We start from the raw sequence: 144,179 nt of genomic DNA on the forward strand, positions 1-144,179 counted from the left end.
GGAGCTCCATAACAAGTCAAGTGGTGCTTACAAAGCCTCATGTGAAGCCCCCACATCATCAAGTGAGAAACAAACCTTTAATGAAGAATTGAGCTTAATGGTGAAGAACTTCAACAAATTATACAAGAATAGAAGCAAAGAGAGAAGTTCCAAGTCAAGGTCCTACAATGACAAAAGATCTTCTAGTCGAGAGCAAAACTGCTACAATTGTGGAAGACCCGGACACTACTCCAATGAGTGTACGGCTCCCCACAAGAGAAGAGAAGATTCTCCCAAAAGAAGAAGTAGAAGAGAAGAATCACCATCAAGGGAGAGAAGGAGTAGGGATGATCGATACGAAAGAAGACCCTCTCGGAGAAGCAAGGATTTGGAGAGGAAGGACAAGTCATCAAGGAGCTACACAAAACAAAGACATCAAGCTCATGTTGGTGAATGGGTATCCGGCTCCGACTCCGACAATGACTCCGAGAGAAGCTATCACTCCAACTCCGAATATACTCAAGATGAAGGTGTTGCCGGACTAGCACTTGTGTCAACCAACTCCTACGGCATATTCGATTCACCAAATCAAGGAATTGGAAGATGCTTCATGGCCAAAGGTCCAAAGGCATCACACCCCGAGTATGTTGATTCCAATAGTGATGAACATGACTTGTTAGGTGATGATGAGTTACTTGTTGACAACTATAGTGATGAATACTATGGTGAAACGAATGACAATGATAAGCAGAAGATTGAGTCTCTAACTAAAGAACTAAACACTCTTAAGTTAGCTCATGAAACTATCTTAGGAGATCATCAAGAACTTTTAAGGACTCATGAGAAATTACGTTTTGAAAAGCTCAACCTTGAGCAAGAGCATGAGTTCTTAAAGGCAATCAATGATGATCTTCGCAAGAAAAGTTCTTCTTACATTGCCAAGCGTTTACTCTTATCCACCTACATGCCTCAAGTCAAGTCTAGTAACAAGAACAAGAAAGATTCTTCTTCTAGTAGTAACAATGATCATGCTAAATCCAATGTTGTTACTTCTATTAGTTCTCTTGATTCCACTAATGATTCTCTTAGCCAAGTTACACTTGAGCAAGAAAATAGCTTATTGAAGGGAATTATAGAGAAAGGTGTTTACAAGAGCCTTGCCGGGAGTAAGCAATTCGAGGAAATTGTACGCAAGCAAGGAAGGCACCGGAAGAATCAAGGTATTGGTTTTGAACGAAAGTTCAATGCCAATGGAGTTGAGTGGGAAGAAGATCAATACCCCAAGACGAAGTTTGTTCCTCAACAAGAGAAGTATGATCCTACTTCTTCCAAAGGGACACAAGCTCAAGATGATCTTCCACCACAAGACCACAAGCAAAAAGGCAAGGACAAGCTTCAAGAGGAAATTGATGCATTTGAAGAAGCTCCTAAGGCCTTGGTCAAGTGGGTTCCCAAGACTACATCAAGTTCCACTTCATCAAGTACAACTACAACTCCGAGGATTCCCATCAAGATGGTGTGGATCCCGAAGAAGAAGAACTAGAGAGTTCTTGAGGGTGACTCCGCCAACATACTTCACTCTTATCATTTTGGCAAGAACAAGTGCAATCAACTTCCACATCTTGCACTAGTTCAAGGAGTCACAAACCCTCTTGTTGGTAAGACAAGGGACAAGGTAACCTAAAGCTTTCATAGACATCATCTTGTGTGTGCATCACTCTATGTCTATGGATATCCTTGTTTGTTCCTTGTGGGACTAACCCGTGTAGGTATTGAAAGTGCAACTCACTCCAAAGGATAGCTCCAAATGATCTACATCAACATAGAGCATCCACATCTTCAACACCTACATGAAGTCATCATCGACAAAACCCAAGGTTAGTTCATCCCTCTTAGGGGGGATCTCACATCTAGGGGGAGCTTTACTCTAACAATTGAGTTAAAGCAACTCTAATGGTGTGAACACAACAACGCTTTATGTAAAAGTGGTAACCCCACTTGTGCTTAAACGATGAGTATGACCTATGATCAAATGTTCTCATTTGACTCCTAAGTCAATATACTCATATATAGATGACCTAGTCATCGCCAATTGCTTGATAGATGCTAGAATTGTTTGTGCATGCTTTGCCACATATTTCATTTGCCATTTTATTGTGTGAGCATGTTGGTTGCATAATTTACTCATTCGAGGACATCCACTTGTTGTTTTGATTGATTGGTTTCCTTTTCTTTTGGCCAAGTGGATGGACAAGAATGCCTAAGAACCTTCTCTAGCTATCTATGCTTTTCTCGTCTCAAACTCTATTCATGCTGCATCACAAAATTTGATCAAGTCAGATTCGAACCACTCTGTGTGAGGAGCACTCGGAGTCCCCGATTCGTCATAGACTTAAACTTCCAAAACTTCTTTGTGCGTTTCAGTCTGACCGATTCACCCATTTCGGTCATACCGAGATCACTAAGTCGATCTAGGTTTTCAACCTCGGTGCAACCGATTCGAACTTTTCGGTCACATCGAGTTTCAGTAACTGCTTGCAGTTATGAATCTCGGTGCCACCGAGTTGTTCCACTCAGTCACACCGACAGGGTCAGGCTATATATATCCACGGGTCAAATTTTGGAAAACTTTCCAAACCTCCTCGACCCGCCCTTAGCCCGCTCTGCCTCCAGGGTCTCCGGATCATCCTCCTCGTCGCCAGCCGCCTCCTGTCGCTGGTCTCCACCGCCGTCAGCGGGAATCAACCCCGCCGTTGCCGCTGTAGCGAGTTCATTGCTGAACTAGGGTATGAACTCGATCACTGTGCTATCCCTATCTGATTCCTAGCACATTGTGTTCGCCATGTATCTTGCCACGATTGAGATCATTCTATCCAATCAAAACACTCCATAGATTAGAGATGATTTGAGAATTTAGGGTTAGGTTTCCGCCAAAACCATCTCGGACCCACCGAGTTGTGGAACTCGGTACCACCGATTCGGCTGAGGCCATTACACATGTGATTCTCGGTCTGACCAAGAATTGCAAATCGGTGTGACTGAGTTTAGGACTTTCTGAAACCCTAGCAGTCTCGGTGCCACCGAACTGTGACTCGGTCTGACCGAGTTCACTAGTTTAGTTTCCAACAGCTGCTTCGGTATCACCGAGTTTACAAATCGGTTGATCCGAAATGCTTTCTGTGGAAAACTAAAACTAAATCTTTGACTCATTCTTTTGCAAAAACCTCTGCATTTTGTGATGCTCATCCACTCTATCTCATCTATATCTATTCATAGGGTCAGCTGTCAGTGTTTGCAATATGTCTGATCAGAGTGACAGCCAGAACAAGTCAGAGGAGCAGGTTCACTTGGGTGAGGGCACTAGTCCCTCTAGCAGCTCAAATGATGGCAGCAGGAGCACACCAAGCACTCTGCCAAAGGCTGCCACCAGGGCAGCAAGAAAAGAACTTCAGAGGATGTGGATGAGGACTATGTGGCTGAGGAAGAAGAAACCACCTCAAAGAGAAAAGTCTTGAAGAAGGAATATGGCACAGTATCTGCCACCAAGCCAGGCATGAAGCAAAAGGTTCCTGCCAAGAGAATTCCAATGTCTAAGGCCAGAGCATCTACTCAAGAGACTTTGGGATCTGCACTCAAAGAGCAGGTTGTGGCAGAGAAGAAGAGGAAAGAGAGGGTCAAGAAGACCACTGCCAGAGTGCTTGGGAGATCCTCAATCATGAGAGATTCTGAAGAGGAAGAGGAAGAGGAAGAAGATGTTGCACCAGCACCCAAAGCTCAGAAGCTTATGGGTGATGCCATCAGGGCAGGGGCTGTTCCATCTAAGCCTAAGACTGCTCCAAAGGCTGCAGCTCCAGCTCCAAAGCCAAAACCAAAGAAGAGCACCAGGAACATCCCTGCTGAGGAGAAGAACAAGGCCCTAGTGCCTGAAGCTGAAATGGAAGAAGAAGATGATGAGTCACATGTCTTGAGGAAGTTGAAGCCAAAAAATTCCATATCACAATGATGCTCATCCAGTAGCTGAGAACATGAAGATCAGGAAGGACTCAGGTCTGAGGCTATGGAGAGAGTCCGATCCATATGCCACCAGGAGAAGGACTATTGTGGACTACATGTTCCATACAAAGGAACAACAGGACTTCTATGAGACAGTCTTGCTTGACAAGAAGCCCAAAGTGTGTGACATGAGATGGGTCGACTGGGAGTACATCAGGGAGAATGATGAACATTATCCAGGTGTGTATGACAGTTTCAAGGCATGTGGAGTCGATGAGTTTGTGGCTCAGAAGCTCACAAAATGGAATGATGAGCTTATCATGCAGTTCTACTCCACAGCTCACTTCTACCCAGATGGAAGGATTGTCTGGATGTCTGAAGGTACTAGGTACCAGTCCACGGTTGCTGAATGGGCAAAGTTGATCAATGCTCCAAAAGAGAGTGAAGATGACTTGGATGTCTATGCCAACAAGAAGAAGGATCACAACACCATGGCACACATGTACAAGGAGATCCCAGATGGGCATTGGTACATTACCTCCTGCCAGGCTTGCCAACTATAAATTGGATCCTCAGGCACACTCTTCTGCCCAAGTCAGGTGATCACAAGATGATCAGAGGCCATGCAATTAACTTGCTTCACATCTTTGATGTCCGACAGAAGTTCAAAGTCATGAGCCTTATAGTTGAAACTATCAAGAGGACAGCTGCAGATTAGAAGAGGAGTTGTGGGTATGCCCACAGATCCAGGAGATGATCAACTCCAAGATGGGCACTGGTACATTTCTGCTGGATAAGGAGCACATGCCTATCTACCCAGAATTTGAGGACAACACTGTGGTGATGGATGAAAATGAACCATCTTCTGTGCACGCACAAGCCAAGAAGGAGAAGGCAAAGGCTGAAAAGGCTGCAAGGATGCCAACTACTGAAGAAGCATCTCAGTATCTTCTGAAGAGCAAGCAAGATCATCTTGGCTACTTGATTGCCTCCACTCTGAGGATTTAGAAGGGGCTGGCCACCCTGACTCAAAACCAGGAGAGCCTGGAAAGGATCGTGGAGCAAAAGTTCTATGACTTGGATGTGAAGGTAACTGAGATCCAGTCTGTTGTGGAGCAACTTCAGGATGATATGCAGGAGAGGAAGGGCAAGGCAACCACTGATGCATTTGCCAGAGTGCCTAGAGCTCAGAGGTCTGCTGTAGTGCCTGTTCCAGACACCAGAGCCACTTCATCTGCACCAGCTACAGCTTCAGTGCCACCAGCTCCAGCACCTACTCCATCAGCTCCATCTACTTCGACTGAAGCCTTCGTTCTTGGAGTTATCCGGACACCACCACCTGAAGACCAAGCCTGAAAGACGATTTAGTGCTATGCATTTTCTAGGACCTTTTTGGTAACTTGTTGCCAAAGGGGGAGAAAAATGTATAGATCATAGGCTTCGAGAGAGAGCGTTGCTTTTTATTCTCTCTTGCTTTGGTGGTTGAACTTTATTCGCCTTGCTTGTTTGAGATACTTTTTGTCTATGTGATACTTGGATGATCGTGTGTTTGATCATATGCTACCTTAATGCTTGTTGGATGACATTATATATTTATCCCTATATGACATTCACTTTGCTTGGTGATGAGTGCGTGTATTCAATTATTATCATTTTGAGCGCTCCACCAAGATGTATGTGACATGGAAGAGTAACCCATGAGCCTAACTCTTTGTGCATTTGCAGTCCAAAGCAAATCATAAACTATGCACAAATTTAGGGGGAGCTCTTGCTTTTCACATACTTCTCAAAGCGACAATGCTTTTCACTCTTATTATCATTTGTCGAAGCTTTGATCTATATGTTGTCATCAATTACCAAAAAGGGGGAGATTGAAAGTGCAACTATCCCTAGGTGGTTTTGGTAATTCCTAACAACATATAGCTCATTGAGCTAATGCTATTCCAAGATTAATATTTCAGGAAAAGCTCAATGAATGGCATGGCATGGATGAGGAAAGTGGACCCCTCAAAATATTAAGGACAAAAAGATTGGCTCAAGCTCAAAGCTCAAGACTCTACATTTTATATTTTAGTGATCCAAGATCACATTGAGTCTATAGGAAAAGCCAATACTATCAAGGAGGGATGAGGTGTTGTTTAATGAGGTTCTTGCTTCATAGTGCTTAGTGATATGCTCCAAAACCCTCAACTACCTTCCCACATCCACATATGACCTAAACCCAAAGTCAAACTCAGCCCCACCGATTCTTTCTATCCGGTGCCACCGAGTTTCAAATGTCATAGCCACTGCCACAAACCCTAGGCAAATCGGTCTCACCGATAGGGATCTCGGTCACACCGAGATGGGGTTGTAATCTCTCTGTTTCCCTTCGTAACGTTTCGGTCCTACCGAGATGAGCGATCGGTCCCACCGAGATTGCAATGTAAACTCTCTGTTTTCCTTTTGTAACATTTTGGTCCCACCGAAATGAGCGATCGGTCCCACCGAGTTTACCTGACCAACTCTCTGGTTAGCTTATTACCAAAATCGGTCCCACCGAGTTTGTGTAATCGGTCACACCGAGATTACGTTATGCCCTAACCCTAACCATATCGGTCCTACCGAGTTGCATCTCAGTCCCACCGAAAATCCTAACGGTCACTAGGTTTGCTAAATCGGTCCGACCGAGTTTTTCAATTCGGTCTCACCGAGATTGGTAAATTGTGTGTAACGGTTAGTTTTTGTGTGGAGGCTATATATACCCCTCCACCCACTCTTCATTCGTGGAGAGAGCCATCAGAACATACCTACACTTCCAATACACATTTTCTGAGAGAGAACCACCTACTCATGTGTTGAGGCCAAGATATTCCATTCCTACCATATGAATCTTGATCTCTAGCCTTCCCAAGTTGCTTTCCACTCAAATCTTCTTTCCACCAAATCCATATCCTGTGAGAGAGAGTTGAGTGTTGGGGAGACTATCATTTGAAGCACAAGAGCAAGGAGTTCATCATCAACACACCATTTGTTACTTATTGGAGAGTGGTGTCTCCTAGATTGGTTAGGTGTCACTTGGGAGCCTCCGACAAAGATTGTGGAGTTGAACCAAGGAGTTTGTAAGGGCAAGGAGATCGCCTACTTCGTGAAGATCTACCGCTAGTGAGGCAAGTCCTTCGTGGGCGATGGCCATGATGGGATAGACAAGGTTGCTTCTTCGTGGACCCTTCGTGGGTGGAGCCCTCCGTGGACTCGCGCAACCATTACCCTCCATGGGTTGAAGTCTCCATCAACGTGGATGTATGATAGCACCACCTATCGGAACCACGACAAAAACATCAGTGTCTCCAATTGCGTTTGAATTCTCCAAACCCTTCCCTTTACATTCTTGCAAGTTGCATGCTTTATTTTCCGCTGCTCATAGACTCTTTGCATGCTTGCTTGAATTGTGTTAAGATTGCTTGACTTGTGCTAAGATAGCTAAAATCTGCCAAAGACTAAAATTGGGAAAAGGATAGATTTTATTTGGTCAAGTAGTCTAATCACCCCCATCTAGACATACTTTCGATGCTACAGCAGTGCAATCGCTTAGGTTCAGTTAGAGCCCAATGCCTCGCTCGGGTTCAGTTAGAGCCCAATGCCTCGCACCCACGCGCGTGTGTGTACGAGAGAAACGCGCATCGCTCGGCCCCGACTACCCACCGTAACCGGGAACACCCTGATATTTTCCTCGCCCTCGCTTCTGCCACGGTTTTCTCCGTCATGGACGGCCCAAAGAATGTCATGCAGCTGCGTCTCCAGCCCGCCCAGTATGAAAATCCCATTTTGTCATGATTTTTTGTCATAGAAGTAAGACCCCACCACATCTATGATGATATTGGGTTTTGTCACAATTATTGTCATAGAAGTGTCATAAGTATGATAGAAAAAATTTCGTTCAGCCCAAAATGTCACAAATGTGTCTTTTTTTGTAGTGCCCGTCCCCTTTCAATTTAAATTATTTGCCATTTGCCTCTTGTTTTCCTCTCCCTCACTTCACAAAAAATTGCCGTTTTATTTGCCTCTCTTTTTCCGTTCGTCGTTTTCTTACCGGATCTGTTTTTTAGTGCAATCTTGTTGTGTGGTCATCATGACTCAAGAGAACACCAAGTTATGTGATTTCTCAAATACGAACAACAATGATTTTATTGGCACTCCACTTTCTCCTCCCGCCACTAGTGCGGAGACTTGTGATATTAATAATGTTTTGCTGAATCTTGTTATGAAAGACCAATTTTCTGGTACTCCTATTGAGGATGCCACATCCCATCTTCATACCTTCATGGAATTATGCGGTATGCAAAAGAAAAAGGATGTGGACAATGATGTGGTCAAGATGAAATTATTTCCGTTCTCTTTGCGTGATTCTGCAAAAATTTGGTTCTCTTCTATGCCTCGAAATAGTATCAATTCTTGGAATAAGTGCAAAGATGCTTTTTTCACTAAGTATTTTCCTCCAACAAAATTTATTTCCCTTAGAACCCAGATCATGAATTTCAAGCACCTTGAACATGAGCATATTGCACAATCTTGGGAATGGATGAAAATGATGCTAAGGAATTGCCCAACTCATGGGTTAAATCTTTGGATGATCATACAAAAAATTTATGCGGAGTTGAATTTTGTTTGTCGTAATCTTTTAGATTCCGCCACGGGTGGTACTTTTATGGAAATTACATTGGGTGAAGCCACCAAATTGCTTGACAATATCATGGAAAATTATTCCCAATGGCATACAGAAAGAGCTCCTACTAGTAAAAAGGTTAATTCGGTTGAAGAAATTTCTTCTTTGAGTGATAAAGTTGATGCTCTTATGAAATTGGTTGCTAGTAAAAGTGCTCCTATTGATTTTAATTATATGCCTTTATCTACTTTGATTGAGCAAAATAGTGATGCCATTGATGTGATTTTTATCTCTCGCAATAATTGATAAAAGTGGGTTTGAAGAGGTCAAGTCTTTAACTAGTGATGCACCCACTCTTTTGGATTACAAAGCCTTTAATTATGATAGTTTCTCTTTGATTGATTGTATTTCTTTGTTGCAATCCATGATAAATTCACCCCATGCTTATGAACAAAATAAAGCTTTTACTAAACATATTGTTGATGCTATGATGAAAGCTTTTGAAGAAAAATTGGAATTAGAAGTTTCAATTCCTAGAAAATTACATTGATGAGTGGGAACCTACTATCAAAGTCGATTAAAAATTATGTGTGTTTTTCTTTGTGTGACTTGGGTGCTAGTGTTTCTACAATTCCGAAATCTTTATGTGATGTTCTTGGTCTTACCGATATTGAACCGATATTGAATCGTGTTCTTTGAATTTGCACTTTGCGGATTCTACTATTAAAAAGCCTATGGGAAGAATTAATGATGTTCTTATTCTTGCAAATAGGAATTATGTGCCCATAGATTTTATTGTTCTTAATATTGATTGCAATCCGTCTTGCCTAATTATTCTTGGTAGAATGTTTTTACGCACTATCGATGTCGTGATTGATATGAAAGAAGGCAATATTAAGTTCCAATTTCCTTTGAGGAAGGGTATGGAACACTTCCCTAGAACAAGATTTAGGCCACCATATGAATCAATCATGAGAGCATCCTATGGATCTCAAAACAAACATGACAATACTTAGATCCTTGCTTTATGCCTAGCTAAGGGCGTAAAACTATAATGCTTGTTGGGAGGCAACCTGTCGGTGCACAAAAGGAGGGGTCCTATTTTTTTGACAGAAAGACTGTAAGGGAACCCCCTACAGTATAATTGGTGCAACAAACCCAAATTGCAAGTACCATGCCTTGAACCTGGGTGGGTGGGAAGGCATCAACCCCTTCCCACCACTAGGCTATGCTTGTCTGGGAGGGGTCCTATTTTGTACCCCTTTACTTGTGCACGGGCAGTTGGAGCCGCACATGCGGCCACACCTAGCGGAGCAGAGGAAGGAAGCGAAGCCACAAGACAACCAGATCAATGCCAAGCTAGAAACACGAAGAGCAGAAGGGCTAGGTGAGCTTCCCGGGCAAGGCCCTTGCTGGGGCGGCCTCCACAGCCCCGGCAAGAACCTTGCCGGGGCAACTTGCCCAACACTGGCAGAGCCGCCACCCTTGAGCCCAAGAGTTCCAACACCATCAACCACTTTTGAACCAAGGCTCGGGAGGCACCTCCATGGTGGCATGCAGATCTTTGTGGAGACCAGAAGCACACAAGACTAGATGAAAACCAGAAGACGACGATCCTTGCCAAGATCCTTTTGCCAAGGATACCCACGAGACCCCCGGCAAGACACTTGCCGGGGACGACCACGACACCATGGCAAGACCCTTGTCGGGGCCCCGACAAGACTCTTGCCGAAGATATCCGCGGGGACGCAGCCAGGCCCACATCTGCCAAGACTCCACCATCGTTCCCATGCAGCTGCCAGGCCACCAGCTAGGCAGGCACGTACGTGGCGATGTGCAACCTCTAGGCTGACTCGGCAAGCACCTGCGTGGTGGCATGCAGATCTTCGTGAAGACTTTGCCACCGCACCAACTCAGCAGCCAGCCAGCATGGCGCTACACGCCTCGTTAGTTCGGACGTGCGTCGAAGCCAGGCGAGGCGGCGACAGCTGGGACGAGCTTCCTTGTCGTCCCCGATAAAGCAAGAAAGGCACGTCGGCAGTGCATTAAATGCGTTTGTCCTATGGTACCGGGAGATAGACTCGACTATTGTATAGCTTTGCACCTCCTGTGGGCCACTATGGCAGCCCCTTTGGCTATAAAAGGAGGTCATGCACACCTTGTAGCTAGTCCAAGAACACTAGATAAACACAAACCAGCAGGAGTAGGGTATTACGCATCACTTGCGGCCGGAACCTGGATAACCCCCCTGTGTTGATCTCTCAATCCCGCTCTTTCCACAGCTCCGCGCCCGCCACCATAGCAAAAGGGATTCCTCGTGATCCCATAGCGGTGTCGTTTCCCCCGACATCTTTAGCGCTCTAGGTAGGGGCACAAGCCGTGGAAATCTGGTTTTGGAGCCAACGCGACGACTCTTTCATGGGGATGGCTCGAAGGGAGAAGGCGACGTCGATCGGCCGCCCTCTGGTGTCGTCCGCAGCTTCAACAGCCATCCGAGTGACCCCAAAAAGCTAAGTCATGTAAAATTTGGCTAATTTCATTTATATGAGTCTATCCTCCTAGAAAGATCTCTTTCCTTGTATGGGAAACCTGCACAAAATGGGACCCTTCCGCTATTGGCAATGCCCTTGTCTCTGTCTCGAGTCCGCTCAACAGTTTATGTGGTCGCTGTCGGTGTCAAAACCGGCGGATCTCGGGTAGGGGGTCCCGAACTGTGCGTCTAAGGCGGATGGTAACAGGAGGCAGGGGACACGATGTTTTACCCAGGTTCGGGCCCTCTTGATGGAGGTAAAACCCTACATCCTGCTTGATTTATTCTTGATGATATGAGTATTACAAGAGTTGATCTACCATGAGATCGGAGAGGCTAAACCCTAGAAGCTAGCCTATGGTATGATTGTATGTTGTCCTATGGACTAAAACCCTCCGGTTTATATAGACACCGAAGAGGGTTAGGGTTACACAAGGTCGGTTACAAAGGAGGAGATATCCATATCCGTACTGCCTAGCTTGCCTTCCACGCCAAGTAGAGTCCCATCCGGACACGGGACGAAGTCTTCAATCTTGTATCTTCATAGTCCAATAGTCCGACCAAAGGATATAGTCCGGCTGTTCGGAGACCCCCTAATCTAGGACTCCCTCAGTAGCCCCTGAACCAGGCTTCAATAATGATGAGTCCGGCACGCAGTGTTGTCTTCGGCATTGCAAGGCGGGTTCCTCCTCCGAATACATCACAGAAGAATTTGAATACAAGGATAGTGCCCGACCCTGCAAAATAATTTCCACATACCACCGTAGAGAGAATAATATTTCCACAAATCTAATTTGCTGACTTGTTTTGGCAATACGACATTATGCCATGGCCCGGTGATTATTCGAACAGTTTGCTTTAACTAGCCCCGCACATAACGCGAGGCAGTTTTTTGACACGTCTTGTCAAAATAGAGATCGTGTCCCCCTTATTATGAGATTCTCATCAATACGGGCGTGGGTAACCCAACCGCACCATCGATTACAGCGCTTGGGGGATAAGCGAGTTTTGCCAGGCTAGTGGGGGCGCATAGTTTCGGCTGCCCTTATAAAGGGACAATGTTTAACCTTTTTCTACCCACGCCTTCTTCCTCCTTGCTCATCCACTCTCGCACACTCAAGCTCCAGCGCCCAAGTCCGCATTTCCCACCTCAAACTTCTCCAACCATGTCCAGAGCGGGAGGCAGGTGGATGGTCTCCTCCGTCACAGAGGGACACATCAAGAAGCTGAGGAGAGCCGGATACCTGCCCGACGACATCGCGCACCGGCTCCCAGATGAGGGGCAGCTCATCCCCACCCCCAGGCCCCACGAGAGGGTAGTGTTCCTTACCCATTTCCTCCGTGGATTGGGATTCCCTCTCCACCCATTCGTCCGGGGGCTCATGTTCTACTACGGCCTGGATTTCCATGATCTGGCCCCGAACTTCATCCTCAAAATCTCGGCGTTTATCATCGTGTGCGAGGCCTTCCTCCGCATCAAGCCCCACTTCGGCTTATGGCTGAAGACCTTCAATGTCAAGCTGAAGGTAGTGAGCGGCCACCAGGCGGAGTTTGGAGGCACCATGGTGGGCAAGATGCCCAACGTCACATGGCACGAGGGCTCCTTCGTGGAGACCATAAAGGGGTGGCAATCGGGGTGGTTCTACATCACCAAGCCACGTGACCCTGCATGGGCAGCGGCCCCCGAGTTCCGATCTGACATCCCCATGCGGCTCACCTCCTGGCAAGAGAAGGGCCTGTCCTGGGGTAGTTCGGGAGAGCTGACCGGACTCCAAACATGTATCCAAAACATGGTGAGCAAGAAGCTCAAACTCGTCAACGTAGTCCAGGTCATGCTCATCCGCCGGATCCTCCCGTGTCAACAACGGGCCTTCAACTTGTGGGAGTTCGACCCGGCCCAGCATCGAACTCTAAACATGCTCTTTCACACAACACACGAGGATGCCTGGAAGGTGCTATTCAAGGGCGCCGAGGTTCCCCCTCCCACTACCGAGGATCGCGGATTCTGCGTGAAGCGCCAAGCTAGCGCGGTAAGCTGTTTTACCTCTTATAGGATACTTGTTTTTCATAGTTTGACACTATGCGGGATCTAAGCTCCCGTACCTTTGACAGGACTGGCAGGAGACGGCCGGACAGATCGACTGTCCGACTCCTTTGCTCGAAGGCCCAGCAGATGCTCTCCTGACGAAGATGCTGACTCCGGCTCCTTACAAGGTGTCGGAGAAGACCAAAAAGGCCAAGGGAACCCGAAAGAGTTCTCGGTGCCAGGTGATATCGGACTCATCGTCCGAGGACTCCTCGGCGCACTCCTCCCACGAAGACGAGGAGGAAGATGAAGATGCTCCCCCTCCCAAGTCAGGGGAGACAAGGAAAGGAAGGTCACCCCAACTGGGGGGGCCGAAGGGTCCAAGAAGGGAAGGACTCTCCCTCCGGACAGTTCTACCACCACCGCCGAAGGCGAAGACGAGTGGCTGCCCATGGCCAAGCCCCTGGCAAAGTCGTAAGTATTCGGATACCAGAGTAACTCATAGCATTCCTTTGTCACACTGCTTCTCCTAACGTTGAATCGTGATTATGCAGACCGTCCCGAGCCCGTATTGACGTATCCTCGTCGGACGGTTCCCTGGACTCGTCGGATATGGATAGCGATCCACTTCCGACCGCCACCTCCCCTTGCCCTACGGACAACGCCAAGATGTTGTCTCAAGAGGCACCGAGTCGAGGGGAGACAGTCCCGGAGGTGCCTCAAGGCAACCTTCTGGACTCCGGGAGCAGAGGGAACAAGGCCCCCGAGGGCTCCGAGTTCGGCCCTCAGCCGAACACCGCGTCGGAACCTCCAGCGGTTCAGGACTCGGGCAGGCGGCCTCCTTCCAAGAGGGGCAAGACGCCTATGCCGGTGACCTCTGTCCATCTAGAGGCACCAGACAATCTGCTGGGAGCGCTTCGCAATGCTTCCATCGATGAGGAGCACCGTACTATTATGAGTGCGGTGGTCCAGAAGGTTCAGTCCGCCAAGAGCAGATTGACTGAAGCCTGTGCCAGCCTTCTAACAGGCTTTGAGGTAAGTTTTTCAAATATAGGAAAAATATTACCGCATAGACAGTAGCCCCTAATGCTATGTTCAGTGTTCAAAAAGAAAAGCCAAATAGAGGATCAAACAATATCGCAGGAATCTAACATAAGTATGTCTATATGCGTATGCAGGCTTCGCTGCTGGCCTCTGCCGCACAGACTGCGGAGGTTGCCACATTGAAGCAGGACCTCAAGGGGTCCAAGAAAGAGCTCGGCCTTGCCAAGAGGCAGCTCGAGGAGAACAAGGGTAAGTAACACCCTGTCTATAGATATGTATATATAAAAGAAGACGCGATTGCAAAATGACAGGATCATCGTAAATTTGCCAGGGGCCACGACCGAGGTGGCGACCCTGAAGCAAGTGCTATCCGAGGCCGAAGACAGAGCGGCCAAGGAGCACACCGAGCGGGAAAGGCAGGAGGCACGGGTGGGCGAGGTGCAGCAAGAGATCCAAGCTCTTGTGTCGAAGCATGAGGCGTTGGAGCGTGACTCGAAGACGCGAGAGTCCGAGCTTGCCGCGGCCCTCGAAAGCGCAAAGGGTGCCAAGGCCGAAGCCCAAAAGGCCCTCCAGGAGATTGATGTGATGCAGAAGATAGCGGTGGGTAAGGCATTCTATATGCAAAGCAAGCATGTGAAAGTAAATTACCTGTTACTTACCCGAATCCGGAGCTCTCCAGGAGCATTCACAGATTTGCCCCGCAGTGTGTCGGATGCCACACAGTTTTACCAGGCCGAGGAGGGAAGCTCAACAGAGAAGCTGTTCTGGTCTCAGTATACTGGGACCGAACACCCGATGCCTTTGAGCGACCAGCTGAAGCAATTGGTCGAGCTGCACAAGGCGGCCGAACAGGCCATGAAGGGCTTTATAGTCCGGCTGTGGCCTGGCGACGCCCTTCCTAACAGCTACTTAGGCCTAGTGAGGCGGCTTGTGGATGCCTGCCCACGGCTGGAAGTCGTCAAGCGGTCCGTCTGCATCGAAGGTGCATGCCGGGCTTTCGCCCGTGTGAAGGTGCAGTGGGCCAAGCTAGACGTCGTGAAGCTGATCAAGGAAGGGTCGCCAGAGTGCAAGGAGCATCGCCACCCTGAGATGTACTATGAGGGTGTCCTGAAGGGTGCTCGTCTCATACCGGACGAGTGTACGAAAGATATAATATTCGAGTGAATTCGCTCGTGTAATCCTGTAGTTATGAAAACTTGTTCATATGCGCTATGCAACGCTTGTTTGAATTTAAAATATTCCCTTCTGTTCGGTTGTTTATCAAATCTGGGAGATGGCTAGTCGTCGGCTTTAGCCCCCATGCCACGAGTGCTGGGGTGTTCGGGATAAACCTAAGCACTCTTGTTCCCATTTTTGGGTCCTTCGAGGGAGGTGCTCAGCACGACGAACAAGGAAATCGGACTAATAATGCTTTATCACTCTCACTTAGCCATAGAATTCTATAATTTTAAATTTCGGCGAAGCCCCTGGTATCCGGAAGGCCGAATCTGGGGCGCGATACACGCCTTAAGCCAGACGGGGCCAACTCCTCGCTCTAAGCAGCATAAGTCTTTAAGGACTCGAAAACCTCTCGAACAGCGACCAGTCTCTCGCCTTATCATGACAGTCAGTTTTAGCTTTCTCTACTGAGGTGCTTAGCCCAGCAGAACCGGGGCACAATCGCAGTAGTTCTCCCAGTGCTCCCTTAGCCGATATAGCGGAACGTAAGGTACCAAAACATGGGAGCCGGGCAAACCCAACTATTGACCCAAGACATGATTCGGAGCTAATGCATATAATGCTATAAGTTCGGGGTGCCGCACTTGTGAAAGTGTTCGGACTTGTCACACCATATTGTAGGGTACTTAAGCCCCTGGTGTATTGGCCGTACCAAAGTGTACGGTTGCAAGGTGTCATTAATGAACACATATATATAAAAAGGAAGAATGCAATAATAGTCTTAATGCTATGCATTGTTTATTAAAAAAATGTGCGTTAGAGCAGAATGATATAGGTAGTGCAATAACAAAAAAGTAGGACTATGTCCCCTCCAAGGGCAAGCTAAGGAATAATATTAAAGCAAGTATTTCTCGTTATCGTAATCCACCTGGGAGATCTGTGGTGTGATGTAGCTTTCTGCCTCCTTGGTTGCTGCATCATGTGTTCGGCAATCATGCTGCCGGACAGGGTTTCCAGGGATTAATGTCCTGAAAGAGAAAAAATAACAAAGCGGGAAGCCCCTAGTGCGGTTTAAGCCGCGTCTTGGGGCGTGCCGTAGTCGTGCCCCCTCCCTACCTATGCCCATGGTATTTTTAATGCGTAATTATGTACGCGTGGCATGTGTTTCGCCGTTTGGCTTGGGCCGGGGTGGGGGCCGCATTGCTATGCGAGCTCGGAACGTGCCAGGCGGTCCTGTTGCCGATTACTCCGTGCATGCTTGAAGGTGTTCGAGTCCTTAAACGCCGAACTAGTGGATTGCCTTAAGAGGCTGCTTTGCGCTTCCGCTACGAGGGCCGCAGTGTGCTCCTCCGTTCGGAGAGAGCGCTCTGTGTTTCCATTAACTGTAATGACCCCCTGAGGTCCTGGCATCTTGAGCTTGAGGTATGCATAATGCGGTACCGCATTGAATTTCGCAAATGCGGTTCGCCCGAGCAGTGCATGATAACCACTGCGGAACGGGACTATATCGAAGATTAATTCTTTGCTCTGGAAGTTATCCGGGGATCCGAAGACCACTTCCGGTGTGACTGAGCCTGTGCAATGGGCCTCTACACCTGGTATGATGCCTTTAAAGGTCGTTTTTGTGGGTTTGATCCTTGAGGGGTCTATACCCATTTTGCGCACCGTGTCCTGGTAAAGCTGGTTCAGGCTGCTGCCGCCATCCATAAGGACTCGAGTGAGGTGAAATCCGTCAATAATTGGGTCCAAGACTAGTGCGGCGAATCCGCCATGACGGATACTAGTGGGGTGGTCCCTGCGATCAAAGGTGATCGGACAGGAGGACCATGGGTTGAACTTTTGGGCGACTGGCTCCAACGCATATACGTCCCTGAGCGCACGCTTCCGCTCCCTCTTGGGGATGTGGGTTGCGTATATCATGTTCACCGTCCGCACTTGTGGGGGGGAACCTCTTCTGTCCTCCGGTGTTCGGCTACCGGGGCTCCTCCTCGTCATCGCTATGTGGCCCCTTATCTTTGTTTTTGGCAATTAACTTGCCGGCCTGCTTGAACACCCAATAATCCCTATTGGTGTGGTTGGCTGGCTTGTCGGGGGTGCCGTGTATTTGACACGAGCGATCGAGTATGCGGTCCAAACTGGACGGGCCCGGAGTGCTTCTTTTAAATGGCCTTTTCCGCTGACCGGGTTTAGAGCCTTTGAATCCGGCATTGACAGCCGTATCCTCGGTATTGTCGCTGTTAATGCAGCGCTTATGTTTGTTGCAACGTGACCTGCTACTGCCGTCCTTGGTATCCGAAGTACCATGGTTCTTTGATATGTTATTACTGCGAGCCAGCCAGCTGTCTTCTCCCGCACAAAAGCGGGTCATGAGTGTCGTGAGGGCTGCCATAGATTTCGGCTTTTCCTGACCAAGGTGTAGGGCTAGCCACTCGTCGTGGATGTTGTGCTTGAAAGCTGCTAGAGCCTCTGCATCTGGACAGTCAACGATTTGATTTTTCTTTGTTAGGAACCATGTCCAAAATTGCCTGGCCGATTCCTCTGGTTACTGAATTATGTGGCTCAAGTCATCGGCATCTGGTGGTCGCACATAAGTGCCCTAAAAGTTGTCGAGGAATGCGGCTTCCAGATCCTCCCAAGAACCAATGGACTCTGCTGGCAAGCTATTGAGCCAATGCCGAGCTGGTCCTTTGAGTTTGAGTGGGAGGTATTTAATGGCGTGTAGATCATCACCGCGTGCCATGTGGATATGCAGGAGGAAATCCTCGATCCATACCGCAGGATCTGTAGTGCCGCCGTATGATTCTATATTTACGGGTTTGAAACCCTCTGGGATTTGATGATCCATTACTTCGTCTGTGAAGCATAAGGGGTGTGCGGTGCCTCTGTACTGGGCTATATCGCGACGCAGGTCCAATGAGTCTTGCCCGTTGTGTTCGGCCCAGCCGGATTTACTTTTACTGTATGCGGCGTGACGTTTAGCATCTCGCATAGTGGCGCGCCCTCATGATCCGTAGATCGGTCTTGCATGTTTTGCTTTGTCCTCCAATACGTCTCGCAGGTCTGGCATATTTCCCCATTCCTTTTTATTTGAATTGCATCGGGGTGCAGGCTGAGCTTTTGGCTGGAATGCCTCTCTGTCGCGGCCACGGGGTGGCCGATCAGCCGCATCATACGCTTCTTCCTCCAGTCGGGGTAGCAACCTGCATTTTGGGTAACTCTTGGAGGGGCGTTCGAGTTTATATTCCTCGGCCGCCAAGACTTCAGTCCATCTGTCAGCTAGCAGATCCTGATCAGCTTGAAGCTGCTGTTTTTCTTAAGGCTATTTGCCGTGGCTATAAGCCGGTGCTTGAAGCGCTCTTGTTCGATGGAATCCTCTGGCACGACGAATTCGTCATCGTCGAGGCTTGCCTCGTCTTCGGAGGGGGCATGTAATTATCATCCTCCGCCTCTCCATCTGCCGCTCTCTCTGGAGGGCTGGCCTCTCCATCCTCCTGTCCTAGATCGTGCTGGAGGGGATTGTTGCCATCTTCGGCACTATCTGGAGTGTTATTGTCTCCTGTGTCGGTATCACCACTTTTGCTTTGGCGGGACTTAGAGCGGCGCCACTGACATCGGCGCTTGGATTGCTTCTTGGAGGGGTCATCCTCCGCTGTCTCGTCGCCATTGCCTTCTTTCGGTGTGTCCATCATGTATATATCGTATGATGAGGTGGCTGTCCAGTGCCCTATAGGCGCTGGTTCCTGTTTGTCTCCTGCATCGTCGTCCATACCGTCGATGTCTTCGGAGTCGAAGTCGAGCATGTCGGTTAAGTCATCGACAGTGGCTATGAAGTGGGTGGTGGGTGGGCATCGAATTTCTTCGTCGTTCGCATCCCAATCCTGCCGGTCATAATCCGGCTAGGACTCTCCTGACAAAGAGAGAGAGACTTTAGTGAATTCAGTATGTCGCCGAAGGGCGAGTGCTGAAAGGTATCCGCGATAGTGAACTCCATGATCGGCGCCCAATCGGATTGGCAGGGGCACGGATGGTTCAGAGTTCAGAGGAGAGTCCGGCAATGTGGATTCACGGGCCTCGCGAAGGATAAGGTTGGTGTTCAGCTCGATCATCGTTGAGGCTGCAGCCTCCGCGGCGGGGTCTAGCCACCCGCCCTTGGTCGACGCAGTTGGCTCTGAATTAAAGGTCGGAGCGGATGCGGGTGCAGCCTCCAGGGCACTGTTCGGCAGCAAAGCTAAATCATGCCCATAGTGATAGTGCGGCACACTCGGCAGGGGCTCGAATCCGTCGAAGATCAAGTCTCCGTGGATATCGGCCGTGTAGTTTAAGCTTCCAAACCTGACCTGATGGCCAGGGGCGTAGCTTTCAATCTGCTCCAGATGGCCAAGCGAATTGGCCCGCAGTGCAAAGCCGCCGAATACAAAAATCTGTCCGGGGAGAAAAGTCTCACCCTGGACTGCATCGCTAACGATGATCGAAGGAGCCATCAAGCCTGATGATGACGACACAGAGGAACTCTCAATCAAAGCACCAATGTCGGTGTCAAAACCGGCGGATCCCGAACTATGCATCTAAGGCGGATGGTAACAAGAGGCAGGGGACACGATGTTTTACCCAGGTTTGGGCCCTCTTGATAGAGGTAAAACCCTACGTCCTGCTTGATTTATTCTTGATGATATGAGTATTACAAGAGTTGATCTACCACGAGATCGGAGAGGCTAAACCCTAGAAGCTAGCCTATGGTATGATTGTATGTTGTCCTACGGACTAAAATCCTCCGGTTTATATAGACACCGAAGAGGGTTAGGGTTACACAAGGTCGGTTACAAAGGAGGAGATATCCATATCCGTACTGCCTAGCTTGCCTTCCACGCCAAGTAGAGTCCCATCCGGACACGGGACAAAGTCTTCAATCTTGTATCTTCATAGTCCAACAGTCCGGCCAAAGGATATAGTCCGGCTGTCCGGAGACCCCCTAATCCAGGACTCCCTCAGTTGCGCTGAGAACGGCAAGGTGGCCTACCCGCTACTAGCCGCGCTCTTGTCCTGTTTCGAGTCCGCTCGGCAGTTCAAGCGACCACGCTAGGAGCGGCAAGGTGGTTTGCCCGGTAGCAAGCGCCTTCTCGGTAGGATGCTAAGGATCCATCTTCAAGGCACCATGGCATGGGTTTACGCGCTGGCAGCCTTATCTCACCAAGTGTAGGGTGCAAAAATACAAAGAAAGATCTAACGGGAAGATAGCATGCATGATATTGAAGTACTGTAGAGTTATATTACATCAAATAATCGCTGCGGTTCTAACTTAAGATAAAATTTTCTTGGTCTTGAACTCGTAGCGGCAACGAGAAATGGGGTGCCTAGTCCCAGCGCTGGCCCTCCACCCTCTCAACTCCATCAACGCAGTTGATGATGGGCTCGATACGCTCCTTGAGCACCGCGAGGTTCACCTCCTCTAGCAAGCTCTCCAACGCACGGCAAAGTTGACGGTGGGGTTCCAGAACGCCACCTTGGTGAGTACCTTGGTCAGGGCGCCCCGGCAGAGCCTTCAGGACTCGTTTGCGAGATAAGTTGCCCGGTTGGAGCGGAGCTGCTCCAGGGCTCCAAGAACGCCCTCGAAGAACATGGTTAGTCTGGTGTTGGGACTCACGTTTGGCTCCGGGAGGTAACTCACATTCGGCATCCCCATGGTAGCCAACTTCATGGTGATCCTACCGGCGAGGCGGCTGACCCAACGGTTTATGCTTCCCGCGTACTCCTTGTGTTCGGCGGCATCGTTCCTCCGTAGCTGCCTCTCCTCCTCCAGGCCCTTGGTCAGGGTCTCTTCCCAGGCCCTGACTTCTGAAAGCCCTCAAGGCCCTCCAGTTTCAGCTTCAGGTCATTGATGGCGTCTTTGGCCTTGGAGAGCAGCTCGGCCTTGCCGAGGACTGTGGCCTGCGCCTCCGCCAGAGTGCCGTTGGCTGCATCCTTCTCCTCCGTCAGCTTCAGGACCTGTTCCTTCAGCCCATCCCGCTCCACCTCCAGCTCTGCCACCTTGCCGGCGTGGACCGGGGCTTGAGCATTGAGTGCCTCCTTGTGCCTCTGCTCCAGCTCCTGGGTCTGCTGTGCGACGAGCTTCTCGACCTTCTCATCCTTGCCGTGGAGTGTGGCGGCGAGCACCTTCTCACAAGCGGCAAGGTCCTCCTCCTGGGAGTTTAGCTCGGCTTGATGCTGGTGCCGGGCGGCCTGGTCCTTGGCGGCATGTTCCCTTGCCGCCTCCTGGGCTTTCTCGATGTCAGCCTGCTTCAGGATGAGCTCCTGTTTGTGCTCAGCCAACAGGTCCTAGGCAACTTTCAGTTCATCATGGGCCTGGGGGAACCAGGCCTGTGTCTCAGCAGCGCGCTCCTTGAGGTCCACCTCCGCTTTGTCCACCGTTGCCATCCTGGATTTTGCCTTGTCCAGGCGGGCACGGTGAAGCGCCTGGAGCTTCTGGAAGTTGACGCTCATGGCCCGAAGGAGCTGCTCCTCTTGGGAACCGCCGTCACCGGCGCTCGATTCGTCGACAACCTTAAGCCCAGCGGCGGCGAGCGCCTCGTCATCGAGCGCCTCCCCCTCGGTTGGCGCCCTGGTGCTCGACGTTCCTGGGAGGTGGACGAATAGGTCACCGCTCACCTTCAAATATTTGCTCGAGCCAGAGGCAGCCGAGGAGGAAGGTTGATCGTCGACCAACCCCTCCCCGGCAAGCCCCTTGCTGGCCTCCCCGGCGGGCCCCTTGGCGGCCTCTTCAGCGGCTGTCTTGGCGGCCTCCTCGGCGGCGATCTTGTTGGCCTCGTCCTCGGCATGCTTAGCGACCTCCTCAATGACGGTGTTGATATCCTCCTGGGCCGTCGAGGAAGGGCCTAGATACCAAGAAGGGGAATGAGATGGAGCCAAGACCAAAATTCAAAAAGAAGAAGAAGGAATAGGGATGGGAAACGAACCACTGACCCACACCAGGCTGGGAAGAAATGGCGCCTTCCCCACCAACGTTCGTTGCCGGGGCAGAACCACCGGCACCCAAGCTCGCTCCCTCCTCCTCCATATGTGTGGGCTCGGTGGTCGATGCCCTTGCCAGGGACGCCCCTCTGGGCGGCATAGTCGAGGCAGCCGGTGTGTTGGGGGTGGCCCTCGGCGGCTCCTCCGGCTGACGTTCTCCTCCTGCGAACCCGGCAAGGTCAGCATCAAAGATTCACACCCCAAGGCTCATCAGTGAAGGAGTGAGTGGCGGACTCACGTCGGGGGCTAAAGTGAGGGTTGCGTCGGGGGCTGCTGTCCGAGCTGCTCTCCACCAACAGCGGCTTAAGAGGAGTACCCGTCAGGGGCTTGTCGGCCGCTGGGGCCTTGGACCTCTTTGCCACCCTCTGCGCCAGCGTCTCCGTGTCCCTGTGAAGATGACACCAAATCAAAGGAAGATAACATAGGCGTAAGGTCAGGAAATAATGGGGGGCAGAATACTTACTCGTCCTCCACCTCCTCCTCCGCTAGCTTCCTCTTCCTTGCCGGGCTGAAGGACCCGAGGTCGAACTCGGCCTCCAGGGTGCTGTCCGAAGAAGGAGGAGAAGGGGACGGGGTCCGATGCCGCTTGGACGAGGAAGAAGCAGTTGTTGTCCTCTTAGCCACCGCGGCCTTCAATGCCTTCTTCACTCCCGCGGCCTTCATCGCCCTTGTCTCACGCACGGGCTTCCCTTGCATGATCCTGTCGGGTCGTACTAGCTCTCTAGAGGTAGCCCTCCGCAGGACGCGCCACCTCCCCGCGACCGGGGGGTCGTTCACCTCGACCTCCTCTTCAGATGACTCGTCACCTGCGTCTTCCACGAGGGGAGCCTCATCACCGGCGCCGCTGGCCTTCCTGGTAGACTCCGCCCACTAGGCGAGCTCCTTCTCCTCCGCGGCCGCGTCGACCTCATCCTCCATGCCGCCAGCGCTGTCGGCCTTCCTGGAGAGCGCCGCCTTCGCCGCCCTGGTGGTGATGTAGTCTAGCTCCGCCTTGGTGGTGTCCTGGATGAGCAGCGGCTTGTCGCGGACATAAGCCTCCAACAAGGTGTCGAAGAACTCCTGCACCCTCTCCATGTGTGTTGAAGTCCGGCATCATGGCGATGATGGCGGACTGGCGAGAGTTGTTGCTCAGCGGGACCACTCCCGCTAGCAACCCAAACAGGGGCCCCTTGACAGCCTTGCCGGCCTTCGCGGCCCTGCCTGTCTTTTCAGCCCTGCCGTCGCTGCCCATGTCGAGCCAAAAGAGCCTTTGAAAGAAATGGGCATGCCCCATCACTGTGAAGTTATGCTTCAGGCCAGGGCGGAGCCTCATGACGTCGGCCGCATTCCTGAAGTCCCAGGCCGGCCTCCCCTTCTTGTGCAATGGGGCAATTCGGGACGGATGAAGTCCGCCCCAATCATCTCGAGGGTGAGCCCGGCCGTGGTGAGGCGATGGATACTGGTGGTGGGGATTGAGAACTTCTTGTCATTGGCGTCGAGGTCGCTCCAGTCCGTGCGTCGGGTCGGTGGGCTCTGACGAACCTGGCAAAACTCCTGCGGGTCCTCCTCCTTGATCCAGCACCACCGGCCCTGCCACTCCTCCCACCTCTCCTTTTGGGCACCCTCTGGGTACATGCCTTTCTCCTGGGTCCTCGGGATCTAGGCGATGCTCCCAGAGATGGTGCCCCCTGGTTGGAGGCGAGGGAAGAAGTAGTGGTGGAACAGCGTCGTGCTAGGGAGCACCCCGGCAAAGCCCTCGCAAAGGTGGGTGAAGAGAGCCATGCACGCCACTGTGTTCGGCGTGAGATCCAAAAGATGGAAGCCGTAGGTGTGCATGACGTTGTTGAAGAAGTCAGACAAAGGGGGGTAGAGCCCTCAAGAGAAGAAATCGACAAAGAAGGGGTACCGATTTGGGCCATCCTCGGCAAAATCGGCGGGGACGACACGTGTGGTAGGGTGCCCCGTCGTTTTCCTCCCCTACAAGGGCAAGAATAAGTTCTTGAGGTGAACTGGATCGACCGTCAGTGGGAAGTAGGCGAGCTGCGTCCGTCGTGCTGCCGACTCGCTCTCCGGCGCCTCCTTCTCCCCGGCATCCTTGGCCGCTCCCTTGCCTCTGCTGGTTTTGGGCGCCATGGTAGCTGGGAGGGGGTGAAGGATCAAGAGCAATGGGGGTGCAGCGGTAGCAAGCAGAGGCAAGAACTTCGAAACTTTCACATGAGGAAGAAGAGAGGAACGACGGTTCCGAGATTGGAAGAGGCGCAAAGGGTAAATGAGCAGCACGCCTGCGGTTTTTCCTTTTTTATGGGGAAGGCACGAGCCGCCTCTTTACCATTTACCATGATGTGATGCATGAGGGCAGCAACCGCCCCACACATGATCCCCATGTCATGCACGACCCCCCACATCGCGCATTCAACGCGGGTCATGGGGAAGTTCAACTAGCGAGGGAGAAACTGCGGTACAACTCGGCCCCGCATGCCCGTGCACTATTTTGGGCCTAGCCCAACAACGCGTCACGCTTATGTATGGCCCAGGCCCGGGGGCTCCTGTCGGTGCACAAAAGGAGGGGTCCTATTTTATACCCCTTTACTTGTGCACGGGCAATTGGAGCCGCGCCTGCGGCCACACCTAGCTGACCAGAGGAAGGAAGCGAAGCCACAAGACAACCAGAGCAACGCCAAGCCAGAAACACGAAGAGCAGAAGGGCAAGGTGAGCTTCCCCGACAAGGCCCTTGCTGGGGTGGCCTCCACAGCCCCAACAAGAACCTTGCCGGGGCAACTTGCCCAACACCAGCAGAGCCGCCACCCTTTAACCCAAGAGTTCCAACACCATCAACCACTTTGGAAGCGAGGCTCGGGAGGCACCTCCATGGTGTCATGCAGATCTTTGTGGAGACCAGAAGCACACAAGACTAGATGAAAACTAGAAGACGACGATCTTCGGCAAGATCCTTGCCAAGGATACCCACGAGACCCCCAGCAAAACCCTTGCCGGGGACGACCATGACACCACGGCAAGACCCGTGCCAGGGCCCCGGCAAGAATCTTGTCGAATACATCCGCGGGGCCACAGCCAGGCCCACATCTGCCAAGACTCCACCATCGTTCCCATGGAGCTGCCAGCCCACCAGCTAGGCAGGCACCTGCGTGGCAACGTGCGGCCTCTAGGCCGACTCGGCAAGCACCTGCGTGGTGGCATGCAGATCTTCGTGAAGACTTTGCCACCGCACCAACTCAGTAGTAGCTAGCATGGCACTACACGCCTCATCAGTTTGGACGCGCGTCGAAGCCAGGCGAGGCGGCGACAGCTGGGACGACCTTCCTTACCGTCCCCGATAAAGCAAGAAGGGCACGTCGGTAGTGCATTAAATGTGTTTTTCCTACGGTACCGGGAGATAGACTCGACTACTATATAGCTTTCCACCTCATGTGTGCTACTGCGGCAGACCCTTTGGCTATAAAAGGAGGCCCGCGGCGTACTAAGGGAGGATTCAGATTTTTTGGACCCTGCACGCCTTGTAGCTAGTCCAAGAACACCAGCTAAACACAAACCAGCAGGAGTAGGGTATTACGCATCAGTTGCGGCCCGAACATGGATAATCCCCCTGCGTTGATCTCTCAATCCCGCTCTTTCCACAGTCATGCGCCCGCCAACCGTAGCAAAAGGGATTCCTCGTGATCCCGTAGGTGTCGTTTCCCCCGACACAACCCAATGAATAAAATTTATTTTTGCTTTTTGCTTTCTGTTCTTGAGTGTTTGCACAATTATGCTACTGTTATGATTGTGTATTTTGTGTTTTAGTTAGTGTTTGTGCCAAGTAAAGCCTTTAGGATCTTCTTGGGTCATGGTTGTTTGATCTTTCTAAAAAACAGAAACTTTTGCGCTCACGAAAACAATTGTTAAAAATCACTAGAGCATGCTAAAATACCAATTCTTCCTGCAAAGGATTAATATACAAATTGCCCATGTTGTCCTAATTTTTCAGAATTTTTGGAGTTTGGAAAGTATTTGAAATAGTCAGATTGCCACAGACTGTTCTGTTTTGACATATTCTGTTTTCTTTGCGTTGTGTGCTTGTTTTGATGGCTATATGGTTTTATTTAATGAGTTTTTGCCATAGAAAATTTGAAATACATTATATGTAATTCAAAAACAAAATATGAATTGGTTTGATACAATACTTATAGTAGTGATTTGCTTTCTTGTACTAACGGATCTCACGAAGGTTTTGTTGAGTTTTGTATGATTGAAGTTTTCAAGTTTTGGGTTATCTTACGATGGATGAAGGAATAAGGAGTAAGAAGGGCCTAAGCTCGGGGGTACCCCGACATCCCAAGCTATTATCCAAAAGAGTGCATGGCTCTCTTTCTTCTAACGACCATCGGTATTTTACTCGAAGCTATATTTTTATTCGTCACATACTATGAGTTTTGCTTGGAGCGTCTTGTATGATATGAGTCTTTGCTTGTTTTATATTGTGTTTTAAGTCTTGAATCCTTGCTAGACACACCTATTTGAGAGAGCCAAAATTATGTCATGACTTGTTAGAATTGCTCTCTATGCTTCACTTAAATTTTTTATGAGCTATGGACTTCCTCTAGTGCTTCACTTATTTTTTTAGCATGGTGTGCTTTAGTATTTTTGAAGAAATTCTCTCTTGCTTCACTTAGATTTATTTGATAGTTAGTAAAATTTTCAAGAAATTCTCTCTTGCTCCACTTAAATAATTTTGAGAGAAATGAAAATTATGCTCATGATCTTCACTTATATTTGTTTGAGCTTACGAAAAGCAACACAAGAAAATTAGTCCCAAAGTGATAGATATCCAAGAAGTATATAATAAAAAAAATTCATGAAGATCATTGGATAGTATAAACTTGATTCCTTGTATTAGTTCTGAGATATGATGATGTGATATGTGAGTCATGTTGATGAGTAATTATGTTTTAGTAAGAATATTGGTGTTAAGGTTGTGATTCCCTATGCAAGCACGAAAGTCAATACTCATGCAATGAAATTATATCCTACTTGTGGTGCATTATTTGGTGTTAATTATGCTTAATGCTTGCTTATGAGATTATTCGCTTCTTGGTTGGTTGCTTCTCAATCTTTTGCTAGCCTTCATTTTGCACTAAGTATGATCTCTACTTGTGCATCCAAAAACCTTTAAACCAATTTTACCACATGAGTCCACTATATCTACCTATATGCGGTATTATTTTGCCATTCTAAGAAAATTTGTATGTGCTATCTCTAATTTTCAAAATAAACTTCTCTTTTGTGTGTTCGTACTGCTCGCGGAGCAGTGAGGGGTGACTAATATTTTCCATGCTAGATGTGTTATTCTCACGATGAGTGTTTATTCACTTGTCATTGCACGAGAGTAAGGCAAAGGTATTAGGGATTCCCAGTCCCGAAATGAAAAATGAATTTACTTTATGTTGTCAAATAATAAATTCCTTGGAAAGTGTTGGTATGGAAGGCACCCGTGGATACGGTTGGCCATGTAAAGTGAAAGTATGGTGGAAGAAGGAATAAACTTTATTTTCTGTTTGGGAACCCCCTATGATATATTTGACATGGAAAGTGATGGGAACTCTAAGTCATTTTCGTTGGTGGGAAGGACACACCTCCCAAAATGTTTTTATCTCTAAGGTTTTTGTTTTGAGCTCTGGCACCTCTACAAATTCCTACTTCCCTCTGCGAAGGGCCTTTCTTTTACTTTATGCATTTTTTTTAATTTGAGTCTCCATCTTCTCTTATAAAAGCACCAACTAGGAGGCAATATGATCATACTTGATTATTGGGTGTAGCTAATATGCGAGTGTGTTTCATGAATGGATCAATGATTGAGCATGATGGGATAGGGATAACTTATTTTAGCATTGATATTTTGAAAGACATGGTTGCTTGTTGATATGCTTGAGTATTTAAGTTATCATCTCAAAACTAGACTATTTCTTTGAATCACATAAAAGTCCAAATGTCCATACTATAAAGAAAAGAATATGATATGACATGTTAGGCATCATTCACATCAAAAATTCTATTTTTATCACTTACTTGCTCGGGACGAGCAGGAGTTAAGCTTGGGAATGCTGATACGTCTCCAACATATCTATAATTCTGTTGTTGTTCCATGCTATTATTTTATCAATCTTGGATTTTTTATAATCATTTTATATCATTTTTTGGTACTAACCTATTAACATAGTGTGAAGTGCCATTTGTTGTTTTCTGCATGTTTTTACATCGCAGGAAATCAATACCAAACGGAGTCCAAATGCAACGAAACTTCATGGAGAATTTTTATGGACCAGAAGACACCTAATGGGCCAAGGCAGCGCCTGGGGGTGCTTCGAGGGGAGCACATCCCACCAGGGCGTGCCAGGAGGCCTAGGCGCCCTGGTGGGTTGTGCCCACCTTAGGTGCCCCCGGACCACCTCTTTGCTCTATAAATACCCCAATATTCCAAAAATCCTAGGGGAGTCGACGAAAATCAATTCCAGCCACCGCAGAGTCCAGAACCACCATATCCAATCTAGACACCATCACGGAGGGATTCACCACTTCCACTGGTGCCTCTCTGATGATGCATGAGTAGTTCTTTGTAGACCTTCGGGTCGGTAGTTAGTAGCTAGATGGCTTCCTCTCTCTCACTGATTTCTCAATACAATGGTCTCTTGGAGATCCATATGATGTAACTCTTTTTGCGGTGTGTTCGTTCGGATTGAATGAACTTTGAGTTTATCTTCAGATCTATCTTTTTATATCCATGAAAGTTATTTGAGTTTCTTTGATCTCTTATAGCCTCGTATTTCTTCTCCGATATTTGGGTTTTGTTTGGCCAACTTGATCTATTTATCTTGCAATGGGAAGAGGTGCTTTGTAGTGAGTTCGATCTTATGGTGCTTGATCCCACTGACAGAAGGGGAACCGACACGTATGTATCGTTGCTACTAAGGATAAAACTATGGGGTCTATCTCTACATAGATAGATCTTGTCTACATCATGTCATCGTTCTTATTGCATTGCTCCATTTCTTAATACACTAGATGCATGCTGGATAGCGGTCGATGTGTGGAGTAATAGTAGTAGATGCAGGCAGGAGTCGGTCTACTAATCTTGGACGTGATGCCTATATAATGATCATTTCCTAGATATCATCATGATTATTTGAAGTTATATCAATTGCCCAACAGTAATTTGTTTACCCACTGTTTGCTATTTTTCTTGAGAGAAGCCACTAGTGAAAGCTTCGGCCCCCGGGTATCTTTATTTTCAGATCTACTAAACCAAAAATACAAAAATACCTCGCTGTGTTTTATTCTTATATATTTTATTTGGTGTTCGATCTATCAATCTACTACAATTTCCTCACGTCCATTTTCCTATCTTGAGGCGCCGCTACCCGAAAAGGATTGACAACCACTTTTACACGTCGGGGTGCGAGTAGTTGTTATTTGTGTGCAGGTGCTGTTTATGTTGTGTTGTTTGGTTCTCCTACTGGTTCGATAACCTTGGTCTCATCACTGAGGGCAATACCTACCACCATTGTGCTGCATCACCCCTTCCTCTTTGGGGATACCGACGTAGCTTCAAGCCGCATCAGCTGCTTATATATTAGGCTTCAAGATCTACAGAGATAGATCGAGACGCTTAATTGATCTTTCACAAAGAACATGCCTTGATAAAGTTTTGAGGAAGTCCAAAATGGATTAGTGAAAGAAAGGGTTCTTGTCTGTGTCACAAGGTGTGAAGTTGAGTCAGACTCAATGCCCGACCACTGCAGAAGATACAGAGAAACTGAAAGTCGTTCCCTATGCCTCAGCCATAGGTTTTATCATGTATGCAATGTTGTGTACTGGACCTGATGCGTGCCTTGATATAAGTTTAGCAGGAAGGTACCAAAGTAAACCAGGAGTGGATCACTGGACAGTGATCAAGAACATCCTGAAATACCTGAAAAGGACTAAGGATATTTTCTCATTTATGGGGGTGACAAAGAGCTCGTCGTAAATGGTTACGTCGATGCTAGCTTTGACACTGATCCGGATGACTCTAAGTCACAAACCGGATACATATTTATATTGAATGGTGGAGCTGTCAGTTGGTGTAGTTCCAAGCAGAGCATCATGGCGGGATCTACGTGTGAAGCGGGGTATATAGCTGCTTCGGAAGCAGCAAATGAAGGAGTCTGGATGAAGGAATTCATATCCGATCTAGGTGTCATACCTAGTGCATTGGGTCCAATGAAAATCTTTTGTGACAATACTGGAGCAATTGCCTTAGCAAAGGAATCCAGATTTCACAAGAGAAACTAACACATCAAGAGACGCTTCAACTCCATCCATCATCAAGTCAAGAAGGGAGACATAGAGATTTACAAAATACATACAGATCTGAATGTTGCAGGCCCGTTTACTAAGCCTCTTCCACGAGCAAAACATGACCAACACCAAGACTCCATGGGTGTTAGAATCATTACAATGTAATCTAGATTATTGACTCTAGTGCAAGTGGGAGACCGAAGGAAATATGCCATAGAGGCAATAATAAAGTAGTTATTTATATTTCCTTGTATCATGGTAAATTGTAGCACCCACGATGCGGCTATATCTCCCACGTGTCGGGGCACGACTTAGAGGCATAGCCGCATAGTAGGTTTGTCGCAAGAGGGGTAATCTTCACACAATCTCATGTACTGAATAAGAATGGGATAAAGAGTTGACTTACAATCGGCACTTCACACAAATACAAGTTATACATACATCATCCAGAATACAATCAAGGTCTGACTACGGAACCAAAATAAAAGAAGACAACCCCAAATGCTAGATCCCCGATCGTCCCAACTGGGCTCCACTACTGATCAACAGGAACCGAAACCACACAACGAACAAGATCTTCTTTGAGCTACCACTTGAGCTTGGTTGCGTCACCTGCACTGGTATCATCGGCACCTACAACTGTTTTGGAAGTATTTGTGAGTCACGGGGACTCAGAATTCTCACACCCTCGCGATCAAGACTATTTAAGCTTAAAGGTAGGAATGGGTAGTGAGGTGGAGCTGTAGCAAGCACTAAGCATATATGGTGGCTAACTTACGCAAATAAGAGCGAGAAGAGAGACAATGCAACAGTCGTGAACTAGAAATGATCAAGAAGTGATCCTGAAACTACTTATGTTCAAGCATAACACGAGAACCGTGTTCACTTCCCGGACTCCGCCGAGAAGAGACCATCACGGCTACACACGCGGTTGATTCATTTTAATTAAGTTAAGTGTCAGGTTTTCTACAACCGGATATTAACAAATTCCCATCTGCCCATAACCGCGGGCACGGCTTTCGAAAGTTCAAACCCTGCAGGGGTGTCCCAACTTAGCCCATCACAAGCTCTCACGGTCAACGAAGGATATTCATTCTCCCAGGAAGACCCGATCAGACTCGGAATCCCGGTTACAAGACATTTCGACAATGGTAAAACAAGACCAGCAAAGCCGCCGATGTGCCGACAAATCCCGATAGGAGTCGCACGTATCTCGTTCTCAGGGCACACCGGATGAGCAAGACATCGGGTTGGCATAGACCCTGGTTGCCTAGGGGGCGCCAGACATCACTCAGGTTGGACCAACACTTAGAGAAGCACTGGCCCGGGGGGTTAAAATAAAGATGACCCCCGGGCTCCGGAAACCCAAGGGAAAAAGGCTAGGTGAGGCAAATGGTAAAACCAAGGTTGGGCCTTACTGGAGGAGTTTTATTCAAAGCGAATTGTCAAGGGGTTCCCATAACACCCAACCGTGTAAGGAACACAAAATCAAGGAACATAACACCGGTATGACGGAAACTAGGGCGGCAAGAGTGGAACAAAATACCAGGTATAAGGCCAAGCCTTCCACCATTTACCAAGTATATAGGTGTATTAAGGTAAATAAGAGATAATAATGATATCCCAACAATATCCATGTTCCAACATGGAACAAACTTAAGCTTCACCTGCAACTAGCAATGCTATAAGAGGGGCTGAGCAAAAGCGGTAACATAGCCAAACAATGGTTTGCTAGGAAATGAGGGTTAGAGGCTTGACATGGCAATATGGGAGGCATGATATAGCAAGTGGTAGGTAGCGCGACATAGCGATAGAACGAACAACTAGCAAGCAAAGATAGAAGTGATTTCGAGGGTATGGTCATCTTGCGTGAGATCCCGCAAGGAAGAAGAACGAATCCATGAAGAAGACAAATGGACGTAGTCGAACGAATCCTCACAACTCCGGAATGAAACCGAAGCTAACGAGAGAAGCAACCCGGAAAGAAGCAAGCAACATAGTAAACAACCATCACATAAACATGGCATGATGCACAACCAAGTATGACGCATGTCCGGTTTAAATATGCATGGCATGGCAATATGCACAAACAATACTACAAATTAAGTGGAGCTCAATATGCAACGAGTTGCATATTGACGAAACACCACGTCAATTATTTAGTTCTCTCCCGTTTATATACCCACCAAAATTAAATGTTGTTAAGCATGGCAAGAGGTGAATCATAATTAAATTAACGGTTTAGGAAAGTTTAAATGAGGCCGGAACAACAAACAACAATTCCGGTAAATCCCCATATGCATTTAGCAATTTTGGTGCAACAACAATGTTAAACATTTAAATGTTATTATCATGATGCGAATGACATGTGCAAGTTTTATGCAGTTTTGTGAAAATGTTGATAAGAGCATATTATGAAGCATCTGTCATCGTGGCGAAAATGAAAGGGGTGCCACGGCGACGATAATGGCGATGTTCTGTTTCCGACAACTCATTGCGACATTGATGCAAAAGAAAGTGTGACGGGAGTGTGTCAGGCGATGAACGGTGGGGTGCTCCCGGTTACCGGGTTGCCACGTGTCGATGGCTCAGAAACGGGTAACACGCAAGAGATACATCGTTCGCGGCGAGCAACAGTTACATGAAACCATCTCATACAACACATGCATTCGTCCACGGGTCATCTTCTCGGGGTTATACCTTTGAAGCATGCATCTCCGGACGGTTCGAGTTTGATGGGATGTCGACGGAAGTAGACGTTCATGGGTCGTAGTGGGAAGTAGTCGTACTCATGAACTTGTCAGATCCACGGCGAGGGTAGTCGTTCACGGTGCGTGTGCCCCGCGGTTCTTCGGACATGGTAGTTGTTCACGGTTCGTAGGCGGACTTGATGGGTCCGAGGGATCAGGCCATCATGATACTTGGCGCAACACCGTGTAGTCGTACATTTGAAGAGGAACTTGGCCGTTTGAAGGTGTACTTGGCGAACAACGGTCGTCGTAGTACTCGTCGGTCCACGAAGTCGTTGGTCCACGAAGTCATTCTCATAGGTCTTTGCGTTTCGTTCGGTACTCGTTCGGGTATCCGTGTGGTCTTGTCGGTGGTGTACTTGGCGAAATTCCATGGAGGCGGTCTTGGCAGGCAACGAGCAGCGATGCGGTGTACCGACCCAGCAACGCAGGCGGGTGCTCGAGCAGGACTTGGTGCCGGTCGTCGTCCTCGCGTTCTTGCACGACAAAATCAGGGGACGGAAGGAAAAGCACGGGCGGGAGGAAGGCCATGGCAGAGACAGGCGTTGGGCGCTTGGGGTGCCGGCGGCGGCCTCATCAAGGAGAAGGACGGACGACGAGGTGGAGGCAAGGTCGCTGGACGAGGTTGGGGTACGGAGCAGGGCGCCGGGTGGCTCGTCACGGTGCAACTCGCGCACGAGGAAAAGCAGAGGAGGCCCGACGAGGAAGGGGGTTCGCCGGCTTGGAGGCCCTAGTGGCTGGCGCCATGATGGTTGGGGCCAGCAGCCTACGCCGAGAGCAGCAAGGAGAAGGCCGGGAGGGGCTATGCTTGACGGCGGCGGGCAGCGGCCTCTCTGGAGTGGGGAAGGCGGCGACACTGGCATGGTATGCGGTGGGAGGCGATGGCAGCGCGCCTGGCAGTTGAGGAAGAGGGGAATGGCACGGAAAGGAGCGGTGGGGCGGCAGCCTGCAACAGCTCCGGTTGCCGGCCGGTGTGACGTAGCTGGAGGCGCCATGGCGTGCGCTGGGGCGCTAGGAGAACGAGAGGGAGATGGGGAGCGAGGCTCCTAGCGGCGCTGGATGGAAAGGTACGAGGGAAGAGGGTGAGGGGATCGGGCCAGGGGTGCTATGTGTGGTCTAGGGTTAGAGGGTTAGGTGGGCTTTAGGGGGGTTGGGCCTAGGTGGGATAGTGGGGAAGCAGGCCGGCCTGGCGCTGAGGCCCAAGTGTCCAGCCGGGATTCACTCTCTCCCTCATATCTCTTTAGCAGAAAAAAATAAAGAGAGGAAAAGAAAGAGAGGGTTAGGAAAAGATTTTGGGCATAGGGATAATTTTCCCGAACTCACAAAAATATGCTTGTTTCGAGAAAATGGAAAAGGCGAAGATTGAAAGATGTAAAATTCAAACTCATTTCATTTAAATTCAAATGATTCGAATAGGAAGTGAGGTTTGGGAAGGTCCAAAAATGTTCGGATTTCTGGTGGAGCTCCGGAATATGATGAAAGAATACATGGCAAGGTTAGAGGCCAAGGGTTAAGATAACAAAGGCATTGGAATATTTGCAAGTGTGTTATAGTGAATTCCAAATTAATGAAATATTTAAAATAGCCCCCTACTATTTGGAGGATATGTTTTAAAGAGAATCAGCATGTGAATTCCCTCGGTTTAAGTGGACCGAAGATCCATGCAGTTTATTTAGTTGAGTTTTAAAACGGGTTGCATGATGACACGATGCAATCCACATGATGCAATGATGAATGCAAGAAGCAAAAAAACAAATCACACAACGAATCTCGGAAACCATGGAAGGCATCTGAAGCTCCGGTCTTGGGGCATTACATAAATGTTATTATTCATGCTAGAATTGTATTAACCGAAAACTTGATGCATGTGTGAATACATAGACAAAACAAAGTGTCCCTAATATGCCTCTACTTGACTAGCTCGTTAATCAAAGATGGTCAAACTTCCTGACCATAGACATGTGTTGTCATTTGATGAACGGGGTCACATCATTAGGAGAATGATGTGATGGACAAGACCCATCCGTTAGCTTAGCATAATGATCGTTAAGTTTTATTGCTATTGCTTTCTTCATGACTTATACATATTCCTTTGACCATGATATTATGCAACTCCCGAATACCGAAGGAACACCTTGTGTGCTATCAAACGTCACAACGTAACTAGGTGATTATAAAGATGCTCTAGATGTGTCTCTGAAGGTGTTTGTTGGGTTGGCACAGATCGAGATTAGGATTTGTCACTCCGGGTATCGGAGAGGTATCCTTGGGCCCTCTCGGTAATGCACATCATGATAAGCCTTGCAAGCAATGTGACTAATGAGTTAGTTGCGGGACAATGCATTACAGAACGAGTAAAGAGACTTGACGGTAATGAGATTGAACTAGGTATGAGGACACCGACGATCGAATCTCAGGCAAGTAAATACCGATGACAAAGGGAATAACGCATGTTGTCATTGCGGTTTGACCAATAAAGATCTTCATAGAATATGTAGGAACCAATATGAGCATCCAAGTTCCGTTGTTAGCTATTGACCGGAGATGTGTCTCGGTCATGTCTACACAATTCTCGAACCCGTAGGGTCCGCACGCTTAACGTTTGATGACGATTTGTATTATGAGTTATGTGTTTTGGTGACCGAAGATTGTTTGGAGTCCCGGATGAGATCACGGACATGACGAGGAGTCTCGAAATGGTTGAGGGGTAAAGATTGATATATTGGACGATAGTATTCGGACACCAGAATGTTTTCGGAGTGTTTCAGATATTTATCGGAGTACTAAGGGGTTACCGGAACCCCCCGGGGAAAGTAATGGGCCAACATGGGCCATAGGGGAGAGAGAGGGAAGCCCACAAGGGGTGGCGCCCCCATGGGGAGTCCGAATTGGACAAGGGGAGGGGGCACGGCCCCCCTTTCCTTCTCCCTCTCCCTCTCCTTCCCCCTTTCCCCCTCCGAAAGAAGGAAGGGGGCGACTTGGACTAGGAGTCCAAGTGGGTTTCCCCCCACTTGGCACGCCCCCTAGGGCCAGCCTCCTCCCCTATCCTCCTTTATATACGAGGGCAAGGGAGCACCCCAAGGCACATCAATTGATTCTTACCCGTGTGTGGTGCCCCCCTCCACCGTTTACTCCTTCGGTCATATTGTCGTAGTGGTTAGGCGAAGCCCTTCGCGGATCACATCACCATCACCATCACCATGCCGTTGTGATGACGAAACTCTCCCTCGACACTTTGCTGGATCAAGAATTCGAGGGACGTCATCCAGCTGAACGTGTGCTGAACTCATAGGTGCCGTACGTTTGGTACTTGATCAGTTGGATCACGAAGACATTTGACTACATCAATCGCGTTATACTAACACTTCCGCTTTCGGTCTACAAGGGTACGTGGACACACTTTCCCCTTCTCATTGCTATGCATCTCCTAGATAGATCTTGCGTGATCGTATGAATTTTTTTGAAATTGGATGCTACGTTCCCCAACAATACCCATAGGATTTTTGTATGTTGTTCTATAAGCCCAAAGTGCATCATCTAACTTCTTAGACCAATTCTTCCAGGACCTATTGACAGTCTTTTGCAAAATTAATTTTATTTCTCTATTGCTAAGTTCAACTTGGCCACTAGACTGAGGATGATAGGGTGATGCAATTCTATGGTTAACATCATACTTGGCAAGCATTTTACGGAAAGCACCATGAATAAAGTGTGAACCACCATCAGTCATTAAATATCTAGGGACTCCAAACCTTGGGAAAATAACTTCCTTAAGCATTTTAATAGAGGTGTTGTGATCAGAACTACTAGTTGGAATAGCGTCTACCCACTTAGTAACATAATCAACAACAAACAAAATATGTGTATACCCATTAGAGGAAGGAAAAGGTCCCTTGTAATCAAATCCCCAAACATCAAATGGCTCAACAGCAAGTGAATAGTTCATAGTAATTTCTTGACGATTACCGATATTACCAATTCTTTGACATTCATCACAAGATAAGATGAACTTACGGGCATCCTTGAAGAGAGTAGGCCAATAAAATCCAGACTGCAATATCTTGTGAGGAGTTCTATCTCCAGCATGATGCCCTCCATAAGCTTCGGAGTGACATTTCCGTAGGATTTTTCCCTGTTCATGATCAGCTAAACAACGTCTAATAATACCATCTACTCCTTCTTTATAAAGACGTGGGTCATCCCAAAAGTAATGTCTTAAATCATAGAAGATTTTTTTTCTTTTGTTGGTATGTGAAGCTAGGTGGTAAATATTTAGCAACAATATAATTAGCATAGTCAACATACCAAGGAGTGTTATCTGAAACATTTATTGCAGCTAACTGCTCATAAGGTAAACTATCATCAATAGGTAGTGGGTCATCAAGCACATTTTCAAGCCTAGACAAGTTATTGGCTACTGGGTTCTTAGTTCCTTTTCTATCACTGATATGTAAATCAAATTATTGTAGCAAGAGAACCCATCGAATAAGTCTAGGTTTAGCATCTTTATTTTCCATAAGATATTTAATAGCAGGATGGTCGGTGTGAACAATTACTTTTGAATCAACAATGTAAGATCTAAATTTATCACAAGCAAACACCACTGCTAGGAATTATTTTTCAGTAGCTGCATAATTTCGTTGAGCACTATCTAGAGTTTTACTAGCATAATGAATAACATTTAGTTTATTATCAACTCTTTGTCCTAGAACAGCACCAACAGCATAATCACTAGCATCACACATAATTTCAAAAGGCAAGTTCCAATCAGGTGGTTGAACAACAAGTGCAGAAATTAAAGATTTCTTGAGTGTTTCGAAGGCTTCTAAACAATCATCATCAAAAACAAAAGGAACATCCTTTTGCAAAAGATTTGTAAGAGTCTTAGAAATTTTAGAGAACTCTTTGATAAATCTCCTATAGAAACCAACATGACCTAAGAAACTACAAATACCTTTGATATCTTTAGGACATGGCATTTTCTCAATTGCATCAACCTTAGCTTTGTCCACTTCAATACCTCTTCCAGAAATTTTATGGCCCAAAACAATACCTTCATTAACCATAAAGTGGCACTTTTCCCAATTCAAGACAAGATTTGTTTGCTCGCATCTCTGCAAAACTCGATCAAGATTGCTTAAAAAATCATCAAAAGACTTCCCATAAACGGAAAATTCATCCATGAAAACCTCGACAATGTTCTCACAAAAGTCAGAGAGTATAGTAGTCATACATCTTTGAAAGGTAGCAGGTGCATTGCATAAATCGAAAGGCATACGTCTAGAAGCATAAGTTCCGAAGGGACAAGTTAAAGTGGTCTTTTCTTGATCAGGTTGAGAAACAGGTATTTGTGAAAAACCAGAGTATCCATCAAGGAAGCGAAAATGTGTGTGCTTAGATAATCTTTCAAGCATTTGATCAATAAAAGGCAGAGGGTAATGGTCTTTTCTATTTTCTTTGTTTAATTTTCTAAAATCAATAACCATTCTATAGCCTGTAACAATTATTTGTGGAATAAGTTCATTCTTATCATTAGGAACAACAGTAATACCTCCTTTCTTAGGGACACAATGAACATGACTTACCCATCTACTATCAGTTATAGGATAGATTATACCTGCTTCTAGAAGTTTTAATATTTCCGTTCTTACCACTTCCTTCATTTTTGGATTTAACCGATGTTGGCGATCAACAACGGGTTTAGCATCAGGTTCCATATTAATCTTGTGCTGACTTAAAGTGGGATAAATTCCCTTTAAATCATCAAGAGTATATCCAATAGCAGCTCGGTGCTTCCTTAGAACTTCCAATAATCTTTCTTCTTCATGTTCTGAAAAGTTAGCACTAACAATAATAGGATATATCTTCTTTTCATATAGATAAGCATATTTCAAAGTGTCTGGCAATTGTTTTAATTCAAACACAGGATCACCTTTAGGTGGAGGAGGACCTCCTAGAGTTTCAATAGGCAAATTGTGTTTAAGCAGAGGACGTTGTTCAAAGAAAATCTTATCTATTTTTCTTTCATGCATATGTAAATCATTTTCATGGTCTAGCAGATATTGTTCTGAAGGATCAGTAGGAGGCACAGCAAGTGAAGCAAGACCATTTATTTCATCCTTACTAGGCAATTCATTTTATGAGGTTTTCTACTAAACTTGGAAAAAATAAACTCATGAGAGACATCACCAAAGCTAATACCAACAATTTGTTTCTCACACTATATTTTAGCATTAACGGTGTTCAAGAAAGGTCTACCAAAAATAATGGGACAAAAGTCATCTTGTGGGGAACCAAGAACCAGAAAATCAGTAGGGTATTTTATTTTCCCACACAAGACTTCAACATCTCGAACAATCCCAAGTGGTGTGATGGTGTCTCTGTTACCAAGTTTAATAGTAGCATCTATTTCTTCTATTTCAGCGGGTACTATGTCATCCAAAATTTCTTGATATAAAGTAAAGGGAATAGCACTCACGCAATGACCTATGTCACATAAACCATGATAACATTGTTCTCCTATTTTAACTAAGACAACGGGCATGCCGATAACGGGTTTATGATTATCCATTTTATCGGGTTTGGCAATTCTAGTAGCTTCATTACACAAGTAAATAACATGCCCACATATATTTTCTTCCAAGAGATCCTTAACCATAGCAACACTAGGCTCTACTTTAATTTGTTCGTCAGGTTTAGGTGCTCTAATATAACTTTTGTTGACCACAGTTGAAACTTTAGCATGTTCCTTTATCCTAACAATGAAAGGTGGTTTATCAATATAAGCAGTAGGAACAACTGGATCAACATTATAAAGTATGGTTTCCTCTTTAGCTAGTTCCGGTTCTTTAATTTCTTCTTTACTAGGTGGGTGATATTTAAACCACTTCTCTTTAGGGAGATCAACATGAGTAGCAAATGATTCACAAAAGGAGGCTACTATGTCAGAGTCAAGTCCTTATTTAGTGGTAAACTTTTGAAAAGCATCAGTATTCTTAAAAGACTTAACACAATCATACTTAAGCTTAATACCAGACTCTTTACCTTTGTCGAGTTCCCAATCTTTAGAGTTGCGTTTAATTCTTTGCAAAAGATCACACCGGAATTCAATAGTCTTCTTTATAAAAGAACCAACACAAGAAGTATCAAGCATGGATCGATCGTTATGAGAAAGCCAAGCATAAAATTTCGGGATAATAATTTTTCTTGAGAGCTGATAATTGGGGCATGAATATAACATTGACTTAAGCCTCCCCCAAGCTAGAGCGATACTTTCTCATTCATGAGGCCAAAAAATATATATAATTCCAATCATGATGAACTAGATGCATAGGATAAATTTTTTGATGGAACTCCAATTTCAATCGATTCCAATTCCAAGATCCAATTTCATTGCATAGCCTATACCATGCCGATGCTTTTCCCTTCAAAGATAAAGGGAAAACCTTCTTCTTAACTTCATCTCCGGGTAAACCTGCAAGCTTAAAAAATCCACAAATTTGTTCCACATATATTCAATATTTTCAGTAGGTGCAGTAGGTTGAGGGGTAGCTAATTGTGGTTCCGGTCGAGATTAATATACCGCAAACAAACCCCTCAAAGGATTATTTTCCATAGTAACAAGTGACAGTAAATTTCAGCACACTATATAAATGTTTGCTTACCAAATTCCACTTACCAAAGGCGCTTCCCTCCTTGGCAACGGCGCCAAAAAATAGCCTTGATGACCCACAAGTATATGGGATCAATTGTAACTCTTTTCAATAAGTAAGAGTGTCGAACCCAACGAGGAGCAGAAGGAAATGACAGGTGGTTTTCAGCAAGGTAATGTCTACAAGTCCTGAAATTGTAAGTATAGAGTAGTTCGATAGCAAGATAATTTGTAACGAGAAAGTAATGATAATAGTAACAAAAGTGCAGCAAGATAGTCCAATCCTTTTGAGGCAAAGGACATGCCAAAACAGTCTCTAATAGTAAGCAAAGCGTTCTTGAGGGTACACGGGAATTTCATCTAGTCACTTTCATCATGTTGGTTCAATTTGTGTTCGCTACTTTGATAATTTGACATGTGGGTGGACCGGTGCTTAGGTGATGTTCTTACTTGAACAAACCTCCTACTTATGATTAACCCCCTCGCAAGCATCTGCAACTACGAGAAAATTATTAAGAATAAATTCTAACCGTAGCATTAAACTTTTGGATCCAATCAGTCCCTTACGGAATAGCACATAAACTAGCGTTTAAGCTTCTGTCACTCTCGCAACCCATCATCTAATAACTACTCCACAATGCATTCCATTAGGCCCTAATAAGGTGAAGTTTCATGTAGTCGATGTTCACATCACACCACTAAGGGAATCACAACATACATACTATCAAAATATCAAACACATATCAAGTTCACATGATTACTTGCAACATGATTTATCCCGTGACCTCAAGAACAAAAGTAACTACTCACAAATGATAATAATGCTCAAGATCATAGGGGTATTAAATAGCATATTGGATCTAAACATATAATCTTCCACCAAATAAACCATATAGTAATCAACTACAGGATGTAATCAACACTACTAGTCACCCACAAGCACCAATCTATAGTTCCGGTACAAAGATTGAACACAAGAGATGAACTAGAGTTTGAGAGGAGATGGTGTTGTTGAGGATGTTGATGGAGATTGCTGTCCCCAAGATGGGAGAGTTGTTGGTGATGATGATGACGATGATTTCCCCTTCCGGGAGGGAAGTTCCCCTGGCAGAATCGCTCCGCTAGAGGGCAAAAGTGCTCCTGTCCAAGTTCCGCCTCGAGACGACGGCGCTCTGTCCCGAAAGTCCTCTCCTTATTTTTTCCTAGGTCAAAATGACTTATATACCAGAAGATGGGCACCGGAGGTGGCCCTGCGTGAGCACCACCCACCAGGGCGCGTCGGGGCTCCCTGGCGCGCCCAAGTGGTTTGTGCCCACCTAGTAGGCCCCCTCTGGTACTTATTTGCTCCAATATTCTTCAAGTATTCCATAACAAACTCCATGAAGTTTCAGCTTGTTTGGAGCTGTGCAGAATAGGTGGCATGTCATAGCTTTTCCAGGTCCGGATTTCCAGCTGCCGGATTTCTCCCTCTTTGTGTGTACTTGCATATTATGAGAGAAAAGGCATTAGAATCACTTCAAAAAGCATTATTATGCATAAAAAAATCATAAATAATAGTAGGAAAACATGATGCAAAATGGACATATCAACTCCCCCAAGCTTAGTCCTCGCTTGTCCTTGAGCGAAAACCAAAATCGAAAAACATGTCCACATGCTTAGAGAGAGAGGTGTCGATAAAAACAAAATAAGGACATAGAAGCATCATGTAGATTATTACAACAACAACAAATTTGAACATAAGACTTTTATCATAGAGCTTTTATCATAAACTTCTCATGAATAAGTAACAGTTCATCACACAATTGAAGTATAAAGCATAAACTCTATTAGAAACCAATAAACTATGTTTTCGGTCAACTTTGCAACTACAATTCATCATCTTTTCAGGAAGGGTCACGTGTCGGAGCCTTTAGGAAAGTCCACATAATCAACCATCATATAGTCTTCTATGATTGCTAACACTCACCGCATACACATGAGCAAAACGTTTCAACCGGACACATAGAAAGATAGGGGCTTATAGTTTCGCCTCCCAATGTATTCACCTCAAGGGTGATGTCAACAATAATAACTCATGCCACCCATATTCAACTGGACATATGTGCCTAGATCTTTCATCACCACATGATGCTTGCCAAAGGATAGAAATAAAAGGAATGGAGAGAAAAACTTTGACTCTTGCATAAAAGTAAATACATAAAAGTAAAATATAGGCCCTTCGCAGAGGGAAGCAGAGGTTACCAAGCGCTTATTTGTTTGTATGCTCAACCCCTTAGTGCAAAATAATGTCACATTGTATTGCCCCTTGTGATAGCAACATTTATTATGCAGTCTGTCGCTTTTATTCTTCACCATCACAAGTTCGTACAACGCTCAATTTTCTCTTACATTAAATGATCTCACACTTTTAGAAGCAATTTTTATTGCCTTATTGCACCGATGACAACTTACTTGAGGGATCTTGCTCAATCCCTAGGTAGGTATGGTGGACTCTTGAAAATAAGATTTGGGTCTATGGGTTTTTGGATGCACAAGTAGTATCTCTACTTAGTGCGGAATTTTTGGCTAGCAAAGATAGGGGCAAGCACCACATGTTGAAGGATCTATGACAATATAACTTCTATGTGAATATGAACAAACATAAATCATTCGGGTGTCTTCCTTGTCCAACGTCAACAATTTTGGCATATAATATTTTGATGGGGGCTCACAATCACAAAATATTTCTAGGATAGTGTACTTATATGTGAATCTTTTCTTTCCTTATTAATACTTTTATGAGTTGCATCATTGACCAATGCTATGTTTGTCAATCTCTAATTGAATTTCCTACTTGCACTTTTCCTTATGTGGTGTCATCACCTATCATAAGATTAGCATATGATCTTTTTAATTTATTTACTTAATTTTTATTGCAACATGAAAGTAAAGAAAGCAAAAACTCAAACTAAACTTTATTATATATCTCGCACACGATTACAAGGATAGATCACTAAGCAAGCTCTCAAAAAGAAAGGATTGAACTAAACTTTTATTCATCTAAAGCAAAAGATCAAACTAAAATAAGTAAAGACAAAAGATAGTGGGGATGATATGATACCGGGGCACCTCCCCCAAGCTTGGTGGAAACCAAGGGGAGTGCCCATACCCGATACTCAATTTTCTTTTGGTGATGAAGAAGGAGGTGGTGGTGATGAGGAAGTGGAGGGTTTGCCCTTCTTTTCCTCTAGCTTACTCCGAAGGATAAAGTTATATACTCTCAACTCGTTGTTCTCCATCTCGAGCTTTATTATCCTCTTGCATAATGCCTCCATGCTTTCGTTTTTGAAATGGGGAGGAACTGATTCATCTTCATCCTCTTCGGAGGTCCAGCTATAGTGCCCCACATCCCCATAAGACTTGGGGTGTGCGATGAAATCAGCAACATAGCTCTCTCCCTCAGAGTCTTGTGATGACATATTTTCATATATATCAAAGAAATAGCAAGAAAAGAAGACAGAAGATTTCTCCATGATACGATGGTCAATAGGTTCGGGGGGTATATAAAGATTTTTTTATCTTGGGAAACAAGCAAACAGGAGAAAAACGGAGTCCATAAGGTGCCCCAGGTGGGCACAACCCACCTGGGCGCGCCTGGCAGCTAGGCGCGCCCTGGTGTCTTGTGGCCACCAAGGTCACTTTCCCGGTAGTTTCTTATTTTCCAAATTTTCTAAATATTCCAAAATTGACAAAAATTATTTTTGCGAATTTTTCGCAGTCCGTTTATGTACCGTATCACGTACCTCCTTATTTTCACGATTCTAGAGTGTTCCGGAAGGACTCTTTTATGTGTTCCTCCGGTAACATTGTTTGGATAATATAACATTCAACATTAATGGGCGTATCTGAGATATAATGTTTTATTCGTTGCCCATAGACAACCTTCGGGTTAGTACCTTCGACATTATTTATTTTGATAGTTCCAGACCGATAAACCTCCTTGATAACATAGGGTCCTTCGCATTTAGAGAGGAGTTTTCCTGCAAAGAATCTGAAACGAGAGTTGTACAAAAGAACATATTCTCCAACTTTAAACTCATGCTTTTGGATTCTTTTATCATGTCGTCTTTTAACTTTCTCTTTAAATAACTTGGCATTTTCATAAGCTTGGGTTCTCCATTCATCTAATGAGCTAATATCAAATAACCTCTTTTCACCGGCAAGTTTGAAATCATAGTTGAGTTCTTTGATTGCCCAATATGCTTTATGTTCTAACTCAAGAGGCAAATGACAAGCTTTTACATAAACCATTTTATAAGGTGACATACCCATAGGATTTTTATATGATGTTCTATAAGCCCAAAGTGCATCATATAATTTCTTAGACCAATTCTTCCTGGACCTATTGACAGCCTTTTGTAAAATTAATTTTATTTCTCTATTGCTAAGTTCAACTTGACCACTAGACTAAGGATGATAAGGTGATGCAATTCCATGGTTAACATCATACTTGGCAAGCATTTTGCGGAAAGCGCCATGAATAAAGTGTAAACCACCATCAGTCATTAAATATCTAGGGACTCCAAACCTTGGGAAAATAACTTCCGTAAGCATTTTAATAGAGGTTTTGTGATCAACACTACTGGTTGGGATAGCTTCTACCCACTTAGTAACATAATCAACAACAACCAAAATATGTGTATACCCATTAGAAGAAGGAAAAGGTCCCATTGTAATCAAATCCCCAAACATCAAATGGTTCAACAGCAAGTGAATAATTCATAGGAATTTCTTGATGCTTACCGATATTACCTATTCTTTGACATTCATCACAAGATAAGACAAACTTACGGGCATCCTTAATGAGAGTAGGCCAATAAAATCCAGATTGCAATGCCTTATGAGCAGTTCTGTCTCTAGCATGATGCCCTCCACAAGCTTCGGAGTGACATTTCCGTCGGATTTGTCCCTGTTCATGCTCAGGTACACATCATCTAATAATACCATCTACTCCTTCTTTATAAAGTTGTGGGTCATCCCAAAAGTAATGTCTTAAATCATAAAAGATTTTTTTTCTTTTGTTGGTATGTAAAGCTAGGTGGTAAATATTTAGCAACAATATAATTAGCATAATCAGCATACCAAGAAGTGCTATGAAAAATATTTATTGCAGCTAACTGCTCATGAGGAAAACTATCATCAATAGGTAGTGGGTCATCAAGCACATTTTCAAGCCTAGACAAGTTATTAGCTACTGGGTTCTTAGTTCCTTTTCTATCAGTAATATCTAAATCAAATTCTTGTAGCAAGAGAACCCATCGAATTAGTCTAGGTTTAGCATCTTTCTTTTCTATAAGATATTTAATATTAGCATGATCGGTGTGAACAATAACTTTAGAGTCAACAATGTAAGATCTAAATTTATCACAAGCAAACACCACTGCTAGAAACTCTTTTTCAGTAGTAGCATACTTTCTTTGAGCACTATCTAGAGTTTTACTAGCATAATGAATAACATTCAGTTTCTTATCAACTATGTGTCCTAGAACAGCACCAACATCATAATCACTAGCATCACACATAATTTCAAAAGGCAAGTTCCAATCATGTGGTTGAACAAGAGGTGCAGAAATTAAGACTTTCTTGAGTGTTTCAAAGGCTTCTAAACAATCATCATCAAAAACAAAAGGAACATCCTTTTGCAAAAGATTTGTAAGAGGCCTAGAAATTTTAGAAAATTCTTTAATAAATCTCCTATAGAAACCAGCATGACCTAGGAAACTACGAATGCCTTTGATATCTTTAGGACATGGCATTTTCTCAATTGAATCAACCTTAGCTTTGTCCACTTCAATACCTCTTTTAGAAATTTTATGGCCCAAAACAATACCTTCATTAACCATAAAGTGGCACTTCTCCCAATTCAAGACAAGATTTGTTTGCTTACAGATCAAGATTGCTTAAACAATCATCAAAAGACTTCCCATAAACGGAGAAGTCATCCATGAAAACCTCTACAATCTTTTCACAAAAGTCAGTGAATATAGCAGTCATACATATTTGAAATGTAGCAAGTGCATTGCATAAACCGAAAGGTATACGTCTATAAGCATAAGTTCCAAAGCGACAAGTGAAAGTGGTCTTTTCTTGATCAGGTTGAGAAATAGGTATTTGTGAAAAAAACAAAATATCCATCAAGAAAGCAAAACTGTGTGTGCCTTGACAATCTTTCTAGCATTTGATCAATAAAAGGCAGAGGGTAATGAACTTTTCTAGTTGATTTATTTAATTTTCTAAAATCAATTACCATTCTATAGCTTGTAACAATTCTTTGTGGAATAAGTTCATTTTATCATTAGGAACAATAGTAATACATCCTTTCTTAGGAAAACAATGAACATGACTTACCCATCTACTATCAGCTATAGGATAGATTATACCTCCTTCCAGAAGTTTTAATATTTCCGTTCTTACCACTTCTGTCATCTTCGGATTTAACCAACATTGATGATCAACAATGGGTTTAGCATCAGGTTCCATATTAATCTTGTGCTGACATAGAGTAGGACTAATGCCCTTTAAATCATCAAGAGTATATCTGATAGCAGCTCGGTGCTTCCTTAGAACTTTCAATAATCTTTCTTCATGTTATGAAAGGTTAGCACTAATAATAACAGGATATATCTTCTTTTCATCAAGATAAGCATATTTCAAAGTGCCGGTCAATTGTTTTAATTCAAACACAGGATCACCTTTAGGTGGAGGAGGACCTCCTAGATTTTCAATAGACAAATTGTGTTTAAGCAGAGGACATTGTTCAAAGAAAATCTTATCTATTTCATTTCTTTCATGCATAAGTAAATTATTTTCATGGTCCAGCAAATATTGTTCTTGTGGATCAGTTGGAGGCACAACAATAGAAGCAAGACCAATTATTTCATCCTTACTAGGCAATTCTTTTTCATGAAGCTTTCTACTAAACTTGGAAAAATTAAACTCATGAGACTCATCACCAAAACTAACACCGACAGTTTGTTTCTCACAATCTATTTTAGCATTAACGGTGTTCAAGAAAGGTCTACCGAAGATAATGGGACAAAAGTAATCTTGTGGGGAACCAGGAACAAGAAAATTAGTAGGGTATTTTATTTTCCCACACAAGACTTCAACAGCTCTAACAATCCCAATTGGTGAAATAGTGTCTCTATTAGCAAGTTTAATAGTAACATCTATGTCTTCTAAATATGCAGGTGCTATGTCATTCATAATTTCTTGATATAAGGTGTAAGATATAGCACTTACGCTAGCACCTATGTCGCATAAACAATGATGACAGTGATCTCCTATTTTAATTGAGACTACGGGCACGCCAACAATGGGTCTATGATTATCTTTTTTATCGGGTTTGACAATTCTAGTAGCTTCATTACCGAAATAAATAACATGCCCATCTATATCTTCTTCCAAGAGATCTTTAACCATAGCAACATTAGGCTCTACTTTGATTTCTTCATCAGGTTTGGGTGTTCTAATATAACTTTTATTAACCAAAGTTGAAACTTTAGCATGTTCCTTTATCCTAATAGGGAAAGGTGGTTTCTCAATATAAGCAGTAGGAACAACTGGATCAACATTATAAAGAATAGTTTCTTCTTTAACTGGTACCGGTTCTTTAATTTCTTCTTTAATAGGTGGGTGATATTTAAACCACTTCTCTTTAGGGAGATCAACATGGGTAGCAAATGATTCACAAAAGGAGGCTAATATCTTAGAGTCAAGTCCATATTTAGTGCTAAACTTTTGAAAAGCATCGGTATTCATAAAAGACTTAACACAAACATACTCAAGCTTAATACCTGACTCTTTACCTCCATCAAGTTCCCAAAGAGTTGCATTTAATTCTTTCCAAAAGATCCCACTGGAATTCAATAGTATTCTACATAAAAGAATCAGTACAAGAAGTACAAAGCATGGAATGATCATCACGAGAAAGCCGAGCATAAAAATTCCAAATAATAATTTCTCTCGAGAGATCATGATTGGGGTATGAATATAACATTGACTTAAGCCTCCCCCAAGATAGATAGATACTTTCTCCTTCACAAGGCCAAAAAATTATATATATAATTCTGATCACGATGAACTAGATGCATAGGATAATTTTTTTGGTGGAACTCCAATTTCAATCGATTCCAATTCCAAGATCCAATATAATCGCATAGCCTATACCATGCCAATGCTTTTATCTTCAAATATAAAGGGAAACATTTTTTGTAACTTCATCTCCGGGAAACCTGCAAGCTTAAATAATCCACAAATTTGTTCCACATATATTAAGTGCATATCAGGATGTTTGGTTCTGTCTCCTGCATAAGGATTAGCTAGCAGTTGTTCTATCATACCCAAAGGAATTTCATATTCAATATTTTCAGTAGGTGCAGTAGGTTGAGGGGTAGCTAATTGTGGTTCCGATTGAGGTGAAGATACCCTGAACAAACCCCTCAAAGGATTGTTTTCCATAGTAACAAGTGACAATAAATTTCAGCACAGTATATAATGTTTCCTTAGCAAATTCCACTTACCAAAGGCACTTCACTCCCCGGTAATGGCGCTGGAAAATAGCCTTGATGAACAACAAGTATAGGGGATCAATTGCAGCTATTTTCGATAAGTAAGAGTGTCGAACCCAGCGAGGATCAGAAGGAAATGACAAGTGGTTTTTAGCAAGGTAATGTCTGCAAGTGCTGAAATTGTAAGTAACAGAGTAGTTTGATAGCAAAATAATTTGTAACGAGCAAGTAATGAAAGTAGTAACACAAGTGCAGCAAGGTAGCCCAATCCTTTTGAGGCAAAGGACAGTCCAAAATAGTCTCTTATAGTAAGCAAAGCGTTCTTGAGGGTACACAGAAATTTCATCTAGTCACTTTCACCATGTTGATTTGATTCGTGTTCGCTACTTTGATAATTTGACATGTGGGTGGACCGGTGCTTAGGTGTTTTTCTTACTTGAACAAACATCCTACTTATGATTAACCCCCTCGCAAGCATCCGCAACTACGAGAAAAGTATTCAGAATAAATTCTAACCATAGCATTAAACTTTTCGATCCAATCGTTCCCTTACGGAATAGCGCATAAACTAGGGTTTAAGCTCCTGTCACTCTCACAACCCATCATCTAATAACTACTCCACAATGCATTCCCTTAGGCCCTAATAAGCTGAAGTGTCATGTAGTCAATGTTCACATCACACCACTAAGGGAACCACAACATACATACTATTAAAATATCAAACACATATCAGGTTCACATGATTACTTGCAACATGATTTCTCCCGTGACCTCAAGAACAAAACTAACTACTCACAAATGATAATCATGCTCAAGATCTGAGGGGTATTAAATAGAATATTGGATCTGAACATATAATCTTCCACCAAATAAACCATATAGTAATGAACTACAAGATGTAATCAACACTACTAGTCACGCACAAGCACCAATATATAGTTCCGGTACAAAGATTGAAAACAATATATGAACTAGGGTTTGAGAGGAGATGGTGCTGTTGAAGATGTTGATGGATATTGCCCTCCCCAAGATGGGAGAGTTGTTGGTGATGATGATGACGATGACGGTGATTCCCCCTCCGAGAGGGAAGTTCCCGCGGCGGAATCGCTCCGCCGGAGGGCAAAAGTGCTCCTGCCCAAGTTCCGCCTCGAGCGATGGCGCTCCGTCCTGAAAGTCCTCTCCTAATTTTTTTCTAGGTCAAAATGACTTATATACCAGAAGATGGGCACCGGAGGTGGGCCTGTGTGAGCACAACCCACCAGGGTGCCACCAGGTGGGTTATGCCCACCTGGTGGGTCCCCTCTGGTACTTATTTGCTCCAATATTCTTCAAATATTCCATAAAAAATCTCCATGAAGTTTCATCTTGTTTGGAGTAGTTCAGAATAGGTGGCCTATCGTAGCTTTTCCAGGTCTAGATTTCCAGCTATCGGAATTCTCCCTCTTTGTGTGTACCTTGCATATTATGAGAGAAAAGGCAATAAAATTACTCCAAAAAGCATTATTATGCATAAAAACATCATAAATAATAGTAGGAAAACATCATGCAAAATGGACGTATCAAAGAGTTCCTTGGAGATAGTGAGGTAGAACCAGCGGATGATGGTGCCGTCGAGGATCATCTACTCCTCATAGTGGATCATGTGGTTGGAGTCCATGGTGCCATCGATGTGGTCGTGGAGCAAGTACTCGTGAAACACCAAGGAGAAACGCCACTTCTAAGGGGAGTAGGACACAGTGGATTGACTAAGAACCACCAGAACATGCTCGTGGATGTTTAGATCGCGAATGAGGGTGACATCTGGATCGACAAAGGGGCTGGAGACGGTGAAGGAGGAGGAAATCATGGTGCGGCTAGGAGGAGGTGGGGGTGGCGCGGCTAGGGTGGGGCAGCGTGGGTTGGTGGCAGCGCAGCGAGGGGTGGGGCGGCGCGGGTGGGGAGTGGTGGCTGCGGTGGGTGGTGGGGAGTGGGTGCGAAAGTGGGAGAGGAAGGAGCGGCGGTGACCAGTGGCGGCGGCGGCTTCAGGTGGGGAGGGCAGCGGCGGCCGGAGGGAACCGAAAGTGGCGGCGGCGGTGGGTGGCGGCGGCGAGTGGAGGAAGAGGCGGCACGGTGGAGGCGCGGCGGTGGAGACAGCTAGGGTTAGGACTGTGTCGGTGTCAAAACCGGCGGATCTCGGGTAGGGGGTCCCGAACTGTGCGTCTAAGGCGGATGGTAACAGGAGGCAGGGGACACGATGTTTTACCCAGGTTCGGGCCCTCTTGATGGAGGTAAAACCCTACGTCCTACTTGATTAATATTGATGATATGGGTAGTACAAGAGTAGATCTACCACGAGATCAGAGAGGCTAAACCCTAGAAGCTAGGCTATGGTATGATTGTATGTTGTCCTACGGACTAAAGCCCTCCGGTTTATATAGACACCGGAGGGGGCTAGGGTTACACAAGGTCGGTTACAAAGGAGGAGATGTACATATCCGTATTGCCTAGCTTGCCTTCCACGCCAAGTAGAGTCCCATCCGGACACGAGACGAAGTCTTCAATCTTGTATCTTCATAGTCCAACAGTCCGGCCAAAGGATATAGTCCAGCTGTCCGGAGACCTCCTAATCCAGGACTCCCTCAGTAGCCCCCGAACCAGGCTTCAATGACGATGCGTCTGGCGCGCAGTATTGTCTTCGGCATTGCAAGGCGGGTTCTTCTCCAATTTCCAAGTGTTTGTAAGGAGTGTCCGGTCCCATAAATGTTCGGACCTCTTGGCTTCTGTGCCCAATAAGGGCTATCTCCCACGCGTTGAATGAATACGAGGCGCCAGGGCGTTTTTACATTCGCCCCCCTAGCTAGATAAATAAATTGTCTATTAAAGGGACGGGGATTCTTAGATCTGATCCATACCATCCTCCCCCAGCGAGAATCCATCAGAGCGCGTTTCAGAAAGATCCATTCTAGCATGGCCGATCTCCGCAGCTCCTCCTCCCGCCCCCGTAGCCCTAAGCCCGGTGATTGGGAGAGGTGTTCAGTCCCGCACAGTCGATTAGTCGAGCTGCATACTAAGGGATTTCTCCCTCCGGCGTATATGGTGCCCGTTCGAGCCAGGCTTGCCACCTACAATGGCGAGGAGCAAGTGGAGAGCTTTCCCTATCCCTCCATGGGGGAACGGGTTCGCCTTGTTCCTTATTTACTAAGGGGACTCGGATTTCCAATTCATCCGTTTCTCCGCGGGCTCCTGGAGTTCTACGGCCTCCAATTACACAATCTCACCCCTGCCTCCATTCTACATATCGTCGGCTATGTTGCTCTCTGCGAGTTGTTCCTGGGCTACGAGGCTCACTTCGAGCTGTGGAAAAAGGCTATTTTGCCTCATCCCTCGCACACAGAGGGAATCACTTTATCAAGTGGGCGGAGCCAAAATATGGCGCATCGCCAATACCTGATACCTGTCCGGTACCCCGAAGAAGCCGTCCGAAGACTGGCCTTCAGAATGGTTTTATATGGAGGATGTTCCCCTTCCGGACCCTGTTCGGCGGGGTCTTCCTGAGTTCAGCAATGCTCCTCTGAAGAAGCACCGAAGTTGGCGCCCACGGAGCCCCCAGCGGAAGACAACGGAGAAGTCCTCTATCTGATGAACCGGATCAAGGCACTGGCTCAATCAGGATTGAGAATAATTGAAGTTATGTCGATTTGCATAATGCGGGGAGTGCAGCCACTCCAATATTGTGGGCACCCCTTATGGTGTTATAACGGGGCGGATGACGCCACCCGCTGCGGGCGTAAGGGTCCGAACAATGCTGCCGCTCTAGCGAAAATTCTGTCCGAACTGTTCAAGGGTGAGGAAGAGGAGTTCACCCGCATCAAGCCACGGGATGGATTCTCCATGTACAATCCTCCAAGATGGGTAAGTTATATCTCCCTGCTCCCATTTTTCCCGCATTCTTTGTCGTAAGTATTCACCTTGCCACTTTGCGGCAGGAACTACGGAAAGCCATAAAGGAGATCTTCAGCCCTTCTCCACAACCAGAGGACCATGACTGGGCCCTCAACTCCGGACTTGAAGAGGATTCGGTTATCTCGTGGAGCTGATAGACCGGCAGTTCTATCAGTTAAGCTGCGACGATGCCATGGTGGCCATTACGGCCGACTATCCCTGACTGCTCCCTGCATCGCAAGTAAGAAAAACCAAAAAAAATCATAACTCCAAAAACTAGGATCCCCTTTTAAACACTTCACCCACCATATACACATGGCATTTTTTACAGGGAAGGCATTCAGGACGCCCTGCCGAACCCGCAGCAACTCGCCAACTAGAGGCACCGAGGTCGGGTAGGCCAAAAAGGAAGGCGGTCAGGACGGAGACGCCGTCGCAAAGGTATAAAAACCCCGCTCCTTGGTTGTCGTCTTTCTCAAAACGTAATGACACCCGTGTTTCTTTAATAGAAAAAACGCTCGCTGGAATATGTCCGGCGATGTTGCCGATCACGCCTCCACCAGTCGGGCGCCAGGACCGGACATAGAGGCGGAAGCCGATATGGGGCAGGTGCCGGATAACCCCCTACAGAGGATGCGGATAGATTATCCGCTACTAACTCAGAAGTGGGAAGCGCCATGAATCATAGGCGCCGCCGGGCCGTACTCTGTGACGCTTGTTTCTCACCAGAGGCATTTGATGCCTTCAATTCTGGAGAGGTGTACCTCTGTGCCGCTCAAGATGGTCTAGCCATAGCCACGGATCAGTATGTAAAGGATGTACGGGTGAGTGAATCTGGTGATTTATATGTATCAGTAGCCCCTGGGACTTGAAACAGTTAGCAGAACTGATTTAAGGATCATCTTTATTGTGCAGGTTCTTACAGAGAACAATACTAGGCTGTCCCAGGAGCTGGAGGAATGCAAGACCCAACTGCGGGCTGCTGTTGCCGCATTGTAGGAAAAGAAAAAGCCTCTCGCTGGTAACATTTACTTTAAAGAATGATGGTTACCATATATTGTGCGGCGTGGCTGCAGATCTAACAACAGATGTTGCAGATGAATCTGGAGAGAATCCGGAGGTCTAGCATGTTATGCGACAGCTAGAGGCTGGCAAACGCGTGCTGACTGAAGTTAGGCGGGAGAAAAACAATCTCCAAGATGCCAATATTAAGCTGAGCGTGGAACTAAAAGACGTTCATGGCCAGCTTGCAGACTCCAAGAAGGAGAATAAGCGGCTTCGGCACGGCATTTTCAGTAAGTGCTTGAACGAATCCTTGTAAAGGAGTTCGGTGAAGAAGTCGACTAACATCGTTATGTCTGTAGGTATGCTGACGGGTCGTCCCGCGGAGGAAATGCCCGGGTCTGCGGGTGATCTTCTATCCGAGCTGTCACATCTGCATGAACAAGTTCGGCAGGTGATGCAGGGTGTTGCCCAGGCCTTGTGGCCGTCCGTCTCCCTGCCAGAGGGCGTTGCCGAGCTTGCGGAGAAGCTCAAGGGAGCACGGCGGCGCTTCCGATTATGGAAGATATTAGCCTGCCGACAGGGTGCCAGAGAAGCCTGGGCCATGGTGAAGACGCGGTATACCAAGGCAGACCCAAATCACATGGCCGAAGTCGGACCTGTGGGGCCCGACGGAAAAGAGATCCCCGTTAGCTTAGTTTATGGGCAAGTAGAAATAGCCGCAAAGTATTCTCAACAGGATTGTAAGCTAGACCGCCTGTTGGATGGTATAGAAGAGGAATTTAGTCAGTCTGCATGACTATGTAATTAAAGTGACATGTATAATGCCTTCTAGCCGGATTGTAGATCATTTGTCGTTGCGGACCTTTTCGCTTCAACCTCCGGGCCCAATAGTCCGGAGTGTATCCGAATACCCGCTCAGTTATATAAGAACCGGGGTATGCGTGGAGACCAGGCGTAGGGGTCATTAGTGCTTTATCAGACAAGTGCCCAACTAGTTATGTTATATTACATGGGTAGTAAGAAACATCTTCCAGGGAGAATAGTTCCGTTAAGGGTTCCTTTCCCTGGGTAAGCATGCCCTAAAGTGCATGTCCGGACTGCGATAGGAAACGCAGGAAAAACATCTGGGGGCAGATATGGACAATAAATAAAAATCATCTTTTGTTCACCGACCGAATATTCCCTTAAGAACGCTAGCTTTCGGCTTCACCCAGTCTGAGGTACACATCCGGCTGACCCGGCAGTAACAATCGCAGAGGTGCTCCCCTTATGCCCTAGCCGAATTAACGGGAACGTAGGGCATAAATACAAGAGCCAGGCAACCCAGCTTGGCCAAAACATAAGTCATATCGATGCATATAATGGTGAAAAAAGGTACATGCGGAAGTATAACACATGTGTGGGACATGAGGCCCAGATAAATAATTTAAGCTTCTGTGAAAGAAGCCCCCAGGTATGAAGAGTGCGGCTAGCGCATCTGTAATGTGCAAGCGAGGCACAAGGTGACCCTTGAAGGCCTAGAGAAATAATAAAAGAAAGAAAGAAAGAAAACAAGACAGATAATGCATATGCGAAAAATGGACAAAGGGAGGGGACTAACTTAGAGTCCGGTGCTAGGCGTAGAATCTTCGGAGCCTGGCCGCGTTCCATGGGTTCGGCTCGAGTCGACTAGTCGATGCATCCCGCAGTCGGTACACTCCACCGGTCAGAACTTGGTCAATAATGAAGGGACCTTCCCATTTGGGCTCGAGCTTGTTCTTTTTCTTATCCGGCAGGCGTAGAACTAGTTCACCAACGTTATAAGTTTTGGCCCGTACTTCTCTGCTTTGGTATCTGCGAGCCTGTTGCTGATAAAATGCGGAACGGGCTTTGGCTACGTCGCGCTCCTCCTCCAAGGGTGTCCAGACTGTCCTGCCGATCGAGCTCGGCTTCTCTTTCTTCGTACATGCGCACTCGAGGTGAGTCATGAATTATGTCACATGGCAAGACTACCTCTGCGTTGTACACCATAAAGAAGGGTGTATATCCGGTACTACGATTCGGCGTGGTCCGCAGCCCCAGAGTACGGAGTCGAGCTCCTCTACCCAGTGCGTGTTAGACTCTGTTAAGGAGCGCACTAATCTGGGTTTAATGCCGCTCATTATAAGACCGTTTGCTCGCTCGACTTGACCGTTGGTTTGTGGGTGATAGACTGAGGCATAATCGAGCTTGATGCCCATTTTGCTGCACCAGAGTTTTACCTCGTCGGCCGTGAAGTTCGTGCCATTATCAGTGATGATGCTGTGGGGGACGCCATAACGGTGTACAACCCCGGATATGAAGTCTATCACTGGTCCGGATTCGGCTGTTTTAACAGGTTTGGCCTCTATCCATTTGGTGAATTTATCCACCATGACCAATAAGTATTTTTTCTTGTGGGTTCCCCCTTTAAGGGGTCCAACCATGTCAAGCCCCCAGACCGCAAAGGGCCATGTAATGGGGATTGTTCGGAGGGCGGTGGGTGGCATGTGGCTTTGATTTGCAAAGAGCTGGCAACCGACGCAGCGTTGGACCAAGTCCTGTGCATCTGCCCGGGCCATTGGCCAATAGAATCCTGTACGGAAGGCCTTGCTTACAAGAGCCCGGGCTGCGGCGTGATGACCGCCGAGTCCGGCGTGAATTTCTGCCAAAAGATTCCGCCCTTCCTCTTCGGAGATGCACCTTTGAAGGACTCCGGTAGTGCTTTTTTGTACAATTCTCCCTCATGGACCCTGTAGGCCTTGGATCGCCGCACTATGTAGCGTGCCTCATTTTGGTCCTCCGGAAGTTCCTGTCTAGTTAGGTAGGCCAGGAATGGTTCTGTCCACGGGGCAATAATGGCCATTATTTCGTGGGCTGAAGGTGTTATTTCGGTGGCGGAGCCTCCGATTGTGTCAGAGAGTTCGGTATCGGGTATTTTGGCCGGGTCCGGACTGTTGTTACCGGTGTCCCCTTCCCATACTACGGATGGCTTGAACAGCCTTTCCAAAAATATGTTGGGGGGACCGCATCACGTTTTGCGCCGATGCGGGCGAGGATATCCGCCGCCTGATTGTTTTCCCGAGCCACATGGTGAAATTCGAGCCCCTCGAACCGAGCTGACATTTTTAGGACGGCGTTTCGATAGGCCGCCATTTTCGGATCCTTGGCGTCAAAGTCTCCATTTATTTGGGATATTGCGAGGTTTGAATCCCCACGCACCTCCAGGCGTTGAATGCCCATGGAGACTGCCATCCGAAGACCATGCAACAGAGCTTCGTATTCGGCTGCATTGTTGGAGTCTGTATACAATATTTGCAATACGTACTGAACGGTATCTCCGGTTGGGGACGTCAGGACGACGCCAGCCCCTAGACCAGCCAGCATTTTAGAACCGTCGAAGTGCATGATCCAATTGGAGTATGCGCCGTACTCTTTAGGGAGTTCGGCCTCCGTCCATTCGGCGACGAAGTCGGCCAATACTTGCGACTTAATGGCTCGTCGAGGTTTGTATGTTATGTCGAACGGGAGGAGCTCAATGGCCCATTTGGCAATCCGGCCCGTAGCGTCGCGGTTGTTTATAATATCATTAAGTGGCACTTCCGAGGCTACTGTAATCGAACACTCTTGAAAGTAGTGTCGCAGCTTCCGCGATGCCATGAATACCGCATATGCTATCTTTTGGTAATGCGGGTACCGTGATTTGCATGGAGTGAGGACAGTGGATACATAGTATACCGGCTTCTGAAGAGGGAATTTATGTCCGTCCGCTTCCCGTTCGACAACGAGCACCGCGCTTACAACTTGATGAGTTGCCGCAATGTACAACAGCATTGGTTCGCCGATGTTTGGCGCGGCCAGGATTGGGTTGGTTGCCAAGATGGCCTTTATTTCTTCCAATCCGGCTGTGGCCGCGTCCGTCCACTCGAAGTGTTCGGTGCGCCGAAGGAGGCGATAAAGGGGTAAAGCCTTTTCTCCTAAGCGGGAGATAAAGCGGCTTAGAGCCGCCACGCATCCAGTTAACTTCTGGATTTGTTTGAGGTCTGTTGGGGTAGCCAACTGTGACAAAGCTCGGATTTTGGCCGGATTAGCTTCAATACCTCTACTGGAGACAATGAAACCCAGGAGCTTTCCGGCTGGTACGCCGAAAACGCATTTTTCCGGATTGAGCTTGATGTCGTATGTTCGGAGGTTGTCGAATGTGAGCCTCAAGTCGTCTATCAAAGAGTCGACGTGTTTGGTTTTGACGACCACATCGTCTACGTATGCCTCTACTGTTTTGCCGATTTGTTTCTCCAGACATGTCTGAATCATGCGCTGATATGTTGCGCCGGCGTTTTTGAGCCCAAAAGGCATTGTGTTAAAACAGAAGGGACCGTATGGTGTGATGAATGCCGTTGCGGCTTGGTCGGACTCCGCCATCTTGATTTGGTGGTAACCGGAGTATGCGTCGAGGAAACACAATGACTCGTGTCCTGCGGTAGCATCAATGATTTGATCGATGCGTGGGAGGGGGAAGGGATCCTTTGGGCAAGCTTTATTGAGGTCTTTGAAATCGACACAAAGGCGCCAGGATTTGTCCTTCTTTGGTACCATCACCAGGTTTGCTAGCCAGTCCGGGTGTTTTATTTCTCTGATGAATCCGGCCTCCAATAACTTGGCTAGTTCCTCTCCCATGGCCTGTCTCTTAGGTTCGGAGAAACGCCGAAGAGCTTGCTTGACCGGCTTGAATCCCTTTAGGATATTGAGGCTATGCTCGGCCAGCCTGCGTGGGATTCCTGGCATGTCTGAGGGATGCCAGGCGAATATGTCCCAGTTCTCGCGCAGGAACTCTCGTAGTGCGGCGTCCACAGCGGGGTTTAACTGTGCCCCGATGGAGGCTGTTTTTGTAGGGTCCGTTGGGTGGACTTGGAATTTGACTATTTCATCCGCTGGTTTAAAAGAGGTGGACTTGGATCTCTTGTCGAGTATCACGTCGTCCCTGTCCACTGTGGAGCGTAGCGTGGTTAATTCCTCGGCCGAGAGGGCTTCGGATAATGCCTCGAGGGCCAGTGCGGCTGTTTTGTTTTCGGCGCGGAGTGCTATGTCCGGATCGCTGGCGAGAGTGATGATTCCGTTGGGCCCGGGCATTTTGAGCTTCATGTACCCGTAATGGGGTACGGCTTGGAAGATTGTGAACGCCTCCCGTCCTAAAAGAGCGTGATAACCACTGCTGAACGGGGCCACTTGGAATGTAATTTCTTCGGACCTGTAATTATCCGGCGTGCCGAATACCACATCTAGTGTGATTTTCCCAGCACAGCGTGCTTCCCGACTGGGGATGATTCCTCTAAAGGTTGTGCTACTTTGCTCAATGCGGTTCCAGTCTATTTCCATCTTTTGAAGAGTTTCCTCATAGATGAGGTTTAATCCGCTGCCGCCGTCCATGAGTACTTTGGTGAGTCGAAAGCCGTCCATGATTGGACTGAGGACCAGTGCGGCTGGTGCTCGGGCTGTTCGGAATTTAGGTTCGTCACTGGCATTGAAGGTAATAGCCGTGTCACTCCATGGATTTATTGCTGCTACGTGGCAGATTTCGGCCATGCTGCGGAGTGTTCGCTTGCGCCTATTATTTGACGCGAAGGTCTCAAAGACTGTTAACACCGTATTGTTATCCACGGGATGGTGCTCTGTGGTATTTGGGAGAAGAAGATCCTCACCACTTTTGGCCATCTGCCGGAGTATCCAACATGCTCTAAGGCTGTGCGTTGGTATTGTATCCGCTGTACTATGAATTTTGCAGGGTCCGTTGAGCCATCCCTCTAGTACGGTTCCATGCCCTGTAGAGGGTTTTTGCTTTTTGGTAGTTGACCCGGGTGTATTGTGATAATGCACCCTTTTATTTCGGACTGGGTTTGTATTCAGGGTCGGATTATCCCAAAAGTTTGTTTCGGTTTTCCAGGCACTTTCCATCGCACAGTACTTTCGTTCTATGGACGCCAAGTTAGCGAAGCGTGTTATCTCACAACGATTTATGGCGTTAAGGATTCCCTTGTCCGTGCAATTATTGCAGAAAAATAGGATTGCGTCTTCCTCGCGACAGTCCTTAACCTTGTTTGTCGCAAGGAGGACTCTGGCCCAATAGTGATGTACTATTTCCTGGGGCTCTTGCCTGATGTGGGAAAGATCACCTATGTTTGGGTGGGTGGGTGGAATTGAATCCAAACCCTTACCCAATCTGGGATCCAGGGGTCGAGGAGTTTCCAATTTTGGAAGTTTCGGTTCCGGGGTGTTATCCGATAATCCTGGCCCGCTGCCTGACTCTAAGTTCAGGGATTGGATGTTGTCCTCCCGTGAACAGTCGTCCGGCTCGGAGAGCTCGGGAATCCGGACATAGTTGGTCCTCAAGATAGAGGAAAGGTCGCTGCATTGTTCCTCCACCACTACAATATGATGGGTGACCGGTGGAGAGTTAATCTCCCTTTGATCGGGTTTAAGCCCAATCCGATCATAGTCCATAGCGACTTCCAAGGAGGCGATGCGATCCAAGAGCTCGTTTAAGGAGGCAAGCTCCATTGGATTCATCTGTTCAGCGAGTGCCGATTTGACGTGAAGGCTGTTTTCAATGACTCGAGAAGTCATCGTCGGCGCGGCGGCCGAACAAGCGGTCATGATGAAACCGCCTAGCCGGAGAGTTTGGCCGACAGCCAAAGCTCCCCCAACAGTAGTACCATCTTTAAAGACGAGACGAGACATCCTTCCTTTTGGTGACGGCACCGAGGAACTCTCAATGAAAGCACCAATGTCGGTGTCAAAACTGGCGGATCTCGGGTAGGGGGTCCCGAACTGTGCGTCTAAGGCGGATGGTAACAGGAGGCAGGGGACACGATGTTTTACCCAGGTTCGGGCCCTCTTGATGGAGGTAAAATCCTATGTCCTGCTTGATTAAAATTGATGATATGGGCAGTACAAGAGTAGATCTACCATGAGATTAGAGAGGCTAAACCCTAGAAGCTAGCCTATGGTATGATTGTATGTTGTCCTACGGACTAAAGCCCTCCGGTTTATATAGACACCGGAGGGGGCTAGGGTTACACAAGGTCGGTTACAAAGGAGGAGATGTACATATCCATATTGCCTAGCTTGCCTTCCACTCCAAGTAGAGTCCCATCCGGACACGAGACGAAGTCTTCAATCTTGTATGTTCATAGTCCAACAGTCCGGCCAAAGGATATAGTCCAGCTGCCCGGAGACCCCTAATCCAGGACTCCCTCAGACTGACTTGCGATAGATACCATGTAGAAGACTTAGAATAGGTCGTGAAACACAATTACATTGATCGGTGCACTGGGCACGTATATATGATGTACAGGATGGGGCCACAACCAAAACTATACAGGAGAACTAGGAGGTGGGCCCAAGACACAATATACATGCACACAATATATTGAACATGGATCTCCATCCTCATCCTCTCCTTTAGGTTTTTGAGCTTTGTGTCATTGGCCTGGAGCTCCATCCTTTGGGCCTGGACCTCCTTTGCGAGGAGCTTCGCCTCAAACTCTGCAACTTCTTGAGTTGCCTTGAGGAGATGAAGGAGGAGGGAGGGGAAGAACTAAAGGAAGTGGAGGAGCAGTCTGTCCCTTCTCGGCGTTTATAAGCCGAAGGACCTGGTAGATCAACTCCTCGATCGTGAGGATCATCGGTCATACCAGTGCACCTATGGTTCCCAAGATGAACTCAAGTGACGCCCTGTCTCATCTGTCTTGGGAATAAATGGAAAGCGGCATCATGACTTCTCTCGTCGGCGCAAGAACTGAAGGGGGCCAAGAGTGAACTGGCCACATGCACGGACCAACGCGTCGTCAAAAACTGAAGCGGTAGATTTGATTCCTGTCGCTAATGTGAAAAGAGCGCCATGCATTGCAAAGTACCCCAATATGCCATCAAATCCTGTTGCAGTTATGCATAGGAGGATTCAAGCCTAACCGTCTACTGGCATTTGAACATGTGGCTCGAGGGATTTTTTCCACTCACTGCAGTTCACATTATCTTATGCAACTGACTTGACCAGATGAGGGGGCTCACGACCCTGACCTTGTGTGAGGTACACATCCGGCCCAGGCCTGGAACCTTCTGTCAGTACCATGACCGTTGGGTTCACGAAACAAATTATGCACAGGCCACAGTCACCTGCCCTCCGAGGTAGTCCAGATGAAGAAACACTTCGACAATAAGCCTTCAACCACAATTCTGTGGTAGCATGCAGATCTTTGTCAAGATCATCAACAAGCAAAACTAAGAAGGAGCCCAGGCTCCATGGTGCCATGCAGATCTTTGTCTAGATCTGCTACACTCTTTTCCAAGCCAGCAACTAAGTACTGGAAGGAACAACTGCAGGACACCCGACTTCTAGGAACAAGCACACCCGACAATGACCATTCCACCTAGCCCACGTCTATTAAGTGAAGACAGACATCCACCGCAACCCCCCGGTGGCGTGTTAGTCCTACGTAAGCAGACCTTTTATGATGTGTGGTGGGTGTGCAAGCGTGCCAATGGAATGACAGCGATACAAGGGATGGATCACCCTGATAATATTTCCACATGGTCTGCACCTATGAGGACGAGTGTCACACCTGCGCCAGGTAAACACCCTGGGCGGTGGAGACAAGATGTGCGTTCATTCTTAGAGACCAGAATACAGCAACACTTCATCAAGCATTTAATGAACTTACCTACCTCTCTGTGGTAGGTTCCCTCCTCCGTAACAACTGTGGTGTCCCTTGCAATATAAAAGGAGAACCGAGCTATGGGAGGCAGGGGATAAACACCAGACCAGATCTACTTCAGGATAAGGTTGGAAACTTGGCGGAACTTACATAGGAGAAACACTACACTTTCCGTTCCCAAAAGGACTTGAAGATCTCTATCCACCAAATCAACTACATAAAAGCAGTAGTAGTGTGTTATGCAGCCATGTGGCCCGAACCTGGGTGTCCTCTCTACACTTCTCCCCTTGAGATTGATCCACGCTTTGCACCCCGTCTACAAATCGGCAAGGGATGTCTCCAGCCCTTAGTTTCTCATGTGTGTTCTCCCTACGCGTGATGGCATCCTTGTTTATGTTCAACTGGCGTTCACCGTGGTACTAGAGTTTTCACCAAGGGCTCTATGTACACCATCACGGGTGACTCCAAGATGATGACTTTCTCCTGGTTGTCTATGTCTCGCCATCTGGTGGTGTTCGCTACTCACCGACCTATTGTGGGAACCTACTGTTTTTTTTGTATTTTACCTTCTGACTTCTATAAAGTTAAGGCGCACAATTTGCATGCTCTCAAAAAAGAAGTTTGTTAGGCATTTATACTTTCACTTTAATCCTCTTTAAGTCTCTTTTTATCTAAGTTCTATAAAGAAGGGTTATTTTTTGCCTATAAGAGGGTAGGTTGTACAAGCTCTGCATATTGCACAATATATAACTGGGAAAGAGAATCTCGAAACTTCTACAGTAGGTTGCCTAATTCATCCACCACGGCCATCAAATATCCAACCACTTGTTAGATTCTCACCTCGTATCCACCATTGTGCTCTTTCTCGAGATATAGTCTTGTCTATTACTCAACCCTAGGGGCTCAAGCTTGGACAATCTCGTGTCTAGTAATACCTAGTTACCTGTGGTGATGTCCTATTAGTAAAATAAAATCATGTGCGGCAACATAAAAGGTACCCACAAAATTGTCCTTATCAATTGAAGGCATTAATTTGAACAATCATTTCTTATTTTATTAGAAATTCAAGTACATATATGGGGCATCCAGATTTAATCAACACATCCAGATCCCCCGTAAAAGAACCTGCCTGAATCAATGTAAGATATAGGATAGCATCTTTTGGGGTCCACACGAAATGGAAGATTTGTGTTCACAAGATGATCATTGCCATTGGCATCAATTAGTTTGATATTGTTGAAGGACGCAGCATTGCCACTGGCTGGAGCGTAGCCACTTCCCATCGGAGGACTCGGTTGTGGCTTTTGGAGAGACACATAGCCGCCAAAACTAATCTCAACTTTCCTATTAATAAGTCCTCGAATCAAGGATTTTGGAAAATAGCCAACTGGTTTGATACCACCGTTTAATCCATAATGGATGTGCTAGTCACCAGAAGATTTATCCTGGAAACATAAATAACAACTATTTAAAACATTCTTGAGAGCATTCAGTTTGATAAACTTATCAAAATCTCACTTATAAGAGAATTTATGAAGCCATTACATATTTGGATAGTCATATCACAAAACTACATATGCTTTAATCAATCAATATTCATTTCAGTTGATGGAGTCTGACAGACTGGGCCTAGTTGTAAGCAACATAATTATTATTAGAAGTTATGGTGACTAATAGACATAAAGTTGCTGTCACAAGTGCTAATTAAGTAGTGCATTGCCAGTCGTAGTGGATTTGTAACTTTATGGAGCGACAACCTAAAATTTGTGTGAGTCGCAGTCAGGAATAGATTTTTACAACATAACATGCATGCCATTCTCCAAAAATATGTTGCATCCCACCCTACCAACCATGAGCCAATATACAATGATAAGAATTTCTTGTATGTCATTATAGGTCGGTCGAACAAGTACAATTAGCAAAAGCTTTATGCGAGACTTTGAACATTGCTGAGTTCACAGGGTTGGTGCAGGACTCAACAATGTTCATAATAGTTTGATTCCGGCTAGTTCTAGTTTCCAACTCATTTGAACACCTTAATATAAATATAAAAACACCAAGGTAAATGCACTGCTCCCCTTCCCCATCCCAAAAATAAATGCAAGAGGACAAATAATCTAGCTAGAATTTGGGCAACATGTTTACCTTGAAAACTCTTATTGTAATGTATGATTTTTGGCCGCGGATATCTGAAACTGGATTAATGATACTTCCCGGAGCTATACTCGATGATGTCTTTCGAAAGCCAGGACAAATCATGTCACTGCAACCCTTCGCGAGTGATCCACCACTCTGTCATAGCAATATAGAAAACATGTTACAATCTTTTGAGTCTTGCATACTTTTTTGGTATACATTACGCCCTCCATTTCATAATTCTTATTGGTTTAGTTCACCAAGATAAGTATTGTGGAACGGAGGGTGTAACATTTATGATTTTTCATAAAACTATGCATTAATCATTTTAAAAATCCACAATCATGTTTCTAGGGGGGAAGTAGTACCTAGTCTTGGCTACTATGTTTCCAATGAGACATATCCCTAATTGTCCTTAAGGTTAAGTGTGCCTTTAAGCCGTTCACTTTGTCCTTTCTATACTCCCTTGGTTAGACACTTTGTTTGGTTTCAACCTTTTAGTGGTACTGACCAAAGGTGAAGACCTCGCTTTTTAAATATGTAGTAGGAGCTTTTCCTAATATTTCAGGGCCAAAAGAAGGCATTGTACCTAAAGTTTTTGGATGTGATAAAGATCACTTCAGTATGTGAATTCATTCTACAGTGAAAGAGGCATACATATTGTTGACAGAATAGCTAATCCTACTTATGGATCCCACATAGTCCTACATGGTATGCATGGTGAAATTTTGAACTCAAGTAGTCAACAAAAGTCTAAGAAACTAGTCATGGCCAACAAATCAAAAGTAGGAAATAATAGCTAGAAGAAAAATTCTCAATGTGAAGAGCCAGTAGAGTGGAACCTTTAAGTGGATGGATATGTGGACTAGTCCAGCATGGAACATACTCCACGCCTCTTCCCTATTTTACCACAGACTAGTAGACAAAAATTTACAATTGTATCCCTTCTACCTATCGACCACCACAATAGGTAGCCTTGGCCATTTGTCAACCACCCATAAACTTTGTAAGCCCTCCGTGAAGCATGTAACCATCCACATGCACTTCACTAGAGCTTAGGGTTAGATGTAGTCCATAGAGCCCTTTACAGCTCGAAGTGTCGAGACAGACCCGAGGGACCTTGAAAGACTCGGACATTTCGAGTGTATGGAGCTTGGAGGTAGACTTGTCTTTGAACCGAGTCACCAATCAAGCATTTCTCTCATCTAAGGGAGGATCAAGGAGGCCTTATATTTTATCCCATTAGCTATTCTAGACACTTCCATTTATCGCATTCGCAGCACGAGATTAAGTTGGGATCCAAGGATGCACCAAACCTATTCAAAAGGCATCAATGTGTGAACCTTTTATTGGTGTAGGATGGCCTCCTACTACACACCTTGCTAACTTTACATCACAAAAACTAATGACAAGATAGCCCATTCTTCTGCTATTTCCATGCCAATGACACATATAGTTCGTGAATGTATAGTAGTGCAATGAACACTTTGAGGCAATCACTCCTAAATGTATATCTTCAGTACAAATTATTACTAATATACACTAAAGAGTTCACTGAATGAAACTTACAGTCCAATATGTGTAGAAATGGGTATGTGAATCTTTGTAGAACCTCGGAAAAATCTACATAAAATTCACTAGTGTTCACATTGATGCGCAAAATATGGTAGTCTTATGTAGTGATGTATTTACAATGCACAAACTTCTTTAAATTATGCCATGTATATTTGAATTCGCATAGTATAATTATTTTTTCAATGCGCTTCTTATAAGTGCTCTTATTCCTGATGATTTTTCACAATATTTTATATTATTTAGAAAAATTTTCACATTAGATTTGTTTGTGTCCTTTATTTTGGCGAGAAAGTTTACATACACATATAACATCATTGCTTGAGAAACAAAATAGTCCTAACTAAAATGTTCTACAATAAATTATTGATTGGGTTCTGTGGAGTACAAAGAGCATATTACAATAGTTCCTTTTATTTCCTTAGTTGTTTAATGATTAATAAACTAAATCAGTCCAATCAACTTGTGTCTCTCCAGCCTAGATGTAACTTACACTCCATCCAACTTGAAATCCACTAGCTGAAGATGGTTTTCCATCTCCTTTGTTCACAATCCAAATTCCAGATGCACTTAATTGGCAGGGTTGTAAATTAAATCCATATACATCAATTGTAGCCTCAATGCCATAATAGTTCTCAGCACCACCTCGAGGAGTCCACACATGACTCGTGATCTATCAAACATAGTCTAAGGGTCAGGGATGCATATTAAGTTATGCTTGGAAATTAATAATTGAAGTAAATAAATACAATAGACACATGGAACTCACATAAGAGATTACTGAATTTTGATCCGAGGCAAGATTTTCACTAGTATGGAAAATCACTGGATGAAGAACAGAGGGCCATGGCATTGATGAGTTTCCTTGCTTCAAATTATAAAAAGGAAGAAAAGTCAACTTATGAAGAATGTAAATCATGATTATTTCAATATTGAATATGTCTCGACCTAAATAATGGGAGTAAAGTGTAACACATACCTCTATAGGGGAAGATTTTCCTGTAATTACATCAGCGAGAAGTAGCACATACAACACAATATGTTGAAGACAATTCTCAATTTAGATGTCAAGAGGAAAACAATTTTTTGTGCTTGTTTGCTTTCCTCTAAGGCCCTTCTGCCCTTCTTTAAATAGTGTAAAGCATCCCAATGTGTATGTAGGAGTAGGTGAGGAGGGTGCAAATATCATGAGAAAAATAAATGTGCCACATTTAAAAGCTAATCTTATACGATGAATGTAGCGAATAAATGAGTTCATTCAATGGAAAATATTGAAGGCAAATATTCGCTTTAGTAGACAAATAAATGAGGATCATTTGAAAGCAAATATAGTACAAAGTATACACAACATATACATGGAATCAGTTTAGTAAAAGGGGTAATCTATATATAAATGACAAAATAATGAGAAGCATTTAAAAGTCAACAATAAATATAGTGATTTAGAAAGTAAATGTGTATCTAGCTAGGAACTACTTAAGAAAGGGCAAATCTAAATATTAAGAAACTGAAGGAAATATGCCCTAGAGGCAATAATAAAGTTTTTATTTATATTTCCTTATATCATGATAAATGTTTAGTATTCATGCTAGAATTGTATTAACCGGAAACTTGATGCATGTGTGAATACATAGACAAAACAAAGTATGCCTCTACTTGACTAGCTCGTTAATCAAAGATGATTAGGTTTCCTGACCATAGACATGTGTTGTCATTTGATGAACGAGATCACATCATTAGGAGAATGATGTGATGGACAAGACCCATCTGTTAGCATAGCATAATGATTGTTAAGTTTTATTGCTATTGCTTTATTCATGACTTATACATATTCCTTTGACTATGAGATTATGCAACTCCCAAATACCAGAGGAACACCTTGTCTACTATCAAACATCACAACATAACTGGGTGATTATAAAGATGCACTACAGGTGTCTCTGAAGGTGTTTGTTGGGTTGGCATAGATCGAGACTAGGATTTGTCACTCCGAGTAACGGAGAGGAATCTCTAGGCCCTCTCGGTAGTGCACATCATGATAAGCCTTGCAAGTAATGTGACTAATGAGTTAGTTGCGGGATGATGCATTACAGAATGAGTAAAGAGACTTGCCGGTAACGAGATTGAACTAGGTATGAGGATACCGACGATCGAATCTCGGTCAAGTAACATACTGATGACAAAGGGAATGACGTATGTTGTCATCGCGGTTTGACTGATAAAGATCTTTGTAGAATATGTAGGAACCAATATGATCATCCAGGTTTCGATGTTGGTTATTGGTCGGAGATGTGTCTCGGTCATGTCTACATAGTTCTCAAACCCGTAGGGTCCGCACGCTTAACGTTCGATGACGATTTGTATTATGAGTTATGTGTTTTGGTGACCGAAGATTGTTCGGAGTCCCAGATGAGATCACGGACATGACGAGGAGTCTCGAAATGGTCAAGAAGTAAATATTGATATATTGGACGATAGTATTCGGACACTGGAATGGTTTCGGAGTTTTTCGGATATTTATCGGAGTACCGAGGGGTTACCGGAACCCCCCGGGGAAAGTAATGGGCCACATGGGCCATAAGGGGAGAGAGAGGGAAGCCCACAAGAGGTGGCGCGTGCCCCCCCATGGGTAGTCTGAATTGGACAAGGGAAGGCGGTGTGTCCCCCCTTTCCTTCTCCCTCTCCCTCTCCTTCCACCTTTCCCCCTTCGAAAGAATGAAAGGGGGCCGACTAGGACTAGGATTCCTAGTGGGTTCCCCCCACTTGGCATGCCCCTAGGGACGGCCTCCTCCCGTCTCCTCCTTTATATACGAGGGCAGAGGGCACACCAAAGAACATCAATTGTTTCTTAGCCGTGTGCGGTGCCCCCCTCCACCGTTTACTCCTCTGGTCATATTGTTGTAGTGCTTAGGTGAAGCCCTGCGCGGATCACATCACCACCATTCACTACAAAAAAAAGACACATCCGTGACATTTTGGGCCGAACGAAATTTTTTCTATCATAATTATGACACTTCTATGACGATAATTGTGACAAAACCCGGTATCATCATAGATGTGGTGGGGTCCTACCTCTATGAAAAAAATTCATGACAGAAAATGGGCTTTTCGTCCTGGGCGGGCCGGAGACGCAGCGGCATGACATTCTTTGGGCCGTCCATGACGGAAAAAACCATGGTAGAAGCGAGGGCGAGGAAAATATCGGGGTGTTCCCGGTTACGGTGGGTGGTCGGGGCGAGCGATGCATGTTTCTCTCGTACACGCACGCGCGTGGGTGCGAGGCGTTGGGCTCTAACTGAACCCGAGCGAGGCGTTGGGCTCTAACTGAACCCGAGTGATTGCACTGCAGGCTACGCATTACTGAACCCGAGCGATCGATCGATAGCTGTTAACTGAACCCGATCGAGCGATTCCTTCGCTACTGCTGCTAACTGAAGCCGATCGATGCTGCCTCTAGATGAACAGTGAGCGTTGCTGGGGGGTTTGGATGAACAGTTCCCGGTGGGGTGGATGAACAGGACCCCGTGGTGTTGCCTCTGGATGAACATGACCCCGATCGATCGAGCAGGTTGGGGCTGGATGAACAGGACCTCATGGAGGGCAGGGTGAACAGGACCACCCCGTGGAGGGCAGGATGAACAGTAGATGGTGGAGGGCTGGATGAGCAGTAGCCCGTGGAGGGGTGGTTGAACAGGAGCCCGTGGAGAGGGCTGGTTGAACAGTAGCCGGTGGAGTAGCGCGCGGTGGAGGCTGGATGAACAGGAACCCGTGGCTGAACAGTCATAGGTGGAGGCTGGAGGGGGTCGACGGTGGATGAACAGTAGCCCATGGAGGCTGGAGGGGGTCGACAGTGGAGATGAACAGTATCCCGTGGAGTCCCGTTTTGCGGTACGCCACAGCCCTCCCAATAAACAGGACCCCCGTTTCGACCGTAGCGCTCCAACACAAGTCTGTTTCCTCCGTTTTGCGGTATGGCACACCCCTCCCGATCAACAGGACCCCGTTTCAACCGTAGGAGGTCCATTTCCTCCGTTTTGCGGTACGCCAGACCCCTCCCAATGAACAGGATCCCGTTTTGAACATGGTCGGTCGAACACAAGGCCGTTTCCTCTGTCCTGCGGTACGCCAGGCCTCGTTTCCATCGGCTCTTCCGTCCGAGCCCTCCCGATGAACACGATGACGCATTTCGTTCCGACCCAGCCGGTTGGCTCCCCATGAACACGACGTAGACGATGTTTCTCTGTTCCGACCCAGCCATGTACACGAGCCCTGGCCGTACGTACGCGCGAGTAGGCATTTGAGACCCCGCCTGCATGTACGTATGTGGCCGTATTTACTTTCTTGCACCCTGGCCGTTGTACGTACGTGTACATGCTACGTGCGCACCTCTACTACGACACGTGCGCGCATCTACATCGACCAGTATGTACGTATATGTTCGCGACCAGAATGACAACACTACGTACGCTTCGACCAGCTGGGTCCCAACTGTCAGGCACTTCCTTGCGTGCGAAGATGTAGCTGGTGGGTCCTAGCAGTCAGGGGGGTGAATCGTTTTTTTTCCCAAACGCACTTCCTTGCATGCGAAGATGTAGCTGGTGGGTCCTAGCAGTTAGGGGGGAATGTTTTTTTCACGAAATACGATGGCCCATCCAGTGGGTCCCCGCTGTCAGGTAGAGGAATATTTATTTTGCGCGTAATAAGGAGGCACTTCCTTGCTTCGGCCGTGGACCCAGCTGTCAGCCTCTACACATATAGTCCACGTCTGATGAAATCCGTTCCTTGACCACGTTGACCACGCCGCGCCGAGAGCACCAGGGCGGTGGACGACGGCGAGGCCTAGGAAGGGGACGGCGTGGAGCCAGGGAAGACGCGGCAGTGGATGCCCACGCGTAGAGGAGTATGAGGGTTCACTGGTTCACTATGGTGTGAGGCTGCCGTCCTCGCAGAATAACAGGGGGTGTGGGTGAGTAGAGGGATGGCCTGGCCAGCGGTGGGAGTGGTAGGGGCGGTGAGGCCTCCGCCGCATCGTAGCCGGTCATGGGAGGCAGGAGCACGAGGCATGACCGGCGCTGGTTTAGGCGGCTGGAGCAAGAAGACCAAAGGTTGAAGAAACACTACGACCGTTGGATGGACATCGTACGGTCAATGGAGCTAGAACTTGCATATTGACTAAGTTGACAAAGCCCTCCATCCTCGTCAACTTAGTAGGCCCACAAGTCAGCCTGCCACTATACTGGGTCCTAGCTAGCAGGGGGAGTATTCATTTTTTTGTGCGTAATAAGGAGGCACTTCCTTGCGTGCGAAGATATAGCTGGTGGGTCCAAGCTGTCAGCGGGGTTAAAGTTTTTTCGCAAAATACAGAGGCCCTTTCGGTGGGTCCCAGATGTCAGGTGGAGGAATCATTATTTTGCACGTAATAAGGAGGCATTTCCTTGCGTGCAGCCATGGACCCAGCTGTCAGCCTCTCCACGTACATTCCACTTCAGATGCATTTTGGTCGTTGACCACGTTGACCAGGCCACGCTGAGAGCACCAGGGCGGTGGACGATGGCGAGGCCTAGGAAGGGAACGACACGGAGGCAGGGAAGACTCGGCAGTTGTTTCCCACGCGGAGGGGAGTACGATTATACGAGGGTTTATTGGTTCGTCTATCGTCGCCGGAGAATAACATCATGTGTGGGTGAGTAGAGGGATGGCTAGGCCAGCGATGGGAGTACGGTGGGGCGGTGAGGCCTGCGCGGTAGCACAGTCAGCCGCGGGGAGGAGGGAGCAGGCAGTTCCACCGGCGCTTGTTTGAGCGGCTGGAGTAGGAAGAGCGGAGATTGAAGAAGCACGACGGTCGTTGGATGGACATCCAATAGTCACTGCTTGTGCGTCAACCTTTTTTTTAGGAAAGCCTCAAATCTGTGGAAAACATCATACAACCCATCTGTCATTATTTCTAATAATTTACAGGCCATTTGCTAATTCTTAAGGTTTATTTTGGAGCCCATATTCTTTTTGTTAGCATTACAGCCCATATTGTGGCCACGGTTAAAAAATAATACGAAATTTTGCATATTTCGGTGCGGTCCGAGCTGTTTTTAATCCCGAAATTTCGAGTCACATTCAAACTGATTTTAAAAATAAATGTATATCAATATAAAATCCAACAAATTGTCCACGCATAAAAATCAATGCAATTTAAAATCTCGAAATGAAAAAAAACAAATTTGAAACTAATTGCCAGTTTGATGTGTTTTAAAAAGTACAGCCCATTTCTCATTACTGATAGGCCATTTTCTCGGCCAGCCGAATGAAGCTCTCCTCGTCTTGAAAGATTTGCAGACCAATAGGCTCGACAAAGCGACTTACTTGGCAAATCACAAAAAAAAACTAGGTTGTGGCAATGGACCCAGCTATCGGCCTCTCCACGTACAGTACTCTTCCGATGGAAGTCGGTCGTTGACCACATTGACCATGTCGCGCTGAGAGCACCAAGGCGGTGGACGACGGCGAGGCCTAGGAAGGCGACGATGCGGTGCCGGGGAAGACACGGCAGTGGATGCCCACGCGGAGAGGAGTATGAGGGTTCACTGGTTCGGCTGCGGTGTGAGGCTACCGTCGCCGCAGAATAACAGGGGGTGTGGGTGAGTGGAGGGATGGCCTGGCCAGCGGTGGGAGTACTATGGGGGTGGTGAGGCCTCCGCGGCAGCACAGCCGACCACGAGAGGTGGGAGCAGGCGGCACGATTGGTGCTGCTTTGGGCGGCTGGAGCAAGAAGACCAGAGGTTGAAGAAGCACTAAGGCCGTTGGATGGACATCGTACGGTCACTGGAGCTAGAATCGTTCATATTGATTAACTTGACAAAGCCCTCTGTCCCCGTCAACTTAGTAGGCCCACAAGTCAGCCTCCCACTATGGTGGGTCCCAGCTGGCAGGGGGTATTCATTTTTTTGTGCGTGATAAGGAGGCACATCTTTGCGTGCGAAGATATAGTTGGTGGGTCCTACGTGTCAGCGGAGGGAACGTTTTTTTTTCATGAAATACAGAGGCCCTTCCGACGGGTCCCAGATGTCAGGTGGAGGAATCATTATTTTGCGCATAATAAGGAGGCATTTCCTTGTGTGCGGCCGTCGACCCAGCTGTCAGCCTCTCCACGTACAGTCCACTTCCGATGGATGTCGTTCGTTGACCACGTTGACCACGCCGCGCCGAGAGCACCAGGACGATGGACGACGGCGAGGCCTACGAAGGGAATGATGCGGAGCCGGGGAAGACACAGTCGTGGCTGCCCACGCGGTGGAGAGTATGAGGGTTGATTGGTTCGGCTGCCGTCGCCGGAAAATAACAGGAGGTGCGGGTGAGTAGAGGGATAGACAGGCCAGGGATGCGAGTATATGATGTGGCCGTGAGGCCTACCCGGTAGCACAGCCATCCACGGGAGGCGGGAGCAGGCAGTTCTGACGGCGCTGATTTGGGCGGCTGGGGCAGGAAGATCAGAGACTGAACAAGCACGATTGCCGTTAGATTGACATCTAACGGTCTGGCGCTCGTAGAGTCGATTGTTGACTAAGTTTCTTTTTTGATAAACCTTGTGTACACATGAACTTAGTAGGTCCACAAGTCAGCCTCCAAATCTGTGGCAGACAACATAGAGCCCATTTGCTATTTTTTTAATAATTTGCAGCCCATTTGCTAATTCTTAAGTAATTTATTATAGCCCATTTTCTGCCCAGGACCACGGTCAAAAAGTTCAACCTTATTTTTCATATTTCGGTGGAGTCCGAAATTTTGTGATCCCGAAATGATAAACATTTTTTAAGAACTTATTGATTTGCGAAAAAAATCATTTTGTTTTTGTAAGCAAATAAGACGTGGGACAATTGAGTTGGTTTAAGGGAAAACCAGTGGTAAAAAAATTAGCGCTAGGAGGGAAAACAACAACAAAAATAAGGATGTAAATATGAAAAGTGAATTTTATGTATTTTCAATATAATGATACGTGTATATGAACTAGTAAAACTATAGGTAGAGATTAGAAAACGGATGTAGGACATGCGTTTCAAGAGGAAAATAGAACTGGGCTGTGTGTTTGATTCAGTAAAAAAAAGTGCATGCGGATGTTGTAAGACAAAATATAACTAACACTGGCGGGCCAGAGGCCAGTAGATACCTGCTGGATCTTTGTGCCCCATTGTCGTCATGGGCTGGGCCTGTTAAAAACAAAACCAAGCTTGGGCAGTCTACAGTCCAGTTGAAACTTGCTCGACCAGAAAAAACAATATACGTGCTCAATAAACGAGAGAATTCTGCAAGTACAGACTGATAACTGGGATGCAGCAGGGATATTGTTTTTTCATCGTGATAATAAGAGCATGCACTTGTTTCGAAAAAATTGGAGAACTGGGAATTTGAACGATAGGTGCTTATGCTACCCATCAAATAAAAATCAGGTGCCTGAAAATTTGTTTTGAAACAAATGATTCAGCTTTATATCCACGTCGACCTTTGGCATGATGGTTGGAAGCAAATGCCAAGTTCATACCAAAAGATCGTTCACAACAATACCAACTTGCGGACGACAAGGTAGTACAAGTACCAATACCAAACTAACTTATAATCTTTTTAGTCCTGGCCCTAGTGTTCGTCTGGTAGAAAATCTTGCAGAGGACCAGCTCCCGCTCCTTCTCTTGCTCCAGGTCCCCGAGGTAGTACTGGTGCATCACCCAGTTGGTCCTCTGCTAGCCGAAGTTCTTGTTGGTGTGCAGCACCAGAACCTTTTTGCTGCCCGTCTCCCGGCCGTTGACCATCACCGGCAAGGTATTGCCGGTGTTGTGCCACATCGCGTGCATGCCACACTCCGACTGTATCTTGCGACGCGTCCACGTGCCCCTTTTGAACGCCGTGGAATTGCGCTGGAAGAAATGCTTGCTTAGGCCTCAAGGTGCTCGATCAGCTCCTGATCCGTGGGATCAAACTTGACGCCAGCCAATAGCACCGGCCAATCCTTCTTCGACTTGCATGGGTTAATTCCAGTTATATGGTACTCAATGTATGATCAATCGACTGTTTTAAGTGAATGATGAAAAATTTCGACAAATAAGTGGTACTCCAAATCTGAAGTCCAGAATACCCGAACACGCCGTCCGGATTCTTGTGTCACCTAACACGCAGCGTGTTGTCACGTCAATTCAATGTGTGGACGTGATGAATAATTTGACTGACGTATACTAGTACTGCTACTGTACTACTTACTAGTACGCACTTGAAGTCGTATTTAGTATATATATATATAGGAAAATGGTTGTGTACTCCTGTGAGTACATACTCCCGCTCCTCATATACCATACAGATGAATCTTTTATACCTTTTTATTATTTTTAATATACTTCATTAGTAATTATTAGATACCCCAAAATGAGTTTCATGAAAAAATTCATGTGAGTCTATGTATTTTTAAATATTTACGTATATACTGATGTGTTTGTACGTGAAAAGGTATATTACAAAAAATACGTCGCAGATGATATTTTTTGAACTAAACTCATATTGGGGTATCTTAGAATATTTAATGAAGTAAATTGAGAATAATAAAGAGGTATAATTAATGCGTATATGAGGTATATTGAGGATGGGAGTACATACTCCCAAGAGTACAAATGAGGAGTCCTATATATATATATATAATATATATATATATACTGCACAGCATCTCCATCATCATTATCAGTACATCTTGTGCAGGTGAGTTAGGATGCACTTGATCCCGAAAAGGTATCTATCATTCAAACCAGAGGAGTGCTTCAAACTAACAACAGTACATAATATCCAACAAAAGAGGGTCGTGCTACAGCAGCAGAATACATGGCTCGGTCTAAATATTAGTACGAATCAAGTTGTGCATATATTGCTGTCGGCATGAACCACATCGCCGCATGTCGGGTTTGCAAAAGCCATCCATCACATGGAAGCTTGATGCCTTTCACACACTGAAGATTATCTGGCAACAAGCTATGTCGACGAAACTCTGGATATGGTGATTCATCAAACCCATGGTATGATGTGTAAACACAGTCCCCCCTGGCGAATGGAAGTTGCATAGCACGGTAATCATCGCCGGTGATATGATCGATGATTGGTTGGATGATCGGATATTTGAGCCCGAGGAACATGGAGTGGTTGCCAAGGCTGTAAACCCGCCTCCAATTGAATACGCCTGGCCCAACGAAGCTGGGATCATTCTCGAACACGGAGCATCCATAGCCATCAATGTCAAGAACCCCCAGGCATTGTACTGCATGTGGTTTAATGAAATGGTTTGGTCAATTTGGTACATGCAAATGAGCATCAAATGACCACCGTCAGCTGAACAAGCGATAAACCACCACCCATTGGCTGGTATGATTCCAGGTCCTGGAATCATGAAGGCCAGCGCATTTGCGTCTGCTGCAACAATTCAAATTGGAGAGCAAAAGGACAAAAATAAACAATCATGTTCAGAGTATGTGTGGAATTAAGATTATTATAACAGCGACACATATCATAGACAGAGAATTGCAATGCGATGGTCATAATCATACCCCAAGTTAAAAAAAATAAGCCAATGGCTTTCATATTCTAGCAATATATCATGGTTCAAACATCATGTAACAATGAGAGGAAAACAGATATGACAGGGCCTACTCATATTCTACCATAGCACTTACTATAGTTATCATATCAACTCTAAGCAATAACATGCGTTGTTATAAAAATCCTGGAAATGAGAGTAAGATATAGCAATCATGAGGTTATACTCATAATATCTATTCTAACAATCATTAGATACCAATTGTTCTCATATCAACTCTAACAATAACATGTGTGGTCATAAAAATCTAGGAAATGAGAGGAACATATAGCAATGATGTGGTTATAGACATACTATATATTCTAAATTTGTAACAATGAACAGGTAGTCGTATTCTTAAGGTAAAGATGAGATGTGACAGAACAATTACACGACGATAGATTCCACCAGTATAGTCAGCCAATCTGTGCGTCGACCGCATAAACGATGCCATCGTGCACTATAGCATCAGACAAAAGTGTTGGATAAAGAGGATCACCGATGAGCCATAACCATGTATGGCGACCGGATTCCAGATAGACTAATCCCATGTTGCACACAGCAATGAGCTTGTAATCCATGTAGTCTTTTGATGGTGTGGGCACTTCGCAGATTACAACCTTCAGCAAACAAAGGTCGAGCCAAAAGCTCGACGAGTCTCGTGCGTAGTAGGCAGGAGTGTCTGATGGGCCGCGAGGCTCGATGGCGGCGGTATCCAAAGATGGAAGGGTGATCTCTCGCTGGGTGTAGATATCCACGAGACGCCATGGACTACTGGATTGGTGGATGAGGATGATCTAGTTGGCCTTCATGCCCGCCCAGTAGTGGCCGCATGTGGATGGGTAGTGGTAGCATGTCGAGGGGCACCACGGCAACCTCCGTAGGATCGTCAAGTCGGTGTCTCGGCCACCTGCGAGGATCGGGCATTAGCAAGCAGGGTGTCTTGAAAAGAGTTCGCCGGTTGCAGACGAGTAGACGGTACAAAGACACTGAGCATGTGGCCAGACGGAAGGTGCTGAGTAGGTCCATACGATTACAGATCTACTCCAAGAGAACATCGGGGAGGGAATTCCAATTGCGGCTCTGCGTGTCAGTCGGTTCTGCCATTGGGGCTTTCGGTGCCTGCGAGCCAACGGGGAAGTGGATTCGGGCAGGCGAGCGACGAAGCTTCTCCTCGCGTGGCCGAGCAGTGAGCGGGGGGATATGGTACGCGCGAGCTACCAAGGAAGATAGCATGGGCGGGCGAGCAGTGAGCGGGGGGGAAATGGTGTGCGGCCGACGATGGGGAAGAGAGGAGGAAGAAGGAGAGAGGAGGAAGAAGAGTGGAAGACGGGGAAGAAATTGCATTAAATCTCAATTCTACTACTACTACCAGGATATACCGTCCTTCGGAGTGTAAATAGTTAGACCGATGACATGTGGGTATACCACAAGAGGGCCCATATGTCAGTTAATGGAGGACAGAAGCGTGCTCTACTGGCAAGCATGATGGCAGTACTGGGTAAGGCTGATTTAGTAACACCAACACGCTGGTTCAGCTTCTTAATTACGTGTCCCATCTGCCGCGGCATGTATTGTCACTTCACTACGAAGACTAGTTGAATTGTTCTCTCTGACCGAGATGAGGAATAATGGATCGCGAAGACTTCCTTTCTACATTATCCCTATGTCTCTACACTCACTTCACTCATTCTTCTCTGTACGTAGTCGCTTGTTGAAATCTCTAGAAAGACAAATACTCCGTATTTGGGAACAGAGGGAAGATTTTACTTCGTATTTGGGAACAGAGGGAGTATCACCATATGGAGGGAACAGAGGAAGCTTTAAATATGAACATGTCAATGGGAGGGAGTAAACCCCATGCATGCATGCATGCATGCATGCAACATGCAACACTCACACGTACACATGGACGCACGCAACACTCACGCACCCATGCGGCACACAACACGACGCAACAAACACACTCACGCTCAAGTGCTCAACCTACTCCCTACGTCCGTGAAAGAATGTACATATAGAGATTTACACATTAACCAGGGCATAATTAACGCCCAAAAGTAGCAGACTTATGTGTGCATGCGACCATTGAGAGAAGAAGATTAAATGAAGGTCGTTGCATGCTGTAATTAAGGATAGACATGTAGCCTATACCTAGAGCACAAGTTGGTGCATTAGTGAATCAATATCGATTTAGATTAAAGGCTAAATGCATTGGAAGTGTAGATGTACTACACTCTTTGTTTTTTAGCTGATTTCTTTGCTCTGCCAACTGACAGGTGGGACCCAGAAACTAGGTGACAATTTAACCAGTCAACAAAGTGCCACGTCGACTATGTGGCCGGTCAGTAGGGTGCAATACGGTGCTCTATGATGAGCTAGTGATCGTATAATCACCGCAAAACTATATATAGTGACCGTAAAGAGAGTATTGTTACATATGTTCACCGCCAGTGTATTGTTCTCGTTTCAAATTAAGCCATATTAATCGAAAAGGACGCAGTATGGACTAGTACAAGTACTGCTTTGATGTGTCCCATCAACTCGCTGAAAAAGGAGAAGCTTGCTTACTACGCCTCTCCCTCGCCCATGCACGCGGTGGTTCGCAGGACGAGGAGAGGGTTTTGACTACAGCGCCCTCTCCCTCGCCCTCGCGGTGGACGTGCGGCAGTTCAATCGGTGTCAGATTGCCAGAAGCATAATGTGTACTGTAGTATCATCATTGTTGGACCTTCCGAAGAGGTGAAGAGCCAAGTGCAAGGTTCACACGAGTATGAACTGTTGAACCTCCCGAAGAGGCAAAGAGCCAAGCGCAAGGTTTTATAGGAGTTGTCGTCCTAGTAGGAGCGTACTACAACTATAGCGAACAATGCTACTGTATGATGCCGCGACGTCACGTATATCCAAAGCGGTGCCACCTTTTTTCTCAAAGAGTATGTTGGATCCCGTGCAACAACCACACAAGTTGCACGTACACATAACACATTACTAGTAATAAATTCTAAAGGACAAATGCCAGTATGCCACACAAGTTCATCTCCAATTCATGTGATAAATTTGTGCACGACTAGTCTACATATATTCACAGCGCTACCGTTCACAATTTACCGTACTCCACTTACACGTTATAGATGGGCTACATGTCCTCCTCCAGGTTCCAGTCCCAGGTGTTCTTCATGGATGGCACGATCCATAGCGGTGGGCAACGGGAATCATTGTCGCAGCTTTCTAGTCCGGTTCCACACGATGGAGACTCATCCAAGCTGAAGCGGCATAAATCAGGGATAGCGTGTCCCAGCATGTCGTTCATCCGGCGGTGCGCACTGAAGACACAACCATGCTTCATGAACGGCAGGCCTTCCGTGTCGTGCACGGAAGGTGGCATCCGCTTCACAATGGGGTAGCTGTCCCCAATGAAAAGCGAGTACTCTCCAAGAGTGTTCCTCGGCACCCACGTAGCATCACGGGGGTCGAACTCGGCGCCGTTCATCTGGTACACGCGACATCTCAGATCTGGACACATGGTGACGTACATAGTCAAGGTCCATGCATAATAATGTTGTGCTCAAATATGGCGGTCAGTAATACTGTGCAGCAAATAGTACTACTCCGGTATAGAGGAAGTAAAATAACCGGCTTATTATATATAGCCACTGTTGGCTACATGGATGAGATAGTAAGACATGGAAAAACAAAAATGGTGGCAGCTAGTGGGTTCAAGTCTTCAAGGGCCTAGCTAGCTATACGCGTCCTCCAAGGTAAAAAGTACTCCTACTAGTACGTAAGTAGAGTACTAGTACAACAATGAAAGAGAAGGCGAGAGGGTTAAAAAATGGAATACCTGGGTAGATGGTGACGGTCCGATCGTGGTAGATTGTGTGACCATGTTGCACATCAGTGGTACCATGGGTAACGACTGCTAAGATAGTTGATCCCAATATGCCAAAGTCAGCTACAAGGTTCCAGGTTAGACCGAATCGCGGATGCAAATGCACATCCAGGATCGGCGATCTTATTTTGATCGCGGGATGACTGGTCCCTGCAAAATAATGGAGTACCGTTAGGGATGCAAATGATGGTTTGTGCATTCCGTTTGTAATCTCCCGTACCGTAGGATGGCAACCAGATGAAACAAGTCCCCTGGCTTGTCACCGCGAAGATGCGGCCTAGATGGCGCACGGCGTCTTCGAACGTGTAGGGGTACAAATCTGCCGCCGCCAACATGCGCCAGCCTCTGCCGTTACTGCCTCTTGCATTGATGGCAATCCTTATGTCGAACACCGCGATGAGATAGTAATCGTCGTAGCCGCGTCGCTTTGTCGGCGGGTCCGCAATTGCTATCTTCTTCAATCTCATGTAGGCATCATCATACGTATTCAAGCCCAGCCAGTCCGGAAGGCCGATCCCAATGGTGGAGAAGGGGTCTACCGGAACGGCCGCACTGCTGTGGATGTTGTGCAAAATGATGGTGGTATCCGGCCGGAGGTATGCAAGCCAATCTTCGTTGGCACCGACCCAGACCTATATATAAGACGGTGGGCAGCGGAGAAATTACGGGATGGAAATGGAATAACTAAGTACTACATGATCAAACTCCATTACTGACCTGCTCATCGGACAAAATCCGACTACCTCTCAACGTCGGCAACTCTAGCGGAGTCAACGTGCAACCATGGCCAGGGAGCGGTGGACTGTTCGAAGGATTGTCCCATAGAAGAACCTTCTCCTCGAGGACGCATGGAAGACCAACAAGCATGGCCTTTTCCCAAGCCATTTTAAGCACCGTCTTGAAATAGTTGGTGCAGGAAGCACCGAGTCTTGCGGCGGTGAGGACGTTGGAGCGGCATGCGATTTCTCCCAGAGGATCGTCGTCCAAGGTCTCCCAGCCCCGACGAGGAGGAGAACCGCCTGGCGAATCCATGGGAGCAGCGACGAACTGCCTTCTCTTCGGGAGGAGGGGAACTGGCGAGGAGGAGATAAGAGCGTAGTAACCGCAGGGCCTCGTCCCTTCCAACTGTAGAGCGTAGTAAGCGAAGGGGTGAGGCTATTATTTACTACTAGTACTAGCATTATGGGACGTTATGGGATTGCATTATACTCTAAATAATAGCAGTAGTAAGAAATTTTTGGCACTAGCTAGTAGTTTTTGGCGTGGATTAAGAAATTTTGGGTATGTTTTTGCTATTTTTTGTACACGCCAACTAGTGTCAAAAAACGTCTTACATTACGTGACGGAGGAGTACGTACTCGTACTGTAGCAGTACTAGTACTACTTTCTCAACTAGTAGTGCGAGGGTACTACTAGTGCTATGTACTGTACTTCTAGTATAGTGCACCAGTTTTGAACTCTTGAATCTCAGGGCCAAGGAGCTACAGTTGGAAGTGGAGGGTACTACTGTTCTCTAGAACCATCGTGTACTATCAATGCAGGGAAAGTACACCTGCGTAGTGGCCTAGTGGGTACTCTCGGTGCTCTATTCAGCCGCTCCTCTCACGTAGCTGGCCTACTCAGCCGCTCCTCTCACGCACACACTAGCAGCCTGTTTATCAGCGACGGTTACTGCGGGGGCAGAACATTTGAGTTATTTGATACAGCGAGACTAGGCTTTTCGCTTCCATTTGTGGAGGTGTAATGGATCTCGTCGAACTTTGTTAGTAGTTCCTTCTTTATGAATGAGATGAAGCAAAGCTTTTGCCTCCGTTTCAAAAAAACACGTCAAGAGGAATTTCTTTTATAGTAGAGCCGATAATGGAGTGAAGTCCATGCGTGCAACGCCACAAGCTACAGAGTAGTAGTAGAGCACTTTACGTACAGAGCCATATTGCACAGTTCCCAATGCCCCGCCAGGCTTTTCCGGCTCCTCGGGCTTAATTGGGAGGCGCTAGTTTAAATATGCTACTAGCTGATGAGGAAGCTGCAAGCGAGGTGCGGCTAGGGCGAGCACGCGAGCCACGAGATGCTGGGAAGGAAAACCCGTTCACGTGGCTAGGCTATCCAGTGCACCCAGATTGTGGTGCCGCACGTCCGTTTGACTTCAAAACTCAAACTACCCATGTAAAATATTGGCTCGCAGCGAAGTTACTATTTAAAAAAAAGACCGCCGTGCGTTCGGCCGGGATCGAACCCACAAAACGAGGTATACACTCCCGCGACCAGTAGTAGTACTCGTTGGAGTACAACGCAACCTAGAATCGCCTTTTGTCGCTAGTAGTACATTGTTCCTTAGGCTGGCCATAGTGGGGGTAACATAAGTGGTAACATGCACTTGGGACTAGCAAACATGCTTATGTGGCACATAATTAAAGAAGAGAGAGTGTTAGAGTAACATAGGTAGATACCGTATCATGTTAAATGCTATGCTACTTTGTGTCATGCATGGCAATAAATATGATCATCTATGATACTAGTTTATGATACTATGCACTATGGAGGTAGTATCATACACTAGTATCATACGCATGTTACTAGCATATGATACTCCCCACTATGAGTAGCCTTACAAGAAACCCCTAATAATGCAAAAAACCACTAATAATGCCAAGAAACTACTACCACTTGCATACGTGGTAGACTTAAGATAAGACAACCTTATAAACCATTGTACATGCTCTTACCAACCAGCCCTACCAAGAAACGACTACTCTACAAAGTGTCGTTATAGGCACGTTTCAACCCATGGCCCTCTTTGGATACATTTGTTGTCAATCTAACCCTGCCATCCAAACACCACTTTGGTTAGAGTTAGTTCAGGGTTAGAATCTAACCTCTGACTTAGAGTATCCAAACAGGGCCCATGTCGCCCATTAAGTCAACGCCTTATATTCGACCGGGCATTATGACTTGTGGGACCTACATGTCAGTCTGCACAAAAATCCATGAGTGACCTCCTACCTCCGGCCCGTCCACCTAGTCATCCTCGGCTACGGGACGCAGCTACCGCCGCCGGCAGAAGGCTAGGTCAAAACCACCGGAGGGTGCGGAGCCCATCTTGCGGCAGCCCGGATGCCAGCTCTGTTCGGCGCTCGCGGCCGCTAGCTAGCCAAGATAGCTCCGTCCAGCTGCTTGTCTGCAAGGTTTGCTAGCTAGATTGGCACGGCGGCGCGGTGGCTTGCTCGCGCGCGCCACGCTAAGGCCAGCCATCTGGCTCGAGCGAAGTCCAGCACAGTGGCTTTCTCGCTCGTGAGTCATGCTCGGGCCAGCTTGCCTACCCGTGCGGAGGCCAGCGCGGCGTCCGGCCCGTCCGGTGGAGCGGCGGCCAACTCGCTCATCACCGGTGCCACCGACGAAACGCATCAGTACTGTTTGAAGTAATGTTCAGGAAGAATAATGATTTGAGGGGGAATAACAGGATAGAAGGTCATATGTGGGTCCCTCGTGTCAACGGTGAAACAAAATGTGTTGGTTTAAGCTGCCTCGTCAGCAGGGACGTTTGGGCCAACCCTGTCATAAATGGGTTTAAACGAACCTAATCGGTAGGTAGTAGTTTTTGGCGTGGATTAAGAAACTTTTGGTATGTTTTTGCTATTTTTTGACAATAGATTCTTCCTAGGGCTGGTTGAAAGTGGTAGTTTTTTGTTAAATACTCTACATATTGTAAGTAGGAGTGAAAGTTAAGCTTTGGAACCCAATAAGCAAGGCTAGTTACATAGTGCATATGTGTACATGATTGAAAGTAAATATCAACCATGAGTGACTAATATCTTGATGGAAAACTCGAAACTATGGAATACTAGGGAAAAATTTGCATGGTTGGAAATACTAGCAATGTTCATGTGCGTTGCAACGAATCATAATTAGAATAATACTTATTCACAAACTTGATACAAAACACTCTAATTTTGATATACATATATCACTAGAGATATATTATGTTTCAATTAGAATATATTCCTTGGGCTGTTTTGGTGAGGTCAGGGAGGGATGTGGTTGGTTTTAAGATACTAATTATGGGTTTTTCTGCAAATTGGTAGACAAGTGGGATGTTTGTGAGAAAAGGCAACAACTTACCTCACAGTCGTTAGATGTAGATCTAATGGTCACAAACGACGGATGGCAGACACACCATCATCACCAACTTAGTCTTCTGTAGGAGTACTAGCAAGATCCGTGCATTGCACGGAACATCAAGATGCATTTTTTTATAAAAACACTCGTTGTGATTGACCCATGCGGGAGTAATCCCATGTGTAAAAACTAATGATATCTCGAGAAATAGGAGATAAGGTGAAGAGGAGTGGGGCATGGTGGTGATTGGTGGTCGGACTGAGCGGAGGCATGTGGATTGATGACGCTGGCAGCGGCCACCAGGCCAGTTTGTTCCAGAGGCTTCCTTTCTTAATTGCTCAACAATGAGGTTGTTGGAGATAAGGATGAACGAGTGAAGGCCTTGTTTGCAAATGTGGATAGGGGTGCGGGTATCTTTTAGTTTAATTTCCATTAGTCAGATATAGATCAGACGGTCTATATTGCAAGATGGCACGCGTATCATCATCACCAACTCAGGTTTTTATAACAGAAGAAATATAAGTATGGAGATACAAACAAATTATCGATACTTGTTTCCGTAAACTAGCATCTACATTCTATTCAACGCCTCAGCATGTGAGGCCTTAGCACAATGACTTCTCGACTATGTAAAACAAAGGTTTTCCCGTCGCCGATAAGGAGGGGGTGACGGCGTCACGCTTTTTGGCTTGCTCTAGTCCTAGTAGTCATACTAGGTGGTCTAAGCACGTGTAGATCTACTCTTTTTCACGTCTCGTGTTCGCCATACTGCCGCGACTGTTGATGAATAGACGATAAGTTATTCATGGGGAAACCCTTGTTGAGCGTGTTTGCGAGAGAGAGAGAGACAGTGTGCGTGTGTGATATGTCTAGAGACTGAGGCAATGATAACAGATTCTTTGTGTCTATGTGTGTGGAGGATAGAGAGAGACATGTACATGGGGCTTTGTGTTGTGTAACATGGAGACACATATACATAATTAGAGAGTGTGCGAGATACACATGCGTACATGGGGAGACATGAGGATCCAGATTAATGGGTGTTTGTGCGTGTCTGTGTGTGTTTGTGCGCGTGTTTGTGTGTGAGAGGGAGTGTGTGTATGTGGAGTAGAGAGACCACTAATGATGTAAACCTAGTATAAGGGAAGGGGGAATGGTGCGACATGCGTAGTAGCGGGATAGCATGGGTGCGGGGGGGGGGGGCAGACTATTTGGAAGAGACATCGATTGTGTGTGGGAGAGGGGTGTGTGAGAGAGAGAGAGCTAGCGACGGAGAGAGAGAAGGGGCGTTTGTGTCCATAAATGGCGTATAGATAGGGATACAATGTTGATGTTGTTTGAAATTGGCCTATGTACAGAGATGCAAGGGAAGCGAGTCATCGTGTGTGTGATAGGGACTTCATGAGATATCTAGAATAGATGGTGTAGAGAACAATGTGCGAGATCGAGAACGATGATACATTAGGGAGCTATGGAAAGAGTCACGACATATATGTATACAGGGAGGAGCTGGGGCGGGTCCGCATGTGGGAGAGATAGAAAGAGGAGAGTGGTGCACAAGGAGACAAAGTGTGCTTGTTTTGCAGTGGGGTGGTGTGTGAGGTGAGTGTGCGAGAACCACATAACTAGGGAGATAGAAGTTTGGGGGCGACGTTTTGTGTGTATGGGAAAGATACACTCTACATAGTACGTGTGCTTGGGAAAGAGAGATGCCGGGAGACCTAGCTAGAGAGTGGGGGAAGAGATGTGTGCATGCCCAAGAGATAATGTGATAGAGACCTATATTGGGGTCAGGACTTTAGAAGAGAGAGGGTGTTAATGTGCTCGTGTGTTGGTGTTTGGGGGAGAGAACGACTTCTCTGTGTGTGGGGGGCGACGAGGGGGGTTGCTTCATATAAAGAGTGAGGTGTCTATATTTGAGGGACTCTAGCGTAATTGAGATATACATGTTCAGTAGTGTGTGCACTCAAGGTTGATCAATTTGTTTCACAGTTTGGACTATGAGATAACGACACTTTTGAACATGTGTGATATACTTTGATGTACCAGAATTACAAACCTAAGATTGGAATTTTGGAATTCGACTCCATCATTAGCTTTTGTAATTCATTTAAACAGAGGTACATTTTTAAGCCGGGATTTCGTGATTTCAAATTCATATAAACCTAGAGAGATATATATATATATATACGGGCATGTTTAAACTTTATAATCATCCACTTTATTCATGCACATACACATTTTTGCTTTTCTCATCATATTTAGGATAAACACATTTGGAATTTCATTTGAATTGGACCATATGATGGTATTTGCTTGTAGTAGCTCAATGATCCATATTTGAATTGAATGGACAATCTAAGTTTCGAGTTGGAGACATTGATTTTCAAAACTTTCACTTTTTTGCGTGCAAAACAAACAAATTCTCGGCCATGATATCATAGTCGGCCGTACAAGAGTGGAATATAATTTCAGGCGCCAAAAGCTTTCAAACTTCCTGCTCGCATCAAAATATCTCGCGCTCAAAAGTTTAGCCCTGCGATATTCCTATTTTACCCCTGCCACATGAATGGAAAAGGGCTGCTTTGGTAACTCCATTTTCCCCCTCTTTGCCCCCAAAATTCTTCCCCAGAGCCCCTCCCCTTCCCCTCCCGACCCCCCAACCACGGCAAGCCGCCGAATCTAGTCCCCCACCACAGCGGTGGACCTCACACCCCGATGGATCTACCTTCCGCACCTTGGAACCCCCAACTGCCAATTTACCACTTCACTGGAGCCGCTTCAGCGACTGGCTTGTACACCGCTCCAGATCTCCTTCACCGCCATCATGGTCCACCGCACGGGATCTGCTTAACCGGTGCCCTTGTCCACCACAGTGTAGGCCCTTCACTGACTCCCTCATCCGTCCCTTCGCTGGCCCTTCATACAAGCCCTCGTCCGCCGCAACAGATCCGCCTCACCGAAAGCACTGTACAACGCGCCCGCCGAAGCCTTCGTCCACTCCACTAGACCCGCTCCACAGACGCCATATTCCACTCCATCGGCCCTGCTTTACTGACGCCGTAGCCTCATCAGGTTTTTTCGATCTGTACTCCTTCGGTTTTTCTCTTTATCGTGCAACTGTTCACTTACCACAGATGAGCTTTCTTGTATGTCGACAGGCGCCGCAACCGTAGCACCGGAGCCACTTCAGCGACGGCGACAGCCGGCCCAAACTCAACCGCAACATGAGCACCATCGACGATCCTTAGCTATCAAGTATGCCAACGGTACCCATACGCCACTGAGAATCAGGTACTATTATCCAACGGCCGGCGCCTACGTTCACTTTCTTAGCATAAGCACCGCACCTTTGAATTTCTTCAAGGCATCATTCAGTTTTTCATGAGACGCATTATTCTGCTTGCACCTGTAGGGCCATACTTCTGGCAGTGAACATGTTACATGTGCTCAATTACATACCAGTGCACATATAGTTAATAATGTACTTCCTAGATATCACTGCCTACTATTTTACTTCTTGCATGCTATATTTATGATAATGGTGTTGTTCTGATGCCACCTATTGGTTCCATCAGACTTCTTCATGTTCTCTATGCTTAACTACACATTAGCAAACTAGCATGTGGTTCCGCTAGTTTTTGTTCGTTTTACCCTACATTTTCTGATGCTAGCTATTACATCACTGCTACGAGCCTCTGTTCATTACTTTTTGTGTGTTCTTGATCTTCCCAAGTTGCATGACTAATTTGATGCTTCTATTAATTATGGAGCTGCCAACCCCATCAAGCAAAACATTTGTTCTTTTGGGGCTGGCACCTCGAGCAAGCATAAAAATAGAGGGAAGCAGATATATTGCCGTGTATGCACACACCCTTCTTTCATTAGTTTAGATGAACCATTGATGATCAATTCGAACCAGTGCATGCGATTAAAATTAATTTTACCTAAATAGAGGGTGCAGAATAAACTACAACAAGTAGATTTGCAACCACGGGATGCTGACGATATCTTCAAAGAACATTGCAACAGCAGCGAGGCTTCACAGCAACATATGGTAAGCCAGTGTGTTTTAGTACATGTGAAATGTAATGCGTGTGGGCTGCTTTCTTGGCTTGTGCCCTCAACCTGTAATCCTACAGAATAACAAATAGTTCAGTTGTCTGCTTTGCTGTATTGCTTGATTCGAATGCTTGTTTGTTACTTGTTACGCTATACCTGAGTTGGCCAATATGTCAGCAGTGCCTGCTGTACTATCGTAAAGAAATGCATGCCTAGTTCATTTGAGTCCTTAACTTTTCCTCTGAACTTCATCACAAGACTGTCTTCGTAGTTTATATGAGGCCACACTGTTAAGTGCTTTCTCAGATTATTTCAACTGCTTAGATGCCTTGGCAACTTAAATATAGCGGTGGTACACTCCCTTTCAACTAGGGATGTCAACTGGGTCCCGTTTAATCCCGATTAAAGTCCACTAGTGGTATGATAGTTCAAAAGAGTTTTTGTTTTTTGAGGAAAATGAACCAGGAAGCTAGCAAAAACTAACTAGATGGGACTGACGGATGTTGTTTATTTGCAACTTACATACCTAGTTTCATCTTACCATTTTAATTTCTTTTCGGCTGATGCTGCTTCGAACCATTTAAATATAGCTTGCCATGCTCGGCAATAATTCGTATGTCGTTTACCATGTAAGCTTACTGCCTGGATCATGCGATAACTATCTCTTACTTATGTCCAGCGGAAACCTTTCAGGATGCCGTTCACACTAGGACACAATGTACAACCCCAGAATCTATTTGTGGAAACAATGCGCCATACATGTTACCAGATGGTAGAAGTTCAGAGGCAACACCGCCGGAGAGCAGTCTGAGCATAGATATTATAGTTCTTGAGGCTCTACTAGAGGCAGAAAGAGATGGTGTGGCTGCCATGAATGAGGTAATCTTGATCTTGAAGCTGGAAATTATGCAATTAGCTGCACGCATTATGCAAGCAACCCAAGAATTGGAGGAAGTAAGAATGTTGCATTTGAAGACGGAGGAGGTCCTGCTGCTTCTGCTATTTGAAGCCCAGGGTAATCCCAGTTCTTCTTTAGATAGCAGTTGAAATTGTCATTAGATTATTGTACTTGCATGTTGTGTCATGTCTCTGAATGGATTATGTTGTAAGACCCCCTATGTTGTCCATGTGTTGTAATGATCCGAATTTTTTAGGCGAGGTAATCCTCAGTACTTGTATGATTGACATAAGGTGAACTGTTTTTCGTGTGAGCATATTGTATTGGATGAAATAACTGTTTGACTCAAAGTGTATCCAACCTACTGAATTCGAAGATCACGGCATTTCTAAATCATAATCATATATAAAGGTGGAATAAATCTTTGTTGTGGTTTTGAAGAAATAAATAACAAAACATAGAATTATCTGTGGATATTCGTAATCGAATAAAAATTGGATTTGGATTTAGTTGCCAGGGCCTAGGGCAAACGTGAATGCTAATTCTCCCAAGTTTTGAACGAAGCGGCTAAACACCCACTATCATTTGTGGGCTGCCCGAAGCAAGTGTTTGCAAGATGGAAATTACTGTCTACCCCTGACACTTGACATCCTTATTGACCGGATTTACACTGTTGTCGATAGGGGTAGACTAGTAACTTCAATCAGACGTGACACGACGGCCTCTGAGCCCATTCAGACACGGTGGGCGCCAAACGTGGGCGGCAAAACACATTTGATTCAAGCTCGTCCGAAAGACATGTGTCTCTCCCTCCATTTCCCCATTCATCCACGGTGGGCGGCAAAACAAACTCTCCTCGTCCGAAATTGATGTAGGCTAATATTTTAAATAGGGGCAGATGTGTAACTTCCCTCAGACGTGACACAACCGCCCTACCTGTCAGCCCTGTTCATACACCATGGGCGCCAACCGTGGGCGGCAAAACACCCTCTCCTCGCCCGAAATCGTTACCGGCAAATATTTGGGAGATGCGAGATTACCGTCCTATCCCCAACCGACGTGATGTCCGAAATTTTAAACGGGGCATAAGTTCGTAACTTTCCCACATTTCAGACAAGCGTGTCCCAAAGTTTGAGATCCCCCCTTCCCCTCCAATTCCCCATTCATACACCGTTGGCGCCACGACAACCTCCCCACTGCGGCCATCCTCCTCCGTCCGCCACCCCATCCTCCACCTTGCAGGAGCTGCTACCCCTACCCCGTCGTCCACTTCAAGAGATGGATGTCTCTCATCCACGGTGCCGGACCAGGATCCTTTCATCACGTCGTCTCGCTTCATCGGCGCCGTCGTCCACTTTGCCGTTGCCGCCCCTACGACCGCCTCGTCCACCACAACAGGATGTATCCCCCAACCCGGCCGTTTGCCATCTAAAGTCTTCTTCCCCGCCGCCGACAGCCATCACACTCGCAGCACCCTCAACATATCAGCAGGGGCCTACACGGTGTCGCAAGAGAGGTGGTACTCTTCAATATGTGCTTAAGTTATTGATCTCACCCGGAAAATAGATCTTAAATTGTTTACTGTACTTTTCTTGTCCATACCAAATCGCAGTGGCTAGTTGAATGCAAACATTGGTTGCGAAGTAGCTTTGTCCGGTTTGCACCTTCAGATCCACCATGTCACCGTCACTATACTCGTAAAGCTTATGGTTTCCCCCTTTATATTCACTACCATCATCGTAGGTGCTTCCCTGCTTTGTGTCGTGCTAGCACTGATCCTCAAGACCTCAACACATCAAGCGAAACAACATGCCACTCATAATTCCAAAGCTTACGTGTTGAAATCCGAATCTAATATGATGCTCATATTACTAAAACAGAGAACATTTAATTGGTCACCTAATGTTCCTATATTCGTTTCGAAAAGCATGTGTACCACCCACTGGTCCAGCTAGTTCCACTTTCCTGATTTTACTGTTGATGCTTAGGGTTTTCCCCTTTTATCTACTCTACTATGATCTGCGTAGGTGCTTTCTGTCATACTAGCATTGCTCCACCCTTCAAGCTAAACAACACAACACTCAAAATTCCAAAGCTTAGTTGTTCAAATATGATTGTGATATGATACTGATATTAGTTAACAGACACATTTAATTTGTTAGCTAAAGGTCCCACTTGAGTTTCCAAATGCATGTCGCGACATATAGAGAGACATCAGAATTGCATTTCTTTGTCACTTGTTGACTGTACTTTCTTGCTCATACCAAATCTTAGTTGTTATTTCAAAGCAAATATCGGTTGCTAACTACCCTTTGCGTGGTTTGCAGCTTCAGATCTGCCATCCCACTGCCACGGTCAACACTATACTCATCATGCTTACGGTTTCCCCATTTTATGATGACCACGATCAGCCTACGTGGTTCGTGTCGTAATAGCACTGCTCCACCCGCGAGCTAAACAAGATTAGTTGTACAAATTCAAATATGATATTATGCTGATATTAGTAAAACTAAGAGATGTTTAATTGGTCAGCTAAATGTTCCTACTTTAGTTTCGAAATGCATGTGAGCCACATATGGAGAGACCGGAAGTAGTATTTCTCTGTGCGCTCTGGTTCATCATGGGTGGCCAACCGACATTGTATAGAAAGACTTGTAATATCTTCAATATGCTTGCTCTTCTGCTCTTCTTTAAGATGATCCTCTTCTCTTCCGGTCGACTGGTCAGGTCGAGTTATTCTCCCTTAGTATATTTTGAATCTATCAGGTCAGGTCGACTTGTTCTTCTTTACTATATGTTGAAGCTGTCATCTGCAAAGTATCATCACTTATGGAGCTCTCATATTTTGAGTAGTACGCCACATTATATTAATGCACACACCAAATTACAACATGCATGGCACCTCTTAGAAGAATTGCAGAGATAGCACAAAGGGGTTTACAGGGAGGAAGTATTGGATTAGAATCACTTCTGCATTACAAAGATAATCTCACTTGTTTTTATGTTTTCATGCATGTCAGGTATGGAACATTATCAAAATGAATATGAGAATGGGCGCACGAGAGGAATATTGCGGAACGATCCACTGGCTAACAAACTTGGCATGGTGGAGGATGGCTTATCTTATTCACCCATCAAGGTGCATGCTCTAACTTGGCAAGGTTGTATTGGTCGCACATATTTTGCATCTGACCTCTTGCATTACTTCTACTTTGTTACACCATCTGCTTAGTTTAAGCATCATATATGAGTATATGCCATACCTATCCATTTTCTGTACCTATTCCATGTGTCGTCATACTATGTTTTTCCAGTCAAATGTTGTTCTTTCGTAATAGATGTCCAAAAGGAAGAGGGTGATTGCAGATCCTCAAGGAGTACAAACTAGGTATTTGGAAAAAGGTAGTGATACCTGTTAAGTCAGATAGATCAGCAGCCACAGAAAACACAGGCCCAACTGTAACAGACTTTACCCCTACTCCAGTGGCCAAACCCCTATTAGAACTGCTGACAGCCCAGCGTCAGGTACTGTCTATGATATCAATTCAAATTTGAATTCCTAAATTTCTACATGTGCCTTACCTTCTCTCTTGTATGAAAACTAATTTCAGATGAATCTCCTTGCTCAAAGGATCATAGGATCTCACAACAATACTGTCACATCCCTAGCTTCTGGTGCTGCCTGGTGTTTGCATCATGTTTAAATTTTGAAACTTGAACTCAGGGAATTGGAAGCCTCAAAACCCTAAATAAAAGTAGGGCTAAAACCCTAAAATCTCATTCATTGTTCCAAAAATGTTCTTCTTAAATGTTTGATAATTTTTGGCAAGGGTTCTGGTCCCAACCAAAATATTGAACATTTTTAGGGACTTAATCTTGGGACTTTGAATTTAAATCATTAGCTATTTGAATTTGAATTATATTCATATAATTAGAATATAATTTCAAATACCCCTGAAATATTTTATGAGCTTTTGGAAAAGTCCATCTAGCAAAATAAAAATATTCAGAGGAGTTTTTGGCATTGTTTGAATTATTTTAAATTCAAAACAGTGGCAAAACAAATTAAAAAAAAATAAAACAGAACAGAAATATAAAACAGAGTAGAACTTACCTGGACTTACCTCGCGCCCACTTACCTGGCCCAGCTCCTCCAGCGGCCCAGCCCACCACCGCCTCCTTCTCTGTCGCCTTCCTCCTCTGCCAGGAGGATGAGCACGCGCCCGGCGCGCGCGGCCACGCGCCCCGGCCACCTCCTCCCTGCCTGCCTGCCTCCTCCTCCGCCTGGACGCCCCGGTGCCGCCACGTGCCTCCCCGACCCCCTCTCACTTCTCCCTCGCTCTCTGGACCTCCCTCCCCCTCGCTCCTCTGTTTCCCCCCCCCCATGACCGAGTATGCCGCCGCCGCCGCTCGCTGCTGCCATGGCCACAGCCACTGCCCCGCCTTGCCGTTATGCCCAGAGGCTCCGCCTCGACCCCCTCTTCCTCTCCATCGAGCCACGAGGTCCCGGACGTGCTGCAACGCCGCCACCATCGCCGTTCCCGTCGCTGGCCACCGAAGCTCACCGCCGTCGATTCGCGACGTCTGGCGCGCCCCCGAGCCCACTGAACTTCTGCGCCGCCTCCCTGTGAGCTCCTCATCTCCTCTCTTTGCTCGCCCCCTCCGTTCTCGTCCCCTAGCTAGCTGCCCCGCGAACCCGAGCTCCGGCCGCCGCTGACCTCGTCGCCGCCGTCACTGCAGCCACTGGAGCTCCCACCCGAGTACACCATCGTGCTCAGTGCAACCCCAGGAGGTCGTAACACCCCTCTTTGCCTCCTGTCGTGCTCCCTAACCCCGAAACCCAGTTCACCCGAACGCCGGCGCCGCCGTGAGCATCATTCCGGTGAGCTCCGGCCACCCCAGCTCGCCCCGGTTGCACCGTTGGATGCGCGGGATCGCCAGCTTTCCATAGAGCCCAACGGCGCCTCGAATGGTTCCCTGTATCGCAATCCCGAGCTGCCCCGCCGTTTCTGTCGTCGCCGGCGACAAGTCGCCGGCAGGTTTGACCTGATCGGCCCGGGGTTGACCTCCCCTGACGTGTGGGCCCAGGCGCCTGCTTAATTAGTGTTAGGTTAGTTAGTGTTAATTAACTTAGCTAATTAGATGAGCCACTGACATGCGGGCCCCGCCCGGCTAACCAAGTTAGTTAGGGTTAATTTTAATTAGGTTAGTTAGTCCAGACACTGACACGCAGGGCCCACAGGTTAGTTTGACCTGGACGGCGCCCGTTGACCTGCTGACGTCACTATGAGGTCATGTTGACGCAATAATTCCTTTCTGGAATTTAAATAAATCTTAAATGATTTAATAATTTCAGAAAATGCCTAGAACTTCTAAAATTCATAGAAATTCAACCGTAACTCCAAATGAAATAAATTATATATGAAAAATTATCAGAAAAATTCAAGGAATCCATCTGTACCATTTTCATGCATGTTTGAACAATGTTTGTCCTCTGTTTTGGACAAAACAAATAAAGAGCATTTAAATAATCACATATGGAGTTTGAATTTGAATCTTGTATTCAAACCAACTTCATTTAAATCATAGCTAGGTGCATTAGCCCAAAACACATTCATATTGCCATGTCATAGCATGCATCATATTGTGCATTGCATTGATCGTGTTTCTTCTATGTTTGCCGGTGTTGTTCCCCTCGGTAGACATTGTTCCGACGTTGTGATCGCTAACACTGATGAAGACTCAACGCTATCTTCAGAAGTGCCAGGCAAGCAAAACCCCCTTGTTCATTCCGATACAATCCTACTCTCTCGCCCTGCTCTCTTTTACTGCATTAGGACAACAACGACATATTTGTTACTTGCTGCGGTAGCTGAACCCCTTTATCCTTTGCATGACCTGTCATTGCCACAGTAAATAGATGAAACCCACTAGCATGAGTAGGAGTTGTTTGAGCCCTGATGTGCCTACTCATTCATGCTTGTTTGTCATGCCTGCTACTGCTTAGAGTTGAGTCAGGTCTGATTCATTGGGAATGAATCGGAGGTGTGTAAAACATGTCCTACTATTGAGAGCTAAGAGTGTGAACACGATTTGGTAAAGGCAGCGGTGAGAGGCCATGTAGGAGTACATGGTGGGTTGTCTCATTGCAGCCGTCCTCAGGAACTGAGTTCTGTGTTTGTGATCCATGATTAGTTACTACCACACATTGGGCTCCGGGCGCTCCAAGCTCTCTCGACTTATTAATCAACATGATCTCTGTCCAGGAGTTGCAACTAGTTTCTGGTGTTTGTAGGTAGTGTTAGTAGTCTACCAAGTGGCACCCGGTACAGGTGGGCTTGGGACAGACTAGGCACAGTGGCCCGGTGTACCAAGTAGCACCCGGATGGTGGGCTTGGGAACCCTGCTCACATCGTTTGGGGCCATGAGCGACACCCCGGCCGGATCTCCTTGCGGATGGAACCCGAATAGGCGATAAACCTGGACTAGAGACTTGTTCGGTTAGTCAGGTCGTGGCCGACTCCCTCGCCCGGCTTCCGCTTGAAGGTTGCCGAGGTACATGACGTGTACAGGGCGATAAGTGGCGAAAGCGTGTGTGAATAAGTACACCCCTGCAGGGTTATCATTATCTATTCGAATAGTCGGATTCCTCGGATATGGAAACTTGGACCCCTTGTACAGTTCATAGACAAGTGAAAGTGGATACCCTAAAATACGCAAGATAAGCGTGAGTGCTATGGATGGCGTTCTCGTAGGGAGACGAGAGCGGATCCATAGTGGTGTATTGATATGGTGAATATGTGGACTCGTGTGCACCACCTCAAAAGAGTTGCTTGCGGTCGTAGTTCAGGTTAGCCACCGAGTCAAAGCTGGCTTGCTGTAGTTAAACCCCACCACCCCCTTGTTGATAATGATGCATATGTAGATAGATCTGATGTAAGTCTTGCTGGGTACATTTGTACTCACGTTTGCCTATTTTATGTTTTTGCAGAGAGACTTCAGTCTCACTAGTAGTTCCGCGTGGACTTCGACGTTTAGCTTGTTACCTCAGCTACGATCTTGTGCCCTTGGCAGGATCTGGTAGATAGTCAGGCTTCTCAGCCTTTTTCATTTATAGTTGTCTGTACTCAGACATGTTAAGCTTCCGCATGTGCTTTGATTTGTATGCTCTGAATGTTGGGTCATGAGACCCATGTTTGTATTATCTCGCTCTTCGGAGCCTATTGAATAAAATACTTGAGTTGTAGAGTCATGTTGTGATGCCATGTTGTATTTGCACATATCGAGCATATTGTGTGTATGTTATTGAAATGCTTGGTATGTGTGGGATCTGACAACCTAGTTGTTTATCCTTGGTAGCCTCTCTTACCGGGAAATGTCTCCTAGTGTTTCCACTGAGCCAGGGTAGCTTGCTACTACTCCGGAACACTTAGGCTGGCCGGCATGTGTCCTTCTTTGTTCCTGTGTCTGTCCCTTCGGGGAAATGTCACGCGATGAATACCGGAGTCCTGTTAGCCCGCTACAGCCCGGTTCACCGGAGTCCTGCTAGCCCAGTGCTACAGCCTGGATTCACTCGCTGATGACCGACACGTTCGATGTTGGGTCATGGATGCCTGTCCCTATAAGTTTGTGCCACTTTGGGTTTACGACTAGCCATGTCAGCCCGGGCTCCTTATCATATGGATGCTAGCGAAACTATCATATACGTGTGCCAAAAGACGCAAACGGTCCCGGGCAAAGGTAAGGCGACACCCGTGGGAATACCGTGCGTGAGGCCGCAAAGTGATATGAGGTGTTACATGCTAGATCGATGTGGCATTGAGTCGGGGTCCTGACAAATACTGGGCTCTGCATTGCTCTTGTCAGTACCTCTTGCCCTCTGTCAGCATACTTACACTCATTGCTGTTTGATTATGTAGCATCATTGTAAATGTTCGCTTCTTTATCCTTCCTTTGCTTGAAATTATAAGATCTATACTTACTCTTAGATAAATGTAGAATTAAGACAATGGTTATGAAGTTTTAGATTGCCCATGTAAGTACCTGTTGTCATGTACTCCCTCTGTATCGAATTAATTGTTGATCAATTGGATGTATTTAGAACTTAATAGTGCTAGATACATCCATTTGAGCGACAACTAATAACGGACGGTGGTGGTATTACTGTACATGCATCGCAAGATAGTTGATTGTCTAGCATTACTCTGCATCTTATCTGCCCTGTCCTCCACTTTCTCCAAATTATCATATCTACATTTACTCTTACCAATATGTTGAATAAAGCCAATTCCACTGCACACGTTGATGTCTGCATTCCTCTTGTCAGTACCTTTTTCCTTGTAACACTGTACTTAATTAATTGCTATTTGATTATGTATCGTCAGTCTGCACCTGAGCTTCATTATCCTCTATTTCTTCCAATATTATTTGATCTATATTTACTCTTTGCAAAATGTAGAATAATGGCAATGCTTATAAAGAATTTTCTTTGGGGAATTTATTGAATTATCTTTCCATCAACATGGAGAAGGGCTTTGTCCAGTCCGTGTTAACATGTAATGTAAGTTCATCCTTCTCAAGCCTTCAAACTTTGTTCTGGTATAGATTTGGATAGGCATCATTTCCTCCACCGTTGTTTACATCTGATTGGATGTTTGCAACAACTACCAATTTTAAATTCTAGTTGTAAAAACATGTTCCTTATGAAGAACATATCCATTTATTTGCTTATATAATTATGAAACCTGTTATGTGTCTCCTTGTTTCTCTTTCAGAGTCGTATGTCTTATGCCAGGCAGAACTTTAGGAAAGATAGTGAGCCAAACCATCTTGAGGACAGCGAGATGACCCCAAGGTCCTGTCTTGATGAAGACAGTGAGTTGAAGCTACTCACCAGCAGGTGTGAGACAACCTCTGTGCAGTCGCTGCCTCAATCAATTGGACTTCCTCAGTCTCAACTTAAAGTGGAAAGGCTTGCTTCAGCTTAGCTCTGACTTGAAGTCAAAGATGTAATGAAGATGTCAGGGGACTGCCTTGCGCACTATGGTGCCATACAGCTAGGGATGAAGCATCTATCATTGACACAACTGAGGCCTCATCAGCTTGTTCGGCTGCTTGCGGGGCCCGAGCTTGCCAGGTCTATTGCCTTCTGAAGTGCTCTCAGTTTTGTATATTCTTTTGTCGGCGCATTTATATGCACTGGTGGCGACCTTTGATGCCCAGTGTATGTAATTCGCGATCATGTTGCGCTTTATTATCACTGGGTAATGAACTTTGATTCCTAATATGCCGTAATTTCTTTGTTGTATAGTCTAGGTTTATTCTTTGGTCGGTATGCTGTAATTTAGGTCGGAAGGTTTAGTGGATCTCAGTGTTGTCGGTCTTCAGGCCGTCTCATTACTCATATGGGGCAAAACATGAGCCTATAATCATCTTGGGCCATTAGCAGGTCTAAACCTATAGTAGTTTCCCGCCTTTAACAGGCCATGGGCTACATATTTACTGTAGTGACACTGGGCTTCCTACAGGCCGTAGAAACAATGGGCCTTCTACGGTCCGTAGAAACAATGGGCCTTCTACAGGCCATAGAAACAATGGGCCTTCTACGGGCCCTATCATCAATGGGCCTTAGACGGGTTGTATGATCGATTGGCCAAACATGGGCCAAAAACATACCGCATTATGGTCGTAAACGGGCTAGAGTTGGAGTCGTCCGTTCAAGGGCCGACCATAACGGGCCGTCGTTAATAGACCGTATTTGATGACGCTATGAAAATGGCCCAACATATTAATGGGCCACAAACGAGCCGACTGTAAACACGGGCTGAATTTGGCCCACAAGCAGAAAATGGCAGTAACGGGCCATTAGTAACTGAATGCTAGAAATGAGCCCAAGAATAAATGGGCCTTGAGAAGGCCGAAAGATAACATGGGCTGCTAATGGCCCAATGGATTAATGGGTCATTAATGGGTATAAAGTGATACACTGTTCATTACGGACCAGTTTCACCACGGGCCGTTAATGGGCCAAGAGTTACAAAGGGCCTCATCTGGGCAGAAAGACCTCATGGGCCATACATGGGACGGAACTTAAAATGGGTTGGAATCATATTGGACGACCCAGATGATGCTACTGGGCCTAATTCGGATAGGTTATAATGGGCCCTGGGTTAGCGGGTTGTAAATGGGCTATATGCGAACAGGCCGTTAACATGCTTTCCGTGGGCTGGCCCGCCACCTTTTGACCAAGTCAAACGGGCCGGCCTTTTCACAGGAATGGGCCTCTGTTGGGCCGTGCCACGTGTCGACGTATCATAGGCGCCTTCTATCCAATGAGTGGATGACATCTGTCCCAACGGTGAGCCGACACGTGTTTCCTCCAGCCAATGATGATTTTACACGTGGAAAATCCCCATTGGTCGGGCTGTTAGCGGGTTATCGGATCCAAAACTAGACCCGATAGCTTAACGGCATTCCATTACTGTGGATGCCACGTGTCGGTCACCCTTGACGAAAGCACTTTTGTGACGCGCGATTTATCATCATGGAAGTGGACACTTCCGTGATGATAATTTTGGTAGTGTCATGGAACACTTCTATGACAGAACAGGTATGACTATCTTGATTATGTCATAAAATTTTCATGGATGTACATGCATGACAAAAAATGCAACCTACTGTGACAAACACGTATCATCATGGAAGTGTATTTTTTTAGTGATTGTCACCACACCGTCGTGCTGACGAAACTCTCCCTCGACACTTTGCTGGATCAAGTGTTTGAGGGACATCATCGAGCTGAACGTGTGCTGAACTCGGAGGTGTTGTACATTCGGTACTTGATCGGTTGGATCGCAAAGACGTTCTACTACATCAACCTTGTTAAACTAACACTTCCGCTTTCGGTCTATGAGGGTATGTGGACGCACTGTCCCCCTCTCGTTGATATGCATCTCCTACATAGATCTTCCATGATCGTAGGAATTTTTTTGAAATTGCAATGGCATCCGAGCCAGGTCTATGCGTAGATGATATGCACGAGTAGAACACAAAGAGTTGTGGGCGATCATAGTCATACTGCTTAACACCAACATCTTATTTTGATTCAGTGGTATTGTTGGATGAAGCGGCCCAGAACAACCTTACATGACCACGTTCAGGACCACGTTCATGAGACCGGTTCCACCGACACACATGCAACTTATTTTGCATAAAGGTGGCTGGCGGTTGTCTGTTTCTCCAACTTTAGTTGAATCGGATTTGACTACAGCTGGTCCTTGTTGAAGGTTAAAGAAGCACACTTGATGAAACATCGTTGTGGTTTTGATGCGTAGGTAAGAACGGTTCTTACTAGAAGCCCTTAGCAGCCATGTAAAACTTGCAAAAACAAAGTAGAGGACGTCTAACTTATTTTTGCAGGGCATGTTGTGATGTGATATGGTCAAGACATGATGTGATATATGTTATTGTATGAGATGATCATGTTTTGTAAAAGTTATCGGCAACTGGCAGGAGCCTTATGGTTGTCGCTTTATTGTATGAAGTGCAATCGCCATGTAACTGCTTTAGTTTATCTCTATGCGTTAGCGATAGTTGTAGAAGCAATACTTGGTGAGACGACAACGATGCTACGATGGAGATCAAGGTGTCAAGCCGGTGACGATGGAGATCATGACGGTGCTTTGGAGATGGAGATCAAAGGCACAAGATGATGATGGCCATATCATGTCACATATTTTGATTGCATGTGATGTTTATCTTTTATGCATCTTATTTTTCTTAGTACGACAATAGAATTATAAGATGATCCCTCACTAAAATTTCAAGGTATAAGTGTTCTCCCTGAGTATGCACCATTGCGACAGTTCGTCGTACCGAGACACCACGTGATGATCGGGTGTGATAAGCTCTACGTTCACATACAACGGGTGCAAAACAGTTTTGAATATGCGGAATACTCATGTTAAACTTGACAAGCCTGGCATGTACAGACATGGCCTCGGAACACTGAGACCGAAAGGTCGAACATGAATCATATAGTAGATATGATCAACATAGAGATGTTCACCATTGAAAATTACTCCATCTCACGTGATGATCGGACATGGTTTAGTTGATATGGATCATATGATCATTCATATGACTCGAGGGATGTCTATCTAAGTGGGAGTTCTTTAGTAATATGATCAATTGAACTTAAATTTATCATGAACTTATCCTGATAGTTTTTTGCATATCTATGTTGTAGATCAATGGCTCGTGCTACCGTTCCCTTGAATTTTAATGCGTTCCTAGAGAAATCTAAGTTGAAAGATGATGGAAGAAACTACACAGATTGGGTCGATAACTTGAGGATTATCCTCATTGCTACACAGAAGAATTACGTCTTTGATGCACCGCTAGGTGCAAGGCTTGCTGCAGGAGCAACTCCGGATGTTATGAACATCTGGCAAGCTAAATCTGATGACTACTCGATAGTTCAGTGTGCCATGCTTTACGGCTTAGAATTGGGACTTCAAAGATGTTTTAAACGTCATGGAGCATATGAGATATTCTAGGAGTTGAAGTTAATATTTCAAGCAAATGCCCGAGTTCAGAGATATGAAGTCTCCAACAAGTTCTATAGCTGCAAAATGGAGGAGAACTGTTCTGTCAGTGAACACATACTCAGAATGTCTGGATACCATAACCACTTGACTTCGCTGGGAGTTAATCTTCCGGATGATAGTGTCATTGACAGAGTTCTTCAATCACTGCCATCAAGCAATAAAGGCTTAGTGATGAACTCAATATGCAAGGGATGAACAAGACGATTCTAGAGCTCTTCGCAATGCTTAAGGCTGTGGAGGTAGAAATCAAGAAGGAGCATCAAGTTTTGATGGTTAACAAGACCACTAGTTTCAAGAAAAAGGGCAAAGGAAAGAAGGGGAACTTCAAGAAGAATAGCAAGAAAGTTGCTGCTCCCAGGAAGAAGCCCAAGTCTGGACCTAAGCATAAAACTGAGTGCTTCTACTGCAAAGGGACCGGTCACTAGAAGCTGAACTGCCCCAAGTATTTGGTAGATAAGAAGGATGGCAGAGTGAAAGGTATATTTGATATACATGTTATTGATCTGTACCTTACTAATGCTCATAGTAGCGCCTGGGTATTTGATACTGGTTTCGTTGCTCATTTTGCAACTCGAAACATGGGCTACGGATTAAACGAAGATTGGCTAAGGACAAGATGACGATGCGCGTCGGAAATGGTTCCAAGGTCGATGTGATCGCCGTCGGCACCATACCTCTACATCTACCTTCGGGATTAGTTTTAGACCCGAATAATTGTTATTTGGTGCCAGCATTGAGCATGAACATTATATCTGGATCTTGTTTTGGTGTGAGACGGTTATTCATTTAAGGGACAATTGCATTTTTACCCCTAGTTGGTGCCTACCCACGGGTTTTGCCCTTACTTTTCGAGCTTGCTTAGTTTTGCCCTTACTTTTTCTGTCGAGATCCCTCGAATGCCCTTTGACCATTTGACCAAAACTTTGAAAATTCACAACTAATTCATATGAACTCAGAAAAATGCAAATAAGATATCAAAATGTTCAGATAAACATTACCTTTATGGGCATATCATTTGCATTCAGGACAAAATCATCGTTTAAACTACCCGAGGTAATTAATGTTATTAACATTATTAAAAATAAATAGGTATAAACAATATTTTTTCGTGAATAAAAATTATATGCAAATGTAGGTGATGTTTTCTGAACATCCTAATACCTTATTTGCATTTTCCTGAGTTCGTATCAACTTGTTATGAAGTTTCCAAATAATGGTCCAAGTCATTAGAACATTCATAACAAGTTGATACAAACTCAGAAAAATGCAAATAAGTTATCAGGATGTTCAGAAAACATCACCTACATTTGCATGTAATTTTTATTCATGAAAAAATATTGTTTGTACCTATTTATTTTTAATAATGTTAATAACATTAATTACCTTGGGTAGTTTAAATGATGATTTTGTCCTGAATGCAAATGATATGCCCATAAAGGTAATGTTTATCTGAACATTTTGATATCTTATTTGCATTTTTCTGAGTTCATATGAATTAGTTATGAATTTTCAAAGTTTTGGTCAAACGGTCAAAGGGCATTCGAGGGACCCTGATGGAAAAAGTAAGGGCAAAACTGAGCAAGCTCGAAAAGTAAGGGCAAAACCCGTGGGTAGGAACCAACAAGGGGTAAAAATGCAATTGTCCCTTCATTTAAATCAGAAAATAATGGTTGTTCTATTTATATGAGTAATATCTTTTATGGTCATGCACCCTTGATGAGTGGTCTATTTTTGTTGAATCTTGATCGTGGTGATACACATATTCATAACATTGATGCCAAAAGATGCAAAGTTAATAATGATAGTGCAACAAATTTGTGGCACTGCCGTTTAGGTCATATTGTGTAAAGCGCATGAAGAAACTCCATGCGGATGGGATTTTGGAATCACTTGATTATGAATCACTTGATGCTTGTGAACCATGCCTCATGGGCAAGATGACTAAGACTCCGTTCTCCGGAACAATGGAGCGAGCCACTAACTTATTGTAAATAATACATACTGATGTATGTGGTCCGATGAGTGTTGAGGCTCGCAGTGGGTATCATTATTTTCTAACCTTCACATATGATTTGAGCAGATATGGGTATATCTTCTTAATGAAACACAAGTCTGAAACATTAGAAAAGTTTAAAGAATTTCAGAGTGAAGTGGAAAATCATCGTAACAAGAAAATAAAGTTTCTACGATCTGATCGCGGAGGCGAATATTTGAGTTACGAGTTTGGTCTTCATTTAAAACAATGTGGAATTGTTTCAAAACTCACGCCACCTGGAACACCACAGCTTAATGGTGTGTCCGAACATCGTAACCGTACTTTATTAGATATGGTGCGATCTATGATGTCTCTTACCGGTTTACAACTATCGTTTTGGGGTTACTGATACGTCTCCAACGTATCTATAATTTTTTATTGTTTCATGCTATTATATTATCTGTTTTAGATGTTTTAAATGCATTAATATGCTATTTTATATGATTTTGGGGACTAACCTATTAACCTATAGCCTAGTGAGAGTTTTTGTTTTTTCCTTGTTTTAGAGTTTCGCAGAAAAGGAATACCAAACGGAGTCCAAAGGGAATAAAACTTCCGCCATGATTTTTCTTGGACCAGAAGACACCCATGAGACTTGGAGTGCAAGTCAAAAAAGCCTCGAGGCGGCCACAAGGCTGGAGGGCACACCTCCCAACCTTGTGGGCCCCTCGAGGATCCCCTGACCTAGATTTTCCTCCTATATATATACTCTTATACCCCCAAAAACATCCAGGGGAGCCACGAAACCACTTTTCCACCGCCGCAACCTTCTGTACCCATGAGATCCCATCTTGGAGCCTTTTCCGGCATCCTGTCGGGGGGGGGTATTCGATCATGGAGGGCTTCTACATCAACACCATTGCCTCTCCGATGAAGTGTGAGTAGTTTACCACGGACCTACGGGTCCATAGCTAGTAGCTAGATGGCGTCTTCTCTCTCTTTGATTCTCAATACAAAGTTCTCCTTGATGTTCTTCAAAATCTATTCGATGTAATACTCTTTTGCAGTGTGTTTGCCAACATCCGATGAATTGTGGATTTATGATCAAGTTTATCTATGAATATTATTTGAATCTTCTCTGAATTCTTATATGCATGATTTGATATCTTTGCAAGTCTCTTCGAACTATCGATTTGGTTTGGCTAACTAGATTAGTTTTTCTTGCAATGGGAGAAGTGCTTAGCTTTGGGTTCAATCTTGTGGTGTCCTTTCCCAGTGACAGTAGGGGCAGCAAGGCACGTATTGTATTGTTGCCATCGAGGATAAAAATATGGTGTTTTCATCATATTGCTTGAGTTAATTCCTCTACATCATGTCATCTTGCCTAATGCGTTACTCCATTCTTTATGAACTTAATATTCTAGATGCATGCTGGATAGCGGTCGATGTGTGGAGTAATAGTAGTAGATGTGGAATCATTTCGGTCTACTTGACATGGACGTGATGCCTATATTCATGATCATTGCCTTAGATATCGTCATAAATTTGCGCTTTTCTATCAATTTCTCGGTGGTAATTTGTTCACCCACCATAATATTTTCTATCTTGAGAGAAGCCTCTAGTGAAACCTATGGCCCCCATGTCTACTTTCCAGCATATAAGTTTCCGATCTGCAATTTTAGTTTCCTATTTACTTTCTTTGCAATATTTTACTTTCCGTTCCATAAACCAAAATCACCAAACATATTACTTTACCGATTATCGATCTCTACCAGATCTCACTTTGCAAATAACTGTGAAGGGATTGACAACCCCTTATCGCGTTGGGTCCAAGTTGGTGTTTGTTTGTGCAGGTATTCGGTGACTTGAGCGTTGTCTCCTACTGGATTGATACCTTGGTTCTCAAAAGCTGAGGGAAATACTTACTCTACTTTGATGCATCACCCTTTCCTCTTCAATGGAAAAACCAACGCAAGCTCAAGAGGTAGCAGTTATGCATTAGAGACGGCTGCATTCACGTTAAATAGGGCACCATCTAAATTCATTGAGATGACATCATATGAACTGTGATTTGGCAAGAAACCTAAGTTGTCATTTCTTAAAGTTTGGGGTTGCAATGCTTATGTGAAAAAACTTCAGCCTGATAAGCTCGAACCCAAATCAGAGAAGTGCTTCTTCATAGGATACCCAAAAGAAACAGTTGGGTACACCTTCTCACAGATCCGAAGGCAAGATATTTGTTGCTAAGAATGGATCCTTTCTAGAGGAGTTTCTCTCGAAAGAAGTGTAACACCCCGGATGTAACTTTCCGTATTTGTATCTCCAACTCTTGCCATTTCTGGCTATGTGATATGATATTTCCTTCGGGGTTGGGTTGTGTCTTTCATTTGCATTTTGTTCATGTCATGCATTTCATCTCATGTCATCATGTGCATCTCATTTGCATTCGTGTTCGTCTCATGCATCTGGTCATTTTCCCCGTTGTCCGTTTCGCAATCCGACACAACAACATGCACCCGTTGCACCCCTCAAATCTCATTTCATGAGCGGGAGAAAAACATTCTCGGAATGGGCCGAGATTTGTTGAGTGGCGTTGGTACATCACCGGTAGTCCGCCTATCAAATTTCGCTCCATTTGGAGGTCGGTTGATGCCCCAACGGTTAACCGAGTAACCCTAAAAGCCCATCTCTTGTTGCAGCCCAACACCCTCCAAACAGTCCATTAACCCATCTAAACCCCCTCCATGCTCTCCATCATTGGATCACGATCGTGTGGGCGAAAGCCGCACCTCTTTTGGACTCTCCTAGCTCCCCTACCTATTTAAATAGACACCCTCCCCTTCCAATTCGCAGGTAACCCTAGAAATCCTCCCCTGCCGCCACCGGACATGTCTGACCACTGTCAGACGCTCTGCGCCACCGCCCCGGACCAGTGAGCAGCCACCACGTGGCTCCCCGCCCTGCCAGCCGCTGTGGCCCGCCGAAGTCCGCCACGTGGCTCCCCGAGCCCATCGCCTCCGTGTCGCCCACTCCCGCTCGCCCGCTCGCCCTGGCGCCTGAGCATCGCCGCCTGGCTCGCCTCGCCGCGTCGAACCCGCAGCTCGCTGCTGCCGTTCGCCATCACGCCGCCGACCGCCGGCGCGCACCACGTCCCCTCCGTGTCGGTGCCGCCCTGCCACCGACCTCGTCGGGAACCATCGCGCCCGGATCCGACGCTCCCCTCGCCAGCGACCACCTCCGGTGCCTTCCCCGACTTCGGCCGCCTCCTCCACGCAACTCCGGCGAGCCCTCCGACCGTCCTCGGTTCGCGCGCCCAAAACCCTAGATCCAAGAGTGGTAAAATTCGTCTAAGTCCCTAGGTCCCTAACATTTTGTTGCCTCCTTTGTCATGCCATAACTCCATGTTCGTAGCTCAGTTTCATGCATATGATATATCGAAAAGTTCGACTCGTGATGATCTTCATGTTAGTGTCATTTTCATGCATGTTACTGTCCATATTGATGCCATTATCCTTGTTGCAAAAGTGCTATATGATGTTAACTGCTAGCATTTATCAGAACTTGGTGATTTGTCATTTTTGTTGCATTTTGTGTGTGCGTCCTATGAGCATGATGTGTACATGTTTTATGAGCACCTTCATGCCATATTTACAGGGGTGCAAGTCTTGTATTTTTGTGAGCTTTGTGATGACTAACACAAGCATGCAAACTAAGCTTCATAATGTTGCTGTTTTCATACAGTGATTTTGCTAAGTCCTTTTCCTGTTACATTTTGATGCCATGTAAACTTGTTGCTACAATGACATCCATGCACATTTTGAGATAGTTCAGTAAGAGTGTTCTGAAGATGTGGTATTTTTATCCATTCATGCCTCTGATTGTAGTTCTGGAGTACGCTAGCATGTCTTCTCCATGCTCTACTTTTGCTAAATATTGTTCCTGGCAGATTGTTAACATGAGATTCAGTTTTGCCATGTGTTTTGCTAGTGATCCATGTACCCTATGGACTTGATCTTGCCATGCATAGCTTCTTGGATATGTCTAATTATTGTTGGTTACCTTGTTGTGCCATGAAATGCTTTGTGGTGAGTGGCATGAGCTTGCAAAATTGCTATCATGAATCTATTCTAGCCATGCTCTATTTTACTTCTAAGTCTGAAACTGTTCATATAACTTGCCATGTTTGCATGGGTGCCATCATATTTTATATGCATCTTTGGCCAAAGTTCAGTAAGGTAGTTTTGTTCTATACATTGAGTACTAGCATGTCATGCCTTTTTTGCCATGATATGTTCCTGTAGCATGTTTTTTGCTAGCTCTAAACATTGCTACCTGATACTGTTTTTGACATGTTTAGTATTTTCTCTAAGTATGTGAATCTGTTATCATTTGCATTTTTGCCATGCTATTTTTAGCTTGTTCTAGTGAGTTCTAGCAGGAGCTCAGTGTTCACGATTTATAGAACTTCATGTCTACTTTATGTTCATGTGCTTTGTTGCTATGTTGGAGTGCTGTAGCATAGTTTCTTGTTGCATTCTAAGTGACATGATGCTGTTAATCGCAGTTTTGCATCATTCTTGTTTTGCTTGCCATTTGCAAACCGTGCATCCATTTCCGATGATCCTTATATCGATTTCGACCAAAATCACCCCATCTTTCCAGTGGCATACTTGGTTTTCCAAGATGATTCCTTGATCATCTTTTCCCTTCCGGAGTACCCATATGCATTACACATCATACATTGCATTCCATGCCATGTATTGCATCATGTTGCTTGTGCATTGCACCATGATTGATTGTTGTTCCGTTGCTTGTGTTATTGCTTTTGGTAGATCCGGGAGACGAGTTCGTCAATGAGGAACCTGTTGAGTACGCTAACGAGGAGCAAGCTTTCGACAACTCTCAGAACATTGCAGGCAAGATGACCGTTACCCTCGATATCACTTCTATCTTTGCTTGCTAGCTGTTCGCTCTATCGCTATGTCACGCTACCTACCACTTGTTTATCATGCCTCCCATATTGCCATGTCAAGCCTCTAACCCACCTTCCTAGCAAACTGTTGTTTGGCTATGTTACCGCTTTTGCTCAGCCCCTCTTATAGCATTGTTAGTTGCAGGTGAAGTGAAGATTGCTCCATGTTGGAACATGATTATGTTGGAATATCACAATATCTCTTATTTTATTTAATGCACCTATATTAAGGACAGTAAAACTGAGCCACTTTCCTGGCCTCTCACGCCTCCATCCTCGTAGACCGTTAGATCCCGTTTTCTGGTCGTCATCTGCCGTTGGATCCACGTATCAGGGAGAAACTACCGCGACTTGGGCCAGCTGTCCGTTAAACAGCTACTCTGGTAGAAAAATCGGTAGTCTGTCGTTAACTGGGCCATCTATCCAGCCCATTTAGACTGGTGCCATCGCAGGCCGGCTGACTCCGCTCATCGTGCACCTCTCCCGACGCCTCTCCTCTCGCCAACCCTAGGTGTGCCACAGCCACCGTCACAGCCGCCCTCATTGTCCTCTGATTTGTCCTGCTCATAGCTTCTCTTGGCGCCATCATCTCGATTCATCCTGACAACTCTCCCTTCCAAACCCCCTGACTCCTCTCTGTCTCTCTCGAGGATATGCGATGATCTCTTATGCTATACGTTTGGTAAAGGTGCGCCTCAACCCTTCCCTTCTTGCATTCTTGGTTTTGTACTTGTGTGTGGATCCAAACTCTTCTCTATTATATGTAGTTTTATTGTATACGAACTTTACCTTCTCCACCATTTTCTCAATGGACGTATGATATATACTTGCTTTTTTATTTAAATAGATGGATTTGTTCTGATGGGAGCGTGATTCATCGGTGTGTATGGTGTCCCATGGGCGCCATGTATGGTGTCCCACGGGGGCCGCTACGCGTCGATGCCCTCGAAGGTCCCTACTGTCACCATCTTGCCTCCTGCTTGAGAGTTTGTACTGCACGTGCGTTGATGGGTGTACCACCGTCCTGCACCTCCGACAAACCTAGTCATGGTTTTTCTGCTGGTGAGTCCCTTTTCAGCTGCTCCTCCCACGTCCTTTCCACCACTTGTTTTTGGGATGTTATGTGCTGGATTATTTCAAGTTATGCTGTTTTCAGAAGAGAGCACCCCAGCCAAGAGTTAAATTACTTTACCGAGCAAGAAGATTTTATTGAGATTCATGGAAAACATTTCTGCGAGCCTTTCATGGAGAAACCCATCGATGGTAATATCTCTTGATTAATATATTCCGTATGTTTTTCCACTTATTTTTGTTTCACCGCTATCCACTAAGAATAGGAAACAAATCTCAGCCCAATACTTGCCTGCCAAAAGACTAGAATATTGTCACTAGGTAAAGGAAGACTTAGGCTTGACTTCAAGGTGGGAGAATAGTTTTAAATTAATAACTTACGAAAATGAAAAGTCCAGCCCAAACATTAGAGTAAAACTTACAGCTTAAAGATCCCCTATTCCTTGTTCCATGTTCACAGTTTCCTTATTCTTGGGCACCTCTTTTTGAATTATTGATTGATGATTTCCTTTTATTTATTTATTTTAGATTGCAGATTATTTAGTACACTAGTCAGGAATTTGTATCATTGCTAAGAATTAGCCTAGCCAGCATATGACTGACACCAAATATTTAGGTCGAATAGTGTACTTATGTTATGTTTAGCGTGGTTAAAATTCAGCAAAGTGTAGGTAGGTCTCACCATCAACATAACATGGGACAAGTATAAATGCAATCTAAAGTCGATAATGTTATTAATTGTCGTGTTAGTTTGTTGCCTGATCATGATCATTTTCTTATTAGTATGTTGTTGCACCTTCAGATTAGAATATCCTTCTTATATCAATTATTTGCTTCACCATGTAATTTCATTGTTGTAGGCATATGGGGTAGAAGAAGCAAACAAACATTTGAGTCCATATAGAACCTCGAAGAGCCGTACGACCATGGTGCAGAGTGCAGACCGCCTCTTGTAGGCTCCAGATCACCTGCAAGAACATTGCGAATTTGGGAAGAAATACTAGCTCTTACTACTTGAGTAATTGTCGGTCCATCACACATGTATGTGCTGCGATTGGGGAATAATTACATGTGACAGCTATAGAGTGACATATATCAATTGCCCTCGATGTTCGTGGTGTTGCTGGTTATGGTTGGTTTGAAAAGATGCACATGAATGGGGTGTTTAATGCAGCATCTCCCGCTCCAAGTTTGTGACAAAACCCTAGGAGCATGTTGAGGGCATACGACGACAATCAAAATAACAAGAAATCTGCCAAACATTGTGTGGTCAACTTCTTTTTTGGTTCTGGGGATTGCTTCTTGCTTGGCCTCCGGTCATTTCAACCCCAACAATGATATTTAGCTTATTGTGCAATAACCACCTGTTTGGATGGAATTTATTCTAACATAATTTTACTGCTAAAATGTAACACAACAATTAGGATGGAAGTCCATGTTATGTTCTTCTCATAGAGTAAGACTCTGGTTCTTTCCTAAAAATGGGTTAAATACTTATACTTAAATAAAGATACATGTAGGTCTGCAAGTACTGCGTGATTTAGACATAGACTACATACAGATGTGTATAGACATATTTTAGAGTGTATATTCACTCACTTTGCTCCGTATGTAGTCCATATTGGAATCTCTAAAAAGACGTATATTTAGGAACGGAGGATGTATATGATAATTTGCTCTCCAATGAGTTTCAAAGGATGTGATTGGAATTATATATACATGCGTTTGGTCAATCACAAATTATATATACCATCTAAAGTTCAGCGCAAACTGGTACTAACTGAAGAGACTGGCTTTGAGTGGAATTTTTTTGACTGGCTTTGAGTGGCTTTGATTGGCATTTATATATACATGTGATTGGAATTAATATGCAGTTTGTGATCTTCTTTATCCTTTAGGTCTTTAAGATTATGGTTGTCTATTAATTTAATATTATCTGGTTATTTTTATGAAAAATATATTTTGTCATGTTAAGGTTCTTAATTGTTTACTCAAGTTCCACTGATATTATTGTGCCTTCTCTTCCATACAGGTTTCTGGCATAAGTGTTTGTTGGTACTAGGTTGATGTATCTCATGTGAATATGATATATTCTATGATCAGAATAGTGATTTTTTTCTTGACAGAGTGATATTCTTTTGCTCAATTGAAATTGTCTCAATCTGGGAGAAGCAGAGCGCACATTAGCTTCTCTATCGTAAATATTTATTTATTTGTATTGCAAAATGTGAAACACCAGTTCAACTTTCGTATATGAAAAATAATGTTTCTAAAAGAATGCATAGCTGTAGACAACTTGTGGTGCTCGGCTTTGACTGTCTCAGTGGTGCACTTCATGTTGATATTCGGCTTTAGCAATTAAACAATTTGCTTTAGTGTTTCAAACAGATATTTAGCCTTGGTAATTAGCTAAGTTGTTTTAGTATTTATGAAATGTACATTGGACTTGTGTTGGGTAAAATATGTTCCCGGTAAAGGGCTTCAAAGTAACAGTAGCATTACCTTGTGTTTGCATAATGTGCTTGATAAATAAAAATCATATACCATATGAAGTTCAGCGTAATCTCGTAGTAACTTATATCTAAATCTCTTAATTTATTTAAAAAACTTAAGAGAATTAGATATAAGAAAACATCTCACTCTTTTGTACTGGAGAGTGATTAAAATTCCTCTTTTCGAACAATTAACTTTAATATTTTATGTCACCACATACTTATATAAATTCAGACCATTCTATTGCAGAAATAGATGGGCGCGGCAACGTGCGCCAACAATGATCTAGTACTTGGTAAAGGGTGGAAGTCTCGGCCTTATGCCTGGTGTTTTGTTCCACTCTTGCTGCCCTAGTTTCCGTCATACCGGTGTTATGTTCCTTGATTTTGTGTTCCTTATGCGGTTGGGGTTATGGGACCCCCTTGACAGTTCGCTTTGAATAAAACTCCTCCGGCAAGGCCCAACCTTGGTTTTACATTTTCCTAACAACCTAAGCCTTTTTCCCTTAGGTTCTGCAGACCCGAGGGTCATCTTTATTTTAACCCCCCCCCTTGGGGCCAGTGCTCCTCCGAGTGTTTGTTTGAACTGGGCGATGTTTGGCGCCTCCTGGGCAACCAGGGTCTATGCCAACCCAACGTATTGCCCATCCGGTGTGCCCTGAGAACGAGATATGTGCAGCTCCTATCGGGATTTGTCGGCACATCCGGGCAGTCTTGCTGGTCTTGTTTTACCATTATCGAAATGTCTTGTAACCCGGATTTTGAGACTGATCGGGTCTTTCCGGGAGAAGGAATATCCTTCGTTGATCGTGAGAGCTTGTGACAGGCTAAGTTGGGACACCCCTGCAGGGTATAATGTAGCGACCCGACCTCAAACGGTCAAGTCTCTGTGCTTCAGTGTCATCCCTGGATCGGTAATGCTGACACACACAGTACTCGAGGATTTATAACAGAGTAGCAATCACACACTTATTACATCGAATGTCTCAAAAGAGAACTTATTACAATAAATATGGCTTAAGGCCATTTAATATGATAACAGCGGAAGGCTTGGAAGATAAAGTGAGTCCATCAACTCCAACGACATAGCTGAGCTGCACGGCAATGACCTAACGAACCTTACTCCTTGTCTGAAAAGTCTGTAACATAATACGTTGCAGCGCGAAAACGGGTCAGCACATGGAATATGCTGGCAAAATAACACAGTAGAGCAAGAACAGAATAATGATATCACTACATGCATATTTGGCTGGTGGAAAGCTATATGGTTATAGTTTTTGCGAAAAGCCAATTTTTGCCTACAACAAAGGAATAGATTTTATTTAACTATCATGGTAGTTGAAACATCATTGAGAAGGTTCCTCCAACTCAATCCCAATTAAGGTAATTAACAACCCAACAATATTATTTAATAGTGATGAGATACTTAGGATACTCCAAGTACTAGATACTCAAGATGTCCATAACCGGGGACACGGCTAACCATGATTAGTTTATACACTCTGCAGAGGTTTGCGCACTTTTCCCCACAAGACTCGATCTCCTCCGTTGGATTTCTCGCACTACATGATGTTTGAGAAACGGATGACCGAGACACAGTCTTTCAGAAGCATTAACCCCTTACTCCGGGCAGACCATACCAACCTACATCCCTCTACCTGCTGATCCACCTCTTCGGGAGCTTCACGCAACTTACTCAACTATGCTAGAGCCCATAATAGCTTGTGGCTGCACACGGAAGTTTCTAGCATGAAAATATCTCAGTTCCCTTTGAGCCTGGGTGGTGGACCATAGGATTATCACATGGGTACTCTAGGATATCCTAGGACAACACTGGATTCCCCAAGTGCCCAACAAACAATCCACCCAGATGTGTATTCAAGTTGCCACCTTAAGTTGAACCATTAATTAACAATCTCACATATGTCATGGATTTCACTCACCCAAACCACGTCTACGAGGATAGAATAGCAATATAAGCAATACGTAGAAGTAACTCCCAAGGTTTGAATATAACAGGGCAATAGGTTCTACCTCATCAACTACTTCCCAACCCACATGTTAATCACATCTTAATCATGCAATGTTTGAGGATTGGAGCTAATGCATAAAAACTGGGTGATAAAGGGTATGATCAAAGTGTTACTTGCCTTGCTGATGATCCGCAAAACCTAGGGACTCGTAGTAGCACGCTTCACACTTCGGGTGTTCTATCGCAAACAAACAATAGCATAGATAAGAAATTAAACAAAGAAACATGGGTAAATCTCAAATAAGAAGATCTAACCAGAAAGTTCAACTTAAGAACTCCGGTTTGCGAAAAGAATCAAATCAAACGGAGCAACGAAACTCAAACTGTGAAAGAAACAAGATCTGTTTACTAATCTGGACTAAGGTCAAATTTTACAGTACCAAAATCATGTTCAAGTTGTCTCGTGGAATTGTCACGGAAGATGTCCTAGCAAAAGGACTTAGTCGTAGGGCCATCGCAACTAGGGGTTAATCGGGACAAAGGACACGAGAGGTTTTATACTAGTTCGGCCCCTTACGATGAAGGTAAAAGCCTACGTCTAGTTGTGTTGATATTGTTGGGGTTTCGATCACCAGGAGGCTAATCCGCCGGCTTGGTTATCGATCTCTTGTTTCTTGCCCTAAGCCGCCACCGGGTCGTCCCCTTATATACACGGGTTGACGCCTGACGGCCTATAGAGTCCCGGCCGGTTCATAAAACGTGTCCGGCTCAGTGACTTTTTTACATGCCTTTCTTTACAAGTCTTTCCTTACACACGGTGGTTTACAATATTGGGCCTTAAGCCGTCTCTCGGCTTAGGCCTTCTACAAGTCTTAATAACTATCACCTTGAATATTACTGGGCTCCTTTTGTAACCCGCCGTTGGGGTTGACCCGGCCCCTCCTGGGCGGGTCTTTTACCGGTTAGCTATATTCCCAACATTAGGCCCTAGGTTGACTTTGAACTTTGTTGTTTGTCAATCTTTAATACTTAAACGAAATCCATCTTTCTTCTCTTCGCAGAAATTTTTGTAACCCGCCATGACGTCATCTCTTGAAAACACAAAAAACCACCATGACGTCATCTCTCAACGGATCTTTATCCTTTAATTCCTTCCGAGAATCAAGGTGTCCGTTTGGTTGGATAATCATTATTCGGGTCTTCCTCGATCTTCGTGCCCACCTATTTGCTTACCCCCTTATAAATAGGCACGACCTGGTCTTTCTCATCCTTCCTTATTATTCGTATCCTTCCTCTCGCAACCCCCGCCGCTGCTTGAGCTCCGTCGTCGTCAGAGAGCACCTCACCTCCGTCGACTTTGGCCGCTTCATCAACCGGAATTAGTCTAGAGAACGGTGGCAACTCTCCGCGGAAGATTTGTGGCTGTAAGCATTTCCTTTCTTGCTCCTCAGATCTGCATTAGGGCTTTCTAGGTTTCTGCGTGTTCTTCGTAGTTCATCACAGTTTCTTCATAGTTCTTCCACTGCAGCCTCTTCTTGATCCAAAAAGAGATATATACTTGTGCGGTAGTTGTTTTGTGCCTACTCTTGATACTAGTAGATCCCTTTTCCCGGTATAAAGGCCTCATTAGGCATCACGAACTCATCTGTGCTGGACTTTTAGGTCTAGAATAATTTCCATTTTGAAGAGCCATTTGATCTAGAATAATATCAAGCAATTAGGAAACGTCTTTGTCTCAGCACTTAGCCGAATCTGTTTTCTGGCATTTCTCAAATATCCGTAGTCATGGCGGCTTATTGCGCTGGCTTACTTTTCCTTATATGACATTAGCCCTTACTTAAGCCGCCATTATTTATTTACACCATCATTTAACTAGTAATTTCACCATTGAATTGAGCCGGCATGTTACTTTCTTTTCAGTTCATCTTTTGATCATCATGCCGTCAAAAGCTCCGACCGTCTTCAACTGGGTTCCTTCCACAGTAACTGAGGACAATCTGAAGGAATTCTTTGCCATAGGTTTTTTTCCAGGGAAGAATATTATGTCTTACCGTGCACCTAACCCGGAGGAGGAACGGCCCAATCCCAAAGATGGTGAAGTCATTGTCTTTTCTGACCACATGAACCGTGGCTATCGGTGTCAAAACCGGCGGATCTCGGGTACGGGGTCCCGAACTGTGCGTCTAAGGCGGATGGTAACAGGAGGCATGGGACACGATGTTTTACCCAGGTTTGGGCCCTCTTGATGAAGATAAAACTCTACGTCCTGCTTGATTATTCTTGATAATATGAGTAATACAAGAGTTGATCTACCACGAGATCAGAGAGGCTAAACCCTAGAAGCTAGCCTATGGTATGATTGTATGTATATGATCTATCGACTAGCCTGGCCTCGGTTTCTATAATGCACCAGAGGCCTAGGATAACAAGAGTCCTAGCCGAATACGCCGGTGGGGAGGAGTCCTTGTCTTGATCACCAAGTCTTGTGGAATCTTCCATGTATGCGGCAGCTGTCTGAACTGGCCCATGAGTATACGACCATGGGGGTCCTCGGCCCAATCTAACAGATCGGGAGACAACATGGTGAGTACCCCCCTAGTCCAGGACACCGTTAGTAGCCCCCTGAACCGGTCTTCAAGTTAGGGACGCTCCTCGATTCTTCTGAACTGTTCTTCATCTTCGGTTGTCGGTCTTGAAAACTAGTTCAACAAATCTTCTCATCTTCGATCTTGAGGATCGCCGAAATGCATTCGACGAGTTTGCACATCGGGTATCCGAGGAGCCCCTTTAAGTTTCCGGCCTTTATCAATGCCTTGTTATTTTTATGCCACACCTTGGGTTTGAAGTTCTTCCCGGGAGGCAGTTTCCTCTTGCGTCCGAGCTCTAACGCCGGACTGCATTCGAGGTATCTTTTGCAGCCGAGCACCAATGCCGGACTGCTTCCGAGCTCCAACGCCGAAATGTATCCGAACTCCAACGTCGGACTATGTCCAAGCTCCAACGCTGAACTATATCCAAGATGTCATAGATCATCTTGGTCCAAAAAAGTTGAAGGAGTTTAACCGAGCTTAATGCTGGAAATGCCCTCTATGGAGCCAGCCACTAGCGCTCGAGCTTTATGCCGGACTGCTTCCGAGGTGGTGCACCACCCCGACTGTGGGCCAATTTTTTGTCAATATTTTTGATTGGTGCAATTTATTCTCTGCCAAGATATATATCCAGTAACCCTCAACGTGTGTATCGGTTTAAAACCCGAGATGCAATTGAAGGATGATGTAAGACCACTGATCCCAGTAGCCGCTGAGACTCAGTTTGATTTGCAAAATCGGCCTGAGGATCAAGTCCTAGCTCGGCAGAATACTTCGGGATACAAAAAGCGACGTGCTCAGTCCTCGAGACTCAGGTTGGGTGCGGCCGACCAACCTGAGGATCATAATCTCCTCGGAAATTTATTGCACTTAAAATTTTCTGCATTTGACAGGCAATGCAGTAGCCCCTGAGACACTGGTCGGGTGGAAACACCAGATAAGGGGATCGATGTGCCCCTTTAATATTTGTAAATAATAACCCCAAAGCCCAGTAGCCCCCGAGCCTTAATGCGGGCACGAGTGGCCGAATTAAGGATCGATATCCATAGTAAAATCACAAATTATGTGTAATGACTCTATGTATCCAAGTACTTTACATCCTTAATGCTCGGATCCGCATTGTACAAAACTTTGTTGACCGACCATCGGCTTCCACCTCCTCGGCTAGTAGCCGAGGAGTGTTTGTCCTACTTTATAAAGCCTTTATGAGGGCAAAGATTTACAACAAACAAGGCAAGTTGGCCATACGGTTTTATAAACAAAGGTACGCAGAGAGATATGTTATATTACTATTTAACATAAAAAATGTCTTCTAAAGAAAATAGTCCCGCTATCGGTTCCTTTCTTTGGGTTGTCATGCTAAGCATGATCATGAAACCTCAGCTCTAATGTAAGAGCAAAATACCGAGGATTTAGTTTGGTAGGCCAGTTAATAGCCCCCGGTAGTGTTCGGCGACTGTCGAGGTCAAGCCGTAAACACTTCGGCCATTGTTATGAATGGCCCGTCATTTAACACCGTCATCGGATCGCTGACCAGTTTACGCTTATTGTGACAGTCATTTTTCGGCTTTCTCCACTGCGGTGCTTAACCATGTGAGCTCGAAGCACAATCGCAGTAGTTCTCCCTTTGCACACCTTGCCGAACAAAGCGGAACATAGGAGGCAAGCACAGGAGTCGGGCAACCCAACTACTGACCGAAGACACAATTCGAAACCAATGCATATATAGTGAGATCCAAGAATGCTTTTGTCGAATCTATAAAGGTGTTCAGCATTGCACCGTGAGACTTGTGCGGGAAACACATAAATAGTTTAAAAGTGCCAAAAATCTTGGAAAACCAAAAAAAGTCAGTAAAAACATGACGTCCGAACAAGATCAAGTGTTCGGTGCCAATCCGAAAATTGGAAGAGAAAGAAAATATTGTGCTTCTATCGTGTTTTGACAACGACCAAGAAGGAAACACATTTACAGCTCATATATAAATTTTAAGAGCCCCCAAGTGACCTGGGTAAGAATTTTATGTATAATGATTGTATGTACCGAAGTACTTATATCATATTTGTGTTCACCCGAACTTTAAACGCGTCTTAACCGACTGTCAGCTTCTCCCTCTTCGGCCAAGGGCCGAAAAGTGTCATGTACTCCGCCTGTCGAGAGTATCGATGGTGTTTCCGATGACCAGGCAATCAGGCCATAAGGATGTAACAGACAAAGCATGCTCAGGGAACTTATGCTATATTACTAATGAAGTGTAAGAAGCATCTTCGAAGAAAATAGTACCCCCACTGATACCTTTCTTCGGTGCTCATTATTACTATGAGACTTGTGCAATAGATTTTTTGTACTCATGAGTTCCGTTGTGTGCCGACCATGATTGAAAACAATAAGAGCGCTAGCTTTCGGCTTCACCCAGTCTGAGGTCAGAGCTCGGATGACCCGGTCGTGATAATCGCAGAGGTGCTCCCTTTACTCCCTAGCCGAACAATCGGGTACGTAGGGGTAAGCACAGGAGCCAGGCAACCTAGCTTGCAAATCGCTTAGGTCAATATGGTGCATATTGTGGAATAATACACGAACAAGGAACAAAGCCATACAAGTATAATCATATGCAAGAGTAAAAGCTCCATCAAGGGAGCCCATAAGTAAATGGGGTATTTGAATTTGTATGTCACAAACAAAGTTTTAACAAGGAGATTCTCTACAAGCAACTTTTTTCAAAAAGGTATAATGCTTGGTCGAACCGAACACAAATTAAAAATTTAAAACTTTGAGCATGAAGGCAACTTAGCTGGTTAATGTGTTCGGTATTGATGACACGGCCCGAGCTTGATGCGGGACAAGGTTCCATCCCCCAAGCCGGTCCCAAGGTGGCGGAGCAAAGAGCTCGGCACTCCGAAGTGGTGACATAGCACGGGCAATGCGTGCCGGCAGAGTCATGCCGAAGTCCCTGTCATGGGGTAATGAAGTGTTGACGAAGCCCCCCGTCCAGCCGAGGTGACGTGGTATATCAGTACGCCGAGTTGACGATACTGCCCAACCTGGATCATTTTCCTGTGCACAAAAAATAGTGCAAACCGGAGATAATAGTAATAATAATAATGATAATAAAATCATTGCATAATAAGTAATTTATGCAAAGTGAGTAATAAAAGAAATATGGCCTGGCGCCAAAGTTAATGTCGATGCAGGGCATCGGCGTGATGCGGTAAAGGCGTGGCAAAGCCTGAATTCACAGGTCGGTCCGAGTTCCGGATGCGGCGTTCGCCGGACCATGTACGGAAATTGACCGAACCACCATGCAACCGTCGTTAATACGACCATCATTTGATAGACCTGTGTACATACGATGAACAAACCAGAATAATAATTCCTTGGGAAAAATGAACCCGAACAAGCAAAAAATACTAGGATTAATAGCACCTGGTTTATTTGTTGTAGCAATCCGAAGAAAGGTGATTCCGAAAATTGGGACTCGATCCGCACACCCATTGTCTGATGGGCGATAAAGCGATGGTATGGCGATGCTGGCAAAGGTTGGCTCGCCGAGGCAAAGCTCTCGGTCCAGCTAACTCGACGGAGCTGGTCGGCTAGTGACGCCAAAGTCTCCGGAGTAGGTTGATGAAGAGATGGTGAAGCCCCCGGTCCAGCCGAGATGTCGAAGTAGGTCGGCGTGATGGACACCAGCTTGAAGAAGCAATAGTGCGGCCCTGCCGATGCAGGTCGTGACGTGGTCGATGTTGGCTTGATGAAGTGACCATGTGGCGATGCCGGTATGCCTGCTCCGTGTAATCTGTGGGGCGGCGATGTTGGTGATGATTTATCCTTCGCAATGCCGGACTCTTATTCGGCTTGCCGAGATGATGATCTGAAGAAGTTGAGCTCGGCTCAACAAAGTGACGACGTGTCTAGCGCAGGTCGGCAGCCTTGGAGCAATATTGCCGGACTGGTTTGACACCAGCATGATGATGAAGATGACCTCAGGGGAGGCTTAAAAATTTGCGGGCACGTGTTTAAAAACAACGCACAATACCCTAAAAGAGAATTCCTCTAAAAAGGTTGTCCAATATCACGTTCATAAAGAAACATGAATTCGGGTCGGATCCGTATTCGCACAGAAAACGGATCCGAAAATTGGTCCACTCATCAGAAGGTTCCCGGAGTTTGAACCGTCGGATCGAGCTGAAATTTGCAGGGGTGGTAGATATGGGAATTCCGCAGTAGATGAACGGTTGGATCTTCCGAAGGACCTCCGAGATGGGCTCTGGAGACCACGCCCTAAACTCGTCTAGATTCCCGTCCAGATTTGACACGGCTCCGGTATATCGTAGATTGTCGGAGATTCCTCCATCGGAACTCGAAGAAATTTTGCATGGCTGTTGTAGATGTAATTACGCACTATTCCACCGAAGCAATTGTCAAACCGACGCTCGAGGAGGTGGTGACGGTGAATACAAGTTCGCTGTCCATAAAAATAGCACGGCCGCCCGAGGGCAATGTTGACGTTGAGCCCTCGAGCTCCATGGATGACTCCTCTATGATCATGATAGAGATCGGAGTTGATGTTGAAAAAGGCCCCCGTCCGAACATGATGATCGGAGATGGAGCACGGTCCTCGGTCGAGCCAAGGTGACCAGTCGTGCCGGCAACGAAGATGCCGGCATTGCAGTTGACCTGCGGGCGAGCCATTGATCCTTTTGTCAACCACACAACAAAACTCTCAATGAAAGCACCAATGTCGGTGTCAAAACCGGTGGATCTTGGGTAGGGGGTCCCGAACTGTGCATCTAAGGCGGATGGTAACAGGAGGCAGGGGACACGATGTTTTACCTAGGTTCGGGCCCTCTTGATGGAGGTAAAACTCTACGTCCTGCTTGATTATTCTTGATAATATGAGTAATACAAGAGTTGATCTACCACGAGATCAGAGAGGCTAAACCCTAGAAACTAGCATATGGTATGATTGTATGTATATGATCTATCGACTAGCCTGGCCTCGGTTTATATAATGCACCAGAGGCCTAGGATAACAAGAGTCCTAGCCGAATACGCCGGTGGGGAGGAGTCCTTATCTTGATCACCAAGTCTTGTGGAATCTTCCATGTATGCGGCAGCTGTCCGAACTGGCCCATGAGTATACGGCCATGGGGGTCCTCGGCCCAATCTAACAGATCGGGAGATGACGTGGTGAGTACCCCCTAGTCCAGGACACCGTCAATGGCTTTTCACCACCCGGCTCAAAGTTCTTCAAAGATGTTCTCCATTTTTTCAAACTCCACCCTCAAGATCTCGAGCCCAATTCCATATCCAATATCTGCAATTTCCAAGTTCTTTGTGAGGTGTACCTTCAAGAAGAACCGACTGTGGAACTTATTAGAGAGTATTTTTATCTGATCCGCCAGAATGAGTGCACCAATGGCCCTAGCTTGGAACTTGGAGGCATCTCGATTCAGCGACGACAGGGCGCCGTCTTCCCCCTCATAGTTTTGCCGAGTCACCCCAAAGACTAGAATCAGACCTGGTTCTATTGTCAAGATACTTCACCAGCCAACAAGAAACCACTGCCGGGTTACCGCGCGGAGCGTCTAGATTCGAAATTTACGCTCCCTGATAAACTCACTGCTGCCGAACGCAAGAAGCTGATTCCATCAATTAAAAGGATTAACACTTTATTGGGGAACAGCTTAACCGGAGTTGACTTGACCCGTTGCTGGGTTGCGTGGCGGGTCATCCCTCTAAGCCGTCGATCCAAACTGATGTATGAATATGGTGGAGGCTCGGATGACTCTCTTCGTCACAGCTCCGTTCAATTAACTGAAGAGGATATTGTTTCAATGTCAACCCTTCTGGTGAACGGCAAATATGAAGATTGCAGTAAAGTCGGGTTAAACCCCTTCTGTAAACTTAACCTGGCGCCAGAGGTAAAGAACCTCTAAACTCTTTCTCTTTGTATTTTCCTCAGCTGTTTTAAATACATGCATGACCTTTCATCTTGTTTATTTGTTTATAGGCCAAATCTGATTTCTAGAAAGCCAAGTACAACCACGAAGCCGCCAAGAAGGCTAGAATCGCCGCCAAGACTGCCAGAAGACAACCCGGTGGTCTAAGAAGAAAATGAAGAGCACTGCTAAGGACCTATTGAAGCTTGACGATGATACTTCTGAGTCAGAGGTAGCCCTTGACTCCCTTGGCCAGTTTTTTAATAACCTTATTAACACTGATCATTGCCAGGACGACACGGGGGCCAGTCAGGCCGTGGAAGAAGAGGTAACTATTTCCTCCCACTCAGCCCATTTGCCAAGACAGAAACTTTGACTCTTAACCCGGAAAGTAAGGTTTTCACACCCTTTGGCTTATTTAGACCCTCATTTTCTTTTGAAAAAGCAGCAACATGAGAGTCGCCATCAGGCCCGGAATGACGATGAACCACCTTCCATTCTTCAACAAACTCCCCAAAAACGCCAAAATGAGGTTTATTTCTTCGTCTTTTACTTTCCATTAATGGATCTTCTCCCTTGCATTACTAACTTTATTTTATCTTTGCAGGAGGTGTCTCGCTCTTCTGGAAACTCGTCTCAGACTCAATTTCCGGCCTTTAAGACTGCCCCTGGGTAAAGAAAAAATCATCTTTCCTCCGTGTCTTTCAAACTGCATCTTTATACTGACTGTCTCATAACATCTTTCTTAGTGGCCAAGCCAAGTCCAAGAAGGCCAAGGTGACTAAGGTGGTGGAAGACCTATCAGTCCTTGCGCCCGAATCGACCATGCCACCTTCTCCTCCTCAAACTGAAGCACCAGAAGACCCGGCTGCTAATGCTCAATTAGATCCTCCTGAGCCGTCAGCTGACGATACCATCGGTAACCCTTGTACTACCGGACCACCCAGCTCAGCCAACCCGCCATCATCATCTGTCCATGATGTTATGATCACTGGAAGCCGTTTTGTTGAGCCAGGGGATCCCACCGTGTTGGCTCGTCACACCGCTAAACAAGAGGCCCTAGAGAGACAGAAAGTGTGTTTTGATATTTCTCATTACAGCCATCTGAACGCCAATGACATATTGTCCGGCTATCTCAGCCATGTGCACTCCAGCTGTGACTCAGAAATCGAGATGGTCAAGCAATTGCAGCTGAAGTATGAGGTATGCTCTTCTGGCTTACTTATATTTTGCCAGCCCCCAAGTCTTTAGATTATGATAAAACATGAATGATTTGTAGACATATGATACAGGCTAAAAACTTTACCTTTAGATTTGTCTGAAGTCCAATAAAGTAGTATAAACTTCACCTGTAGTCCCCAAGGGCCGGTTCACTTGATCATAAATGAGCTGGTACTTAATTTCATAACTGTCTTGTATCGAACCCAACAAATAATGTAATCCGGCTTAATCTTGAGAGACTTTCTGAATATCATGCATTAGCCCCCAAGTGCCAAGTGTTGTTACTTTGTAAGGTACTTGGGACTTGAAATATATTAGAGTCATAAGAAATTGTTTTGGCATACATTAGCCCCCAAGTGTCAAGTGGTTTTGTAGTGCAAAGTACTTGAGACTTGAATCTTGACTCTTGAACTTTAGTTTAAACCTTGACATACCTGTGTATGTTTTGTAGAATGCCTTATCTGTATTGGGTTCGCAATTAACTAACGCCCAGACCCAGTTGGCGGATCAAGAGGCAGAAATCAAGTCCGCGGATTCTAAACTTCAAGTAAGTCTTGCTGAGACGGAAAAATTGAGAACCAGCTTGACTGGGCTGAGAAGAAAAGACGTTGCTGACACAATGCGCCGAAAAGGCTGAGGCAGCTCTTGAGGAGGTTACTACGGAGCTGACCGGCTTAAAGAACCGGGTGTCTCAAATGGTTTCTGCCATCTTTGGTAAGCCATCTGTACTGATCTTTTACACCTTCTTTTGACCTGGAATATAAACCGCCTACTGACCCCTTGTTGTTAAAAAATATGTGCAGGCCCGCGAAGCAAGAATCTGAGCCAAGATAATGTGACTAAACTGAAGGCGGTCTATACCTTAGTGGCGCAGTTGTACACTGGCGCTCAACGAGCACTTGCTGCTATCTCTCCTGCCAATCAAGGACCCAACCGGCTCAGTGATGTCTTGAAAAAATTGTCAATCTTACCCGCCAGGTTTCAAGAGGTCAAACGATCATGCGCCAGAGCTGGAGCCTTGACTGCCCTGATCCGCTCCAAAGCCTGGGTGCCAGATCTAGACCCGGTGGATGTAGCTAGGGGGTACCCGACTGTAAAAGAAGACGGATCTCTATTCGAGCAAGATGACTTCATTGCTTGCGTGACGGGAGTTCGTCCTCAAGCTACCATTCTTGGAGATGAAAACAATATTGACAAATATCAGCCGAGTTTTGATTTGGAGAATAAGAAGATGGCGACTCCTTCTTACAAGGTGACAGACCTTATCTCGTCGGTTCGTCAACACATGTTTGCTCCAGAAGTTGATTCGGCTAGCTTGATTGATGATGAATCAGAATTCATTGCCATGAACGGCTTTGACTGGTCCAATCCCAGCTTTCAATTAACAGAAGGAGGTGAACCGGCGAGGGAAGAGTGAGAACCATCTTTGTGGGCTCTTAAAAGACTTGTAATAGAATTAGCTTGAAACAACTACATATTTTGCCTATGCCATCATGCATAAGATGCCATGTGTGACTCTTTGCTTCCCGACGTCAATATATGTTTCACGTTTATTGATATTTCTGTAATATTTCAGCTTTGTTCCTGTAGAAAAGGAAAAAACTAGCTTGGCGGCTTAGTACCGAACAGGTCAGAACACCCGATATATAACCAATGGTTTATCGTAGTAGAAGAAACAGAAACAGATGCGAAAATAAACAAGTTTGAACCAACCTTTGATTAACACAGAAAACAAATGTTCATAAATAACAGTCATACCTGTATCTTTTACCTCTGGATCACCGATTTATATGACCCTGGTGATGAGGTAGATGATCCAGTCCTTTTGAGAAGCCAATGCTTTTGTACGCCTGATGACTATCATGCCTTGGCGGCTTATTGTCAAATAGTCGAGCCGGTGAAAAGACCGTGCTGATTGTTTAAAATTGAGACGATAAAAGACCAATAAGACAAATCATAGTTGGTAAATATAAATTGACCTTGTAACTAAAGGTTGGGGGTTTCTGATTCGAATACGATCAGTAAACCAGGCCAAAGGGGTTAAGCTAAGATTCGAATACGATCATATAGCCCCTAGTGGCTTTGGCATTGCGCCGATCAAGAGGGTACCGACAGCTATGTTCTCTTTGGTTCGAATACGACCTATGTTTGAACAGGAAGCCCCCAAATGACCTTGAGATGTTTTTAATGACCCTGATTCAAATACGATCCGAGTCGGACCCAAAAGGGGTTAAGCTATGATCCGAATACGATCAAGAAGCCCCCTAGTGAGTTTGGCTTTGAGCCGATCAAAAGGGTTACGACAGCTATGTTCTCTTTGGTTCGCATACGACCTATGTTTGAACAGGAAGCCCCCAAGTGACCATGAGATTTACAGCTAGATTCGAATACGATCATAAGCCGGACAAAAAAGGTTAGACTTGATTCAGATATGATCATCTCCTTAATAGTCATTTAAATAGTAAAAGGGAGTAAAGATATGTAATCTTTGAAAAGGAAAAGGACAGAGGTCCTGCTTTATTACTTATCATAGTATATACAATGTCAAAGTATGTACATGACGAGAGCCGGTGGCTCAGGTGTAGTATGGCCGAAGTTGAGCAATGTTCCACCGCCGGCGGGTCTCCTCCTCCGACTTACGTGAGTCTTTGTGCTCTTGAACACCAATGAGGTAATATGACCCGTTGTTTAAGTTCTTTCTGACCACAAAGGGTCCTTCCCAAGGCGGGGATAGCTTGTGTGCATCTGACAGATCCTGGATGAGCCGGAGAACCAGGTCACCTTCTTAAAAAGTCCTGGACTTAACCCGGCGGCTGTGATAACGACGTAGGTCATGTTGATAAATTGCTAATTGAGCCGCTGCTAAGTCTCTCTCCTCATCTAACAAGTCAAATGCATCCTGTCTGGCTTGTTCGTTATTAGCTTCAACATAAGCCGCCAAACGAGGCGAGTCATGATGGATGTCACTAGGCAGCACTGCTTCCGCTCCATAAACCATAAAGAAGGGTGTATAACCTATGGACCTGTTAGGAGTGGTGTTGATACTCCACAGTACCGAGGGTAACTCCTCTACCCAACAACCTGGCGTCCGTTGTAAGGGAACCATGAACCAGGGTTGGAGACCTTTTAAGATTTCATGATTTGCTCTCTCAGCCTGCCCATTAGATTGAGGGTGGGCTACAGAAGAAACATCAAGCCGGATGTGTTCACATTGACAAAACTCCTCCATTGCCCCTTGGGATAAATTAGTACCATTGTCAGCGATAATGCTATGTGGAAAACCAAAGTGAAAAATCACCTTTTTCATCAACTGAACCGATGTGGCTACATCACACTTACTCACTGGCTCTGCCTCAACCCACTTTGTGAATTTGTCAACTGCCACTAAAAGATGTGTTTTTTATCCTTAGACCTTTTGAAAGGTCCAACCATGTCAAGCCCCCAGACCGCAAACGGCCAAGTGATTGGAATCATCCGCAACTCTTGATCCGGCACATGCGCTCGTCGTGCAAATTTTTGACATACATCACATCTACTGACCAGATCCTCTGCATCAGCGTGAGCCGTCAACCAGTAAAAACCATGACAAAAAGCTTTGGCCACAAGAGACTTTGACCCGGCGTGATAACCACAATCCCCTTCATGTATCTCATGAAGTATTTCTTGGCCTTCTTCAGGAGAAACACACCGCTAAAACGCTCCAGTGATGCTGCGATGGTATAACTCTCTGTCAGAAATCGTCATTGATTTGGACCACCGGGTTATTTGTCGGGCTAGGGTCTCATCTGCAGGCAACTCGCCCCGGGTCATGTAAGGAAAGAACGGTAATGTCCAATCCGGATGACGTGAAGAGCCGCCACCAGCTGTGCCTCCGGGTCAGGAACGGCTAAATCTTCCTTTGTAGGTAACTTAACAGACAGGTTATGCAAAACATCCAAAAAGGTGTTAGGTGGCACCGGCTTACGTGGAGATCCCAACCGGCTTAAAGCATCAGCCGCTTTGTTCTTTGATGTCTACTACACAACCTTCTTCTTGTAGACGTTGTTGGGCCTCCAAGTGCAGAGGTTTGTAGGATAGTAGCAAATTTCCCTCAAGTGGATGACCTAAGGTTTATCAAACGGTAGGAGGCGTAGGATGAAGATGGTCTCTCTCCAACAACCCTGCAACCAAATAACAAAGAGTCTCTTGTGTCCCCAACACACCCAATACAATGGTAAATTGTATAGGTGCACTAGTTCGGCGAAGAGATGGTGATACAAGTGCAATATGGATAGTAGATAAAGGTATTTGTAATCTGAAATTACAAAAAACAGCAAGGTAACTAATGGCAAAAGTGAGTGTAAACGGTATTGCAATGCTAGGAAATAAGGCCTAGGGTTCATACTTTCACTAGTGCGAGTCCTCTCAACAATAATAACATAATTGGATCATATAACTATCCCTCAACATGCAACAAAGAGTCACTCCAAAGTCACTAATAGCGGAGAACGAACGAAGAGATTGGGTACGAAACCACCTCAAAGTTATTCTTTCCAATCAATCCGTTGGGCTATTCCTATAAGTGTCACAAACATCCCTAGAGTCCGTACTAGAATAACACCTTAAGACACAAATCAACCAAAACCCTAATGTCACCTAGATACTCCAATGTCACCTCAAGTATTCGTGGGTATGATTATACGATATGCATCACACAATCTAAGATTCATCTATTCAACCAACACATAGAACCTCAAAGAGTGCCCCAAAGTTTCTACCGGAGAATCACGACAAAAACGTGTGCCAACCCCTATGCATAGGTTCATGGGCGGAACCCGCAAGTTGATCACCAAAACATACATCAAGTGAATCACGTGGTATCCCATTGTCACCACAGATACGCACGGCAAGACATACATCAAGTGTTCTCAAATCTTTAAAGACTCAATCCGATAAGATAACTTCAAAGGGGAAACTCAATCCATACAAGAGAATAGAGGGGGGAGAAACATCATAGGATCCAAATATAATAGCAAAGCTCATGATACATCAAGATCGTACCACCTCAAGAACAAGAGAGAGAGAGAGATCAAACACATAGCTACTGGTACATACCCTCAGCCCCGAGGGAGAACTACTCCCTCCTCGTCATGGAGAGCACCGCGATGATGAAGATAGCCACCAGAGAGGGATTCCCCCTCCGGCAGGGTGCCGGAACAGGTCTAGATTGGTTTTCGATGGCTACGGAGGCTTCTGGCGGCGGAACTCCCGATCTATTATGCTCCCCGATCGTTTTAGGGTATATGGAGATATATAGGCGGAAGAAGTACGTCAGGGGAGCCACGAGGGGCCCACGAAGGTGGAGGGCGCACACAGGGGGGTGGGCGCGCCCCCCTGCCTCGTGGCTTCCTCGTTGATCCCCAGACCCGCACTCCAAGTCTTCTGGGTTTCTTCTGGTCCAAAAATAAGTTCCGTGAAGTTTCAGGTCAATTGGACTCCGTTTGATTTTCCTTTTCTGCGAAACACTGAAACAAGGGAAAAAGAAAGGAACTGGCACTAGGCTCTGGGTCAATAGGTTAGTCCCAAAATTAATATAAAAGTGGATAATAAAGCCCAATAATGTCCAAAATAGTAGATAATATAGCATGGAGTAATCAAAAATTATAGATACGTTGGAGACGTATCAGCATCCCCAAGCTTAATTCCTGCTCGTCCTCGAGTAGGTAAATGATAAAAACAGAAGTTTTGATGTGGAATGCTACTTGGCATAATTTCAATGTAATTCTTCTTAATTGTGGTATGAATATTCAGATCCGAAAGATTCAAGATAAAAGTTCATATTGACATAAAAATAATAATACTTCAAGCATACTAACTAAGCAATTATGTCTTCTCAAAATAACATGGCCAAAGAAAGTTCATCCCTACAAAATCATATAGTTTAGTCATGCTCCATTTTCGTCACACAAGAATGCTCTCATCATGCACAACCCCGATGACAAGCCAAGCAATTGTTTCATACTTTAGTAATCTCAAACCTATAAACTTTCACGCAATATATGAGCGCGAGCCACAGACATAGCACTATGGGTGGAATAGAATATAATGAGGGGGGTTATGTGGAGAAGACAAAAAGGATAAAATCTCACATCAACGAGGCTAATCAATGGGCTATGGAGATGCCCATCGATTGATGTTAATGCAAGGAGTAGGGATTGCCATGCAACGGATGCACTAGAGCTATAAATGTATGAAAGCTCAACAAAAGAAACTAAGTGGGTGTGCATCCAACTTGCTTGCTCACGAAGACCTAGGGCACTTGAGGCCCATTGTTGGAATATACAAGCCAAGTTCTATAATGAAAATTTCGCACTAGTATATGAAAGTGACAAAACAAGAGACTCTCTATCATGAAGATCATGGTGCTACTTTGAAGCACAAGTGTGGAAAAAGGATAGTAGCATTGTCCCTTTTATTATTATTTTTTTATTTGGCCTTTCTTTTTCTTTGTCTTTGGCCTTTCTTTTTTTGGGGCCTTCCCCCTTTTTTGGACTTTCTCTTTTTTTGGGACAATGCTCTATTAACGATGACCATCACACTTATATTTATTTACAACTCAAAGATTACAACTCGATACTAGAACAAGATATGACTCTATATGAATGCCTCCGGCGGTATACCGGGATTGCGATGAATCAAGAGCGACATGTATGAAAAATTATGAACGGTGGCTTTTCCACAAATACTATGTCAAATACATGATCATGCAAAGCAATATGACAATGATGATGCGTGTCATAATAAACGGAACGGTGGAAAGTTGCATGGCAATATATCTCGGAATGGCTATGGAAATGCCATAATAGGTAGGTATGGTGGCTGTTTTGAGGAAGATATAAGGAGGTTATGTGTGATAGAGCGTATCATATCACGGGGTTTGGATGCACCGGTGAAGTTTGCACCAACTCTCAATGTGAGAAAGGGCAATGCACGGTACCGAATAGTCTAGCAATGATGGAAGGGTGAGAGTGTGTATAATCCATGGACTCAACATTAGTCATAAAGAACTCAGATACTTATTGAAAAAATCTACAAGTCATCAAAAACCTCAGCACTACGCGCATGCTCCTAGGGGGATAGATTGGTAGGGAAAGACCATCGCTCGTCCCCGACCGCCGTTCATAAGGAAGACAATCAAAAAACACCTCATGTTTCAAATTTGTTACATAATGTTTACCATACGTGCATGCTACGGGACTTGCAAACTTCAACACAAGTATTTCTCAAATTCACAACTACTCAACTAGCACGACTTTGATATTATTACCTCCATATATCAAAACAATCATCAAGCATCAAACTTCTCTTAGTATTCAATGCACTTATATGAAAGTTTTTATTATATCCATCTTGGATGCCTATCATATTAGGACTAGATTCATAACCAAAGCAAACTACCATGCTGTTCTGAAGACTCTCCAAATAATATAAGTGAAGCACGAGAGTTCATTTATTTCTTCAAAATAAAACTACCACCATGCTCTAAAAGATATAAGTGAAGTACTAGAGCAAATGACAAACTACTCTGAAAGAAATAAGTGAAGATCAATGAGTAGTCGAATAATCATGCAACTATATGAAGGCTCTCCAATTTAATATTTCAGATCTTGATATTTTATTCAAACAGCAAGCAAAACAAAATAAAATAAGATGACGCTCCAAGCAAAACACATATCATGTGGCGAATAAAAATATAGCTCCAAGTAAAGTTACCGATGAACGAAGACGAAAGAGGGGATGCCTTCCGGGGCATCCCCAAGCTTAGGCTTTTGGTTGTCCTTGTATTTTACCTTGGGGTGCCTTGGGAATCCCCAATCTTAGGCTCTTGCCACTCCTTATTCCATAGTCCATCGAATCTTTACCCAAAACTTGAAAACTTCACAACACAAAACTTAACAGAAAACTCGTAAGCTCCGTTAGCGAAAGAAAACAAAACACCACTTCAAGGTACTGTAATGAACTCATTATTTATTTATATTGGTGTTAAACCTACTGTATTACAACTTCTCTATGGTTTATAAACTATTTTACTAGCCATAGATTCATTAAAATAAGCAAACAACACACGAAAAACAGAATCTGTCAAAAACAGAACAGTCTGCAGTAATCTGGATCAAACGTATACTTCTGGAACTCATAAAATTCTAAAATAAATTGCTGGACCTGAGTAATTTATCTATTAATCATCTGAAAAAATAATTAACTAAATATCACTCTCCAAATAAAAATGGCAGCAATTCTCGTGAGCGCTAAAGTTTCTGTTTTTTACAGCATGATCATAAAGACTTCACCCAAGTCTTCCCAACGGTTCTACTTGGAACAAACACTAATTAAAAGCATAAAACCACATCTAAACAGAGGATAGATGAATTATTTATTACTAAACAGGATCAAAAAAGCAAGGAACAAAAATAAAAATTGGGTTGCCTCCCAACAAGCGCTATCGTATAACGCCCCTAGCTAGGCATGATGATTTCAACGATGCTCACATAAAGGATAAGAATTGAAACATAAAGAGAGCATCATGAAGAATATGACTAGAAAATTTAAGTCTAACCCACTTCCTATGCATAGGGATTTTGTGAGCAAACAACTTATGGGAACAATAATCAACTTAGCATAGGAAGGTAAAACAAGCATAACTTCAAAACTTTAAGCACATAGAGAGGAAACTTGATATTATTGCAATTCCTACAAGCATATATTCCTCCCTCATAATAATTTTCAGTAGCATCATGAATGAATTAAACAATATAACCAGCACCTAAATCATTTTTTCATGATCTACAAGCATAGAAATTTTATTACTCTCCACATAAGCAAAATTCTTCTCATTCGGAATAGTGGGAGTATCATAAGAAACTCGAATACTATAAATTGTTTCCACATTAAAAGAGTAATGTTCAGAAAAGGGGTAACCATAATCATGACAAGTTTTATAAATATAATCACTACTTTTTATAGCATAAGTATCATCACAATAATCATCATAGGTAGGAGGCATGCTATCATCATTATAAACTTGCATATCAAAACTTGGGAGACTAAAAATATCATCTTCATTAAACGAGCATCCCCAAGCTTGGGACAAACATTAATTGCAGCAAATATATTCTCAAAAACATCATCTTCATCAAACATAGCATCCCCAAGCTTGGGCCTTTTCATATCATAAGCATAATCACTCTCATAATTAATAGTATGGATAGCACCAATAGTATAGCAATTATCATATTCTTCCAAGCAAGTGCCAAAAAGATTTTCAAGATCATAAGAAGTATCATTATCTTCCACAATTATATTTTCATGAGGCACAATAGTAATAGGAGCAACATTATTTGGGAGAGATATCTTTTTACCTCTCTTCCTTTTTCTTTTGTTCTTCTTCACCACATCATGTGTGGGTTCAATCCTCTTTTTGGAGCTCCTTATTAATGAAATTGGTTGAATAGGAGGCTCTTCCTCGTTACCTGATTCATCAAATAATAGGAGGGTATTGAGAAGTCTCTTCCCTTTCATTACTATTCTCTTCATCTTCTATTTGTTTTCTTTTCTTTATGTAGTTGGCAATATAAGGATTTTCAATACAATTCACCGCACAATACATATATATTTCCTCTAGATCAAAACCAAGAAGTTTATAATGGGAAAATTTTGGAAGATGCCCAGTTATATGTTTCATTTCTTCGCAACCCATAAGCAAACTAAGTTCATTATAATGTGCAAGGGAAATCAACTCATCACAATTTTTGGACACGATTAGATCATGCAACAATTTGCATCGGATAGCTAAATGACCACTTTCATTGCAAAGTCTACAAGTACGGGAAACAAAATTTAAATTTTCAACACAATCATCTAGCCTTTCTTGCAACAATTTAGTTTCTAAGTACTTATGCCTCTTGCAATATCTATCTTCCCTATTTGGCGTGTACTTACAAACCCAATGCACTCCACAAAAATTGACATGTTTATAGGAGACATTTTCATCATAACTAGTGCAATCATCATTAGTACCATGGATATTCAAGGAGTTCATACTAACAACATTGCAATCATGCTCATCATTCAAAGATTTAGTGCCAAACATTTTAATGCATTCTTCTTCTAACACTTTGGCACAATTTTCCTTTCCATCATACTCACGAAAGATATTAAAAAGATGAAGCGTATGAGGCAAACTCAATTCCATATTTTTTTGTAGTTTTCTTTTATAAACTAAACTAGTGATAAAACAAGAAACTAAAAGACTCAATTGCAAGATCTAAAGATATACCTTCAAGCACTCACCTCCCCGGCAACGGCGCCAGAAAAGAGCTTGATGTCTACTACACAACCTTCTTCTTGTAGACGTTGTTGGGCCTCCAAGTGCAGAGGTTTGTAGGACAGTAGCAAATTTCCCTCAAGTGGATGACCTAAGGTTTATCAATCCGTGGGAGGCGTAGGATGAAGATGGCCTCTCTCAAGCAACCCTGCAACCAAATAACAAAGAGTTTCTTGTGTCCCCAACACACCCAATACAATGGTAAATTGTATAGGTGCACTAGTTCGGCGAAGAGATGGTGATACAAGTGGTAATATGGATAGTAGATAAAGGTTTTTGTAATCTGAAATATAAAAACAGCAAGGTAACTAATGATAAAAGTGAGCGTAAACGGTATTGCAATGCTAGGAAACAAGGCCTAGGGTTCATACTTTCACTAGTGCAAGTTCCTCTCAACAATAATAACATAATTGGATCACATAACTATCCCTCAACATGCAACAAAGAGTCACTCCAAAGTCACTAATAGCGGAGAACAAACGAAGAGATTATGGTAGGGTACGAAACCACCTCAAAGTTATTCTTTCCAATCAATCCGTTGGGCTATTCCTATAAGTGTCACAAACAGCCCTAGAGTTCGTACTAGAATAACACCTTAAGACACAAATCAACCAAAACCCTAATGTCACCTAGATACTCCAATGTCACCTCAAGTATCCGTGGGTATGATTGTATGATATGCATCACACAACCTCAGATTCATCTATTCAACCAACACATAGAACCTCAAAGAGTGCCCCAAAGTTTCTACCGGAGAATCACGACAAAAACGTGTGCCAACCCCTATGCATAGGTTCATGGGCGGAACCCGCAAGTTGATCACCAAAACAAACATCAAGTGAATCGCGTGGTATCCCATTGTCACCACAGATACGCACGGTAAGACATACATCAAGTGTTCTCAAATTTTTAAAGACTCAATCCGATAAGATAACTTCAAAGGGGAAACTCAATCCATACAAGAGAGTAGAGGGGGAGAAACATCATAGGATCCAAATATAATAGCAAAGCTCGCGATACATCAAGATCGTACCACCTCAAGAACACGAGAGAGAGAGAGAGATCAAACACATAGCTACTGGTACATACCCTCATCCCTGAGGGAGAACTACTCCCTCCTCGTCATGGAGAGCACCAGGATGATGAAGATAGCCACCGGAGAGGGATTCCCCCTCCGGCAGGGTGCCGGAACAGGTCTAGATTGGTTTTCGGTGGCTACGGAGACTTCTAGCGGCGGAACTCCCGATCTATTGTGCTCCCCGATCGTTTTAGGGTATATGGAGATATATAGGCGGAAGAAGTACGTCAGGGGAGCCACGAGGGGCCCACGAGGGTGGAGGGCGCGCCCCCTTGCCTCGTGGCTTCCTCGTTGATCCCCAGACGTGCACTCCTAGTCTTCTGGGTTTCTTCTGGTCCAAAAATAATTTCCGTGAAGTTTTAGGTCAACTGGACTCCGTTTGATTTTCCTTTTCTGCGAAACACTGAAACAAGGGAAAAACAGGAACTGGCACTGGGCTCTGGGTCAATAGGTTAGTCCCAAAATTAATATAAAAGTGGATAATAAAGCCTAATAATGTCCAAAACAGTAGATAATATAGCATGGAGCAATCAAAACTTATAGATACATTGGAGACGTATCATTCTTCCTACGGTCAATGTGTTCCACCTGATAACCTTTGAAATGTCCTGCAACTGCATCGACTTCATGACGATAAGCCTCCATGAGAGGGTCCTTGGAATCCCACTTGCCTGACACCTGTTGAGCCACCAAATCTGAGTCGCCAAGGCACCGGGCCCGGCTTAGACTCATTTCTTTCGCCATTCGAAGACCATGGAGCAAGGCTTCATATTCTGTTGCGTTTTTAGTACAAGGAAACATTAATCTCAACACATAACAAAATTTGTTGCCTCGAGGGGAAGTTAACACGACTCCAGCCCCCGAGCCTTCCAACTGTCTGGATCCATCAAAGTGAATCATCCAATATGTGTTGTCTGGTTTCTCCTCTAGCATCTGCATCTCTGTCCAGTCATTAATAAAGTCAACCAGCGCTTGAGATTGGATCGCAGTACGTGGTTCATACTTCAACCCATGAGACCCAAGTTCAATGGCCCACTTGGCGACTTGTCCAGTAGCTTCTCTATTTTGAATGATGTCTTCCAAAGGAGCGGAGCTAACCATAGTGATGGGGTGACCCTGAAAGTAATGTTTGAACTTCCGGCTTGCCATGAATACCCCATAAATGAGCTTATGCCAATGTGGATATCTTTGTTTATATTCAATCAACACTTCACTGACGTAGTAAACCGGCCGTTGGACCGGATGTTCCTTGCCAGCCTCCTTGCGTTCCACCACAATCGCCACACTAACAGCTCGTGAGTTAGCGGCTACATATAACAATAGTGGTTCCTTCTCAACCGGAGCAGCAAGAACCGGCGGCTCAGCAAGCTGTTTCTTCAGATCCTCAATGGCAGAATTTGCAGCTTCACTCCAAACAAAGTCATCCGTCTTTTTCATCATCTGATACAAAGGCATCACCTTCTTTCCTAACCGGCTTATGAACCGGCTCAGAGCATCAACACGACCCGCCAGCCGTTGAACGTCATTGATGCATACTGGTTTGGCCAAGGACATGATTGCCTTAATTTTCTCCGGGTTAGCTTCAATACCTCGGTTGGACACCAAAAAAACCCAAGAGTTTGCCAGCTGGGACTCCAAAAACACACTTGGCCGGGTTAAGCATCATCTTGTAGACCCGGAGGTTATCAAAGGTCTCCTTCAGATCTGTTACCAAGGTTTCCTCTTTTTTGGATTTCACCACTGTATCATCCACATAGGCATGAACATTATGCCCAATCTGATTGTGAAGGAAATTCTGCATACGCCGTTGATAAGTTGCCTGGGAACTCTTAAGTCCAAAAGGCATAGACACATAACAGAAGGCTCCAAACAGAGTGATGAAAGCTGTCTTCTCCTGGTCCTTGACTGCCATCTTGAACTGATGATAACCTGAATAAGCATCCAGAAAACTCAAATGCTCACAACCCGCCATAGCATCAATGATCTGATCAATACGAGCGAGAGCAAAAGGGTCAACTGGACAAGCTTTATTTAAATCAGTGTAATCCACACACAAACGCCAGGTGTCATTCTTCTTGAGTACAAGCACCGGGTTAGCCATCCACTCTGGGTGAAAAACTTCCACCATGAACCCGGCCGCCAGGAGCCGGGCCACCTCTTCTCCTATGGCCTTGCGTCGTTCCTCGTTAAACCGCCGAAGGAACTGCCTGACTGGCTTAAACTTTGGATCAATGTTAAGAGTGTGCTCAGCGAGTTCTCTCGGGACACCCGGCATGTCAGAAGGTTTCCATGCAAAGATGTCCTGGTTCTCACGGATGAACTTGATGAGCGCGCTTTCCTATTTTGGATCCAAGTTGGCACTAATGATGAACTACTTGGATGAGTCGCCAGGCACAAAATCAACCATTTTGGTGTCATCAGCTGACTTGAATTTCAACACCGGTTCATGCTCCGTTGTTGGCTTCTTTAAAGACGGCATGTCTGCCGGGTCAACGTTATCTTTATAAAACTTTAACTCCTCTGTTGCACAAACAGACTCAGCATAAGCGGCATCTCCTTCTTCACATTCCAGGGCTATTTTCCGGCTTCCGTGAACTGTAATGGTGCCTTTATAACCCGACATCTTGAGCTGCAGATATACGTAACACGGCCGAGCCATGAACTTGGCGTAAGCCGGCCGTCCAAACAGAGCATGATATGGGCTTTTGATCTTAACCACCTCAAAAGTTAACTTCTCAGCCCTGGAGTCATATTCATCCCCAAAGGCTACTTCCAGTTCAATCTTACCAACTGGGTATGCCGACTTGCCAGGTACAACACCATGAAAAACAGTGTTGGATTGCTTCATACTCTTATCAGTCAACCACATCTGACGGAATGTCTCATAGTAGAGGATGTTGATGCTACTGCATCCATCCATGAGCACTTTAGTGAATTTATATCCACCGACCTGAGGTGCCACTACCAAGGCTAAGTGACCCGGATTATCAACTTGTGGAGGATGATCTTCTCCGCTACACACAATAGGCTGTTCTGACCACCTTAAATAACATGGAATCGCCGGCTCAACAGCATTGACAGCCCTCTTGTGAAGCTTTTGGTCCCTCTTGCATAAACTAGTGGTAAATACATGGTATTGCCCATTATTCAACTATTTTGGGTTGCTCTGATATCCAGACTGTTGCTATTGATTACCTTGGCCGGGCTGCAGATTGTAACCTCCTTGGTTACCCGTATGGCCCTGACCGTGAAAACCGCCTCTACCTGAACCGGCGCCCGGGCCGTGAAAGCCGCCTCCGCCTGACCCGCCGCCAGGCCCGTGACTTCCATCAAACGTGTTTGAATTTTTAAACGCCTTCATGATTGTACAATCCTTCCACAAATGGGTGGCTGGCTTCTCCCGGGTGTCGTGTCTCGGGCAAGGTTCATTTAATAGTTGCTCGAGGGTGGGACCTGACCCGCCTGACCGAGGGGGTTGCCTACCCTTGCGTTGTTGATTGTTGCACTATGCATTGGTGTTAGCCACAAATTCGTCAGCCTTACGTTTATTACCTCCTTGATTCGCCGGGTTATGCTGGTGACCCTTGCCATTGCCATTCTTCTTTCCCTTCCCTGTCTTTTCTTCATCAGACATGGGGTCCTTGGTACTATCAGAATCAGCATACTTGACCAGAGCCGCCATCAACTGGCCCATGTCATTGCAGTCACGCTTGAGCCGCCCCAGCTTCTGCTTCAGATGTTCAAAACGGCAATTTTTCTCCAACATTAAGACTGCCGAGCCGGCATCCATCTTATCAGATGAATGAATTATCTCCTTGACATGGCACACCCAATGGGTTGTGGACTCACCTTCCTCTTGCTTACAATTAGTCAGGTCCACTATTGGCATAGGTTGTTTGCATGTGTCCTTGAAGTCCTGAATGAACCGGGCTTTTAATTCCGCCCATGAGCCGATGGAATTGGGGGGCAATCCTTTTAACCAAGTGCGGGTCGTTCCATCCAACATCATAGTGAAATACTTAGCCATTGCCGCATCGCTAACCTCCAACAGCTCCATTGCCATCTCATAACTCTCAATCCAGGCCCCAGGGTGCAAGTCGGTCATGTAATTAGGCACCTTACGAGGCCCCTTGAAGTCTTTTGGCAAGCGCTCATTATGTATGGCCGGCACCAGGCAAGGGACACCTCCGGTTCTTGTGGCTACTCCTGCCTCAACAGAGGTTGCTCGATAAGCCGGAAAAGTTTGATGAGCCGCCTGCTCAGCTGCCAGTTGAACCGCGCGCTTAGCTTCTTGTCGGATCCTCTCCTGATCCGCTAACTTAAGGGCTCCAGCCTGTACCGGCTCATGCCTGCGCGGCTGGTTGCAGCGTTGAGCGTTGCTTGACATATCAGCTAAGTCCATATGCATGTTGTAGCTCGGGCTCTGGCTCGGGCGAGGGGTTGAATGGATTCTGTGTCTACTGTAAGAGTACACATCCTGCTGCGCCAGAGCCGTCTGAAGAAGTTCTCTCACCCTTCGTGTTTCGATTGCTGTCGGAGAGTCACCTTCCATCGGGAGAGCCGCCAAATGAGCCGATGCAGCAATGAGGTTTTCCAAAGGATTGGAGAAGTGACCCGGTGGTGTTGGCGTATAATGAGGCGGAGCGGTATACATCCGAGGTGGCTCCATGGCCCGCGGCTGAACCGATGCCCCGGGCGTCGTGATCCGATTTGCCTCCGACGGGTTACTTGGCCCGGCCCCGGGTGTATGAAAAAGGTTCCTAGGATTGAGCGTCAGAGGTAGACGTGACTGAGTTTTCTGATGCCTTCTCCTCATGACCTCATTTGATGCGTTCAGATCCACCGAGAGCCGGAAAGTCTCCGCTTGAAGCTGTTGTGCACGAGCGTCCAAAGCCGCCCGTTCCGCGGCCATCCTGACTTCTTCTGCTGCTAAATTTTCCTTGGCTTGTGCCATCTCTTGGCGTACCCGTGCCACCTCCGCATCATGCTGAACTTTATCTGCCGGCTCCACCACGGCAGTCAACAGAGCTGTCAGCTTATCCGTGAGGTCTATTAGTATTTGAGCTGGGGGGCGCGCGAGGTCTCCTGACCCGGCCGCTGCCGACCCGGTGGTTGTTGCCGCTGCAGCCGTGGAGTTCTGCCCGGGCTGAGTGCCTGCCATGAAGACTCCAACTCGATTCGGCGGCTCAAAGGGGTCCGGAATACTACTACCATCGGAACAGCCCCCCAAGCATGCCATCCTGCAGCTGATACAAAGAATTCGTCTCGCCTGTTGATGACGTAGCGTCGGAACAGATGGCCGTCTCACCGCCATCCACCGATCCTTCCGAGTATTCACCCCCATGGATGCAACCCACAAAGGCAAGCTTTACGGCGGGTCGGGCCCGGGCGGGCCTCGCGAGCTGAGCCGCCTTGATGATGTTGGTGCAGACGTCCGGCTCAGGGCCCGATTCATCGATACGGCCAATGAAGACATGAATCCCGCTAAAGGGGACCCGGTACCCGTACTCTATTGAGCCGACCTCGGGGCCCCAGCCTTCGTCGTCGATGTAGAGCTTGTCGCGACGACTCTTGGTCACCCGGCCCACAATGTATCCCTTGAGCCCTTCGAAGTTGCCCTTCAAGAACTCAAATCTACCGTGCGTTGGCCCCACGGTGGGTGCCAACTGTCGTGGAATTGTCACGGCAGATGTCCTATCAAAAGGACTTAGTCGTAGGGCCATCGCAACTAGGAAGCTTAAAGGGGTTAATCGGGACAAAGGACACGAGAGGTTTTATAATAGTTCGGCCCCTTACGATGAAGGTAAAAGCCTACATCTAGTTGTGTTAATATTGCTGGGGTTTCGATCACCAAGAAGCTAATCCATGGCTTGGTCATCGATCTCTTGTTTCTTGCCCTAAGCCGCCACCTGGTCGTCCCCTTATATACACGGGTTGACACCTGACGGCCTATAGAGTCCCGGCCGGTTCATAAAACGTGTCCGGCTTGGTGACTTTTTTACATGCCTTTCTTTACAAGTCTTTCCTTACACACGGCGGTTTACAATATTGGGCCTTAAGCCGTCTTTGGGCTTAGGACTTCTACAAGTCTTAATAACTATCACCTTGAATATTACTGGGCTCCTTTTGTAACCCACCGTTGGGGTTGACCCGACCACTCCTGGGCGGGTCTTTTACCAGTTAGCTATATTCCCAACAAGTTGATTAAACGGAAAGAGGGTTTCGAGACGAAGATCTAGGCGCTTGAATCACCTGATTCCGACAAACGAGTGAAAAGATAAACTGAAACAAAAATCGGATCAGAAATCACGATTGAAAATAATCATGGAAAATCCGAGAAAAGAAAACTGACGAACAGGCTAACGAACGAATGTTCGTTGTATGTAACTAACAAGCGAAAGTCGTTTGTTAAAATGAACGTACGGACGAACGTCCGCAAAGAAACTAAACCGAGAAAAACCGGCGAACCGAACTCAAAAAAGAACTAGGGTTTCTAAAAAACCGGATCGGTTTTTTAAAAACAAACGAGCGGCGGCGGCGGCTTCCACGGCGGGGCGGCGAGACGGGGCGGCGGGGTGCAGCGTGCGGCGGCGGGGCGGCGGCAGCGGCGTGCGGCAGCAGCGGCGGCGGTGGCTTGCGGCAGCGGGGCGGCTTCGGGGCTCCAAGGGGAGGGGGGCCGGATCGGCTTATAAGAGGGGGGTGGCGTGGCTTCGGGAAGGGGGCGGGGTCGTGGCCGACTCAGCCACGGCGTGCGGCGGCGGCGGGCGCGGTCTCCACGTGGGAGATGGCGGCGCAGGGAGGTGGGCCCGCGGCCTGGCTCGGCTGGGCCTCGGCCAAGTTGGGCGCTGCGTTTTTTTTAAATAATTCCGCCGAAACCAAATAAATCCTAGAAAATAAAATAAAAATCTAAAATGCCAAAACAAAATTTCACCATCTAAATAAAATATTTAGAACAAGATGAACATTTTCTTGGCCCTAAAATGCAACATTGAAAAATGTGCAATTTTTCTAATTCAAATAAAATAGCAATAAACTCCGAATAAAATCAAATATTTGATTTTAATATTTTTCTCCAATCTTTCATTTATTTTGGAGAAGTCATATTATCTCCTCTCATATATTTTAATATGAAATATCTTCGAAGAGAAAAATAATTAAAACCAAAAATCCTTGTTTCAATATTTGATAAAACTCAAATATGAAAACAGGGAAATCCCCAACTCTCTCCGAGGGTCCTTGAGTTGCTTAGGATTTTGAGGATTCGCGAAATGAAATGCAATAAAATATGATATGCATGAATGATCGATGTATAACATTCCAAATTGAAAATTTGTGATGTTACAAACCTACCCCCCTTAAG

General features: G+C 45.4%; 1 pseudogene; it reads right to left on the reverse strand.

Moving 5' to 3' along the window:
• Positions 1–64,366: 64,366 nt before the first annotated feature.
• LOC123156347 (uncharacterized) lies at positions 64,367–68,077 on the reverse strand (annotated as a pseudogene).
• Between the last annotated feature and the right edge of the window lie 76,102 nt (positions 68,078–144,179).

This window comes from Triticum aestivum, chromosome 1A (assembly GCF_018294505.1).
Source record: "Triticum aestivum cultivar Chinese Spring chromosome 1A, IWGSC CS RefSeq v2.1, whole genome shotgun sequence".
In the NCBI taxonomy this organism is placed as follows: Eukaryota; Viridiplantae; Streptophyta; class Magnoliopsida; order Poales; family Poaceae; genus Triticum; species Triticum aestivum.